This window comes from Misgurnus anguillicaudatus, chromosome 22, assembly GCF_027580225.2.
Source record: "Misgurnus anguillicaudatus chromosome 22, ASM2758022v2, whole genome shotgun sequence".
NCBI lineage: Eukaryota > Metazoa > Chordata > Actinopteri > Cypriniformes > Cobitidae > Misgurnus > Misgurnus anguillicaudatus.
The window spans coordinates 17,893,054-18,037,232 of record NC_073358.2 but is presented as its reverse complement, the minus strand read 5'-3'; positions in this window follow the sequence as shown (position 1 = coordinate 18,037,232).

Sequence of the window (144,179 nt, the reverse complement as noted above, 5' to 3'; positions counted from 1 at the left end):
TTTGCTCAGTGGCGCATGCGTTAACTGCTGTGCTTTGGGAACATGATTTCATGGGTTCGAATCCCATGTGCAGTGATTTTTTGTCTTAACTTTTTTCTCACTTAAGTTTTGTGATTTTCATACTATACATTGTATTTCAGTTATTTGTGCTCTCTGTTGATATTTCTTTACGTTTGGTAATTGCTGGATATCAATGTTTACAGCTCTAAATCTCTATTCTATAGCTTGGACACACCAACTCAGTAGTTTAATTGTTTACTCAGTGGCGCATGTGGTAAGTGCTGTGCTTTGGGAACCTGAGTTCATGGGTTCGAATCCCAGCTCTTACTTTCACTTATTGAGATTTCCTTTTGCGTTTCCTTTAACACGTTCTTCTCGACCTGTCTGGTTTTCCACGCGTGTTATATTTTTGCCATCTTTACTGTTGTTGCTCCGCACTGCAGTGGTCCTGCTCTGCATTTGCTTTGCTTCGGGTTCGGGCTCTGTATTGCGTGCTTTCTGCGCTTTGCACATTTGCTGCGTCGTGTGGTTTTTGCTGTGCTTTGGGTGCTCATTGCGCTGAAGGTGCTTGACCCCGCAATTGCTGCTTGCAGCTATATTTAGGGGCCAAGCACCTATGGTGCTGTGGCACCTATTGTTTCTGTTAGTATTATTATTATTCTTCTTAATCTTAATCTTAATCTTAATCTTAATCTTCCCCAATGGGAGTCTATGGCAGCCCTATGAACCGTATATAGGAAAATGATGAAATTTGGCACAGTTGTAGTGGTGGTCATAAATAGTCATTTGGCCAAAAATGGGGTCTCTAGCAGTAACTCTATAGCGCCACCATCATCTCAAAAATTCAATGTTCAAATGGTTATAACTGGTGATTCATTTGCTCTATGAAAATTCTACTTAGTACACGTGATTGCTCTCCTCATGCTTATTATTTTTAATACCTTACAGTAAGACTCCACCCATTACAGTATCGGCCATTTTGAAATGTACAGTATTTCGTTTTTTCGCTACTCCTCCTTCAAATTTGGTTCAATTCTTATGAGATTTGGCACATGTGATCTTTGGAGTGAGCCGCATAGAAATGACTGAACAGAATTTTGATATTTTTCTTTATTCAAAAGTAATTAATGCGTGAACTTAACGAGATTGACGCAAAATTGGTTCTGAAGCTGTATCTCGGTCATTCTTTGATCAATCGAGATGAAATTTGGTACGCTTCATGTCGACCATGAAATGGGGGTCCATGTTAAATTTGGTGACAGCGCCACCTATGGGTCATGAGATAGGAAAAAAGGCTATTTTTGTGCATAACTTCTGAATCGTTTGTCAGAAAATTATGATCTTGGTGTCTACGGATTCCTTGGCTCATGCCGCATCTGTCGATATGTATTATGCCGGGATTGACCGAACCGCCTGTCCGCCATTTTGAAATTTCTGATAAATTGCTATAACTTTTGAAGTATCGGATATATCGGCGCAAAAATCGGTAGGGAGCTTCGGCATTACGTCCTGAGGAAATCAGAGAACAGCGCCACCTAGGGGTTATAAACTATAACAGTTCTTATAGAACTGCTTATAACTTCTGAATTCTTTGTATGGCATGTAAGCTCTTTTCTGCTGCCCCTTGAGCTGTGTCTACTGAGTGGCGTATCTGTTAGGTCATATGCATTGAGATCCTGAGTTCATGGGTTCGAATCCTGCCTGAGGCAGGTGTTAATTTGTTCTATTAAAGTTTTGTTCTTTCCCACCTATTTGTCTCGAGCTGTCTGTAGTTCACATATGTTCTATTTTTGCCATGTTTTCTGTTGCTGCTCTGCACTGCGGTGGTTCTGCTCTGTCATTGCTACGCTATGGGTTCTTTGCGGCGCCTTGTGTTCTTGATGCACCTTGGGTGCTCAATGCGCCCTGAGTGATTGATAAGTTGTATCTTTCTTGCTGTGCTTCGGGAGCTCATTGCGCTGATTGTGCTTGGCCCCGTATCGCTGCTTGCAGCTATATTTATTATTATTATCGTCCCATGGGAGTCTATGGCAGCCCTATGAACCGTACATAGGAAAATGATGAAATTTGGCACAGTTGTAGAGGTGGTCATAAATAGTCATGTGACCAAAAATGGGGTCTCTAGCAATAACTCTATAGCGCCACCAGTAGTCCAAAAAATCAATGTTTAAACTGTTATAATTGGTGAACCATTTGATCTATGAAAATTCTACTTAGTACACATGATTGCTCTCATCGTGCTTATTGAATTTGATACTTTACAGTAAGACTCCACCCATTACAGTAGCAGCCATTTTGAAATGTACAGTATTTCGTTTTTTCGCTACTCCTCCTTCAAATGCGGTTCAATTCTTATGAGATTTGGCACAGATGATCTTTGGAGTGAGCCGCATAGAAATGACCGAACAGAATTTTGATATTGATCTTTGTTCAAAAGTAATAAATGCGCAAACTTAACGAGGTTGACGCAAAAATGGTTCTGAAGCTGTAGCTCAGTCATTCTTTGATCAATTGAAATGAAATTTGGTACACTTCATGTGGACCATGAACTTAGGGTCCATGCCAAATTTGGTGACAGCGCCACCTATGGGTCATGAGATAGAAAAATAGGCTATTATTGCCCATAACTTCTGAACTGTTTGTCAGAAAATTATGATCTTGATGTCTATGGATTGCTTACCTCATGCCGCATCTGTCGATGTGATTTATGCCGGGTTTGATCAAACCGCCTGTCCGCCATTTTGAAATTTCAAATAAATTGTTATATTTTTTGAGCTATTGGACATATCCGCGCAAAAAATGGTAAGGACCTTCGACATGATGTCCTGAAGGTACATGGGAAGTCAGAGTACAGCGCCACCTAGGGGTTATAAACTATAACAGTTCTTATTGAACTGCTTATAACTTATGAATACATTGTCTGATATACATTTTCTTTGTGAAATTGTATTCACTGTTTTATGCCGATCGCAACGATACCTTGTTTGTCATTTTCCAACATTATGTTCAGGTGTTATTGTAAGGCATATGGTAAATGATTTTTTCGCTACTCCTTTTAGAAATTTTGTGTATTTTATGTCAGGTTCTGTTGTGTGCTTGCTGTGCTGTGTGTGCATTGCGCCGAAGGTGCTTGACCCCGTGTTGCTGCTTGCAGCTATATTTATTTTTATTATTATTATTTTTCCCCAATGGGAGTCTATGGCAGCCCTATGAACCGTACATAGGAAAATGATGAAATTTGGCACAGTTGTAGAGGTGGTCATAAATAGTCATGTGACCAAAAATGGGGTCTTTAGCAGTAACTCAATAGCGCCACCAGTAGTCCAAAAATTCAATGTTCGAACTGTTATAACTAATGATACATTTGATCTATGAAAATTCTACTTAGTACACGTGATTGCTCTCATCCCACTTATTGAATTGGATACTTTACAGTAAGACTCCACCCATTACAGTAGCGGCCATTTTGAAATGTACAGTATTTCGTTTTTTCGCTACTCCTCCTTCAAATGCGGTTCAATTCTTATGAGATTTGGCACAGATGATCTTTGAAATGAGCCGCATAGAAATGACCGAACAGAATTTTGATATTGATCTTTGTTCAAAAGTAATAAATGCGCAAACTTAACGAGGTTGACGCAAAAATGGTTCTGAAGCTGTAGCTCGGTCATTCTTTGATCAATTGAAATGAAATTTGGTACACTTCATGTGGACCATGAACTTGGGGTCCATGCCAAATTTGGTGACAGCGCCACCTATGGGTCATGAGATAATAAAATAGGCTATTTTTGCCCATAACTTCTGAACTGTTTGTCAGATAATTATGATCTTGATGTCTATGGATTGCTTACCTCATGCCGCATCTGTCGATGTGAATTATGCCGGGTTTGACCAAACCGCCTGTCCGCCATTTTGAAATTTCAAATAAATTGTTATATTTTTTGAACTATTGGACATATCCGTGCAAAAAATGGTAAGGAGCTTCGACATGATATCCTGAAGGTACCTGGGAAGTCAGAGTACAGCGCCACCTAGGGGTTATAAACTATAACAGTTCTTATTGAACTGCTTATAACTTCTGAATACATTGTCTGATATACATTTTCTTTGTGAAATTGTATTCACTGTTTTATGCCGATCGCAACGATACCTTGTTTGTCATTTTCCAACATTATGTTCAGGTGTTATTGTAAGGCATATGGTAAATGATTTTTTCGCTACTCCTTTTACAAATTTTGTTTATTTTATGTCAGGTTGTGCTCGTTTAATGTTTGGAGCAATCCGCACAGATGTGACCGAACAGATTTTTGATATTCTGTTCTCTTTCTTAGAAATACCACTCTAAAGTTTACTGTGCCTGTGACGTTGTCTATTTGTCATAGTAATAAATTAATGTGACTGTATATTACATTATATAGCATCACTATACATAATGATCTGCTTGTCTTCAATTTCACTTGAACTCATGTACATTGTATTTCTGTTATTTCTACTTCTGCTTTGTCAATTCTGCATCTTTGGTGATTGACATGTTAATCCTTTCAGCTCTCTAATCTCTTGTCTGCTGCCTCATGAACTGTGTAAACTGAGTGGCGTATCTAGTTAACCAATTGCATTTAGATTCTAAGTTCCTGGGTTTAAATCCCACCTGAGTCATGATGTTTTGTTCTTCCTCATCAATTCTTCTCAACCTGTCTGTAGTTCACATGTGTTCTATTTTTCCATGTTTGCTGTTGTTGCTCTGCATTGTGGTGGTTCTGCTGTGTCTTTCCTGCATCTTTGGTGATTGACATTTGTTAATCTTTTCAGCTCTCTAATATCTTGTCTGCTGCCTCATGAACTGTGTCAACTGAGTGGCGCATCTAGTTAACCACATGGATTGAGATTCTGAGTTCCTGGGTTCAAATCCCACCTGAGTCATGACGTTTTGTTTTTCCTCATCAATTCTTTTCAACCTGTCTGTAGTTAACATGTGTTCTATTTTTCCATGTTTGCTGTTGTTGCTCTGCATTGTGGTGGTTCTTGCTGTGCTTTGTGTGCTTGCTGTGCTTTGTGTGCTTACTGTGCTTTGGGAGTTTGCTGTGCTTTGTGTGCTGGTTGTGCTTTGTGAGCTTGCTGTGCTTTGTGAGCTTGCTGTGCTTTGTGAGCTTGCTGTGCTTTGTGAGCTTGCTGTGCTTTGTGAGCTTGCTGTGCTTTGTGAGCTTGCTGTGCTTTGTGTGCTTGCTGTGCTTTGTGAGCTTGCTGTGCTTTGTGTGCTTGCTGTGCTTTGTGAGCTTGCTGTGCTTTGTGTGCTTGCTGTGCTTTGTGAGCTTGCTGTGCTTTGTGAGCTTGCTGTGCTTGCTGTGCTTTGTGAGCTTAATGTGCTTTGTGAGCTTGCTGTGCTTTGTGAGCTTGCTGTGCATTGTGAGCTTGCTGTGCTTTGTGTGCTTGCTGTGCTTTGTGAGCTTGCTGTGCTTTGTGAGCTTGCTGTGCTTTGTGTGCCTGTTGTGATTTGTGTAATTGCTGTGCTTTGTGTGCTTGCTGTGCTTTGTGTGCTTGCTGTGCTTTGTGTGCTTGCTGTGCTGTGTGTGCATTGCGCCGAAGGTGCTTGACCCCGTGTTGCTGCTTGCAGCTATATTTATTAGGGGTCAAGCACCGAAGGTGCTGAGACACCTATTGTTTTTGTTAGTATTATTAGGGGCCAAGCACCGAAGGTGCTGAGGCACCTATTGGAACTGTCAGTATTATTATTCTTCATCTTCCCCAATGGGAGTCTATGGCAGCCCTATGAACCGTACGTAGGAAAATGATGAAATTTGGCACAGTTATAGTGGTGGTCTTAAAAAGTCATGTGACCAAAAATGGGGTCTCTAGTCCTTACTCTATAGCGCCACCACCAGTGCAAAAATTCAATGTTCAAATGGTTATAACTGCTGATCCGCTTGATCTATGAAAATTCTACTTAGTACACGTGATTACTCTCCTCATGCTTGTTGTTTTTAATACCTTACAGTAAAACTCCACCCATTACAGTAGCGGCCATTTTGAAATGTACAGTATTCCGTTTATTCGCTACTCCTCCTTCAAATTTGGTTCAATTGTTATGAAATTTGGCACAGGTGAACTTTGGAGTGAGCCGCACAGAAATGACCGAACAGAATTTTGATATTTATCTTTGTTCAAAAGTAATAAATGTGCAAACTTAACGAGGTTGACGCAAAAATGGTTCTAAAGCTGTATCTCGGTCATTCTTTGATCAATTGAAATGAAATTTGATACACTTCATGTGGACCATGAACTTGGGGTTCATGCAAAATTTGGTGACAGCGCCACCTCATGAGATATGAAAAATTGCTTTTTTTGCCCATAACTACTGAATTGTTTGTCTGAAAATTATGATGTTGGTGTTTACGGATTCCTTGCCTCATGCCGAATCTGTCGATATGTATTATGTCGGGTTTGACCACACCACCTGTCTGCCATTTTGAAATTGATCATAAATTGTTATATCTTTTGAACTATTGGACATATTCGTGCAAAAATAGTCAGGGAGCTTCGGCATGATGTCCTGAAGGTACCTGGGAAGTCAGAGTACAGCGCCACCTAGGGGTTATAAACTATAACAGTTCTTATAGAACTGCTTATATCTTCAGAATACTTTGTCTGATATACATTTTCTTTGTGAAATTTTATTTACTGGTTTTTGCCGATCGCAACAATACCTTGTTTGTCATTTTCCATCATTCTGTTCATGTGTTCTTGTAAGGCATATGGTAAATGATTTTTTCGCTACTCTTTTTACAAATTTTGTTTATTTTATGCCAGGTTCTGCTTGTATAATGTTTGGAGCAATCCGCACAGACGTGACTGAACAGATTTTTCTGCTGAGTGTCAAATTTTTGAGAAATACCTCTGTAAAGCGGACCGTGCCTGTCATGCTGTCCCTTTGTCACATTAAAAAGAATCTGCCAAAATTTGCCCATGTTGTTTTATTATTGTACAAAATGTTCTTCACAAATTCAGTGCCATTTAAGTTATCTGATTGCCCTACACTTTGTATTTCTGTTTATTTTTGCTTTGTTGTGTTATTTTTGCCCTTTCAGTGATTGGCATGTCAATGTTTGCAGTTTTGAAGCCTCTTTTCCACAGCCTTTCAACCCATGATTCCTCAGTGGCGCGTGCGGTTAGTGCTGTGCTTTGAGAACCTGAGTTCATGGGTTCAAATCCCATGTGCAGTGGCTTTTTGTCTTAACTTTTTTTCTCACTTAGTATGTGATTTTCATACTATACATTGTATTTCAGTTATTTGTGCTCTCTGTTGTCATTTCTACACTTTTGGTAATTGCTGGATATCAATGTTTATAGCTGTAAAGCTGTATTCTATAGCTTGGACACACCAACTCAGTGGTTTAATCGTTTACTCCGTGGCACATGCGGTTAGTGCTGTGCTTTGGGAACATGAGGTCATGGGTTCGAATCCCAGCTCTTACTTTCACTTATTGAGATTTCCTTTTGTGTTCCCTTTAACACGTTCTTCTCGACCTGTCTGGTTTTCCACACGTGTTATATTTTTTAAATTTTTTTCTGTTGTTGCTCCGCACTGCAGTGGTTCTGCTCAGCATTTGCTTTGCTTCGGGTTCGGGCTCTGTATTGCGCGCTTTCTGCGCTTTGCGCATTTGCAGCGTCGTGTGGTTTTTGCTGTGCTTTGGGTGCTCATTGCGCTGAAGGTGCTTGACCCCGCAATTGCTGCTTGCAGCTATATTTATTATTATTATTATTATTATTTTTCCGCAATGGGAGTCTATGGCAGCCCTATGAACCGTACATAGGAAAATGATGAAATTTGGCACAGATGTAGAGGTGGTCATAAATAGTCATGTGACCAAAAATGGGGTCTTTAGCAGTAACTCTATAGCGCCACCAGTAGTCCAAAAAATCAATGTTCAAACTGTTATAATTGGTGAACAATTTGATCTATGAAAATTCTACTTAGTACACGTGATTGCTCTCATCGTGCTTATTGAATTTGATACTTTACAGTAAGACTCCACCCATTACAGTAGCGGCCATTTTGAAATGTACAGTATTTCGTTTTTTCGCTACTCCTCCTTCAAATGCGGTTCAATTCTTATGAGATTTGGCACAGATGATCTTTGGAGTGAGCCGCATAGAAATGACCGAACAGAATTTTGATATTGATCTTTGTTCAAAAGTAATAAATGCGCAAACTTAACGAGGTTGACGCAAAAATGGTTCTGAAGCTGTAGCTCAGTCATTCTTTGATCAATTGAAATGAAATTTGGTACACTTCATGTGGACCATGAACTTGGGGTCCATGCCAAATTTGGTGACAGCGCCACCTATGGGTCATGAGATAGAAAAATAGGCTATTATTGCCCATAACTTCTGAACTGTTTGTCAGAAAATTATGATCTTGATGTCTATGGATTGCTTACCTCATGCCGCATCTGTCGATGTGAATTATGCCGGGTTTGACCAAACCGCCTGTCCGCCATTTTGAAATATCAAATAAATTGTTATATTTTTTGAACTATTGGACATATCCGCGCAAAAAATGGTAGGGAGCTTCGACATGATGTCCTGAAGGTACATGGGAAGTCAGAGTACAGCGCCACCTAGGGGTTATAAACTATAACAGTTCTTATTGAACTGCTTATAACTTCTGAATACATTGTCTGATATACATTTTCTTTGTGAAATTGTATTCACTGTTTTATGCCGATCGCAACGATACCTTGTTTGTCATTTTCCAACATTATGTTCAGGTGTTATTGTAAGGCATATGGTAATTGATTTTTTCGCTACTCCTTTTACAAATTTTGTGTATTTTATGTCAGGTTCTGCTCGTATAATGTTTGGAGCAATCCGCACAGATGTGACCGAACAGATTTTTGATATTCTGTTCTCTTTCTTAGAAATACCACTCTAAAGTTTACCGTGCCTGTGACGTTGTCTATTTGTCATAGTAATAAATTAATGTGACTGTATATTACATTGTATAGCATCACTATACATAATGATCTGCTTGTCTTCAATTTCACTTGAACTAATGTACATTGTATTTCTGTTATTTCTACTTCTGCTGTGTCAATTCTGCTTCTTTGGTGATTGACATGTTAATCCTTTCAGCTCTCTAATCTCTTGTCTGCTGCCTCATGAACTGTGTAAACTGAGTGGCGTATCTAGTTAACCAATTGCATTTAGATTCTAAGTTCCTGGGTTCGAATCCCACCTGAGTCATGATGTTTTGTTCTTCCTCATCAATTCTTCTCAACCTGTCTGTAGTTCACATGTGTTCTATTTTTCCATGTTTGCTGTTGTTGCTCTGCATTGTGGTGCTTCTACTGTGTCTTTCCTGCATCTTTGGTGATTGACATATGTTAATCCTTTCAGCTCTCTAATCTCTTGTCTGCTGCTTCGTGAACTGTGTCAACTGAGTGGTGCATCTAGTTAATCATATGCATTGAGATTCTGAGTTCCTGGGTTCAAATCCCACCTGAGTCATGACATTTTGTTCTTCCTCATCAATTCTTCTCAACCTGTCTATAGTTCACATGTGTTCTATTTTTCCATGTTTGCTGTTGTTGCTCTGCATTATGGTGGTTCTTGCTGTGCTTTGTGAGCTTGCTGTGCTTTGTGAGCTTGCTATGCTTTGTGTGCTTGCTGTGCTTTGTGTGCTTTGTGAGCTTGCTGTGCTTTGTGTGCCTGCTGTGATTTGTGTAATTGCTGTGCTTGCTGTGCTTTGTGTGCCTGCTGTGATTTGTGTAATTGCTGAGCTTTGTGTTCTTGCTGTGCATTGTGAGCTTGCTGTGCTTTGTGTGCTTGCTGTGCTTTGTGTGCTTGCTGTGCTTTGTGAGCTTGCTGTGCTTTGTGTGCCTGCTGTGATTTGTGTAATTGCTGTGCTTTGTGTGCTTGATGTGCATTGTGAGCTTGCTGTGCTTTGTGTGCTTGCTGTGCTGTGTGTGCATTGCGCCGAAGGTGCTTGACCCCGCAATTGCTGCTTGAAGCTATATTTAGGGGCCAAGCACCTATGGTGCTGTGGCACCTATTGTTTCTGTTAGTATTATTATTCTTCTTAATCTTAATCTTAATCTTTCCCAATGGGAGTCTATGGCAGCCCTATGAACCGTATATAGGAAAATGATGAAATTTGGCACAGTTGTAGTGGTGGTCATAAATAGTCATTTGGCCAAAAATGGGGTCTCTAGCAGTAACTCTATAGCGCCACCATCATCTCAAAAATTCAATGTTCAAATGGTTATAACTCGTGATCCATTTGCTCTATGAAAATTCTACTTAGTACACGTGATTGCTCTCCTCATGCTTATTGTTTTTAATACCTTACAGTAAGACTCCACCCATTACAGTATCGGCCATTTTGAAATGTCCAGTATTTCGTTTTTTCGCTACTCCTCCTTCAAATTTGGTTCAATTCTTATGAGATTTGGCACATGTGATCTTTGGAGTTAGCCGCATAGAAATGACTGAACAGATTTTTGATATTTTTCTTTATTCAAAAGTAATTAATGCGCGAACTTAACGAGATTGACGCAAAATTGGTTCTGAGGCTGTATCTCGGTCATTCTTTGATCAATCGAGATGAAATTTGGTACGCTTCATGTCGACCATGAAATGGGGGTCCATGCCAAATTTGGTGACAGCGCCACCTATGGGTCATGAGATAGGAAAAACGGCTATTTTTGCGCATAGCTTCTGAATCGTTTGTCAGAAAATTATGATCTTGGTGTCTACGGATTCCTTGGCTCATGCCGCATCTGTCGATATGTATTATGCCGGGATTGACCGAACCGCCTGTCCGCCATTTTGAAATCTGTGATAAATTGCTATAACTTTTGAAGTATCGGATATATCGGCGCAAAAATCGGTAGGGAGCTTCGGCATGACGTCCTGAGGAAATCAGAGAACAGCGCCACCTATGGGTATAAACTATAACAGTTCTTATAGAACTGCTTATAACTTCTGAATTCTTTGTATGGCATGTAAGCTCTTTTCTGCTGCCCCTTGAGCTGTGTCTACTGAGTGGCGCATTTGTTAAGTCGTTTGCATAGAGATTCTGAGTTCATGGGTTCGAATCCCACCTGAGCTGGGTGTTAATTTCTTCTATTATAGTTTTGTTCTTTCTCACCTATTCTTTTTGACCTGTCTGTAGTTCACATATGTTCTATTTTTGCCATGTTTTCTGTTGCTGCTCTGCACTGCGGTGGTTCTGCTCTGTCATTGCTACGCTTTGGGTTCTTTGCTGAGACTTGTGTTCTTGATGCACCTTGGGTGCTCAATGCGCCCTGAGTGATTGATAAGTTGTATCTTTCTTGCTGTGCTTTGGGAGCTCATTGCGCTGATTGTGCTTGGCCCCGTATCGCTGCTTGCAGCTATATTGGTCATTGTATCTGTTAGTAAATTTTTCTTCCCCAATGGAAGTCTATGGCAGCCCTATGAACCGAATGTAAGAAAATGATGAAATTTTGCACAGTTGTAATGTTGGTCATAAATATTCATGTGGCCAAAAATGGAGTCTCTAGCAGTAACTCTATAGCGCCACCATCAGCTCAAAAATTCAATGTTCAAATAGTTATAACTTGTGATCCATTAGATCTATGAAAATTCTACTTAGTACACGTGATTGCGCTCATCCCGCTTATTGAATTTGATACTTTACAGTAAGACTCCTACCATTACAGTAGCGGCAATTTTGAAATGTACAGTGTTTTGTTTTTTCGCTACTCTTCCTTCAAATTTGGTTCAAATGTTATGAAATTTGGCCAAGGTGATCTTTGGAGTGAGCCGCATAGAAATGACCGAACAGAATTTTGATTTTTTTCTTTATTCAAAAGTAATTAATGTGTGAACTTAACTAGGTTGACGCAAAATTGTTTCTGAAGCTGTATCTTGGTCATTCTTTGATCAATCGAAATGAAATTTGGTACAGTTCATGTCGACCATGAACTGGGGGTCCATGCCAAATTTGGTGACAGCGCCACCTATGGGTCATGAGATATGAAAATAGGCTATTTTTGCACATAACTTCTAAATCGTTCGTCTGATATATATATTCTTTGTGAAATTAGTTTCACTGGTTTATGCCGATCGCAACGATACCTCGTTTGTCATTTTCCAACATTCTGTTCATGTGTTATTGTAAGGCATATGGTAAATTATCTTTTCGCTACTCCTTTTACAAATTTTGTTTATTTTATGCCAGGTTCTGCTCGTATAATGTTTGGAGCAATCCGCACAGAAATGACCGAACAGATTTTTTATATTCTGTTCTCTTTCTTAGAAATATTGCTCCAAAGTTGACCGTGCTTGTGATGTTTTCTATTTGTCATAGTTAATTACTGTATATTACATTTCATAGCGTTTCTGTACAGAATGTTCTTCTTGTCTTCAACCTCACTTGAGCTTGTTGATTCTTATATACATTATACTTCAGTTATATCTGCTCTGCTGTGTCATTTCTGCATCTGTGGTGATTGGCATATGTCAATGCTTTCATCTCTGTACACTGTATTCTGCTGCCTCATGAACTGTGTTAACTGAATGGCGCATCGTGTTAGTCACATGCAAAGAGATGCTTAGTTCTTGGGTTCGAAACCCGCTTGAGGCAAGTGTTAATTTGTTCTATTAAAGTTTTGTTCTTTCTCACCTATTCTTCTCAACCCTTCTGTAGTTCACATATGTTCTATTTTTGTCATATTTTCTGTTGCTGCTCTGCACTGCGCTGGTTTTGCTGTGTGATTGCTACGCTTTGGGTACTTGCTGCGCCTTGTGTTCTTGATGCACCCTGGGTTTTCAATGCGCATTGGGTTATTGATACCTTCTATGTTGCTTTTTGTGCTTTGGATGCTCATTGCGCTGAAGGTGCTTGGCCCCGAGTTGCTGCTTGCAGCTATATTTAGGGGTCAAGCACCGAAGGTGCTGAGACACCTATTGGAATTGTTAGTATTATTATTAGGGGTCAAGCACCGAAGGTGCTGAGACACCTATTGTTTCTGTTAGTTAGGGGTCAAGCACCGAAGGTGCTGAGACACCTATTGGAATTGTACTTTTTTCTTCTTCTTAGCCATTGGTGTCTTTGGCAGCCCTATGAACCATATGTAGGAAAATGATGAAATTTGGCACAGTTGTAGTGGTGGTCATAAATAGTCAGGTGGCCAAAAATGGGGTCTCTAGCAGTAACCCTATAGCGCCACCAGCAGTGCAAAAATTAAATGTTCAAATGGTTATAACTGCAGATCTGTTTGATCTATGAAAATTATACTTAGTACACGTGATTGCTCTTCTCATGCTTATTGTTTTTAATACCTTAAAGTAAGACTCCACCCATTACAGTAGCAGCCATTTTGAAATGTACAGTATTTGGTTTTTTCGCTACTCCTCCTTCAAATTTGGTGCAATTGTTATGAAATTTGGCACAGGTGATCTTTGGAGTGAGCCGCATAGAAATGACCAAACAGAATTTTGATATTTATCTTTGTTTAAAAGTAATAAATGCACAAACTTAACGAGGTTGACGCAAAAATGGTTTTGAAGCTGTATCTCGGTCATTATTTTATCAATCGAAATGAAATTTGGTACACGTCATGTCAAGCATAAACTGGGGGACCATGCCAAATCTGGTGACAGCGCCACCTATGGGTCATGAGATATGAAAAAAGGCTATTTTTGCCCATAACTACTGAATTGTTTGTCAGAAAACTATGATTGTGGTGTCTACGGATTCCTTGGCTCATGCCGCATCTGTGGATGTGTATTATGCCGGGATTGACCGGACCGCTTGTCTGCCATTTTGAAATGAGTCATAAATTGCTATAACTTTTGAAGTATTGGCTATATCGGCGAAAAAATAGGTAGGGAGCTTCGGCATTATGTCCTGAAGGTACCTGGGAAGTCAGAGTATGGCGCCACCTAGGGGTTATAAACAATAACAGTTCTTATAGAACTGCCTATAACTTCTGAATACTTTGTCTGATATTAATTTTCTTTGTGAAATTAAATTCACTGGTTTATGCCGATTGCAACGATACCTCATTTGTCATTTTCCAACATTCTATTAATGTGTTATTGTAAGGCATATGGTAAATGATCTTTTCGCTACTCCTTTTACAAATTTTGTTTATTTTATGCCAGGTTCTGCTCGTAGGTTCTTTAGAGCAATCCGCACAGAAATGACTGAACAGATTTTTCTGGCACCTAGGCATTTTTTTGAGAAATACCTCTGTAAAGTTGATCGTGCCTGTGATGTTGTCTATTTGTCATAGTTAATTACTGTATATTGCATTTTATAGCGTTGCTCTACAGAATGTTTTTCTTGTCTTCAATCTCACTTGAGCTTTTTGATTCTCATATACATTGTATTTCTGTTATTTCTGCTCTGCAGTGTCATTTCTACATCTTTGGTAATTGGCATACGTCAATCCTTGCATCTCTGTAATTTCTTTTCTGCTGTTCCTTGAACTGTGTCAACTGAGTGGCGTGGCGGGTAAGGCACACGCAATGACATCCTGAGTTCTTGGGTTCGAATCCTGCCTGAGGCAAGTGTTCATTGCTTCTATTACATTTTGTTCTTTCTCACCTATTCTTCTCGACCTGTCTGTAGTTCACATATGTTCAGTTTTTGCCATGTTTTCGGTTGCTTCTTGGCACTGCGGTGGTTCTGCTCTGTGATTGTTACGCTTTGGGTTCTTTGCAGCGCCTTGTGTTCTTGATGCACCTTGGGTGCTCAATGCGCCATGGGTGATTGATACGTTGTATGTTTCTTGCTGTGCTTTGGGTGCTTAATGTTCTTTGTGTGCTTGCTGTGCTTTGTGTGCTTTCTGTGCTCTGTGAGCTTGCTGTGCTTTGTGTGCTTGCTGTGCATTGTGAGCTTGCTGTGCTTTGTGTGCTTGCTGTGCTGTGTTTGCATTGCGCCGAAGGTGCTTGACCCCGTGTTGCTGCTTGCAGCTATATTATTAGGGGTCAAGCACCGAAGGTGCTGAGACACCTATTGGAATTGTCAGTATTATTATTATTATTTTTCCGCAATGGGAGTCTATGGCAGCCCTATGAACCGTACATAGGAAAATAATGAAATTTGGCACAGTTGTAGAGGTGGTACTGAAAAGTCAAGTGACCAAAAATGGGGTCTCTAGCACTAACTCTATAGCGCCACCAGCAGTGCAAAAATTCAATGTTCAAATGGTTATAACTGGTGATCCGCTTGATCTATGAAAATTCTACTTAGTACACGTGATTGCTCTCATACCGCTTATTGAATTTGATACTTTACAGTAAAACTCCACCCATTACAGTAGCGGCCATTTTGAAATGTACAGTATTTCGTTTTTTCGCTACTCCTCCTTCAAATGTGGTTCAATTCTTATGAGATTTGGCACAGATGATCTTTGGAGTGAGCCGCACAGAAATGACCGAACAGAATTTTGATATTTATCTTTGTTCAAAAGTAGTAAATGAGCAAAGTTAACGAGGTTGACGCAAAAATGGATCTGAAGCTGTAGCTCAGTCATACTTTGATCAATTCAAATGAAATTTGGTACACTTCATGTGGACCATGAACTTGGGGTCCATGACAAATTTGGTGACAGCGCCACCTATGGGTCATGAGATAATAAAATAGGCTATTTTTGCCCATAACTTCTGAACTGTTTGTCAGAAAATTATGATCTTGATGTCTATGGATTGCTTACCTCATGCCACATCTGTCGATGTGTATTATGCCGGGTTTGACCGAACCGCCTGTCCGCCATTTTGAAATTTCACATAATTTGTTATATTTTTTTAACTATTGGACATATCCGCGCAAAAATTAGTACGGAGCTTCGACATGATGTCCTGAAGGTACCTGGGAAGTCAGAGTACAGCGCCACCTAGGGGTTATAAACTATAACAGTTCTTATGGAACTGCTTATAACTTCTGAATACTTTGTCTGATATTAATTTCTTTGTGAAATTGTATTCACTGGTTTATGCCGATTGCAACGATACCTCGTTTGTCATTTTCCAACATTCTGTTCATGTGTTAGTGTAAAGCATTTGGTACATGATTTTTTCGCTACTCCTTTTACAAATTTTGTTTATTTTATGCCAGGTGCTGCTCGTATAATGTTTGGAGCAATCCGCACAGAAATGACCGAACAGATTTTTGATATTCTGTTCTCCTTCTTAGAAATACCACTCCAAAGTTGACCGTGACTGTGACATTGTCTATTTGTCATAGTAAATTAATGTGACTGTATATTACATTGTATAGCATTACTATACAGAATGATCTTCTTGTCTTCAATCTCACTTGATCTTTTTGATTCTCATATACATTGTATTTCTGTTAGTTCTGCTCTGCACTGTCAGTTCTGCATCTGTGTTGATTGGCATATGTCAATCCTTGCAGCACCTAAGCTGTTTTTTGCTGCCCTTTGGGCTGTGTTAACTGAGTTGCGCATCTGGTTAACCAGATGCCATGAGATCCTGAGGTCATGGGTTCGAATCCCATGTACAGTGATATTTTGTCTTAACTTTTTTCTCACTTAAGTTTATTGATTTTCATACAATACATTGTATTTCAGTTATTTGTGCTCTCTGTTGTCATTTCTGCACTTTTGGTAATTGCTGGATATCAATGTTTACAGCTCTATATCTCTATTCTATAGCTTGGACACACCTAGTCAGTGGTTTAATCGTTTACTCAGTGGCGTATGCGGTCACTTGTGTGACTTGGGAACCTGAGTTCATAGGTTCAAACCCATGTGCAGTGGTTTATGTCTTAACTTTTTTTTTTCACTTAAGTTTTGTGATTTCCATACAATACATTGTATTTTAGTTATTTGTGCTCTTTGTTGTCATTTCTGCACTTTTGGTAATTGCTGGATATCAATGTTTACAGCTCTATATCTCTATTCTATAGATTGGACACACCAACTCAGTAGTTTAACCATTTACTCAGTGGCGCATGCGTTAACTGCTATGCTTTGGGAACCTGAGGTCATGGGTTCGAATCCCAGCTCTCACTTTCACTTATTGAGATTTCCTTTTGCGTTTCCTTTAACACGTTCTTCTCGACCTGTCTGGTTTTCCACACGTGTTATATTTTTGCCATCTTTACTGTTGTTGCTCCGCACTGCAGTGATCCTGCTCTGCATTTGCTTTGCTTCGGGTTCGGGCTCTGTATTGCGCACTTTCTGCGCTTTGCACATTTGCTGCGTCGTGTGGTTTTTGCTGTGCTTTGGGTGCTCATTGCGCTGAAGGTGCTTGACCCCGCAATTGCTGCTTGCAGCTATATTTAGGGGCCAAGCACCTATGGTGCTGTGGCACCTATTGTTTCTGTTAGTATTATTAGGGGCCAAGCACCTATGGTGCTGTGGCACCTATTGTTAGGGGTCAAGCCCAGAATGGGCGAGACCCCTATTGGGATTGTTAGTTTTCTTATTATTATTATTATTATTATTATTATCTATTATTCTTCTTCTTCCGCCATTGCGTCTATGGCAGCCCATAGAACCGTACGTAGGAAAGTTATGAAATTTGGCACACTCATAGAGGACAATCCAAATAGTCACCACACCAAATTTGGAGTGTCTATGTCAAACCCAATAGCGCCACCAACAGTCCAAATTTTCACTTACATTTTTGGTTATAACTGCTGACCCGTACGTCATAGAAACGCAATTCTTGTTTCTTCTGATTCCTTGGCTCATTCCGATTCGATTGCACCATATGACGTCATTTCCGTGATGCTAATTTTTTCGATATTTTGAATTGTTTGTAAAACCTACTTTTTCGAACTCGTCCTAGAGCTTTTGTCCAATTTGCTTAAAGAATGTGTGTGTAGGATCTATAGACACTCATGGCAAAAAGTTATGGAATTCGTGTTGATTCACCAATCCGTTACCGTATAACGCGTCAATGAATTTTACGTAGAGCGCGAAAAAACGGATTTGAGGCTGTATCTTCACCAAAGTTAAGCGTATTCATACGAAACTTGGTAGTTTTTATGGCAGTCACGACCTGAGGGTCCATGCCCAGTTTCGTCACAGCGCCACCTAGTGTTCACGAGATTTGAAAAATGGCTATTTTTGCTTATAACTACTGCAAACTTGAGTCTAAAATTATAAAAGTGCTATTGTTAGATTCCTTGAGGCATGCCGAGTCAAACGATACCAAAAGGTTTTCGGTCGGCCATTTTGGGGGTCGGCCATTTTGAATTTTTACTTTTTTTGTAGGAAAGTTATGAAATTTGGCACACTCAAAGAGGACATTCCAAATAGTCCCCACACCAAATTTGGAGTGTCTATGTCAAACCCGATAGCGCCACCAACAGTCCAAATTTTCACTTACATTTTTGGTTATAACTGCTGACCCGTACGTCATAGAAACGCAATTCTTGTTTCTTCTGATTCCTTGGCTCATGCCAATTCGATTGCACCATATGACATCATTTCCGTCATGCTAATTATTTCGATATTTTGAATTGTTTGTAAAACCTACTTTTTCGAACTCGTCCTAGAGCTTTTGTCCAATTTGCGTAAAGAACGGGTGTGTAGCATCTAGAGACACTCATGGCAAAAAGTTATGGAATTCGTGTCGATTCGCCAATCCGTTTCCGTACACCGCGTCAACAAATTTTACGCAGAGTGGGAACAAACGGATTTGAGGCAGTATCTTCGCCAAAGTTAAACATATTCACATGAGATTTGGTAGTTTTGATGGCAGTCATGACCTGAGGGTGCGTGCACAGTTTCGGTACAGCGCCACCTAGTTTGAGCATGTTGATGAGCATGCCGCAATGGATTTGCGGCTATATCTTCGCAAAAGTTTTGCACATTGGCAGTGGTTCAGTGGTTCAGGGGTTAGTGGTGGTTGTCTACAAATCGGAAGGTTGGTGGTTCAAACCCCAGCTCCACGTGACCAAGTGTCAAGAAGTCCATAAGTTATATGTCATAACAGTCATTGAAAAGTGATTTTTTTTTGCTTATAACTACTGCAAAATTGAGTCTAAATTCATGAAAGTGCTATTGTTAGATTCCTTGAGGCATGCCGAGTCAAATGATATCAAAACGTTTTCTGTCTGCCATTTTCAATAACAAAGCATACCAACTTTTTCAAAACTCCTCCTACAGCATTCGTTTGATTGGCTTGGATTTGGTACACACAATCTAGACTCTAGAGAAAAAGTTTTTGTCAGTTGTTGTATAGCACATCAACAAATATAATGGCGAGCACGAAAATGGATTTGAGGCTATATCTTCGCAAAGGTTTTGCACATTGATGTGTGTATTGGCAGTGGTTCAGTGGTTAGTGTAGGTTGTCCACAAATTGGAAGGTTGGTGGTTCAAACCCCAGCTCCACCTGACCGAGTGATGAGGTGTCCATGAGTGAGACATCTAAGCCCAAATGCTCCCGATGAGATGGATGGCTCTTGTGTGGCTGACACTGTATGAAAAGGTGAATGTTTCACAACTTGTAAATGTCATGAACTGAGGGTGTATGGAATGTTTTGTTACAGCACCACTTTGTTTATCAGTGACATTTTTTGAAAGCCCTTGTAAACTTTTCAGTGCCCCTACTGGTTAAGAGTTTTGAGGCTTTATCTCCAGATCACTTTATCATATGTACACCAAATTTGGATTTGTCATCACAATCATGACCTGGGGCACCATATTGTTTCGGTGCATTGCCCCCAGTGGTCAAGTCATTTGAGGCTATATTTCAACATTGCATAATCATATGTATATCAAATTTTGTGGGTGTCATCACAATCATGACCCAAGGCATCATCTATTGTTTCGGTGCAGTGCCACCTAGTGGTCAAGTCATTTGAGGCCATATCTCCACATTGCTTAAAGGAGCATTTCACCCGTGGAAACATTCATCTTTATTAAAAGTGGATCGTATTTATAGTGGAAATGTAACATAAATTTAAAATTTGGTGCCTGTTTGACCGAGAAAAGGGGTGTTTGTAGTCTCACCCCCTCTGCAAAGATATAGGACTTCCTTCTTTCAATGATGCAAAATGATGATTTTTACATCATTGAAAGAAGGAAGTGCAACACTGAAATCCATATTTCTCCCGTCACAGGGGAAACAGAGGGAATGATGCATGACCATTCAAAAACATGACTGGGTTTCTAACTATACAAAGCTTAATGCAAATGGGTGAAGTGTCCCTTTAATCATATGTACACCAAATTTGGTGGGTGTCATCACAATCATGACCTGATGCACCATCTATTGTATCGGTGCAGTGCCTCCTAGTGGTCAAGTCATTTGAGGCTATATCTCAACATTGCTTAATCGTATGTATATCAAATTTGGTGGATGTCATCACAATCATGACCTGAGGAACCATCTATTGTTTCGATGCAGTGCCCCCTAGTGGTCAAGTCATTTGAGGCTAAATCTCCACATTGCTTAATCGTATGTACACCAAATTTGGTGGGTGTCTTCACAATCGTGACCTGAGGCACCATCTATTGTTTTAGTGCAGTGCCCCCTAGTGGTCAAGTCATTTGAGGCTATATCTCAACATTGCTTAATCATATGTATATTAAATTTGGTGGGTGTCATCACAAACATGACCTGAGGCAAAACCCATTGTTTCTACACAGCACTCAAGATTTGAAAAATGGCTATATTTGCCTTAATCTACTGAAAACTTCTTAAATCTTAAATCATGACAGTCATCAACCAATACTTCATTCTGTGCCCTTTTCGGCTTGACCCCGGCATCGCTGCTTGCAGCTATATTTTCTGTTAGTATTATTAGGGGTCAAGCACCGAAGGTGCTGAGACACCTATTGGAATTGTTAGTATTATTATTATTTATTATTATTATTATCGTCCCATGGGAGTCTATGGCAGCCCTATGAACCGTACATAGGAAAATGATGAAATTTGGCACAGTTGTAGAGGTGGTCATAAATAGTCATGTGACCAAAAATGGGGTCTCTAGCAATAACTCTATAGCGCCACCAGCAGTGCAAAAAATCAATGTTCAAACTGTTATAAATAGTGAACCATTTGATCTATGAAAATTCTACTTAGTACACGTGATTGCTCTCATCCCGCTTATTGAATTTGATACTTTACAGTAAGACTCCACCCATTACAGTAACGGCCATTTTGAAATGTACAGTATTTTGTTTTTTCGCTACTCCTCCTTCAAATGTGGTTCAATTCTTATGAGATTTGGCACAGGTGATCTTTGGAGTGAGCCGCATAGAAATGACTGAACAGAATTTTGATATTCATCTTTGTTCAAAAGTAATAAATGCGCAAACTTAACGAGGTTGACGCAAAAATGGTTCTGAAGCTGTAGCTTGGTCATTCTTTGATCAATTGAAATGAAATTTGGTACACTTCATGTGGACCATGAACTTGGGGTTCATGCCAAATTTGGTGACAGCGCCACCTATGGGTAATGAGATAGGAAAATAGGCTATTTTTGCCCATAACTTCTGAACTGTTTGTCAGAAAATTATGATCTTGATGTCTATGGATTGCTTACCTCATGCCGCATCTGTCGATATGTATTATGCCGGGTTTGACCAAACCGCCTGTCCGCCATTTTGAAATTTCACATAAATTGTTATATTTTTTGAACTATTCGAGATATCCGCGCAAAAATTGGTAAGAAACTTTGACATGATGTCCTGAAGTTACCTGGGAAGTCAGAGTACAGCGCCACCTATGGGTTATAAACTATAACAATTCTTATTGATATTATACTGTTATCTCTTTTCTGCTGCCCAATGAACTGTGTCAACTGAGTGGTGCAACTAGTTAATCATATGCATTGAGATTCTGAGTTCCTGGGTTCAAATCCCACCTGAGTCATGACGTTTTGTTCTTCCTCATCAATTCTTCTCAACCTGTCTGTAGTTCACATGTGTTCTATTTTTCCATGTTTGCTGTTGTTGCTCTGCATTATGGTGGTTCTTGCTGTGCTTTGTGAGCTTGCTGTGCTTTGTGAGCTTGCTGTGCTTTGTGTGCTTGCTGTGCTTTGTGAGCTTGCTATGCTTTGTGTGCTTGCTGTGCTTTGTGTGCTTGCTGTGCTTTGTGAGCTTGCTGTGCTTTGTGTGCATGCTGTGATTTGTGTAATTGCTGTGCTTTGTGTGCTTGCTGTGCTTTGTGTGCCTGCTGTGCTTTGTGTGCTTGCTGTGCATTGTGAGCTTGCTGTGCTTTGTGTGCTTGCTGTGCTTTGTGTGCATTGCGCCGAAGGTGCTTGACCCCGTGTTGCTGCTTGCAGCTATATTTATTAGGGGTCAAGCACCGAAGGTGCTGAGACACCTATTGTTTTTGTTAGTATTATTATTATTATTATTATTATTTTTCCCCAATGGGAGTCTATGGCAGCCCTATGAACCATACATAGGAAAATGATGAAATTTGGCACAGATGTAGAGGTGGTCATAAATAGTCATGTGACCAAAAATGGGGTCTTTAGCAGTAACTCTATAGCGCCACCAGTAGTCCAAAAAATCAATGTTCAAACTGTTATAATTGGTGAACCATTTGATCTATGAAAATTCTACTTAGTACACGTGATTGCTCTCATCGTGCTTATTGAATTTGATACTTTACAGTAAGACTCCACCCATTACAGTATCGGCCATTTTGAAATGTACAGTATTTCGTTTTTTCGCTACTCCTCCTTCAAATTTGGTTCAATTCTTATGAGATTTGGCACATGTGATCTTTGGAGTGAGCCGCATAGAAATGACTGAACAGAATTTTGATATTTTTCTTTATTCAAAAGTAATTAATACGTGAACTTAACGAGATTGACGCAAAATTGGTTCTGAGGCTGTATCTCGGTCATTCTTTGATCAATCGAGATGAAATTTGGTACGCTTCATGTCGACCATGAAATGGGGGGTCCATGCCAAATTTGGTGACAGCGCCACCTATGGGTCATGAGATAGGAAAAAAGGCTATTTTTGCGCATAACTTCTGAATCGTTTGTCAGAAAATTATGATCTTGGTGTCTACTGATTCCTTGGCTCATGCCGCATCTGCCGATATGTATTATGCCGGGATTGACCGAACCGCCTGTCCGCCATTTTGAAATCTGTGATAAATTGCTATAACTTTTGAAGTATCGGATATATCGGCGCAAAAATCGGTAGGGAGCTTCGGCATGACGTCCTGAGGAAATCAGAGAACAGCGCCACCTAGGGGTATAAACTATAACAGTTCTTATAGAACTGCTTATAACTTCTGAATTCTTTGTATGGCATGTAAGCTCTTTTCTGCTGCCCCTTGAGCTGTGTCTACTGAGTGGCGCATCTGTTAAGTCATTTGCATAGAGATCCTGAGTTCATGGGTTCGAATCCCACCTGAGGCAGGTGTTATTTTCTTCTATTAAAGTTTTGTTCTTTCCCACCTATTCTTCTCGACCTGTCTGTAGTTCACATATGTTCTATTTTTGCCATGTTTTCTGTTGCTGCTCTGCACTGCGGTGGTTCTGCTCTGTCATTGCTATGCTTTGGGTTCTTTGCTGAGCCTTGTGTTCTTGATGCACCTTGGGTGCTCAATGCGCCCTGGGTCATTGATACGTTGTATGTTTCTTGCTGTGCTTTGGGTGCTCATTGCGCTGATTGTGCTTGGCCCCGTATCGCTGCTTGCAGCTATATTTATTATTATTATTATTATTTTTCCGCAATGGGAGTCTATGGCAGCCCTATGAACCGTACATAGGAAAATGATGAAATTTGGCACAGATGTAGAGGTGGTCATAAATAGTCATGTGACCAAAAATGGGGTCTTTAGCAGTAACTCTATAGCGCCACCAGTAGTCCAAAAAATCAATGTTCAAACTGTTATAATTGGTGAACCATTTGATCTATGAAAATTCTACTTAGTACACGTGATTGCTCTCATCGTGCTTATTGAATTTGATACTTTACAGTAAGACTCCACCCATTACAGTAGCGGCCATTTTGAAATGTACAGTATTTCGTTTTTTCGCTACTCCTCCTTCAAATGCGGTTCAATTCTTATGAGATTTGGCACAGATGATCTTTGGAGTGAGCCGCATAGAAATGACCGAACAGAATTTTGATATTGATCTTTGTTCAAAAGTAATAAATGCGCAAACTTAACGAGGTTGACGAAAAAATGGTTCTGAAGCTGTAGCTCGGTCATTCTTTGATCAATTGAAATGAAATTTGGTACACTTCATGTGGACCATGAACTTGGGCTCCATGCCAAATTTGGTGACAGCGCCACCTATGGGTAATGAGATAGAAAAATAGGCTATTATTGCCCATAACTTCTGAACTGTTTGTCAGAAAATTATGATCTTGATGTCTATGGATTGCTTACCTCATGCTGCATCCGTCGATGTGAATTATGCCGGGTTTGACCAAACCGCCTGTCCGCCATTTTGAAATTTCAAATAAATTGTTATATTTTTTGAACTATTGGACATATCTGCGCAAAAAATGGTAAGGTGCTTCGACATGATGTCCTGAAGGTACATGGGAAGTCAGAGTACAGCGCCACCTAGGGGTTATAAACTATAACAGTTCTTATTGAACTGCTTATAACTTCTGAATACATTGTCTGATATACATTTTCTTTGTGAAACTGTATTAACTGTTTTATGCCGATCGCAACGATACCTTGTTTGTCATTTTCCAACATTATGTTCAGGTGTTATTGTAAGGCATATAGTAAATTATTTTTTCGCTACTCCTTTTACAAATTTTGTGTATTTTATGTCAGGTTCTGCTCGTATAATGTTTGGAGCAATCCGCACAGATGTGACCGAACAGATTTTTGATATCCTGTTGTCTTTCTTAGAAATACCACTCTAAAGTTTACCGTGCCTGTGACGTTGTCTATTTGTCATAGTAATAAATTAATGTGACTGTATATTACATTGTATAGCATCACTATACATAATGATCTGCTTGTCTTCAATTTCACTTGAACTAATGTACATTGTATTTCTGTTATTTCTACTTCTGCTGTGTCAATTCTGCATCTTTGGTGATTGACATGTTAATCCTTTCAGCTCTCTAATCTCTTGTCTGCTGCCTCAAGAACTGTGTAAACTGAGTGGCGCATCTAGTTAACCATTTGCATTTAGATTCTAAGTTCCTGGGTTCGAATCCCACCTGAGTCATGATGTTTTGTTCTTCCTCATCAATTCTTCTCAACCTGTCTGTAGTTCACATGTGTTCTATTTTTCCATGTTTGCTGTTGTTGCTCTGCATTGTGGTGCTTCTGCTGTGTCTTTCCTGCATCTTTGGTGATTGACATATGTTAATCCTTTCAGCTCTCTAATCTCTTGTCTGCTGCTTCATGAACTGTGTCAACTGAGTGGCGTATCTAGTTAATCATATGCATTGAGATTCTGAGTTCCTGGGTTCAAATCCCACCTGAGTCATGACGTTTTGTTCTTCCTCATCAATTCTTCTTAACCTGTCTGTAGTTCACATGTGTTCTATTTTTCCATGTTTGCGGTTGTTGCTCTGCATTATGGTGGTTTTTGCTGTGCTTTGTGAGCTTGCTGTGCTTTGTGAGCTTGCTGTGCTTTGTGAGCTTGCTGTGCTTTCTGAGCTTGCTGTGCTTTCTGAGCTTGCTGTGCTTTGTGTGCTTGCTGTGCTTTGTGAGCTTAATGTGCTTTGTGCGCTTGCTGTGCTTTCTGAGCTTGCTGTGCTTTGTGTGCTTGGTGAGCTTGTTGTGCTTTTTGAGCTTGCTGTGCTTTGTGTGTTTGATGTGCTTTGTGTGCTTGCTGTGTTTTGTGAGCTTACTGTGCTTTGTGTGCTTGCTATGCTTTGTGAGCTTGCTGTGCTTTGTGAGCTTACTGTGCTCTGTGAGCTTGCTGTGCTTTGTGTGCTTGCTGTGCTTTGTATGCTTTCTGTGCTTTGTGAGCTTGCTGTGCTTTGGGAGCTTGCTGTGCTTTGTGTGCTTGCTGTGCTTTGTGTGCTGCTGTGCTTTGTGTGCTGGCTGTGCTTTGTGTGCTTGGTGAGCTTGCTGTGCTTTGTGTGCTTTGTGAGCTTGCTGTGATTTGTGAGCTTGCTGTGTTTTGTGTGCTTGCTGTGCTTGCTTTGGGTGCTTATTATTGCGCTGAAGGTGCTTGGCCCCGAGTTGCTGCTTGCAGCTATATTTAGGGGTCAAGCACCGAAGGTGCTGAGACACCTATTGTTTTTGTTAGTATTATTATTATTATTATTATTATTATTTTTCCGCAATGGGAGTCTATGGCAGCCCTATGAACCGTACATAGGAAAATGATGAAATTTGGCACAGATGTAGAGGTGGTCATAAATAGTCATGTGACCAAAAATGGGGTCTTTAGCAGTAACTCTATAGCGCCACCAGTAGTCCAAAAAATCAATGTTCAAACTGTTATAATTGGTGAACAATTTGATCTATGAAAATTCTACTTAGTACACGTGATTGCTCTCATCGTGCTTATTGAATTTGATACTTTACAGTAAGACTCCACCCATTACAGTAGCGGCCATTTTGAAATGTACAGTATTTCGTTTTTTCGCTACTCCTCCTTCAAATGCAGTTCAATTCTTATGAGATTTGGCACAGATGATCTTTGGAGTGAGCCGCATAGAAATGACCGAACAGAATTTTGATATTGATCTTTGTTCAAAAGTAATAAATGCGCAAACTTAACGAGGTTGACGCAAAAATGGTTCTGAAGCTGTAGCTCAGTCATTCTTTGATCAATTGAAATGAAATTTGGTACACTTCATGTGGACCACGAACTTGGGGTCCATGCCAAATTTGGTGACAGCGCCACCTATGGGTCATGAGATAGAAAAATAGGCTATTATTGCCCATAACTTCTGAACTGTTTGTCAGAAAATTATGATCTTGATGTCTATGGATTGCTTACCTCATGCCGCATCTGTCGATGTGAATTATGCCGGGTTTGACCAAACCGCCTGTCCGCCATTTTGAAATATCAAATAAATTGTTATATTTTTTGAACTATTGGACATATCCGCGCAAAAAATGGTAGGGAGCTTCGACATGATGTCCTGAAGGTACATGGGAAGTCAGAGTACAGCGCCACCTAGGGGTTATAAACTATAACAGTTCTTATTGAACTGCTTATAACTTCTGAATACATTGTCTGATATACATTTTCTTTGTGAAATTGTATTCACTGTTTTATGCCGATCGCAACGATACCTTGTTTGTCATTTTCCAACATTATGTTCAGGTGTTATTGTAAGGCATATGGTAATTGATTTTTTCGCTACTCCTTTTACAAATTTTGTGTATTTTATGTCAGGTTCTGCTCGTATAATGTTTGGAGCAATCCGCACAGATGTGACCGAACAGATTTTTGATATTCTGTTCTCTTTCTTAGAAATACCACTCTAAAGTTTACCGTGCCTGTGACGTTGTCTATTTGTCATAGTAATAAATTAATGTGACTGTATATTACATTGTATAGCATCACTATACATAATGATCTGCTTGTCTTCAATTTCACTTGAACTAATGTACATTGTATTTCTGTTATTTCTACTTCTGCTGTGTCAATTCTGCATCTTTGGTGATTGACATGTTAATCCTTTCAGCTCTCTAATCTCTTGTCTGCTGCCTCATGAACTGTGTAAACTGAGTGGCGTATCTAGTTAACCAATTGCATTTAGATTCTAAGTTCCTGGGTTCGAATCCCACCTGAGTCATGATGTTTTGTTCTTCCTCATCAATTCTTCTCAACCTGTCTGTAGTTCACATGTGTTCTATTTTTCCATGTTTGCTGTTGTTGCTCTGCATTGTGGTGCTTCTACTGTGTCTTTCCTGCATCTTTGGTGATTGACATATGTTAATCCTTTCAGCTCTCTAATCTCTTGTCTGCTGCTTCGTGAACTGTGTCAACTGAGTGGTGCATCTAGTTAATCATATGCATTGAGATTCTGAGTTCCTGGGTTCAAATCCCACCTGAGTCATGACATTTTGTTCTTCCTCATCAATTCTTCTCAACCTGTCTATAGTTCACATGTGTTCTATTTTTCCATGTTTGCTGTTGTTGCTCTGCATTATGGTGGTTCTTGCTGTGCTTTGTGAGCTTGCTGTGCTTTGTGAGCTTGCTATGCTTTGTGTGCTTGCTGTGCTTTGTGTGCTTTGTGAGCTTGCTGTGCTTTGTGTGCCTGCTGTGATTTGTGTAATTGCTGTGCTTGCTGTGCTTTGTGTGCCTGCTGTGAATTGTGTAATTGCTGTGCTTTGTGTTCTTGCTGTGCATTGTGAGCTTGCTGTGCTTTGTGTGCTTGCTGTGCTTTGTGTGCTTGCTGTGCTTTGTGAGCTTGCTGTGCTTTGTGTGCCTGCTGTGATTTGTGTAATTGCTGTGCTTTGTGTGCTTGATGTGCATTGTGAGCTTGCTGTGCTTTGTGTGCTTGCTGTGCTGTGTGTGCATTGCGCCGAAGGTGCTTGACCACGCAATTGCTGCTTGCAGCTATATTTAGGGGTCAAGCACCGAAGGTGCTGAGACACCTATTGTTTTTGTTAGTATTATTATTATTATTATTATTTTTCCCCAATGGGAGTCTATGGCAGCCCTATGAACCGTACATAGGAAAATGATGAAATTTGGCACAGTTGTAGAGATGGTCATAAATAGTCATGTGACCAAAAATGGGGTCTTTAGCAGTAACTCTATAGCGCCACCAGTAGTCCAAAAATTCAATGTTCAAACTGTTATAATTGGTGAACTATTTGATCTATGAAAATTCTACTTAGTACACGTGATTGCTCTCATCCCGCTTATTGAATTTGATACTTTACAGTAAGACTCCACCCATTACAGTAGCGGCCATTTTGAAATGTACAGTATTTCGTTTTTTCGCTACTCCTCCTTCAAATGTGGTTCAATTCTTATGAGATTTGGCACAGATGATCTTTAGAGTGAGCCGCATAGAAATGACCGAACAGAATTTTGATTTTTTTCTTTGTTCAAAAGTAATAAATGCGCAAACTTAACGAGGTTGACGCAAAAATTGTTCTGAAGCTGTAGCTCGGTCATTCTTTGATCAATTGCAATGAAATTTGGTACACTTCATGTGGACCATGAACTTGGGGTCCATGCCAAATTTGGTGACAGCGCCACCTATGGGTCATGAGATAATAAAATAGGCTATTTTTGCCCATAACTTCTGAACTGTTTGTCAGAAAATTATGATCTTGATGTCTATGGATTGCTCACTTCATGCCGCATCTGTCGATGTGAATTATGCCGTGTTTGACCAAACCGCCTGTCCGCCATTTTGAAATTTCAAATAAATTGTTATATTTTTTGAACTATTGGACATATCCGCGCAAAAAATGGTAAGGACCTTCGACATGATATCCTGAAGGTACCTGGGAAGTCAGAGTACAGCGCCACCTAGGGGTTATAAACTATAACAGTTCTTATTGAACTGCTTATAACTTCTGAATACATTGTCTGATATACATTTTCTTTGTGAAATTGTATTCACTGTTTTATGCTGATCGCAACGATACCTTGTTTGTCATTTTCCAACATTATGTTCAGGTGTTATTGTAAGGCATATGGTAAATGATTTTTTCGCTACTCCTTTTACAAATTTTGTGTATTTTATGTCAGGTTCTGCTCGTATAATGTTTGGAGCAATCCGCACAGATGTGACCGAACAGATTTTTGATATTCTGTTCTCTTTCTTAGAAATACCACTCTAAAGTTTACCGTGCCTGTGACGTTGTCTATTTGTCATAGTAATAAATTAATGTGACTGTATATTACATTGTGTAGCATCACTATACATAATGGTCTGCTTGTCTTCAATTTCACTTGAACTCATGTACATTGTATTTCTGTTATTTCTACTTCTGCTGTGTCAATTCTGCATCTTTGGTGATTGACATGTTAATCCTTTCAGCTCTCTAATCTCTTGTCTGCTGCCTCATGAACTGTGTCAACTGAGTGGCGCATCTAGTTAAACCACATGCATTGAGATTCTGAGTTCCTGGGTTCGAATCCCACCTGAGTCATGACGTTTTGTTCTTCCTAATCAATTCTTCTCAACCTGTCTGTAGTTCACATGTGTTCTATTTTTCCATGTGTGCTGTTGTTGCTCTGCATTGTGGTGCTTCTGCTGTGTCTTTCCTGCATCTTTGGTGATTGACATATGTTAATCCTTTCAGCTCTCTAATCTCTTGTCTGCTGCCTCATGAACTGTGTCAACTGAGTGGCGCATCTAGTTAAACCACATGCATTGAGATTCTGAGTTCCTGGGTTCGAATCCCACCTGAGTCATGACGTTTTGTTCTTCCTCATCAATTCTTCTCAACCTGTCTGTAGTTCACATGTGTTCTATTTTTCCATGTTTGCTGTTGTTGCTCTGCATTGTGGTGCTTCTGCTGTGTCTTTCCTGCATCTTTGGTGATTGACATATGTTAATCCTTTCAGCTCTCTAATCTCTTGTCTGCTGCCTCATGAACTGTGTCAACTGAGTGGCACATCTAGTTAAACCACATGCATTGAGATTCTGAGTTCCTGGGTTCGAATCCCACCTGAATCATGACGTTTTGTTCTTCCTCATCAATTCTTCTCAACCTGTCTGTAGTTCACATGTGTTCTATTTTTCCATGTTTGCTGTTGTTGCTCTGCATTGTGGTGGTTCTTGCTGTGCTTTGTGTGCTTTGTGTGCTTGCTGTGCTTTGTGTGCTTGCTGTGCTTTGTGTGCTTGCTGTGCTTTGTGTGCTGGTTGTGCTTTGTGAGCTTGCTGTGCTTTGTGTGCTTTGTGAGCTTGCTATGCTTTGTGTGCTTGCTGTGCTTTGTGTGGTTGCTGTGCTTTGTGAGCTTGCTGTGTTTTGTGTGCCTGCTGTGATTTGTGTGCTTGCTGTGCTTTGTGTGCTTGCTGTGCTTTGTGTGCTTGCTGTGCATTGTGAGCTTGCTGTGCTTTGTGTGCTTGCTGTGCTTTGTGTGCATTGCGCCGAAGGTGCTTGACCCCGTGTTGCTGCTTGCAGCTATATTTAGGGGTCAAGCACCGAAGGTGCTGAGACACCTATTGTTTCTGTTAGTATTATTATTATTATTATTATTTTTCCCCAATGGGAGTCTATGGCAGCCCTATGAACCGTACATAGGAAAATGATGAAATTTGGCACAGTTGTAGAGATGGTCATAAATAGTCATGTGACCAAAAATGGGGTCTTTAGCAGTAACTCTATAGCGCCACCAGTAGTCCAAAAATTCAATGTTCAAACTGTTATAATTGGTGAACTATTTGATCTATGAAAATTCTACTTAGTACACGTGATTGCTCTCATGCCGCTTATTGAATTTGATACTTTACAGTAAGACTCCAGCCATTACAGTAGCGGCCATTTTGAAATGTACAGTATTTCGTTTTTTCGCTACTCCTCCTTCAAATGTGGTTCAATTCTTATGAGATTTGGCACAGATGATCTTTGGAGTGAGCCGCATAGAAATGACCGAACAGAATTTTGATTTTTATCTTTGTTCAAAAGTAATAAATGCGCAAACTTAACGAGGTTGACGCAAAAATGGTTCTGAAGCTGTAGCTCAGTCATTCTTTGATCAATTGCAATGAAATTTGGTACACTTCATGTGGACCATGAACTTGGGGTCCATGCCAAATTTGGTGACAGCGCCACCTATGGGTCATGAGATAATAAAATAGGCTATTTTTGCCCATAACTTCTGAACTGTTTGTCAGAAAATTATGATCTTGATGTCTATGGATTGCTCACTTCATGCCGCATCTGTCGATGTGAATTATGCCGTGTTTGACCAAACCGCCTGTCCGCCATTTTGAAATTTCAAATAAATTGTTATATTTTTTGAACTATTGGACATATCCGCCCAAAAAATGGTAAGGCCCTTCGACATGATATCCTGAAGGTACCTGGGAAGTCAGAGTACAGCGCCACCTAGGGGTTATAAACTATAACAGTTCTTATTGAACTGCTTATAACTTCTGAATACATTGTCTGATATACATTTTCTTTGTGAAATTGTATTCACTGTTTTATGCTGATCGCAACGATACCTTGTTTGTCATTTTCCAACATTATGTTCAGGTGTTATTGTAAGGCATATGGTAAATGATTTTTTCGCTACTCCTTTTACAAAATTTGTGTATTTTATGTCAGGTTCTGCTCGTATAATGTTTGGAGCAATCCGCACAGATGTGACCGAACAGATTTTTGATATTCTGTTCTCTTTCTTAGAAATACCACTCTAAAGTTTACCGTGCCTGTGACGTTGTCTATTTGTCATAGTAATAAATTAATGTGACTGTATATTACATTGTATAGCATCACTATACATAATGGTCTGCTTGTCTTCAATTTCACTTGAACTCATGTACATTGTATTTCTGTTATTTCTACTTCTGCTGTGTCAATTCTGCATCTTTGGTGATTGACATGTTAATCCTTTCAGCTCTCTAATCTCTTGTCTGCTGCCTCATGAACTGTGTCAACTGAGTGGCGCATCTAGATAAACCACATGCATTGAGATTCTGAGTTCCTGGGTTCGAATCCCACCTGAGTCATGACGTTTTGTTCTTCCTCATCAATTCTTCTCAACCTGTCTGTAGTTCACATGTGTTCTATTTTTCCATGTGTGCTGTTGTTGCTCTGCATTGTGGTGCTTCTGCTGTGTCTTTCCTGCATCTTTGGTGATTGACATATGTCAATCCTTTCAGCTCTCTAATCTCTTGTCTTCTGCCTCATAAACTGTGTCAACTGAGTGGCGCATCTAGTTAAACCACATGCTTTGAGATTCTGAGTTCCTGGGTTCGAATCCCACCTGAGTCATGACGTTTTGTTCTTCCTCATCAATTCTTCTCAACCTGTCTGTAGTTCACATGTGTTCTATTTTTCCATGTGTGCTGTTGTTGCTCTGCATTGTGGTGCTTCTGCTGTGTCTTTCCTGCATCTTTGGTGATTGACATATGTCAATCCTTTCAGCTCTCTAATCTCTTGTCTGCTGCCTCATAAACTGTGTCAACTGAGTGGCGCATCTAGTTAAACCACATGCATTGAGATTCTGAGTTCCTGGGTTCGAATCCCACCTGAGTCATGACGTTTTGTTCTTCCTCATCAATTCTTCTCAACCTGTCTGTAGTTCACATGTGTTCTATTTTTCCATGTTTGCTGTTGTTGCTCTGCATTATGGTGGTTCTTGCTGTGCTTTGTCAGCTTGCTGTGCTTTGTGTCCTTGCTGTGCTTTGTGAGCTTGCTATGCTTTTTGTGCTTGCTGTGCTTTGTGTGCTTTGTGAGCTTGCTGTGCTTTGTGTGCCTGCTGTGATTTGTGTAATTGCTGTGCTTTGTGTGCTTGCTGTGCATTGTGAGCTTGCTGTGCTTTGTGTGCTTGCTGTGCTTTGTGTGCTTGCTGTGCTTTGTGAGCTTGCTGTGCTTTGTGTGCCTGCTGTGATTTGTGTAATTGCTGTGCTTTGTGTGCTTGCTGTGCATTGTGAGCTTGCTGTGCTTTGTGTGCTTGCTGTGCTTTGTGTGCTTGCTGTGCTTTGTGAGCTTGCTGTGCTTTGTGTGCCTGCTGTGATTTGTGTAATTGCTGTGCTTTGTGTGCTTGCTGTGCATTGTGAGCTTGCTGTGCTTTGTGTGCTTGCTGTGCTGTGTGTTCATTGCGCCGAAGGTGCTTGACCCCGCAATTGCTGCTTGCAGCTATATTTAGGGGCCAAGCACCTATGGTGCTGTGGCACCTATTGTTTCTGTTAGTATTATTATTCTTCTTAATCTTAATCTTAATCTTCCCCAATGGGAGTCTATGGCAGCCCTATGAACCGTATATAGGAAAATGATGAAATTTGGCACAGTTGTGGTGGTGGTCATAAATAGTCATTTGGCCAAAAATGGGGTCTCTAGCAGTAACTCTATAGCGCCACCATCATCTCAAAAATTCAATGTTCAAATGGTTATAACTCGTGATCCATTAGATCTATGAGAATTCTACTTAGTACACATGATTGCTCTCCTCATGCTTATTGAATTTGAAACTTTACAGTAAGACTCCTCCCATTACAGTATCGGCCATTTTGAAATGTACAGTATTTCGTTTTTTCGCTACTTCTCCTTCAAATTTGGGTCAATTCTTATGAGATTTGGCACATATGATCTTTGGAGTGAGCCGCATAGAAATGACTGAACAGAATTTTTATATTTTTCTTTATTCAAAAGTAATTAATGCGTGAACTTAACGAGATTGACGCAAAATTGGTTCTGAAGCTGTATCTCGGTCATTCTTTGATCAATCGAGATGAAATTTGGTACGCTTCATGTCGACCATGAAATGGGGGTCCATGCCAAATTTGGTGACAGCGCCACCTATGGGTCATGAGATAGGAAAAAAGGCTATTTTTGTGCATAACTTCTGAATCGTTTGTCAGAAAATTATGATCTTGGTGTCTACGGATTCCTTGGCTCATGCCGCATCTGCCGATATGTATTATGCCGGGATTGACCGAACCGCCTGTCCGCCATTTTGAAATCTGTGATAAATTGCTATAACTTTTGAAGTATCGGATATATCGGCGCAAAAATCGGTAGGGAGCTTCGGCATTACGTCCTGAGGAAATCAGAGAACAGCGCCACCTAGGGGTTATAAACTATAACAGTTCTTATAGAACTGCTTATAACTTCTGAATTCTTTGTATGGCATGTAAGCTCTTTTCTGCTGCCCCATGAGCTGTGTCTACTGAGTGGCGCATCTGTTAAGTCGTATGCATTGAGATCCTGAGTTCCTGGGTTCGAATCCTGCCTGAGGCAGATGTAAATTTCTTCTATTAAAGTTTTGTTCTTTCCCACCTATTCTTCTTGACCTGTCTGTAGTTCACATATGTTCTATTTTTGCCATGTTTTCTGTTGCTGCTCTGCACTGCGGTGGTTCTGCTCTGTCATTGCTACGCTTTGGGTTCTTTGCGGCGCCTTGTGTTCTTGATGCACCTTGGGTGCTCAATGCGCCCTGGGTGATTGATACGTTGTATGTTTCTTGCTGTGCTTCGGGTGCTCATTGCGCTGATGGTGCTTGGCCCCGTATCGCTGCTTGCAGCTATATTTAGGGGCCAAGCACCTATGGTGCTGTGGCACCTATTGTTTTTGTTAGTATTATTAGGGGCCAAGCACCTATGGTGCTGTGGCACCTATTGTTTCTGTTAGTATTTTTCTTCTTAATCTTCTTCCCCAATGGGAGTCTATGGCAGCCATATGAACCGTATGTAGGAAAATGATGAAATTTGGCACAGTTGTAGTGGTGGTCATAAATAGTCATTTGGCCAAAAATGGGGTCTCTAGCAGTAACTCTATAGTGCCACCATCATCTCAAAAATTAAATGTTCAAATGGTTATAACTCGTGATCCATTAGATCTATGAGAATTCTACTTAGTACACGTGATTGCTCTCATCCCGCTTATTGCATTTGATACTTTACAGTAAGACTCCTCCCATTACAGTATCGGCCATTTTGAAATGTACAGTATTTCGTTTTTTCGCTACTCCTCCTTCAAATTTGGTTCAATTCTTATGAGATTTGGCACATGTGATCTTTGGAGTGAGCCGCATAGAAATGACTGAACAGAATTTTGATATTTTTCTTTATTCAAAAGTAATTAATGCGTGAACTTAACGAGATTGACGCAAAATTGGTTCTGAAGCTGTATCTCGGTCATTCTTTGATTAATCGAGATGAAATTTGGTACGCTTCATGTCGACCATGAAATGGGGGTCCATGCCAAATTTGGTGACAGCGCCACCTATGGGTCATGAGATAGGAAAAAAGGCTATTTTTGCGCATAACTTCTGAATCGTTTGTCAGAAAATTATGATCTTGGTGTCTACGGATTCCTTGGCTCATGCCGCATCTGCCGATATGTATTATGCCGGGATTGACCGAACCGCCTGTCCGCCATTTTGAAATCTGTGATAAATTGCTATAACTTTTGAAGTATCGGATATATCGGCGCAAAAATCGGTAGGGAGCTTCGGCATGACGTCCTGAGGAAATCAGAGAACAGCGCCACCTAGGGGTATAAACTATAACAGTTCTTATAGAACTGCTTATAACTTCTGAATTCTTTGTGTGGCATGTAAGCTCTTTTCTGCTGCCCCTTGAGCTGTGTCTACTGAGTGGCGCATCTGTTAAGTCATTTGCATAGAGATCCTGAGTTCATGGGTTCGAATCCCACCTGAGGCAGGTGTTATTTTCTTCTATTAAAGTTTTGTTCTTTCCCACCTATTCTTCTCGACCTGTCTGTAGTTCACATATGTTCTATTTTTGCCATGTTTTCTGTTGCTGCTCTGCACTGCGGTGGTTCTGCTCTGTCATTGCTACGCTTTGGGTTCTTTGCTGAGCCTTGTGTTCTTGATGCACCTTGGGTGTTCAATGCGCCCTGGGTCATTGATACGTTGTATGTTTCTTGCTGTGCTTTGGGTGCTAATTGCGCTGATTGTGCTTGGCCCCGTATCGCTGCTTGCAGCTATATTTATTATTATTATTATTTTTCTTAATCTTCTTCCCCAATGGGAGTCTATGGCAGCCCTATGAACCGTATATAGGAAAATGATGAAATTTGGCACAGTTGTAGTGGTGGTCATAAATAGTCATTTGGCCAAAAATGGGGTCTCTAGCAGTAACTCTATAGCGCCACCATCATCTCAAAAATTCAATGTTCAAATGGTTATAACTGGTGATTCATTTGCTCTATGAAAATTCTACTTAGTACACGTGATTGCTCTCCTCATGCTTATTGTTTTTAATACCTTACAGTAAGACTCCACCCATTACAGTATCGGCCATTTTGAAATGTACAGTATTTCGTTTTTTCGCTACTCCTCCTTCAAATTTGGTTCAATTCTTATGAGATTTGGCACATGTGATCTTTGGAGTGAGCCGCATAGAAATGACTGAACAGAATTTTGATATTTTTCTTTATTCAAAAGTAATTAATACGTGAACTTAACGAGATTGACGCAAAATTGGTTCTGAGGCTGTATCTCGGTCATTCTTTGATCAATCGAGATGAAATTTGGTACGCTTCATGTCGACCATGAAATGGGGGTCCATGCCAAATTTGGTGACAGCGCCACCTATGGGTCATGAGATAGGAAAAAAGGCTATTTTTGCGCATAACTTCTGAATCGTTTGTCAGAAAATTATGATCTTGGTGTCTACGGATTCCTTGGCTCATGCCGCATCTGCCGATATGTATTATGCCGGGATTGACCGAACCGCCTGTCCGCCATTTTGAAATCTGTGATAAATTGCTATAACTTTTGAAGTATCGGATATATCGGCGCAAAAATCGGTAGGGAGCTTCGGCATGACGTCCTGAGGAAATCAGAGAACAGCGCCACCTAGGGGTATAAACTATAACAGTTCTTATAGAACTGCTTATAACTTCTGAATTCTTTGTATGGCATGTAAGCTCTTTTCTGCTGCCCCTTGAGCTGTGTCTACTGAGTGGCGCATCTGTTAAGTCATTAGCATAGAGATCCTGAGTTCATGGGTTCGAATCCCACCTGAGGCAGGTGTTATTTTCTTCTATTAAAGTTTTGTTCTTTCCCACCTATTCTTCTCGACCTGTCTGTAGTTCACATATGTTCTATTTTTGCCATGTTTTCTGTTGCTGCTCTGCACTGCGGTGGTTCTGCTCTGTCATTGCTATGCTTTGGGTTCTTTGCTGAGCCTTGTGTTCTTGATGCACCTTGGGTGCTCAATGCGCCCTGGGTCATTGATACGTTGTATGTTTCTTGCTGTGCTTTGGGTGCTCATTGCGCTGATTGTGCTTGGCACCGTATCGCTGCTTGCAGCTATATTTATTAGGGGTCAAGCACCGAAGGTGCTGTGACACCTATTGGAATTGTTAGTATTATTATTATTATTCTGCGTCTTCTTCTTCTTAGCCATAGGCGTCTCTGGCAGCCCTATGAACCGTACATAGGAAAATGATGAAATTTGGCACAGTTGTAGTGGTGGTCCTAAAAAGTCAAGTGACCAAAAATGGGGTCTCTAGCACTAACTCTATAGCGCCACCAGCAGTGCAAAAATTCAATGTTCAAATGGTTATAACTGCTGATCCGCTTGATCTATGAAAATTCTACTTAGTACACGTGATTGCTCTCCTCATGCTTGTTGTTTTTAATACCATACAGTAAAACTCCACTCATTACAGTAGTGGCCATTTTGAAATGTACAGTATTCCATTTATTCGCTACTCCTCCTTCAAATTTTGTTCAATTGTTATGAAATTTGGCACAGGTGATCTTTGGAGTGAGCCGCACAGAAATGACTGAACAGAATTTTGATATTTATCTTTGTTCAAAAGTAATAAATGCGCAAACTTAACGAGGTTGACGCAAAAATGGTTCTGAAGCTGTAGCTCGGCCATTCTTTGATCAATTGAAATGAAATTTGGTACACTTCATGTGGACCATGAACTTGGGGTTCATGCCAAATTTGGTCACAGCGCCACCTATGGGTCATGAGATATGAAAATAGGCTATTTTTGCCCATAACTTCTGAACTGTTTGTCAGAAAATTATGATCTTGATGTCTATGGATTGCTTAACTCATGCCGCATCTGCCGATGTGTATTATGCCGGGTTTGACCAAACCGCCTGCCCGCCATTTTGAAATTTCAGATAATTTGTTATATTTTTTTAACTATTGGACATATCCGCGCAAAAATTAGTAAGGAGCTTCGACATGATGTCCTGAAGGTACCTGGGAAGTCAGAGTACAGCGCCACCTAGGGGTTATAAACTATAACAGTTCTTATGGAACTGCTTATAACTTCTGAATACTTTGTCTGATATTAATTTCTTTGTGAAATTGTATTCACTGGTTTATGCCGATTGCAACGATACCTCGTTTGTCATTTTCCAACATTCTGTTCATGTGTTATTGTAAAGCATATGGTAGATGATTTTTTCGCTACTCCTTTTACAAATTTTGTTTATTTTATGCCAGGTACTGCTCGTATAATATTTGGAGCAATCCACACAGAAATGACCGAACAGATTTTTGATATTCTGTTCTCTTTCTTAGAAATACCACTCCAAAGCTGACCGTGCCTGTGACATTGTCTATTTGTCATAGTAAATTAATGTGACTGTATATTACATTGTATAGCATTACTATACAGAATGATCTTCTTGTCTTCAATCTCACTTGAGCTTTTTGATTCTCATATACATGTTTGTTCTGCTCTGCACTGTCAGTTCTGCATCTGTGTTGATTGGCACATGTCAATCCTTGCAGCACCTAAGCTGTTTTTTTGCTGCCCTTTGAGCTGTGTTAACTGAGTTGTGCATCTGGTTAACCACATGCCATGAGATTCTGAGGTCATGGGTTCGAATCCCATGTGCAGTGATATTTTGTCTTAACTTTTTTCTCACTTAAGTTTTGTGAATCTCATACTATACATTGTATTTCAGTTATTTGTGCTCTCTGTTGTCATTTCTGCACTTTTGGTAATTGCTGGATATCAATGTTTACAGCTCTAAATCTCTATTCTATAGCTTGGACACACCAACTCGGTGGTTTAATTGGTTACTCAGTGGCGCATGCGGTAACTGCTCTGCTTTGGAAACCTGAGGTCATGGGTTCGAATCCCAGCTCTTACTTTCACTTATTGAGATTTCCTTTTGTGTTCACTTTAACACGTTCTTCTCGACCTGTCTGGTTTTCCACACGTGTTATATTTTTGCCATCTTTACTGTTGTTGCTCCGCACTGCAGTGGTTCTGCTCTGTATTTGCTTTGCTTCGGGTTCGGCCTCTATATTGCGCGCTTTCTGCGCTTTGCACATTTGCTGCGTCGTGTGGTTTTTGTTGTGCTTTGGGTGCTCATTGCGCTGAAGGTGCTTGGCCCCGCAATTGCTGCTTGCAGCTATATTGGTCATTGTTTCTGTTAGTAAATTTTTCTTCCCCAATGGAAGTCTATGGCAGCCCTATGAACCGAATGTAAGAAAATGATGAAATTTTGCACAGTTGTAATGTTGGTCATAAATATTCATGTGGCCAAAATTGGAGTCTCTAGCAATAACTTTATAGCGCCACCATCAGCTCAAAAATTCAATGTTCAAATGGTTATAACTTGTGATCCATTAGATCTATGAAAATTCTACTTAGTACACGTGATTGCTCTCATCACGCTTATTGAATTTGATACTTTACAGTAAGACTCCTGTCATTACATTAGCGGCAATTTTGAAATGTACAGTATTTTGTTTTTTCGCTACTCCTCCTTCAAATTTGGTTCAAATGTTATGAAATTTGGCACAGGTGATCTTTGGAGTGAGCCGCATAGAAATGACCGAACAGAATTTTGATTTTTTTCTTTATTCAAAAGTAATTAATGTGTGAACTTAACGAGGTTGACGCAAAATTGTTTCTGAAGCTGTATTTTGGTCATTCTTTGATCAATCGAAAAGAAATTTGGTACACTTCATGTCGACCATGAACTGGGGGTCCATGCCAAATTTGGTGACAGCGCCACCTATGGGTCATGAGATATGAAAAAAGGCTATTTTTGCACATAACTTCTGAATCGTTCGTCTGATATATATATTCTTTGTGAAATTAGTTTCACTGGTTTATGCCGATCGCAACGATACCTCGTTTTTCATTTTCCAACATTCTGTTCATGTGTTATTGTAAGGCATATGGTAAATTATCTTTTCGCTACTCCTTTTACAAATTTTGTTTATTTTATGCCAGGTTCTGCTCGTATAATGTTTGGAGCAATCCGCACAGAAATGACCGAACAGATTTTTTATATTCTGTTCTCTTTCTTAGAAATATTGCTCCAAAGTTGACCGTGCTTGTAATCTTGTCTATTTGTCATAGTTAATTACTGTATATTACATTTCATAGCGTTTCTGTACAGAATGTTCTTCTTGTCTTCAACCTCACTTGAGCTTGTTGATTCTTATATACATTATACTTCAGTTATATCTGCTCTGCTGTGTCATTTCTGCATCTGTGGTGATTGGCATATGTCAATGCTTTCATCTCTGTACACTCTATTCTGCTGCCTCATGAACCGTGTTAACTGAATGGCGTATCGTGTTAGTCACATGCAAAGAGATGCTTAGTTCTTGGGTTCGAAACCCGCTTGAGGCAAGTGTTAATTTGTTCTATTAAAGTTTTGTTCTTTCTCACCTATTCTTCTCAACCCTTCTGTAGTTCACATATGTTCTGTTTTTGTCATATTTTCTGTTGCTGCTCTGCACTGCGGTGGTTCTGCTGTGTGATTGCTACGCTTTGGGTACTTGCTGCGCCTTGTGTTCTTGATGCACCTTGGGTGGTCAATGCGCATTGGGTTATTGATACCTTCTATGTTGCTTTTTGTGCTTTGGATGCTCATTGCGCTAAAGGTGCTTGGCCCCGAATCGCTGCTTGCAGCTATATTTAGGGGTCAAGCACCGAAGGTGCTGAGACACCTATTGTAATTGTTAGTATTATTAGGGGTCAAGCACCGAAGGTGCTGTGACACCTATTGGAATTGTTAGTATTATTAGGGGCCAAGCACCTATGGTGCTGTGGCACCTATTGTTTCTGTTAGTATTATTATTATTATTATTAGGGGCCAAGCACCTATGGTGCTGTGGCACCTATTGTTATTGTCAGTATTATTATTATTAGGGGCCAAGCACCTATGGTGCTGTGGCACCTATTGTTTCTGTTAGTATTATTATTCTTCTTAATCTTAATCTTAATCTTCCCCAATGGGAGTCTATGGCAGCCCTATGAACCGTATATAGGAAAATGATGAAATTTGGCACAGTTGTGGTGGTGGTCATAAATAGTCATTTGGCCAAAAATGGGGTCTCTAGCAGTAACTCTATAGCGCCACCATCATCTCAAAAATTCAATGTTCAAATGGTTATAACTCGTGATCCATTAGATCTATGAGAATTCTACTTAGTACACATGATTGCTCTCCTCATGCTTATTGAATTTGAAACTTTACAGTAAGACTCCTCCCATTACAGTATCGGCCATTTTGAAATGTACAGTATTTCGTTTTTTCGCTACTCCTCCTTCAAATTTGGGTCAATTCTTATGAGATTTGGCACATATGATCTTTGGAGTGAGCCGCATAGAAATGACTGAACAGAATTTTTATATTTTTCTTTATTCAAAAGTAATTAATGCGTGAACTTAACGAGATTGACGCAAAATTGGTTCTGAAGCTGTATCTCGGTCATTCTTTGATCAATCGAGATGAAATTTGGTACGCTTCATGTCGACCATGAAATGGGGGTCCATGCCAAATTTGGTGACAGCGCCACCTATGGGTCATGAGATAGGAAAAAAAGGCTATTTTTGTGCATAACTTCTGAATCGTTTGTCAGAAAATTATGATCTTGGTGTCTACGGATTCCTTGGCTCATGCCGCATCTGCCGATATGTATTATGCCGGGATTGACCGAACCGCCTGTCCGCCATTTTGAAATCTGTGATAAATTGCTATAACTTTTGAAGTATCGGATATATCGGCGCAAAAATCGGTAGGGAGCTTCGGCATTACGTCCTGAGGAAATCAGAGAACAGCGCCACCTAGGGGTTATAAACTATAACAGTTCTTATAGAACTGCTTATAACTTCTGAATTCTTTGTATGGCATGTAAGCTCTTTTCTGCTGCCCCATGAGCTGTGTCTACTGAGTGGCGCATCTGTTAAGTCGTATGCATTGAGATCCTGAGTTCCTGGGTTCGAATCCCGCCTGAGGCAGATGTAAATTTCTTCTATTAAAGTTTTGTTCTTTCCCACCTATTCTTCTTGACCTGTCTGTAGTTCACATATGTTCTATTTTTGCCATGTTTTCTGTTGCTGCTCTGCACTGCGGTGGTTCTGCTCTGTCATTGCTACGCTTTGGGTTCTTTGCGGCGCCTTGTGTTCTTGATGCACCTTGGGTGCTCAATGCGCCCTGGGTGATTGATACGTTGTATGTTTCTTGCTGTGCTTCGGGTGCTCATTGCGCTGATGGTGCTTGGCCCCGTATCGCTGCTTGCAGCTATATTTATTATTAGGGGCCAAGCCCGCAGGGCGGCAGGCCACTATTGCGTTTGATGGTTTTCTTATTATTATTATTATTAGGGGTCAAGCACCGAAGGTGCTGAGACACCTATTGTTTTTGTTAGTATTATTATTATTATTATTATTATTATTTTTCCGCAATGGGAGTCTATGGCAGCCCTATGAACCGTACATAGGAAAATGATGAAATTTGGCACAGATGTAGAGGTGGTCATAAATAGTCATGTGACCAAAAATGGGGTCTTTAGCAGTAACTCTATAGCGCCACCAGTAGTCCAAAAAATCAATGTTCAAACTGTTATAATTGGTGAACAATTTGATCTATGAAAATTCTACTTAGTACACGTGATTGCTCTCATCGTGCTTATTGAATTTGATACTTTACAGTAAGACTCCACCCATTACAGTAGCGGCCATTTTGAAATGTACAGTATTTCGTTTTTTCGCTACTCCTCCTTCAAATGCGGTTCAATTCTTATGAGATTTGGCACAGATGATCTTTGGAGTGAGCCGCATAGAAATGACCGAACAGAATTTTGATATTGATCTTTGTTCAAAAGTAATAAATGCGCAAACTTAACGAGGTTGATGCAAAAATGGTTCTGAAGCTGTAGCTCAGTCATTCTTTGATCAATTGAAATGAAATTTGGTACACTTCATGTGGACCATGAACTTGGGGTCCATGCCAAATTTGGTGACAGCGCCACCTATGGGTCATGAGATAGAAAAATAGGCTATTATTGCCCATAACTTCTGAACTGTTTGTCAGAAAATTATGATCTTGATGTCTATGGATTGCTTACCTCATGCCGCATCTGTCGATGTGAATTATGCCGGGTTTGACCAAACCGCCTGTCCGCCATTTTGAAATATCAAATAAATTGTTATATTTTTTGAACTATTGGACATATCCGCGCAAAAAATGGTAGGGAGCTTCGACATGATGTCCTGAAGGTACATGGGAAGTCAGAGTACAGCGCCACCTAGGGGTTATAAACTATAACAGTTCTTATTGAACTGCTTATAACTTCTGAATACATTGTCTGATATACATTTTCTTTGTGAAATTGTATTCACTGTTTTATGCCGATCGCAACGATACCTTGTTTGTCATTTTCCAACATTATGTTCAGGTGTTATTGTAAGGCATATGGTAATTGATTTTTTCGCTACTCCTTTTACAAATTTTGTGTATTTTATGTCAGGTTCTGCTCGTATAATGTTTGGAGCAATCCGCACAGATGTGACCGAACAGATTTTTGATATTCTGTTCTCTTTCTTAGAAATACCACTCTAAAGTTTACCGTGCCTGTGACGTTGTCTATTTGTCATAGTAATAAATTAATGTGACTGTATATTACATTGTATAGCATCACTATACATAATGATCTGCTTGTCTTCAATTTCACTTGAACTAATGTACATTGTATTTCTGTTATTTCTACTTCTGCTGTGTCAATTCTGCATCTTTGGTGATTGACATGTTAATCCTTTCAGCTCTCTAATCTCTTGTCTGCTGCCTCATGAACTGTGTAAACTGAGTGGCGCATCTAGTTAACCAATTGCATTTAGATTCTAAGTTCCTGGGTTCGAATCCCACCTGAGTCATGATGTTTTGTTCTTCCTCATCAATTCTTCTCAACCTGTCTGTAGTTCACATGTGTTCTATTTTTCCATGTTTGCTGTTGTTGCTCTGCATTGTGGTGCTTCTGCTGTGTCTTTCCTGCATCTTTGGTGATTGACATATGTTAATCCTTTCAGCTCTCTAATCTCTTGTCTGCTGCTTCGTGAACTGTGTCAACTGAGTGGCGCATCTAGTTAATCATATGCATTGAGATTTTGAGTTCCTGGGTTCAAATCCCACCTGAGTCATGACATTTTGTTCTTCCTCATCAATTCTTCTCAACCTGTCTATACTTCACATGTGTTCTATTTTTCCATGTTTGCTGTTGTTGCTCTGCATTATGGTGGTTCTTGCTGTGCTTTGTGAGCTTGCTGTGCTTTGTGAGCTTGCTATGCTTTGTGTGCTTGCTGTGCTTTGTGTGCTTTGTGAGCTTGCTGTGCTTTGTGTGCCTGCTGTGATTTGTGTAATTGCTGTGCTTGCTGTGCTTTGTGTGCCTGCTGTGATTTGTGTAATTGCTGTGCTTTGTGTTCTTGCTGTGCATTGTGAGCTTGCTGTGCTTTGTGTGCTTGCTGTGCTTTGTGTGCTTGCTGTGCTTTGTGAGCTTGCTGTGCTTTGTGTGCCTGCTGTGATTTGTGTAATTGCTGTGCTTTGTGTGCTTGCTGTGCATTGTGAGCTTGCTGTGCTTTGTGTGCTTGCTGTGCTGTGTGTGCATTGCGCCGAAGGTGCTTGACCCCGCAATTGCTGCTTGCAGCTATATTTATTATTATTATTATATTTCTTCTTCCCCAATGGGAGTCTATGGCAGCCCTATGAACCGTACATAGGAAAATGAAACAAATTTGACACACTTGTAGTGGTGGTCCTAAATAGTCATGTGACCAACTATGGGGTCTCTAGCATTAACTCTATAGCGCCACCAACCCTTCAAAAATTCAATATTCAAATGGTTATAACTGTAGAATCATTTGATCAACAAAAACTCTACCTACTACATCTGAATCCTCTTCTCACGCTCATTACAATGACCACCTTACATTAAGACTCCACCCATTACAGTAGCGGCCATTTTGAAAAGTACAGTATTTCGTTTTTTCGCTACTACTTTTGCAGCGTTCATTGCATTGTTACGCAATTTGGCACAGAGAATCTTTGGACCGAGCCGCAGAGAAATGACCGAACAGAATTTTGATTTTTATCTTTGTTCAAAAGTAATAATTGCGTACATTTATCGATGTCGACCCAAAATTCGTTCTGAGTCATTATCTCGGTCATTCTTTGATCAATTGAAATGAAACTTGGTACCCTTCATTAGGACCATGAACTGTGGTACCATGCCAAATTTGAGGACAGCGCCACCTATGGGTCATGAGATATGAAAAATGGATATTTTTGCCCATAACTATTGAAATGTTTGATAGAAAATTATGATCTTAGTGTCTATGGATTCCTTGGCTCATGACCAATCTGTCGATATATATTATGCCGGAAATGACCAAACCGCCTGTCCACTATTTTGAATTTTGCTTTAAATTGGGATAACTTTTATTCTATATAATGTATCGGCACAAAAATCGGTAGGAAGCATCGGTATGATGTCCTGAAGGTACTTGGGAAATCTGAAGACAGCGCCACCTAGGGTTCATAAACTATATAAAACAGCCCATAACTTCTGAAAACTTTGTCTGATATTCATTTTCTTTGTGAATTTTTATTCACTGGTTTAAGTCGATTGCAACGATATCTCATTTGTCAGTTTTCAACATTCTGTTCATATCTTATTTCATAGCATATGTGAAGTAGTTTTTTCGCTACTACTTTTGCAAATTAAGTCTATTTTATGCCAGGCTCTGCTCACATAAACTTTGGAGCAATCCGCACAGAAATGACCAAACACATTTTTTATATTCTCTGCCATTCCCGAGAAATACCTGTCCAAAGTTGACTGTCCCTGTGACATTGTCTCTTCGTCATATTAAATTATTATGACTGCGTTATAACATGTTGTGCATTCCTATACAACATGTTTTTCTTGACTTAAACGTTAACTCTTCTCACTTAAACTATCTGATTCTCATATAAATTGTAATTTTGTTATTTCTGCTCTGCAATGTCATGTCTGCACCTTCCTTCCTCCATTTGAATGCTTGCAGCTCTGAAAACCTTGGCTAGCTACACTGCCTGTGTAGCTCAGTCTATTAAATCGCATGCATCAAAACTCAGAGGTTAAGGGTTCGAATCCCGTCTGATGCATGTGTTATGTTTTTCTATTAATATTTGTTGTTTTGAGTTTATTCTCACCTATTATTCTCAACCAGTCTGTTTTCCATGTTCTGCACGGCTTGCAATTTGGTGGCCAAGCATCATCACCAGTTCAAAAATGCAGTAGCGGCCATTTTGAAAAGTACAGTAATCAGTTTTTTTGCTACTACTTTTGCAGTGTTTGTTGAATTGTTACACAATTTGGCTCAGATTATCTTTGGACCGAGCCACATAGAAATGACCAAACAGAATTTTGATATTTATCTTTGTTCAAAAGTAATAATTGCGTACATTTATCGATGTCAACCCAAAATTCGTTCTGAGTCATTATCTCGGTCATTCTTTGATCAATTGAAATGAAACTTGGTACCCTTCATAAGGACCATGAACTGGGGTACCATGCCAAATTTGAGGACAGCGCCACCTATGGGTCATGAGATATGAAAAATGGCCATTTTTGCCCATAACTATTGAAATGTTTGATAGAAAATTATGATCTTAGTGTCTTTGGATTCCTTGGCTCATGACCAATCTGTCGATATATATTATGCCGGAAATTACCAAACCGCCTGTCCACTATTTTGAATTTTGTTTTAAATTGGGATAACTATTATTCTATATAATGTATCGGCACAAAAATCGGTAGGAAGCATCCGGTATGATGTCCTGAAGGTACTTGGGAAATCTGAAGACAGCGCCACCTAGGGTTCATAAACTATATAAAACAGCCCATAACTTCTGAAAACTTTGTCTGATATTCATTTTCTTTGTGAATTTTTATTCACTGGTTTATGTCGATTGCAACGATATCTCATTTGTCAGTTTTCAACATTCTGTTCATATCTTATTTCATAGCATATGTGAAGTAGTCTTTTCGCTACTAATTTTGCAAATTAAGTCTATTTTATGCCAGGCTCTGCTCACATAAACTTTGGAGCAATCCGCACAGAAATGACCAAACACATTTTTTATATTCTCTGCCATTCCCGAGAAATACCTGTCCAAAGTTGACTGTCCCTGTGACATTGTCTCTTCGTCATATTAAATTATTATGACTGCATTATAACATGTTGTGCATTCCTATACAACATGTTTTTCTTGACTTAAACTTTAACTCTTCTCACTTAAACTATCTGATTCCCATATAAATTGTAATTTTGTTATTTCTGCTCTGCAATGTCATGTCTGCACCTTCCTTCCTCCATTTGAATGCTTGCAGCTCTGAAAACCTTGGCTAGCTACACTGCCTGTGTAGCTCAGTCTATTAAATCGCATGCATCAAAACTCAGAGGTTAATGGTTCGAATCCCGTCTGATGCATGTGTTATGTTTTTCTATTAATATTTGTTTTGAGTTTATTCTCACCTTTTATTCTCAACCAGTCTGTTTTCCATGTTCTGCGCGGCTTGCAATTTGGTGGCCAAGCATCATCACCGGTTCAAAAATGCAGTAGCGGCCATTTTGAAAAGTACAGTATTCAGTTTTTTTGCTACTACTTTTGCAGTGTTTGTTGAATTGTTACACAATTTGGCTCAGATTATCTTTGGACCGAGCCACATAGAAATGACCAAACAGAATTTTGATATTTATCTTTGTTCAAAAGTAATACATTTGTCAATAGGAATAACTTTTAAACCATTAAATCAACTAAACTTCTATGGAGAATATTTGATGGGGTAATCTATGCCTTCCCAGTAGCTCAACCAAATGCGTGATGGGCATGAAATCCAGAGGTTGCGGGTTCAAAGCCAGCGTAGGGCAGCAATTAAAATGGTTCATACTAATGATATATCATGTAGACTCAAATGTTTGAACAGGTTTGACTACCTACAGGGGATTTAAAAAAATATTCTGTTCTTGAGAAAAATCTCTCCAAACTTGAACATACACATTGTCACTACAGCAATCTAGCTTAAGCAGCTGTCTGTATATAGGTCTCCCCTGTAGCTCAACCAGATAGGTGACAGGCATGAAACCTGGAGATCATGGGTTCAAATCCTGGCTAGGGCAGCAATTGAAGTCTCTTACTTAAGAGTCAAAAGCTTCAATTCATTATTTGTATTTTACTTTATTATTTTTACAGGTATTATTTCGTTTGTGCTCTTTCGGTTTAAGTCTCATGTGTAACATGTATGATGCTTTGGTGGTTCAATTGTTTTCTAGGTCAACATTGGACTAATCGGTCCTTCTTTCAGCATGCAAATAAATATTATACTTCAAAATTTTTATTTTTTCATTATGTTCATTCTCATCTCTGAGTCCTGTGTGCTGATAGTTCCCATACATATCTGCTACATTGCATTCTTCAATTGCATGTCCTTTCAGCTTCGTTGCGTGTTGCAGGACCATTGTTGCTTGGCCCCGTATCGCTGTCTACAGCTATATTTATTATTATTTTTCTTAATCTTCTTCCCCAATGGGAGTCTATGGCAGCCCTATGAACCGTATATAGGAAAATGATGAAATTTGGCACAGTTGTAGTGGTGGTCATAAATAGTCATTTGGCCAAAAATGGGGTCTCTAGCAGTAACTCTATAGCGCCACCATCATCTCAAAAATTCAATGTTCAAATGGTTATAACTCGTGATCCCTTTGCTCTATGAAAATTCTACTTAGTACACGTGATTGCTCTCCTCATGCTTATTGTTTTTAATACCTTACAGTAAGACTCCACCCATTACAGTATCGGCCATTTTGAAATGTACAGTATTTCGTTTTTTCGCTACTCCTCCTTCAAATTTGGTTCAATTCTTATGAGATTTGGCACATGTGATCTTTGGAGTGAGCCGCATAGAAATGACTGAACAGAATTTTGATATTTTTCTTTATTCAAAAGTAATTAATGCGTGAACTTAACGAGATTGACGCAAAATTGGTTCTGAGGCTGTATCTCGGTCATTCTTTGATCAATCGAGATGAAATTTGGTACGCTTCATGTCGACCATGAAATGTGGGTCCATGCCAAATTTGGTGACAGCGCCACCTATGGGTCATGAGATAGGAAAAAAGGCTATTTTTGCGCATAACTTCTGAATCGTTTGTCAGAAAATTATGATCTTGGTGTCTACGGATTCCTTGGCTCATGCCGCATCTGCCGATATGTATTATGCCGGGATTGACCGAACCGCCTGTCCGCCATTTTGAAATCTGTGATAAATTGCTATAACTTTTGAAGTATCGGATATATCGGCGCAAAAATCGGTAGGGAGCTTCGGCATGACGTCCTGAGGAAATCAGAGAACAGCGCCACCTAGGGGTATAAACTATAACAGTTCTTATAGAACTGCTTATAACTTCTGAATTCTTTGTATGGCATGTAAGCTCTTTTCTGCTGCCCCTTGAGCTGTGTCTACTGAGTGGCGCATCTGTTAAGTCATTTGCATAGAGATCCTGAGTTCATGGGTTCGAATCCCACCTGAGGCAGGTGTTATTTTCTTCTATTAAAGTTTTGTTCTTTCCCACCTATTCTTCTCGACCTGTCTGTAGTTCACATATGTTCTATTTTTGCCATGTTTTCTGTTGCTGCTCTGCACTGCGGTGGTTCTGCTCTGTCATTGCTACGCTTTGGGTTCTTTGCTGAGCCTTGTGTTCTTGATGCACCTTGGGTGTTCAATGCGCCCTGGGTCATTGATACGTTGTATGTTTCTTGCTGTGCTTTGGGTGCTCATTGCGCTGATTGTGCTTGGCCCCGTATCGCTGCTTGCAGCTATATTTATTATTATTTTTCTTAATCTTCTTCCCCAATGGGAGTCTATGGCAGCCCTATGAACCGTATATAGGAAAATGATGAAATTTGGCACAGTTGTAGTGGTGGTCATGAATAGTCATTTGGCCAAAAATGGGGTCTCTAGCAGTAACTCTATAGCGCCACCATCATCTCAAAAATTCAATGTTCAAATGGTTATAACTGGTGATTCATTTGCTCTATGAAAATTCTACTTAGTACACGTGATTGCTCTCCTCATGCTTATTGTTTTTAATACCTTACAGTAAGACTCCACCCATTACAGTATCGGCCATTTTGAAATGTACAGTATTTCGTTTTTTCGCTACTCCTCCTTCAAATTTGGTTCAATTCTTATGAGATTTGGCACATGTGATCTTTGGAGTGAGCCGCATAGAAATGACTGAACAGAATTTTGATATTTTTCTTTATTCAAAAGTAATTAATGCGTGAACTTAACGAGATTGACGCAAAATTGGTTCTGAGGCTGTATCTCGGTCATTCTTTGATCAATCGAGATGAAATTTGGTACGCTTCATGTCGACCATGAAATGGGGGTCCATGCCAAATTTGGTGACAGCGCCACCTATGGGTCATGAGATAGGAAAAAAGGCTATTTTTGCGCATAACTTCTGAATCGTTTGTCAGAAAATTATGATCTTGGTGTCTACGGATTCCTTGGCTCATGCCGCATCTGCCGATATGTATTATGCCGGGATTGACCGAACCGCCTGTCCGCCATTTTGAAATCTGTGATAAATTGCTATAACTTTTGAAGTATCGGATATATCGGCGCAAAAATCGGTAGGGAGCTTCGGCATGACGTCCTAAGGAAATCAGAGAACAGCGCCACCTAGGGGTATAAACTATAACAGTTCTTATAGAACTGCTTATAACTTCTGAATTCTTTGTATGGCATGTAAGCTCTTTTCTGCTGCCCCTTGAGCTGTGTCTACTGAGTGGCGCATCTGTTAAGTCATTTGCATAGAGATCCTGAGTTCATGGGTTCGAATCCCACCTGAGGCAGGTGTTATTTTCTTCTATTAAAGTTTTGTTCTTTCCCACCTATTCTTCTCGACCTGTCTGTAGTTCACATATGTTCTATTTTTGCCATGTTTTCTGTTGCTGCTCTGCACTGCGGTGGTTCTGCTCTGTCATTGCTACGCTTTGGGTTCTTTGCTGAGCCTTGTGTTCTTGATGCACCTTGGGTGCTCAATGCGCCCTGAGTGATTGATAAGTTGTATCTTTCTTGCTGTGCTTTGGGAGCTCATTGCGCTGATTGTGCTTGGCCCCGTATCGCTGCTTGCAGCTATATTTAGGGGTCAAGCACCGAAGGTGCTGAGACACCTATTGCTATTGTTAGTATTATTATTAGGGGTCAAGCACCGAAGGTGCTGTGACACCTATTGGAATTGTTAGTATTATTATTATTATTATTCTGCTTCCTCTTCTTAGCCATAGGCGTCTATGGCAGCCCTATGAACCGTACATAGGAAAATGATGAACTTTGGCACAGTTGTAGTGGTGGTCTTAAAAAGTAATGTGACCAAAAATGGGGTCTCTAGTACTAACTCTATAGCGCCACCAGCAGTGCAAAAATTCAATGTTCAAATGGTTATAACTGCTGATCCGCTTGATCTATGAAAATTCTACTTAGTACACGTGATTGCTCTCCTCATGCTTGTTGTTTTTAATACCTTACAGTAAAACTCCACCCATTACAGTAGTGGCCATTTTGAAATGTACAGTATTCCGTTTATTCGCTACTCCTCCTTCAAATTTGGTTCAATTGTTATGAAATTTGGCACAGGTGAACTTTGGAGTGAGCCGCACAGAAATGACCAAACAGAATTTTGATATTTATCTTTGTTCAAAAGTAATAAATGTGCAAACTTAACGAGGTTGACACAAAAATAGTTCTGAGGCTGTATCTCTGTCATTCTTTCATCAATTGAAATGAAATTTGGTACACGTCATGTCGACCATAAACTGGGGGTCCATGCCAAATTTGGTGACAGCGCCACCTATGGGTCATGAGATATGGAAAGTGGCTTTTTTTGCCCATAACTACTGAAATGTTTGTCAGAAAATTATGATATTGTTGTTTACGAATTCCTTGGCTCATGCCGAATCTGTCGATATGTATTATGTCGGGTTTGACCACACCACCTGTCCGCCATTTTGAAATTGGTCATAAATTGTTATATCTTTTGAACTATTGGACATATTCGTGCAAAAATAGTTAGGGAGCTTCGGCATGATGTCCTAAAAGTTTCCTGGGAAGTCAGAGTACAGCGCCACCTAGGGGTTATAAACTATAACAGTTCTTATAGAACTGCTTATATCTTCAGAATACTTTGACTGATATACATTTTCTTTGTGACATTTTATTCACTGGTTTTTGCCGATCGCAACAATACCTTGTTTGGCATTTTCCATCATTCTGTTCATGTGTTATTGTAAAGCATATGGTAAATGATTTTTTCGCTACTCCTTTTACAAATTTTGTTTATTTTATGCCAGGTTCTGCTTGTATGTTTGGAGCAATCCGCACAGACGTGACTGAACAGATTTTTCTGCTGAGTGTCAAATTTTTGAGAAATACCTCTGTAAAGCGGACCATGCCTGTCATGCTGTCCCTTTGTCATATTAAAAAGAATCTGACAAAATTTGCCCATGTTGTTCATTATTGTACAAAACGTTCTTCACGAATTCAGTGCCATTTAAGTTATTTGATTGCCCTACACTTTGTATTTCTGTTTATTTTTGCTTTGTTGTGTTATTTCTGCCCTTTCAGTGATTGGCATGTCAATGTTTGCAGCCTTGAAGCATCTTTTCCACAGCCTTTCAACCCATGATTCCTCAGTGGCGCATGCGGTTAGTCCTGTGCTTTGGGAACTTGAGTTCATGGGTTCAAATCCCATGTGCAGTGGTCTTTGTCAAAACTTTTTTTCTCACTTAAGTTTTGTGATTTTCATACTATACATTGTATTTCAGTTATTTGTGCTCTCTGTTGTCATTTCTACACTTTTGGTAATTGCTGGATATCAATGTTTATAGCTGTAAAGCTGTATTCTATAACTTGGGCACACCAACTCAGTGGTTTAATCGTTTACTCAGTGGCGCATGCAGTTAGTGCTGTGCTTTGGGAACATGAGGTCATGTGTTTGAATCCCAGCTCTTACTTTCACTTATTGAGATTTCCTTTTGTGTTCCCTTTAACACGTTCTTCTCGACCTGTCTGGTTTTCCACATGTGTTATATTTTTGCCATCTTTTCTGTTGTTGCTCCGCACCGCAGTGGTTCTGCTCTGCATTTGCTTTGCTTCGGGTTCGGGCTCTGTATTGCGCGCTGTCTGCGCTTTGCGCATTTGCTGCGTCGTGTGGTTTTTGCTGTGCTTTGGGTGCTCAATGCGCCCTGGGTGATTGATACGTTGTATCTTTCTTGCTGTGGTGCTCATTGCGCTGATGGTGCTTGGCCCCGTATCGCTGCTTGCAGCTATATTTATTATTATTCTTACTCTTGTCCAATGGGAGTCTATGGCAGCCCTATGAACCATAAGTAGTAGAATGATGAAATTTGGCACAATTGTAGTGCTGGTCCTAAATAGTCATGTGACCAATAATGGGGTCTCTAGCAGTAACTCTATAGCGCCACCAGCAGATCAAAAATTCAATGTTCGAACTGTTATAACTAATGATACATTTGAACTATGAAAATTCTACTTAGTACACATGATTGCCCTTCTCACATTAATTGATTTTAATACCTTACAGTAAGACTCCTCCCATTACAGTAGTGGCCATTTTGAAATGTACAGTTGTTTGTTTTTTCGCTACTCCTCATTCAAATTTTGTTCAATTGTTATGAAGTTTGTCACATATGATCTTTGTAGTGAGCTGCATAGAAATGACCGAACAGAATTTTGGTATTTATCTTTATGCAAAAGTAATAAATGCGTGAACTTAACGAGGTTGATGCAATAATGGTTCTGAAGCTGTACTTCGGTCATTCTTTGATCAATTGAAATGAAATTTGGTACACTTCATGTTGACCATGAATTGGGGGTCCATATCATTTTTGGTGACAGCGCCACCTATGGGTCATGAAATATGAAAATAGGCTATTTTTGCCCATAACTTCTGATCTGTTTGTCAGAAAATTATGATCTTGATGTCTTTGGATTACTTACATCATGCCGCATCTGTCGATGTGTATTATGCCGGGTTTGACCAAACCGCCTGTCCGCCATTTTGAAATTTCAGATAAATTGTTATATTTTTTGAACTATTGGACATATCCGTGCAAAAAGTGGTAAGGAGCTTTGACAAGATGTCCTGAAGGTACCTGGGAAGTCAGAGTACAGCGCCACCTGGGGGTAATAAACTATAACAGTTCTTATGGAACCCTTTATAACTTTGGAATACTTTGTCTGATATCAATTTCTTTCTGAAATTGTATTCACTGGTTTATGCCGGTTGCAACGATACCTCATTTGTCATTTTCCAACATTCTGTTCATGTATTATTGTAAAGCATTTGGTAGATGATTTTTCCGCTACTCCTTTTACAAATTTTGTTTATTTTTTGCCAGGTTCTGCTCGTATAATGTTTGGAGCAATCCGCACAGAAATGACTGAACAGATTTTTGATATTCTGTTCTCTTTCTTAGAAATACCACTCCAAAGTTGACCGTGCCTGTGACGTTGTCTATTTGTCATAGTAAATGAATGTGACTGTATATTACATTGTATAGCATTACTATACAGAATGATGTTCTTGTCTTCAATTTCACTTGAACTCATGTACATTGTATTTATGTTATTTCTACTTCTGCTGTGTCAATTCTGCATCTTTGGTGATTGACATATGTCAATCCTTGCAGATATCTAATCTTTTTCTGCTGCCCCATGAACTGTGTCAACTGAGTGGCGCATCCAGGAAAGCACATGCATTGAGATTCTGAGTTCTTGGGTTCGAATCCCACCTGAGTCGTATATTAGGTTTTTCTATTAATGTTTTGTTCTTTCTCATCCATTCTTCTCAACCTGTCTGTAGTTCACATATGTTATATTTTTCCATGTTTGCTGTTGTTGCTCTGCATTGTGGTGGTTCTGCTCTATGATTCCTGAGCCTTGCGTGTTTGATGCGCTTTATGGTGCTTGCTGTGCTTTGTGAGCTTGCTGTGCTTTGTGTGCTTGCTGTGCTTTGTGAGTTTGCTGTCTTTGTGTGCTTGCTGTGCTTTGTGAGTTTGCTGTCTTTGTGTGCTTGCTGTGCTTTGTGTACTTGCTGTCCTTTGTGAGCTTGCTGTGCTTTGTGAGCTTGCTGTGCTTTCTGAGCTTGCTGTGCTTTCTGAGCTTGCTGTGCTTTCTGAGCTTGCTGTGCTTTGTCAACTTGCTGTGCTTGGTGTGCTTGCTATGCTTGGTGTGCTTGCTGTGCTTGGTAAGCCTGCTGTGGTTTGTGAGCTTGTTGTGCTTTTTGAGCTTGCTGTGCTTTGTGTGTTTGATGTGCTTTGTGTGCTTGCTGTGTTTTGTGAGCTTACTGTGCTTTGTGTGCTTGCTATGCTTTGTGAGCTTGCTGTGCTTTGTGAGCTTGCTGTGCTCTGTGAGCTTGCTGTGCTTTGTGTGCTTGCTGTGCTTTGTGAGCTTGCTGTGCTTTGTGAGCTTGCTGTGCTTTGTGTGCCTGCTGTGCTTTGTGTGCTGGCTGTGCTTTGTGTGCTTGGTGAGCTTGCAGTGCTTTGTGTGCTTGCTGTGCTTTGTGTGCTTGCTGTGCTTTGTGAGCTTGCTGTGATTTGTGAGCTTGCTGTGTTTTGTGTGCTTGCTGTGCTTGCTTTGGGTGCTCATTATTGCGCTGAAGGTGCTTGGCCCCGAGTTGCTGCTTGCAGCTATATTTAGGGGTCAAGCACCGAAGGTGCTGAGACACCTATTGGAATTGTACTTTTTTCTTCTTCTTAGCCATTGGTGTCTATGGCAGCCCTATGAACCGTATGTAGGAAAATGATGAAATTTGGCACAGTTGTAGTGGAGGTCAAAAATAGTCAGGTGGTCAAAAATGGGGTCTCTAGCGGTAACTCTATAGCGCCACCAGCAGTGCAAAAATTCAATGTTCAAATGGTTATAACTGCAGATCCGTTTGGTCTATGAAAATTCTACTTAGTACACGTGATTGCTCTCCTCATGCTTATTGTTTTTAATACCTTACAGTAAGACTCCACCCATTACAGTAGCAGCCATTTTGAAATGTACAGTATTTAGTTTTTTCGCTACTCCTCCTTCAAATTTGGTGCAATTGTTATGAAATTTGTCACAGGTGATCTTTGTAGTGAGCCGCACAGAAATGACCGAACAGAATTTTGATATTTATCTTTTTTCAAAAGTAATAAATGTGCAAACTTAACGAGGTTGATGCAAAAATGGTTCTGAAGCTGTACCTCGGTCATTCTTTGATCAATTGAAATGAATTTTGGTACACTTAATGTGGACCATGAACTTGGGGTTCATGCCAAATTTGGTGACAGCGCCACCTATGGGTCATGAGATATGAAAATAGGCTATTTTTGCCCATAACTTCTTAACTGTTTGTCAGAAAATTATGGTCTTGATGTCTATTGATTGCTTACATCATGCCGCATCTGTCGATGTGTATTATGCCGGGTTTGACCGAACCGCCTGTCCGCCATTTTGAAATTTCACATCATTTGTTATATTTTTTTAACTATTGGACATATCCTCGCAAAAATTAGTAAGGAGCTTCGACATGATGTCCTGAAGGTACATGGGAAGTCAGAGTACAGCGCCACCTAGGGGTTATAAACTATAACAGTTCTTATTGAACTGCTTATAACTTCTGAATACATTGTCTGATATACATTTTCTTTGTGAAATTGTATTCACTGTTTTATGCCGATCGCAACGATACCTTGTTTGTCATTTTCCAACATTATGTTCAGGTGTTATTGTAAGGCATATGGTAAATGATCTTTTCGCTACTCCTTTTACAAATTTTGTTTATTTTATGCCAGGTTCTGCTGGTATATTGTTTGGAGCAATCCGCACAGGAATGACTGAACAGATTTTTCTGGCACCTAGGCAGTTTTTTGAGAAATACCTCTGTAAAGTTGATCGTGCCTGTGATGTTGTCTATTTGTCATAGTTAATTACTGTATATTACATTTTATAGCGTTGCTCTACAGAATGTTTTTCTTGTCTTCAATCTCACTTGAGCTTTTTGATTCTCATATACATTGTATTTCTGTTATTTCTGCTCTGTGGTGTCATTTCTACATCTTTGGTAATTGGCATATATCAATCCTGCATCTCTGTAATCTCTTTTCTGCTGTCCCTTGAACTGTGTCAACTGAGTGGCGTGGCGAGTAAGGCAACCGCATAGAGATTCTGAGTTCTTGGGTTCGAATCCGACCTGAGTCATGATGTTTTGTTCTTCCTCATCAATTCTTCTCAACCTGTCTGTAGTTCACATGTGTTCTATTTTTCCATGTTTGCTGTTGTTGCTCTGCATTGTGGTGCTTCTGCTGTGTCTTTCCTGCATCTTTGGTGATTGACATATGTTAATCCTTTCAGCTCTCTAATCTCTTGTCTGCTGCCTCATGAATTGTGTCAACTGAGTGGTGCATCTAGTTAACCAGATCCATTGAGATTCTGAGTTCCTGGGTTCGAATCCCACCTGAGTCATGACGTTTTGTTCTTCCTCATCAATTCTTCTCAACCTGTCTGTAGTTCACATGTGTTCTATTTTTCCATGTCTGCTGTTGTTGCTCTGCATTGTGGTGGTTCTTGCTGTGCTTTGTGTGCTTGCTGTGCTTTGGGAGTTTGCTGTGCTTTGTGTGCTGGTTGTGCTTTGTGTGCTGGTTGTGCTTTGTGAGCTTGCTGTGCTTTGTGAGCTTGCTGTGCTTTGTGTGCCTGCTGTGATTTGTGTGCTTGCTGTGCTCTGTGTGCTTGCTGTGCTTTTTGTGCTTGCTGTGCTTTGTGTGCTTGCTGTGCATTGTGAGCTTGCTGTGCTTTGTGTGCTTGCTGTGCTTTTTGTGCATTGCGCCGAAGGTGCTTGACCCCGTGTTGCTGCTTGCAGCTATATTTAGGGGTCAAGCACCGAAGGTGCTGAGACACCTATTGTTTTTTAGGGGTCAAGCACCGAAGGTGCTGAGACACCTATTGGAATTGTACTTTTTTCTTCTTCTTAGCCATTGGTGTCTATGGCAGCCCTATGAACCGTATGTAGGAAAATGATGAAATTTGGCACAGTTGTAGTGGAGGTCATAAATAGTCAGGTTGTCAAAAATGGGGTCTCTAGCGGTAACTCTATAGCGCCACCAGCAGTGCAAAAATTCAATGTTCAAATGGTTATAACTGCAGATCCGTTTGATCTATGAAAATTCTACTTAGTACACGTGATTGCTCTCCTCATGCTTATTGTTTTTAATACCTTACAGTAAGACTCCACCCATTACAGTAGCAGCCATTTTGAAATGTACACTATTTAGTTTTTTCGCTACTCCTCCTTCAAATTTGGTGCAATTGTTATGAAATTTGTGACAGGTGATCTTTGTAGTGAGCCGCACAGAAATGACCGTACAGAATTTTGATATTTATCTTTTTTCAAAAGTAATAAATGCGCAAACTTAACGAGGTTGACGCAAAAATGGTTCTGAAGCTGTACCTCGGTCATTCTTTGATCAATTGAAATGAATTTTGGTACACTTAATGTGGACCATGAACTTGGGGTTCATGCCAAATTTGGTGACAGCACCACCTATGGGTCATGAGATATGAAAATAGGCTATTTTTGCCCATAACTTCTTAACTGTTTGTCAGAAAATTATGGTCTTGATGTCTATGGATTGCTTACATCATGCCGCATCTGTCGATGTGTATTATGCCGGGTTTGACCGAACCGCCTGTCCGCCATTTTGAAATTTCACATAATTTGTTATATTTTTTGAACTATTGGACATATCCGCGCAAAAATTAGTAAGGAGCTTTGACATGATGTCCTGAAGGTACCTGGGAAGTCAGAGTACAGCGCCACCTAGGGGTTATAAACTATAACAGTTCTTATGGAACTGCTTATAACTTCTGAATACTTTGTCTGATATCAATTTCTTTGTGAAATTGTATTCACTGGTTTATGCCGATTGCAACGATACCTCATTTGTCATTTTCCAACATTCTATTCATGTGTTATTGTAAGGCATATGGTAAATGATCTTTTCGCTACTCCTTTTACAAATTTTGTTTATTTTATGCCAGGTTCTGCTGGTATAATGTTTGGAGCAATCCGCACAGGAATGACTGAACAGATTTTTCTGGCACCTAGGCAGTTTTTTGAGAAATACCTCTGTAAAGTTGATCGTGCCTGTGATGTTGTCTATTTGTCATAGTTAATTACTGTATATTACATTTTATAGCGTTGCTCTACAGAATGTTTTTCTTGTCTTTAATCTCACTTGAGCTTTTTGATTCTCATATACATTGTATTTCTATTATTTCTGCTCTGTGGTGTCATTTCTACATCTTTGGTAATTGGCATATATCAATCCTGCATCTCTGTAATCTCTTTTCTGCTGTCCCTTGAACTGTGTCAACTGAGTGGCGTGGTGAGTAAGGCAACCGCATAGAGATTCTGAGTTCTTGGGCTCGAATCCCACCTGAGTCATGATGTTTTGTTCTTCCTCATCAATTCTTCTCAACCTGTCTGTAGTTCACATGTGTTCTATTTTTCCATGTTTGCTGTTGTTGCTCTGCATTGTGGTGTTTCTGCTGTGTCTTTCCTGCATCTTTGTTGATTGACATATGTTTATCCTTTCAGCTCTCTAATCTCTTGTCTGCTGCCTCATGAACTTTGTCAACTGAGTGGCACATCTAGTTAACCAGATCCATTGAGATTCTGACTTCCTGGGTTTGAATCCCACCTGAGTCATGACGTTTTGTTCTTCCTCATCAATTCTTCTCAACCTGTCTGTAGTTCACATGTGTTCTATTTTTCCATGTCTGCTGTTGTTGCTCTGCATTGTGGTGGTTCTTGCTGTGCTTTGTGTGCTTGCTGTGCTTTGGGAGTTTGCTGTGCTTTGTGTGCTGGTTGTGCTTTGTGAGCTTGCTGTGATTTTTGTGCTTGCTGTGCTTTGTGTGCTTGCTGTGCTTTGTGTGCTTGCTGTGCTTTGTGTGCATTGCGCCGAAAGTGCTTGACCCCGTGTTGCTGCTTGCAGCTATATTTAGGGGCCAAGCACCGAAGGTGCTGAGGCACCTATTGGAACTGTCAGTATTATTATTCTTCATCTTCCCCAATGGGAGTCTATGGCAGCCCTATGAACCGTACGTAGGAAAATGATGAAATTTGGCACAGTTGTAGTGGTGGTCTTAAAAAGTCATGTGACCAAAAATGGGGTCTCTAGTCCTAACTCTATAGCGCCACCAGCAGTGCAAAAATTCAATGTTCAAATGGTTATAACTGCTGATCCGCTTGATCTATGAAAATTCTACTTAGTACACGTGATTGCTCTCCTCATGCTTGTTGTTTTTAATACCTTACAGTAAAACTCCACCCATTACAGTAGTGGCCATTTTGAAATGTACAGTATTCCGTTTATTCGCTACTCCTCCTTCAAATTTGGTTAAACTGTTATAAAATTTGGCACAGGTGAACTTTGGAGTGAGCCGCACAGAAATGACCGAACAGAATTTTGATATTTATCTTTGTTCAAAAGTAATAAATGCGCAAACTTAACGAGGTTGACGCAAAAATGGTTCTGAAGCTGTAGCTCGGTCATTCTCTGATCAATTGAAATGAAATTTGGTACACTTCATGTGGACCATGAACTTGGGGTTCATGCAAAATTTGGTGACAGCGCCACCTATGGGTCATGAGATATGAAAAATGGCTTTTTTTGCCCATAACTACTGAATTGTTTGTCAGAAAATTATGATGTTGGTGTTTACGGATTCCTTGGCTCGTGCCGAATCTGTCGATATGTATTATGTCGGGTTTGACCACACCACCTGTCTGCCATTTTGAAATTGATCATAAATTGTTATATCTTTTGAACTATTGGACATATTTGTGCAAAAATAGTCAGGGAGCTTCGGCATGATGTCCTGAAGGTACCTGGGAAGTCAGAGTACAGCGCCACCTAGGGGTTATAAACTATAACAGTTCTTATAGAACTGCTTATATCTTCAGAATACTTTGTCTGATATACATATTCTTTGTGAAATTTTATTTACTGGTTTTTGCCGATTGCAACGATACCTTGTTTGTCATTTTCCATCATTCTGTTCATGTGTTATTGTAAAGCATATGGTAAATGATTTTTTTCGCTACTCCTTTTACAAATTTTGTTTATTTTATGCCAGGTTCTGCTTGTATAATGTTTGGAGCAATCCGCACAGACGTGACTGAACAGATTTTTCTGCTGAATGTCAAATTTTTGAGAAATACCTCTGTAAAGCGGACCGTGCCTGTCATGCTGTCCCTTTGTCATATTAAAAAGAATCTGACAAAATTTGCCCATGTTGTTCATTATTGTACAAAATGTTCTAAACGAATTCAGTGCCATTTAAGTTATCTGATTGACCTACACTTTGTATTTTTGTTTATTTTTGCTTTGTTGTGTTATTTCTGCCCTTTCAGTGATTGGCATGTCAATGTTTGCAGCTTTGAAGCCTCTTTTCCACAGCCTTTCAAACCATGATTCCTCAGTGGCGCATGCGGTTAGTGCTGTGCTTTGAGAACCTGAGTTCATGGGTTCAAATCCCATGTGCAGTGGTTTTTTGTCTTAACTTTTTTTCTCACTTAAGTTTTGTGATTTTCATACTATACATTGTATTTCAGTTATTTGTGCTCTCTGTTGTCATTTCTACACTTTTGGTAATTGCTGGATATCAATGTTTATAGCTGTAAAGCTGTATTCTATACCTTGGACACACCAACTCAGTGGTTTAATCGATTACTCAGTGGCGCATGCGGTTAGTGCTGTGCTTTGGGACCATGTGGTCATGGGTTCGAAACCCAGCTCTTACTTTCACTTATTGAGATTTCCTTTTGTGTTCCCTTTAACACGTTCTTCTCGACCTGTCTGGTTTTCCACACGTGTTATATTTTTGAAATCTTTTCTGTTGTTGCTCCGCACTGCAGTGGTTCTGCTCTGCATTTGCTTTGCTTCGGGTTCGGGCTCTGTATTGCGCGCTTTCTGCGCTTTGCGCATTTGCTGCGTCGTATGGTGTTTGCTGGGCTTTAGGTGCTCATTGCGCTGAAGGTGCTTGACCCCGCAATTGCTGCTTGCAGCTATATTTAGGGGTCAAGCACCGAAGGTGCTGTGACACCTATTGGAATTGTTAGTATTATTATTATTATTATTCTGCTTCTTCTTCTTCTTCTTAGCCATAGGCGTCTATGGCAGCCCTATGAACCGTACATAGGAAAATGATGAAATTTGGCACAGTTGTAGTGGTGGTCTTAAAAAGTCATGTGACCAAAAATGGGGTCTCTAGTACTAACTCTATAGCGCCACCAGCAGTGCAAAAATTCAATGTTCAAATTGTTATATCTGCTGATCCGCTTGATCTATGAAAATTCTTCTTAGTACACGTGATTGCTCTCCTCATGCTTGTTGTTTTTAATACCTTACAGTAAAACTCCACCCATCACAGTAGTGGCCATTTTGAAATGTACAGTATTCCATTTATTCGCTACTCCTCCTTCAAATTTTGTTAAATTGTTATGAAATTTGGCACAGGTGAACTTTGGAGTGAGCCGCACAGAAATGACCGAACAGAATTTTGATATTTATCTTTGTTCAAAAGTAATAAATGCGCAAACTTAACGAGGTTGACGCAAAAATGGTTCTGAAGCTGTAGCTCGGTCATTCTTTGATCAATTGAAATGAAATTTGGTACACTTCATGTGGACCATGAACTTGGGGTTCATGCCAAATTTGGTGACAGCGCCACCTATGGGTCATGAGATATGAAAATAGGCTATTTTTGCCCATAACTTCTGAACTGTTTGTCAGAAAATTATGATCTTGATGTCTGTGGATTGCTTATCTCATGCCGCATCTGTCGATGTGTATTATGCCGGGTTTGACCGAACCGCCTGTCCGCCATTTTGAAATTTCACATAATTTGTTATATTTTTTGAACTATTGGACATATCCGCGCAAAAATTAGTAAGGAGCTTCGACATGATGTCCTGAAGATACCTGGGAAGTCAGAGTACAGCGCCACCTAGGGGTTATGAACTATAACAGTTCTTATGGAACTGCTTATAACTTCTGAATACTTTGTCTGATATTAATTTCTTTGTGAAATTGTATTCACAGGTTTATGCCGATTGCAACGATACCTCGTTTGTCATTTTACAACATTCTGTTCATGCGTTATTGTAAAGCATATGGTAGATGATTTTTTCGCTACTCCTTTTACAAATTTTGTTTATTTTATGCCAGGTACTGCTCGTATAATGTTTGGAGCAATCCGCACAGAAATGACCGAACAGATTTTTGATATTCTGTTCTCTTTCTTAGAAATACCACTCCAAAGTTGACCGTGCCTGTGACGTTGTCTATTTGTCAGAGTAAATTAATGTGAATATTACATTGTATAGCATTACTATACAGAATGATCTTCTTGTCTTCAATCTCACTTGAGCTTTTTGATTCTCATATACATTGTACTTCTTTAAGTTCTGCTCTGCACTGTCAGTTCTGCATCTGTGTTGATTGGCATATGTCAATCCTTGCAGCACCTAAGCTGTTTTTTTGCTGCCCCTTGAGCTGTGTTAACTGAGTTGCGCATCTAGTTAACCATATGCCATGAGATTCTGAGGTCATGGGTTCGAATCCCATTAGCGTGGGTTTTGTCTTGACTAATTTGTTGTTTGAGTTATCTGATTCTGTTATTCATTGTATGTTTTATTTCTGATCAGTGGTGTCATATTTGCACCTTCAGTGATTGCCATATGTCAATGCGTGTATCTGTAAGCTCTTTTCTGCTGCCACTTGAACCATGTCAACCGAGTGGCCTATCTAGTTAATCATATGCCATGAGATTTTGAGGTCATGGGTTCGAATCCCATGAGCGTCGGTTTTGTCTTGACTAATTTGTTGTTTGAGTTATCTGATTCTGTTATTCATTGTATGTTTTATTTCTGATCAGTGGTGTCATATTGGCACCTTCAGTGATTGCCATATGTCAATGCGTGTATCTGTAATCTCTTTTCTACTGCCACTTGAACCATGTCAACTGAGTGGCGCATCAAGTTAATCACATGCCTTGAGAATCTGAGTTCTTGGGTTCGAATCCCGCAAGGGGTATGTATTAAGTTAATCTATTAAAGTTTTGTTCTCTCTCACCAATTCTTCTCAACCTGTCTGTTGTTCACATATGTTCTATTTTTGCCGTGTTTGGCGTTGTTGCTCTGCACTGCGGTGGTTCTGCTCTGTGATTGCTGTGCCTTGTGTTCTTGATGCACCTTGGGTGCTCAATGCGCCTTGGGTGATTGCTGCGTTGTATGTTGCTTGCTGTGCTTTGGGTGCTCATTGCGCTGAAGGTGCTTGACCCCGCAATTGCTGCTTGCAGCTATATTGTTAGTATTATTATTATTATTATTATTATTATTATTATTATTTTTCCCCAATGGGAGTCTATGGCAGCCCTATGAACCGTACATAGGAAAATGATGAAATTTGGCACAGATGTAGAGGTGGTCATAAATAGTCATGTGACCAAAAATGGGGTCTTTAGCAGTAACTCTATAGCGCCACCAGTAGTCCAAAAAATCAATGTTCAAACTGTTATAATTGGTGAACCATTTGATCTATGAAAAATCTACTTAGTACATGTGATTGCACTCATCGTGCTTATTGAATTTGATACTTTACAGTAAGACTCCACCCATTACAGTAGCGGCCATTTTGAAATGTACAGTATTTCGTTTTTTCGCTACTCCTCCTTCAAATGCGGTTCAATTCTTATGAGATTTGGCACAGATGATCTTTGGAGTGAGCCGCATAGAAATGACCGAACAGAATTTTGATATTGATCTTTGTTCAAAAGTAATAAATGCGCAAACTTAATGAGGTTGACGCAAAAATGGTTCTGAAGCTGTAGCTCAGTCATTCTTTGATCAATTGAAATGAAAATTGGTACACGTCATGTGGACCATGAACTTGGGGTCCATGCCAAATTTGGTGACAGCGCCACCTATGGGTCATGAGATAGAAAAATAGGCTATTTTTGCCCATAACTTCTGAACTGTTTGTCAGAAAATTATGATCTTGATGTCTATGGATTGCTTACCTCATGCCGCATCTGTCGATGTGAATTATGCTGGGTTTGACCAAACCGCCTGTCCGCCATTTTGAAATTTCAAATAAATTGTTATATTTTTTTAACTATTGGACATATCCGCGCAAAAAATGGTAAGGAGCTTCGACATGATGTCCTGAAGGTACATGGGAAGTCAGAGTACAGCGCCACCTAGGGGTTATAAGCTATAACAGTTCTTATTGAACTGCTTATAACTTCTGAATACATTGTCTGATATACATTTTCTTTGTGAAATTGTATTCACTGTTTTATGCTGATCGCAACGATACCTTGTTTGTCATTTTCCAACATTATGTTCAGGTGTTATTGTAAGGCATATGGTAAATGATTTTTTCGCTACTCCTTTTACAAATTTTGTGTATTTTATGTCAGGTTCTGCTCGTATAATGTTTGGAGCAATCCGCACAGATGTGACCGAACAGATTTTTGATATTCTGTTCTCTTTCTTAGAAATACCACTCTAAAGTTCACCGTGCCTGTGACGTTGTCTATTTGTCATAGTAATAAATTAATGTGACTGTATATTACATTGTATAGCATCACTATACATAATGATCTGCTTGTCTTCAATTTCACTTGAACTAATGTACATTGTATTTCTGTTATTTCTACTTCTGCTGTGTCAATTCTGCATCTTTGGTGATTGACATGTTAATCCTTTCAGCTCTCTAATCTCTTGTCTGCTGCCTCATGAACTGTGTAAACTGAGTGGCGCATCTAGTTAACCATTTGCATTTAGATTCTAAGTTACTGGGTTCGAATCCCACCTGAGTCATGATGTTTTGTTCTTCCTCATCAATTCTTCTCAACCTGTCTGTAGTTCACATGTGTTCTATTTTTCCATGTTTGCTGTTGTTGCTCTGCATTGTGGTGCTTCTGCTGTGTCTTTCCTGCATCTTTGGTGATTGACATATGTTAATCCTTTCAGCTCTCTAATCTCTTGTCTGCTGCTTCATGAACTGTGTCAACTGAGTGGCGCATCTAGTTAATCATATGCATTGAGATTCTGAGTTCCTGGGTTCAAATCCCACCTGAGTCATGATGTTTTGTTCTTCCTCATCAATTCTTCTCAACCTGTCTGTAGTTCACATGTGTTCTATTTTTCCATGTTTGCTGTTGTTGCTCTGCATTATGGTGGTTCTTGCTGTGCTTTGTGTGCTTGCTGTGCTTTGTGTGCTTGCTGTGCTTTGTGAGCTTGCTGTGCTTTGTGAGCTTGCTGTGCTTTGTGAGCTTGCTATGCTTGGTGCGCTTGCTATGCTTGCTGTGCTTTGTGAGCTTGTTGTGCTTTGTGTGCCTGCTGTGATTTGTGTAATTGCTGTGCTTTGTGTGCTTGCTGTGCTTTGTGAGCTTGTTGTGCTTTGTGAGCTTGCTGTGATTTGTGTAATTGCTGTGCTTTGTGTTCTTGCTGTGCTTTGTGTGCTTGCTGTGCTTTGTGTGCTTGCTGTGCTTTGTGTGCTTGCTGTGCTTTGTGAGCTTGCTGTGCTTTGTGAGCTTGCTGTGCTTTGTGTGCTTGCTGTGCTTTGTGTGCTTGCTGTGCTTTGTGAGCTTGCTGTGCTTTGTGAGCTTGCTGTGCTTTGTGAGCTTGCTGTGCTTTGTGTGCATTGCGCCGAAGGTGCTTGACCCCGTGTTGCTGCTTGCAGCTATATTTAGGGGCCAAGCACCTATGGTGCTGTGGCACCTATTGTTATTGTACTTTCTTCTTCTTCTTCCCCAATGGGAGTCTATGGCAGCCCTATGAACCGTACGTAGGAAAATGATGAAATTTGGCACAGTTGTAGTGGTGGTCATAAATAGTCATTTGGCCAAAAATGGGGTCTCTAGCAGTAACTCTATAGCGCCACCATCATCTCAAAAATTCAATGTTCAAATGGTTATAACTCGTGATCCATTAGATCTATGAGAATTCTACTTAGTACACGTGATTGCTCTCCTCCCGCTTATTGAATTTTATACTTCACAGTAAGACTCCACCCATTACAGTAGCGGCCATTTTGAAATGTACAGTATTTCGTTTTTTCGCTACTCCTCCTTCAAATTTGGTTCAAATCTTATGAGATTTGGCACATGTGATCTTTGGAGTGAGCCGCATAGAAATGACTGAACAGAATTTTGATATTTTTCTTTATTCAAAAGTAATTAATGCGTGAACTTAACGAGATTGACGCAAAATTGGTTCTGAAGCTGTATCTCGGTCATTCTTTGATTAATCGAGATGAAATTTGGTACGCTTCATGTCGACCATGAAATGGGGGTCCATGCCAAATTTGGTGACAGCGCCACCTATGGGTCATGAGATAGGAAAAAAGGCTATTTTTGCGCATAACTTCTGAATCGTTTGTCAGAAAATTATGATTCAAGCACCGAAGGTGCTGAGACACCTATTGCAATTGTTAGTATTATTAGGGGTCAAGCACCGAAGGTGCTGAGACACCTATTGCAATTGTTAGTATTATTATTATTATTATTCTTACTCTTGTCCAATGGGAGTCTATGGCAGCCCTATGAACCATAAGTAGTAGAATGATGAAATTTGGCACAATTGTAGTGGTGGTCCTAAATAGTCATGTGACCAAAAATGCGGTCTCTAGCAGTAACTCTATAGCGCCACCATCAGCTCAAAAATTTAATGTTTGAACTCTTATAACTGGTGATACATTTGAACTATGAAAATTCTACTTAGTACACGTGATTGCCCTTCTCACATTAATTGCTTTTAATACCTTACAGTAAGACTCCTCCCATTACAGTAGCGGCCATTTTGAAATGTACAGTTGTTTGTTTTTTCGCTACTCCTCATTCAAATTTGGTTCAATTGTTATGAAGTTTGTCGCAGATGATCTTCGGAGTGAGCTGCATAGAAATGACTGAACAGAATTTTGATATTTATCTTTGTTCAAAAGTAATAAATGCGTGAACTTAACGAGGTTGATGCAAAAATGGTTCTGAAGCTTTACCTCTGTCATTCTTTGATCAATTGAAATGAAATTTGGTACACTTCATGTTGACCATGAACTGGGGGTCCATATCAAATTTGGTGACAGCGCCACCTATGGGTCATGAGATATGAAAATAGGCTATTTTTGCCCATAACTTCTGAACTGTTTGTCAGAAAATTATGATCTTGATGTCTATGGATTGCTTACCTCATGCCGCATCTGTCGTTGTGTATTATGCCGGGTTTGACCAAACCGCCTGTCCGCCATTTTGATATTTCTTATGAATTGTTATATTTTTTTAACTATTGGACATATCCGCGCAAAAAGTGGTAAGGAGCTTTGACATGATGTCCTGAAGGTACCTGGGAAGTCAGAGTACAGCGCCACCTAGGGGTTATAAACTATAACAGTTCTTATGGAACTGCTTATAACTTCGGAATACTTTGTCTGATATGAATTTCTTTCTGAAATTGTATTCACTGGTTTATGCCGGTTGTAACGATACCTCATTTGTCATTTTCCAACATTCTGTTCATGTATTATTGTAAAGCATTTGGTAGAAGATTTTTCCCCACTCCTTTTACAAATTTTGTTTATTTTTTGCCAGGTTCTGCTCGTATAATGTTTGGAGCAATCCGCACAGAAATGACTGAACAGATTTTTGATATTATGTTATCTTTCTTAGAAATACCACTCCAAAGTTGACGTGCCTGTGACGTTGTCTATTTGTCATAGTAAATTAATATGACTGTATATTACGTTGTATAGCATTTCTATACATAATGATCTGCTTGTCTTTAATTTCACTTGAACTCATGTACATTGTATTTCTGTTATTTCTACTTCTGCTGTGTCAATTCTGCATCTTTGGTGATTGACATATGTCAATCCTTGCAGATATCTAATCCTTTTCTGCTGCCCCATGAACTGTGTCAACTGAGTGGCGCATCCAGGAAATCATATGCATTGAGATTCTGAGTTCTAGGGTTCGAAATCCCACCTGAGTCATGTATTAGGTTTTTCTATTAATGTTTTGTTCTTCCTCATCAATTCTTTTCAACGTGTCTGTAGTTCACATATGTTATATTTTTCCATGTTTGCTATTGTTGCTCTGCATTGTGGTGGTTCTGCTCTATGATTCCTGAGCCTTGCGTGTTTGATGCGCTTTATGGTGCTTGCTGTGCTTTGTGAGCTTGCTGTGCTTTGTGTGCTTGCTGTGTTTTGTGAGCTTACTGTGCTTTGTGTGCTTGCTGTGTTTGTGTGCTTGCTGTGCTTTGTGAGCTTGTTGTGCTTTGTGTGCTTGCTGTGCTTTGTGTGCTTGCTGTGCTTTGTGTGCTTGCTGTGCTTTGTGTGCTTGCTGTGCTTTGTGTGCTTGCTGTGCTTTGTGTGTTTGCTGTGCTTTGTGTGCTTGCTGTGCTTTGTGTGCTTGTTGTGCTTTGTGAGCTTGCTGTGCTTTGTGAGCTTGCTGTGCTTTGTGAGCTTGCTGTGCTTTGTGTGCTTGCTGTGCTTTGTGTGCTTGCTGTGTTTTGTGTGCTTGCTGTGCTTTCTGAGCTTGCTGTGCTTTCTGAGCTTGCTGTGCTTTGTGTGCTTGCTGTGCTTTCTGAGCTTGCTGTGCTTTGTGTGCTTGATGTGCTTGGTGAGCTTGTTGTGCATTTTGAGCTTGTTGTGCATTTTGACCTTGCTGTGCTTTGTCAGCTTGCTGTGCTTTGACAGCTTGCTGTGCTTGGTGTGCTTGCTAGGCTTGGTGTGCTTGCTGTGCTTGCTGTGCTTGGTGAGCTTGTTGTGCTTTTTGAGATTGCTGTGCTTTGTGTGCTTGCTATGCTTTGTGAGCTTGCTGTACTTTGTGAGCTTCCTGTACTTTGTGAGCTTGCTGTGCTCTGTGAGCTTACTGTGCTTTGTGAGCTTGCTGTGCTTGGTGTGCTTGCTATGCTTGGTGTGCTTGCTGTGCTTGGTGTGCTTGCTGTGCTTGGTGAGCTTGCTGTGGTTTGTGAGCTTGTTGTGCTTTTTGAGCTTGCTGTGCTATTTGTGCTTGAGCTTGCTGTGCTCTGTGTGCTTGCTGTGCTTTGTGAGATTGCTGTGCTTTGTGAGCTTGCTGTGCTTTGTGAGCTTGCTGTGCTTTGTGAGCTTGCTGTGCTTTGTGTGCTTGGTGAGCTTGCTGTGCTTTGTGTGCCTGCTGTGATTTGTGTGCTTGCTGTGCTTTGTGTGCTTGCTGTGCTTTGTATGCTTGCTGTGCTTTGTGTGCCTGCTGTGCTTTGTGTGCTGCTGTGCTTTGTGTGCTTGGTGAGCTTGCTGTGCTTTGTGTGCTTGCTGTGCTTTGTGAGCTTGCTGTGATTTGTGAGCTTGCAGTGTTTTGTGAGCTTGCTGTGCTTGCTTTGGGTGCTCATTATTGCGCTGAAGGTGCTTGGCCCCGAGTTGCTGCTTGCAGCTATATTTATTATTATTATTATTCTGCTTCCTCTTCTTAGCCATAGGCGTCTATGGCAGCCCTATGAACCGTACATAGGAAAATGATGAAATTTGGCACAGTTGTAGTGGTGGTCTTAAAAAGTCATGTGACCAAAAATGGGGTCTCTAGTACTAACTCTATAGCGCCACCAGCAGTGCAAAAATTCAATGTTCAAATGGTTATAACTGCTGATCCGCTTGATCTATGAAAATTCTAATTAGTACACGTGATTGCTCTCCTCATGCTTGTTGTTTTTAATACCTTACAGTAAAACTCCACCCATTACAGTAGTGGCCATTTTGAAATGTACAGTATTCCGTTTATTCGCTACTCCTCCTTCAAATTTGGTTCAATTGTTATGAAATTTGGCACAGGTGAACTTTGGAGTGAGCCGCACAGAAATGACCAAACAGAATTTTGATATTTATCTTTGTTCAAAAGTAATAAATGCGCAAACTTAACGAGGTTGACACAAACATAGTTCTGAGGCTGTATCTCTGTCATTCTTTCATCAATTGAAATGAAATTTCGTACACGTCATGTCGACCATAAACTGGGGGTCCATGCCAAATTTGGTGACAGCGCCACCTATGGGTCATGAGATATGGAAAATGGCTTTTTTTGCGCATAACTACTGAAATGTTTGTCAGAAAATTATGATCTTGGTGTTTACGGATTCCTTGGCTCATGCCGAATCTGTCGATATGTATTATGTCGGGTTTGACCACACCACCTGTCCGCCATTTTGAAATTGGTCATAAATTGTTATATCTTTTGAACTATTGGACATATTCGTGCAAAAATAGTTAGGGAGCTTCGGCATGATGTCCTGAAGTTACCTGGGAAGTCAGAGTACAGCGCCACCTAGGGGTTATAAACTATAACAGTTCTTATAGAACTGCTTATATCTTCAGAATACTTTGACTGATATACATTTTCTTTGTGACATTTTATTCACTGGTTTTGCCGATCGCAACAATACCTTGTTTGGCATTTTCCATCATTCTGTTCATGTGTTATTGTAAAGCATATGATAAATGATTTTTTCGCTACTCCTTTTACAAATTTTGTTTATTTTATGTCAGGTTCTGCTTGTATAATGTTTGGAGCAATCCGCACAGACGTGACTGAACAGATTTTTCTGCTGAGTGTCAAATTTTTGAGAAATACCTCTGTAAAGCGGACCATGCCTGTCATGCTGTCCCTTTGTCATATTAAAAAGAATCTGACAAAATTTGCCCATGTTGTTCATTATTGTACAAAATGTTCTTCACGAATTCAGTGCCATTTAAGTTATCTGATTGCCCTACACTTTGTATTTCTGTTTATTTTTGCTTTGTTGTGTTATTTCTGCCCTTTCAGTGATTGGCATGTCAATGTTTGCAGCTTTGAAGCCTCTTTTCCAAAGCCTTTCAACCCATGATTCATAGTGGCGCATGCGGTTAGTGCTGTGCTTTGAGAACCTGAGTTCATGGGTTCAAGTCCCATGTGCAGTGGTTTTTGTCTTAAATTTTTTTTCACTTAAGTTTTGTGATTTTCATACTATACATTGTATTTCAGTTATTTGTGCTCTCTGTTGTCATTTCTACACTTTTGGTAATTGCTGGATATCAATGTTTATAGCTGTAAAGCTGTATTCTATAGCTTGGACACACCAACTCAGTGGTTTAATCATTTACTCAGTGGCGCATGCGGTTAGTGCTGTGCTTTGGGAACATGAGGTCATGGGTTTGAATCCCAGCTCTTACTTTCACTTATTGAGATTTCCTTTTGTGTTCCTTTTAACACGTTCTTCTCGACCTGTCTGGTTTTCCACACGTGTTATATTTTTGAAATCTTTTCTGTTGTTGCTCCGCACTGCAGTGGTTCTGCTCTGCATTTGCTTTGCTTCGGGTTCGGGCTCTGTATTGCGCGCTTTGCGCATTTGCTGCATCGTGTGGTTTTTGCTGTGCTTTGGGTGCTCATTGCGCTGAAGGTGCTTGACCCCGCAATTGCTGCTTGCAGCTATTGGTCATTGTATCTGTTAGTAAATTTTTCTTCCCCAATGGGAGTCTATGGCAGCCCTATGAACCGAATGTAAGAAAATGATGAAATTTGGCACAGTTGTAATGTTGGTCATAAATATTCATGTGGCCAAAAATGGGGTCTCTAGCAGTAACTCTATAGCGCCACCATCAGCTCAAAAATTCAATGTTCAAATGGTTATAACTTGTGATCCATTAGATCTATGAAAATTCTACTTAGTACACGTGATTGCGCTCATCCCGCTTATTGAATTTGATACTTTACAGTAAGACTCCTACCATTACAGTAGCGGCAATTTTGAAATGTACAGTGTTTTGTTTTTTCGCTACTCCTCCTTCAAATTTGGTTCAAATGTTATGAAATTTGGCACAGGTGATCTTTGGAGTGAGCCGCATAGAAATGACCGAACAGAATTTTGATTTTTTTCTTTATTCAAAAGTAATTAATGTGTGAACTTAACTAGGTTGACGCAAAATTGTTTCTGAAGCTGTATCTCGGTCATTCTTTGATCAATCGAAATGAAATTTGGTACAGTTCATGTCGACCATGAACTGGGGGTCCATGCCAAATTTGGTGACAGCGCCACCTATGGGTCATGAGATATGAAAATAGGCTATTTTTGCACATAACTTCTAAATCGTTCGTCTGATATATATATTCTTTGTGAAATTAGTTTCACTGGTTTATGCCGATCGCAACGATACCTCGTTTGTCATTTTCCAACATTCTGTTCATGTGTTATTGTAAGGCATATGGTAAATTATCTTTTCGCTACTCCTTTTACAAATTTTGTTTATTTTATGCCAGGTTCTGCTCGTATAATGTTTGGAGCAATCCGCACAGAAATGACCGAACAGATTTTTTATATTCTGTTCTCTTTCTTAGAAATATTGCTCCAAAGTTGACCGTGCTTGTGATGTTTTCTATTTGTCATAGTTAATTACTGTATATTACATTTCATAGCGTTTCTGTACAGAATGTTCTTCTTGTCTTCAACCTCACTTGAGCTTGTTGATTCTTATATACATTATACTTCAGTTATATCTGCTCTGCTGTGTCATTTCTGCATCTGTGGTGATTGGCATATGTCAATGCTTTCATCTCTGTACACTGTATTCTGCTGCCTCATGAACTGTGTTAACTGAATGGCGCATCGTGTTAGTCACATGCAAAGAGATGCTTAGTTCTTGGGTTCGAAACCCGCTTGAGGCAAGTGTTAATTTGTTCTGTTAAAGTTTTGTTCTTTCTCACCTATTCTTTTCAACCCTTCTGTAGTTCACATATGTTCTATTTTTGTCATATTTTCTGTTGCTGCTCTGCACTGCGCTGGTTTTGCTGTGTGATTGCTACGCTTTGGGTACTTGCTGCGCCTTGTGTTCTTGATGCACCCTGGGTGTTCAATGCGCATTGGGTTATTGATACCTTCTATGTTGCTTTTTGTGCTTTGGATGCTCATTGCGCTGAAGGTGCTTGGCCCCGAGTTGCTGCTTGCAGCTATATTTAGGGGTCAAGCACCGAAGGTGCTGAGACACCTATTGGAATTGTTAGTATTATTATTAGGGGTCAAGCACCGAAGGTGCTGAGACACCTATTGTTTCTGTTAGTTAGGGGTCAAGCACCGAAGGTGCTGAGACACCTATTGGAATTGTACTTTTTTCTTCTTCTTAGCCATTGGTGTCTATGGCAGCCCTATGAACCATATGTAGGAAAATGATGAAATTTGGCACAGTTGTAGTGGTGGTCATAAATAGTCAGGTGGCCAAAAATGGGGTCTCTAGCAGTAACCCTATAGCGCCACCAGCAGTGCAAAAATTAAATGTTCAAATGGTTATAACTGCAGATCTGTTTGATCTATGAAAATTATACTTAGTACACGTGATTGCTCTTCTCATGCTTATTGTTTTTAATACCTTAAAGTAAGACTCCACCCATTACAGTAGCAGCCATTTTGAAATGTACAGTATTTGGTTTTTTCGCTACTCCTCCTTCAAATTTGGTGCAATTGTTATGAAATTTGGCACAGGTGATCTTTGGAGTGAGCCGCATAGAAATGACCAAACAGAATTTTGATATTTATCTTTGTTTAAAAGTAATAAATGCACAAACTTAACGAGGTTGACGCAAAAATGGTTTTGAAGCTGTATCTCGGTCATTATTTTATCAATCGAAATGAAATTTGGTACACGTCATGTCAAGCATAAACTGGGGGACCATGCCAAATCTGGTGACAGCGCCACCTATGGGTCATGAGATATGAAAAAAGGCTATTTTTGCCCATAACTACTGAATTGTTTGTCAGAAAACTATGATTGTGGTGTCTACGGATTCCTTGGCTCATGCCGCATCTGTGGATGTGTATTATGCCGGGATTGACCGGACCGCTTGTCTGCCATTTTGAAATGAGTCATAAATTGCTATAACTTTTGAAGTATTGGCTATATCGGCGAAAAAATAGGTAGGGAGCTTCGGCATTATGTCCTGAAGGTACCTGGGAAGTCAGAGTATGGCGCCACCTAGGGGTTATAAACAATAACAGTTCTTATAGAACTGCCTATAACTTCTGAATACTTTGTCTGATATTAATTTTCTTTGTGAAATTAAATTCACTGGTTTATGCCGATTGCAACGATACCTCATTTGTCATTTTCCAACATTCTATTAATGTGTTATTGTAAGGCATATGGTAAATGATCTTTTCGCTACTCCTTTTACAAATTTTGTTTATTTTATGCCAGGTTCTGCTCGTAGGTTCTTTAGAGCAATCCGCACAGAAATGACTGAACAGATTTTTCTGGCACCTAGGCATTTTTTTGAGAAATACCTCTGTAAAGTTGATCGTGCCTGTGATGTTGTCTATTTGTCATAGTTAATTACTGTATATTGCATTTTATAGCGTTGCTCTACAGAATGTTTTTCTTGTCTTCAATCTCACTTGAGCTTTTTGATTCTCATATACATTGTATTTCTGTTATTTCTGCTCTGCAGTGTCATTTCTACATCTTTGGTAATTGGCATACGTCAATCCTTGCATCTCTGTAATTTCTTTTCTGCTGTTCCTTGAACTGTGTCAACTGAGTGGCGTGGCGGGTAAGGCACACGCAATGACATCCTGAGTTCTTGGGTTCGAATCCTGCCTGAGGCAAGTGTTCATTGCTTCTATTACATTTTGTTCTTTCTCACCTATTCTTCTCGACCTGTCTGTAGTTCACATATGTTCAGTTTTTGCCATGTTTTCGGTTGCTTCTTGGCACTGCGGTGGTTCTGCTCTGTGATTGTTACGCTTTGGGTTCTTTGCAGCGCCTTGTGTTCTTGATGCACCTTGGGTGCTCAATGCGCCATGGGTGATTGATACGTTGTATGTTTCTTGCTGTGCTTTGGGTGCTTAATGTTCTTTGTGTGCTTGCTGTGCTTTGTGTGCTTTCTGTGCTCTGTGAGCTTGCTGTGCTTTGTGTGCTTGCTGTGCATTGTGAGCTTGCTGTGCTTTGTGTGCTTGCTGTGCTGTGTTTGCATTGCGCCGAAGGTGCTTGACCCCGTGTTGCTGCTTGCAGCTATATTATTATTAGGGGTCAAGCACCGAAGGTGCTGAGACACCTATTGGAATTGTCAGTATTATTATTATTATTTTTCCGCAATGGGAGTCTATGGCAGCCCTATGAACCGTACATAGGAAAATGATGAAATTTGGCACAGTTGTAGAGGTGGTACTGAAAAGTCAAGTGACCAAAAATGGGGTCTCTAGCACTAACTCTATAGCGCCACCAGCAGTGCAAAAATTCAATGTTCAAATGGTTATAACTGGTGATCCGCTTGATCTATGAAAATTCTACTTAGTACACGTGATTGCTCTCCTCATGCTTATTGAATTTGATACTTTACAGTAAAACTCCACCCATTACAGTAGCGGCCATTTTGAAATGTACAGTATTTCGTTTTTTCGCTACTCCTCCTTCAAATGTGGTTCAATTCTTATGAGATTTGGGACAGATGATCTTTGGAGTGAGCCGCACAGAAATGACCGAACAGAATTTTGATATTTATCTTTGTTCAAAAGTAGTAAATGCGCAAATTTAACGAGGTTGACGCAAAAATGGTTCTGAAGCTGTAGCTCAGTCATTCTTTGATCAATTCAAATAAAATTTGGTACACTTCATGTGGACCATGAACTTGGGGTCCATGCCAAATTTGGTGAAAGCGCCACCTATGGGTCATGAGATGATAAAATAGGCTATTTTTGCCCATAACTTCTGAACTGTTTGTCAGAAAATTATGATCTTAATACATTGTATTTCTGTTAGTTCTGCTCTGCACTGTCAGTTCTGCATCTGTGTTGATTGGCATATGTCAATCCTTGCAGCACCTAAGCTGTTTTTTGCTGCCATTTGGGCTGTGTTAACTGAGTTGCGCATCTGGTTAACCAGATGCCATGAGATCCTGAGGTCATGGGTTCGAATCCCATGTACAGTGATATTTTGTCTTAACTTTTTTCTCACTTAAGTTTATTGATTTTCATACAATACATTGTATTTCAGTTATTTGTGCTCTCTGTTGTCATTTCTGCACTTTTGGTAATTGCTGGATATCAATGTTTACAGCTCTATATCTCTATTCTATAGCTTGGACACACCTAGTCAGTGGTTTAATCATTTACTCAGTGGCATATGCGGTAACTGCTGTGCCTTGGGAACCTGAGTTCATGGGTTCAAACCCATGTGCAGTGGTTTATCTCTTAACTTTTTTTTCTCACTTAAGTTTTGTGATTTCCATACAATACATTGTATTTTAGTTATTTGTGCTCTTTGTTGTCATTTCTGCACTTTTGGTAATTGCTGGATATCAATGTTTACAGCTCTATATCTCTATTCTATAGCTTGGACACACCAACTCAGTGGTTTAACCGTTTACTCAGTGGCGCATGCGTTAACTGCTATGCTTTGGGAACCTGAGCTCATGGGTTCGAATCCCAGCTCTCACTTTCACTTATTGAGATTTCCTTTTGCGTTTCCTTTAACACGTTCTTCTCGACCTGTCTGGTTTTCCACACGTGTTATATTTTTGCCATCTTTACTGTTGTTGCTCCGCACTGCAGTGATCCTGCTCTGCATTTGCTTTGCTTCGGGTTCGGGCTCTGTATTGCGCGCTTTCTGCGCTTTGCACATTTGCTGCGTCGTGTGGTTTTTGCTGTGCTTTGGGTGCTCATTGCGCTGAAGGTGCTTGACCCCGCAATTGCTGCTTGCAGCTATATTTTCTTCTTCTTAGCCATTGGTGTCTATGGCAGCCCTATGAACCGTATGTAGGAAAATGATGAAATTTGGCACAGTTGTAGTGGAGGTCATAAATAGTCAGGTGGTCAAAAATGGGGTCTCTAGCGGTAACTCTATAGCGCCACCAGCAGTGCAAAAATTCAATGTTCAAATAGTTATAACTGCAGATCCGTTTGATCTATGAAAATTCTACTTAGTACACGTGATTGCTCACCTCATGCTTATTGTTTTTAATACCTTACAGTAAGACTCCACCCATTACAGTAGCAGCCATTTTGAAATGTACAGTATTTAGTTTTTTCGCTACTCCTCCTTCAAATTTGGGGCAATTGTTATGAAATTTGTCACAGGTGATCTTTGTAGTGAGCCGCACAGAAATGACCGAACAGAATTTTGATATTTAACTTTTTTCAAAAGTAATAAATGCGCAAACTTAACGAGGTTGACGCAAAAATGGTTCTGAAGCTGTACCTCGGTCATTCTTTGATCAATTGAAATGAATTGTGGTACACTTAATGTGGACCATGAACTTGGGGTTCATGCCAAATTTGGTGACAGCGCCACCTATGGGTCATGAGATATGAAAATAGGCTATTTTTGCCCATAACTTCTTAACTGTTTGTCAGAAAATTATGGTCTTGATGTCTATGGATTGCTTACATCATGCCGCATCTGTCGATGTGTATTATGCCGGGTTTGACCGAACCGCCTGTCCGCCATTTTGAAATTTCACATAATTTGTTATATTTTTTGAAATATTGGACATATCCGCGCAAAAATTAGTAAGGAGCTTCGACATGATGTCCTGAAGGTACCTGGGAAGTCAGAGTACAGCGCCACCTAGGGGTTATAAACTATAACAGTTCTTATGGAACTGCTTATAACTTCTGAATACTTTGTCTGATATTAATTTCTTTGTGAAATTGTATTCACTGGTTTATGCCGATTGCAACGATACCTCATTTGTCATTTTCCAACATTCTATTCATGTGTTATTGTAAGGCATATGGTAAATGATCTTTTCGCTACTCCTTTTACAAATTTTGTTTATTTTATGCCAGGTTCTGCTGGTATAATGTTTGGAGCAATCCGCACAGGAATGACTGAACAGATTTTTCTGGCACCTAGGCAGTTTTTTGAGAAATACCTCTGTAAAGTTGATCGTGCCTGTGATGTTGTCTATTTGTCATAGTTAATTACTGTATATTACATTTTATAGCGTTGCTCTACAGAATGTTTTTCTTGTCTTCAATCTCACTTGACCTTTTTTATTCTTATATACATTGTATTTCTGTTATTTCTGCTCTGTGGTGTCATTTCTACATCTTTGGTAATTGGCATATATCAATCCTGCATTTCTGTAATCTCTTTTCTGCTGTCCCTTGAACTGTGTCAAGTGAGTGGCGTGGCGAGTAGAGCAACCGCATAGAGATTCTGAGTTCTTGGGTTCGAATCCCACCTGAGTCATGATGTTTTGTTCTTCCTCATCAATTCTTCTTAACCTGTCTGTAGTTCACATGTGTTCTATTTTTCCATGTTTGCTGTTGTTGCTCTGCATTGTGGTGCTTCTGCTGTCTCTTTCCTGCATCTTTGGTGATTGACATATGTTAATCCTTTCAGCTCTCTAATCTCTTGTCTGCTGCCTCATGAACTGTGTCAACTGAGTGGCGCATCTAGTTAACCAGATCCATTGAGATTCTGAGTTCCTGGGTTCGAATCCCACCTGAGTCATGACGTTTTGTTCTTCCTCATCAATTCTTCTCAACCTGTCTGTAGTTCACATGTGTTCTATTTTTCCATGTCTGCTGTTGTTGCTCTGCATTGTGGTGGTTCTTGCTGTGCTTTGTGTGCTTGCTGTGCTTTGTGTGCTTGCTGTGCTTTGGGAGTTTGCTGTGCTTTGTGTGCTGGTTGTGCTTTGTGAGCTTGCTGTGCTTTGTGAGCTTGCTGTGCTTTGTGTGCCTGCTGTGATTTGTGTGCTTGCTGTGCTTTGTGTGCTTGCTGTGCTTTTTGTGCTTGCTGTGCTTTGTGTGCTTGCTGTGCTTTTTGTGCTTGCTGTGCTTTGTGTGCTTGCTGTGCATTGTGAGCTTGCTGTGCTTTGTGTGCTTGCTGTGCTTTGTGTGCATTGCGCCGAAGGTGCTTGACCCCGTGTTGCTGCTTGCAGCTATATTTAGGGGTCAAGCACCGAAGGTGCTGAGACACCTATTGTTTTTGTTAGTATTATTATACTTAGTACATGTGATTGCACTCATCGTGCTTATTGAATTTGATACTTTACAGTAAGACTCCACCCATTACAGTAGCGGCCATTTTGAAATGTACAGTATTTCGTTTTTTCGCTACTCCTCCTTCAAATGCGGTTCAATTCTTATGAGATTTGGCACAGATGATCTTTGGAGTGAGCCGCATAGAAATGACCGAACAGAATTTTGATATTGATCTTTGTTCAAAAGTAATAAATGCGCAAACTTAACGAGGTTGACGCAAAAATGGTTCTGAAGCTGTAGCTCAGTCATTCTTTGATCAATTGAAATGAAAATTGGTACACGTCATGTGGACCATGAACTTGGGGTCCATGCCAAATTTGGTGACAGCGCCACCTATGGGTCATGAGATAGAAAAATAGGCTATTTTTGCCCATAACTTCTGAATTGTTTGTCAGAAAATGATGATCTTGATGTCTATGGATTGCTTACCTCATGCCGCATCTGTCGATGTGAATTATGCCGGGTTTGACCAAACCACCTGTCCGCCATTTTGAAATTTCAAATAAATTGTTATATTTTTTGAACTATTGGACATATCCGCGCAAAAAATGGTAAGGAGCTTCGACATGATGTCCTGAAGGTACATGGGAAGTCAGAGTACAGCGCCACCTAGGGGTTATAAACTATAACAGTTCTTATTGAACTGCTTATAACTTCTGAATACATTGTCTGATATACATTTTCTTTGTGAAATTGTATTCACTGTTTTATGCCGATCGCAACGATACCTTGTTTGTCATTTTCCAACATTAAGTTCAGGTGTTTTTGTAAGGCATATGGTAAATGATTTTTTCGCTACTCCTTTTACAAATTTTGTGTATTTTATGTCAGGTTCTGCTCGTATAATGTTTGGAGCAATCCTTTTGACCGAACAGATTTTTGATATTCTGTATCTTAGAAATACCACTCTAAAGTTCACCGTGCCTGTGACGTTGTCTATTTGTCATAGTAATAATGTTTGTGACTGTATATTACATTGTATCCGCTATACATAATGATCTGCTTGTCTTCAATTTCACTTGAACTAATGTACATTGTATTTCTGTTATTTCTACTTCTGCTGTGTCAATTCTTTCTGGTGATTGAAATACTTTCAGCTCTCTAAAGTTTACCGCTGCCTGTGAACTGTTGTAAACTATTTGGCGCATCATAGTTAACCATTTGCATTTAGATTCTAATGTGACTGTATATTAGTCATGATGTATAGTTCTTCCTCATCAATTCTATACATCAACCTGATCTGTAGTTCACATGTCTTCAATTTTTCCATGTTTGCTTGAACTCATGTACATTGTATTCTGCTGTTATTTCCTGCATCTTCTGCTGTGTCATATGTTAATCCTTTCAGCTCTCTAATCTCTTGTCTGCTGCTTCATTGAACTGTGTCAACTGAGTGGCGCATCTAGTTAAACCACATGCATTGAGATTCTGAGTTCCTGGGTTCAAATGAATCCCACCTGAGTCATGACGTTTTGTTCTTCCTCATCAATTCTTCTCAACCTGTCTGTAGTTCACATGTGTTCTATTTTTCCATGTTTGCTCAACTCTGCATTGTCCTGTAGTTCACATTGCTGTGCTTCTATGTGCTTGCTGTGCATTGTGTGCCTGCTGTGCTTTGTGTGCTTGCTGTGCTTTGTAAGCATGCTGCATTGTGAGCTTGCTGTGCTTTGTGAGCTTACTGTGCTTTGTGTGCTTGCTGTGCTTTGTGTGCTTGCTGTGCTTTGTGTGCTTGCTGTGCTTTGTGAGCTTGCTGTGGTTTGTGTGCCTTGCTGTGATTTGTGTGCTTGCTGTGCTTTGTGTGCCTGCTGTGCTTTGTGTGCTTGCTGTGCTTTGTGTACTTGCTGTGCTTTGTGTATTTGCTGTGCTTTGTGTGCTTGCTGTGCTTTGTGAGCTTGCTGTGCTTTGTGTAATTGCTGTGCTTTGTGTTCTTGCTGTGCTTTGTGTGCTTGCTGTGATTTGTGAGCTTGCTGTGCTTTGTGTGCTTGCTGTGCTTTGTGAGCTTGCTGTGCTTTGTGTGCTTGCTGTGCTTTGTGTGCTTGCTGTGCTTTGTGAGCTTGCTGTGATTTTGTGTGCCTGCTGTGATTTGTGTAATTGCTGTGCTTTGTGTGCTTGCTGTGCATTGTGAGCTTGCTGTGCTTTGTGTGCTTGCTGTGCATTGTGAGCTTGCTGTGCTTTGTGTGCATTGCGCCGAAGGTGCTTGACCCCGTGTTGCTGCTTGCAGCTATATTTAGGGGTCAAGCACCGAAGGTGCTGAGACACCTATTGTTTATTGTTAGTATTATTCCCCAATGGGAGTCTATGGCAGGCCACTATTGCGTTTAGGAAAATGGTGAAATTTGGCACAGTTGTAGAGATGGTCATTATTATTATTATTATTATTAGGGGTCAAGCACCGAAGGTAGCTGAGACACCTAGTTGTCCAAAAATTCAATGTTCGAACTGTTATTATTATTATTATTATTCTGATCTATGAAAATTCTACTTAGTACACGTGATTGCGTCTCATCGTGCCCTTATTGAATTTGATACTTTACAGTAAGACTCCACCCATTACAGTAGCGGCCATTTTGAAATGTACAGTATTTCGTTTTTTCGCTACTCCTCGTTCAAATGCGGTTCAATTCTTATGAGATTTGGCACAGATGACTCTTTGGAGTGAGCCGCATAGAAATGACCGAACAGAATTTTGATCATTGATCTTTGTTCAAAAGTTAATAAATAGTGCAAACCATTAACGAGGTTGACGCAAAAATGGTTCTGAAGCTGTAGCTACACGTCATTGCTTTGATCAATTGCAATTGAAATTTGGTACACTTTACATGTGGACCATGAACTTGGGGTCCATGCCCAAATTTGGTGACAGCGCCACCTATGGGTCATGAGATAATAAAAGTAGGCTATTTTTCGCCCATAACTTCTGAACTGTTTGTCTTATGAAAATTATGATCTTGATGATCTATGGATTGCTCACTTCATGCCGCATCTGAAATGACCGATGTGATATTTATGCCGTGTTTGACCAAACCGCCTGTCCGCCATTTTGAAATTTCACATAAATTGTTATATTTTTTGAACTATTGGACATATCCGCGCAAAAAATGGTAAGGAGCTTCGACATGATGTCCTGAAGGTACCTGGGAAGTCAGAGTACAGCGCCACCTAGGGGTTATAAACTATAACAGTTCTTATTGAACTGCTTATAACTTCTGAATACATTTGTCTGATATACATATTCTTTGTGAAATTGGATTCACTGTTTTATGCCGATTGCAACGATACCTCGTTTGTCATTTTCCAACATTATGTTCATGTGTTATTGTAAGGCATATGGTAAATGATTTTTTCGCTACTCATTTTACAAATTTTGTGTATTTTATGTCAGGTTCTGCTCGTATAATGTTTGGAGCAATCCGCACAGATGTGACCGAACAGATTTTTGATATTCTGTTCTCTTTCTTAGAAATACCACTCTAAAGTTTACCGTGCCTGTGACGTTGTCTATTTGTCATAGTAATAAATTAATGTGACTGTATATTACATTGTATAGCATCACTATACAGAATGATCTGCTTGTCTTCAATCTCACTTGAGCTCATGTACATTGTATTTCTGTTATTTCTGCTTCTGCTGTGTCAATTTCCTGCATCTTTGGTGATTGACATATTAATCCTTTCAGCTCTGTAATCTCTTGTCTGCTGCCTCTTGAACGGTGTCAACTGAGTGGCGCATCTAGTTAAACCACATGCATTGAGATTCTGAGTTCCTGGGTTTGAATCCCACCTGAGTCATGACGTTTTGTTCTTCCTCATCAATTCTTCTCAACCTGTCTGTAGTTCACATGTGTTCTATTTTTCCATGTTTGCTGTTGTTGCTCTGCATTATGGTGCTTCTGCTGTGTCTTTCCTGCATCTTTGGTGATTGACATATGTTAATCCTTTCAGCTCTGTAATCTCTTGTCTGCTGCCTCTTGAACGGTGTCAACTGAGTGGCGCATCTAGTTAAACCACATGCATTGAGATTCTGAGTTCCTGTGTTCGAATCCCACCTGAGTCATGACGTTTTGTTCTTCCTTCATCAATTCTTCTCAACCTGTCTGTACTTCACATGTGTTCTATTTTTCCATGTTTGCTGTTGTTGCTCTGCATTATGGTGGTTCTTGCTGTGCTTTGTGAGCTTGCTGTGCTTTGTGTGCTTGCTGTGCTTTGTGAGCTTGCTATGCTTTGTGTGCTTGCTGTGCTTTGTGAGCTTGCTGTGCTTTGTGTGCCTGCTGTGATTTGTGTAATTGCTGTGCTTGCTGTGCTTTGTGTGCTTGCTGTGCTTTGTGTGCTTGCTGTGCTTGCTGTGCTTTGTGAGCTTGCTGTGCTTTGTGTGCCGGCTGTGATTTGTGTAATTGCTGTGCTTTGTGTTCTTGCTATGCTTTATGTGCTTGTTGTGCTTTGTGTGCTTGCTGTGCTTTGTGTGCTTGCTGTGCTTTGTGAGCTTGCTGTGCTTTGTGTGCCTGCTGTGATTTGTGTAATTGCTGTGCTTTGTGTGCTTGCTGTGCATTGTGAGCTTGCTGTGCTTTGTGTGCTTGCTGTGCTTTGTGTGCTTGCTGTGCTTTGTGAGCTTGCTGTGCTTTGTGTGCCTGCTGTGATTTGTGTAATTGCTGTGCTTTGTGTGCTTGCTGTGCATTGTGAGCTTGCTGTGCTTTGTGTGCTTGCTGTGCTGTGTGTGCATTGCGCCGAAGGTGCTTGACCCCGCAATTGCTGCTTGCAGCTATATTTATTATTATATTTCTTCTTCCCCAATGGGAGTCTATGGCAGCCCTATGAACCGTACATAGGAAAATGAAACAAATTTGGCACACTTGTAGTGGTGGTCCTAAATAGTCATGTGACCAACTATGGGGTCTCTAGCATTAACTCTATAGCGCCACCAACACTTCAAAAATTCAATATTCAAATGGTTATAACTGTAGAATCATTTGATCAACAAAACTCTACCTACTACATCTGATTCCTCTCCTCACGCTCATTACAATGACCACCTTACATTAAGACTCCACCCATTACAGTAGCGGCCATTTTGAAAAGTACAGTATTTCGTTTTTTCGCTACTACTTTTGCAGCGTTCATTGCATTGTTACGCAATTTGGCACAGAGAATCTTTGGACCGAGCCGCAGAGAAATGACCGAACAGAATTTTGATTTTTATCTTTGTTCAAAAGTAATAATCGCGTACATTTATCGATGTCGACCCAAAATTCGTTCTGAGTCATTATCTCGGTCATTCTTTGATCAATTGAAATGAAACTTGGTACCCTTCATTAAGACCATGAACTGTGGTACCATGCCAAATTTGAGGACAGCGCCACCTATGGGTCATGAGATATGAAAAATGGATATTTTTGCCCATAACTATTGAAATGTTTGATAGAAAATTATGATCTTAGTGTCTATGGATTCCTTGGCTCATGACCAATCTGTCGATATATATTATGCCGGAAATGACCAAACCGCCTGTCCACTATTTTGAATTTTGCTTTAAATTGGGATAACTATTATTCTATATAATGTATCGGCACAAAAATCGGTAGGAAGCATCGGTATGATGTCCTGAAGGTACTTGGGAAATCTGAAGACAGCGCCACCTAGGGTTCATAAACTATATAAAACAGCCCATAACTTCTGAAAACTTTGTCTGATATTCATTTTCTTTGTGAATATTTATTCACTGGTTTAAGTCGATTGCAACGATATCTCATTTGTCAGTTTTCAACATTCTGTTCATATCTTATTTCATAGCATATGTGAAGTAGTTTTTTCGCTACTACTTTTGCAAATTAAGTCTATTTTATGCCAGGCTCTGCTCACATAAACTTTGGAGCAATCCGCACAGAAATGACCAAACACATTTTTTATATTCTCTGCCATTCCCGAGAAATACCTGTCCAAAGTTGACTGTCCCTGTGACATTGTCTCTTCGTCATATTAAATTATTATGACTGCGTTATAACATGTTGTGCATTCCTATACAACATGTTTTTCTTGACTTAAACTTTAACTCTTCTCACTTAAACTATCTGATTCTCATATAAATTGTAATTTTGTTATTTCTGCTCTGCAATGTCATGTCTGCACCTTCCTTTCTCCATTTGAATGTTTGCAGCTCTGAAAACCTTGGCTAGCTACACTGCCTGTGTAGCTCGGTCTATTAAATCGCATGCATCAAAACTCAGAGGTTAAGGGTTCAAATCCTGTCTGATGCATGTGTTATGTTTTTCTATTAATATTTGTTGTTTTGAGTTTATTCTCACCTATTATTCTCAACCAGTCTGTTTTCCATGTTCTGCACGGCTTGCAATTTGGTGGCCAAGCATCATCACCAGTTCAAAAATGCAGTAGCGGCCATTTTGAAAAGTACAGTAATCAGTTTTTTTGCTACTACTTTTGCAGTGTTTGTTGAATTGTTACACAATTTGGCTCAGATTATCTTTGGACCGAGCCACATAGAAATGACCAAACAGAATTTTGATATTTATCTTTGTTCAAAAGTAATAATTGCGTACATTTATCGATGTCAACCCAAAATTCGTTCTGAGTCATTATCTCGGTCATTCTTTGATCAATTGAAATGAAACTTGGTACCCTTCATAAGGACCATGAACTGGGGTACCATGCCAAATTTGAGGACAGCGCCACCTATGGGTCATGAGATATGAAAAATGGCCATTTTTGCCCATAACTATTGAAATGTTTGATAGAAAATTATGATCTTAGTGTCTATGGATTCCTTGGCTCATGACCAATCTGTCGATATATATTATGCCGGAAATGACCAAACCGCCTGTCCACTATTTTGAATTTTGTTTTAAATTGGGATAACTATTATTCTATATAATGTATCGGCACAAAAATCGGTAGGAAGCATCCGGTATGATGTCCTGAAGGTACTTGGGAAATCTGAAGACAGCGCCACCTAGGGTTCATAAACTATATAAAACAGCCCATAACTTCTGAAAACTTTGTCTGATATTCATTTTCTTTGTGAATTTTTATTCACTGGTTTATGTCGATTGCAACGATATCTAATTTGTCAGTTTTCAACATTCTGTTCATATCTTATTTCATAGCATATGTGAAGTAGTTTTTTCGCTACTACTTTTGCAAATTAAGTCTATTTTATGCCAGGCTCTGCTCACATAAACTTTGGAGCAATCCGCACAGAAATGACCAAACACATTTTTTATATTCTCTGCCATTCCCGAGAAATACCTGTCCAAAGTTGACTGTCCCTGTGACATTGTCTCTTCGTCATATTAAATTATTATGACTGCATTATAACATGTTGTGCATTCCTATACAACATGTTTTTCTTGACTTAAACTTTAACTCTTCTCACTTAAACTATCTGATTCCCATATAAATTGTAATTTTGTTATTTCTGCTCTGCAATGTCATGTCTGCACCTTCCTTCCTCCATTTGATTGCTTGCAGCTCTGAAAACCTTGGCTAGCTACACTGCCTGTGTAGCTCAGTCTATTAAATCGCATGCATCAAAACTCAGAGGTTAAGGGTTCGAATCCCGTCTGATGCATGTGTTATGTTTTTCTATTAATATTTGTTTTGAGTTTATTCTCACCTTTTATTCTCAACCAGTCTGTTTTCCATGTTCTGCGCGGCTTGCAATTTGGTGGCCAAGCATCATCACCAGTTCAAAAATGCAGTAGCGGCCATTTTGAAAAGTACAGTATTCAGTTTTTTTGCTACTACTTTTGCAGTGTTTGTTGAATTGTTACACAATTTGGCTCAGATTATCTTTGGACCGAGCCACATAGAAATGACCAAACAGAATTTTGATATTTATCTTTGTTCAAAAGTAATACATTTGTCAATAGGAATAACTTTTAAACCATTTAATCAACTAAACTTCTACGGAGAATATTTGATGGGGTAATCTATGCCTTCCCAGTAGCTCAACCAAATGCGTGATGGGCATGAAATCCAGAGGTTGCGGGTTCAAATCCAGCGTAGGGCAGCAATTAAAATGGTTCATACAAATGATATATCATGTAGAGTCAAATGTTCAAACAGGTTTGACTACCTACAGGGGATTTAAAAAAATATTCTGTTCTTGAGAAAAATATCTCCAAACTTGAACATACACATTGTAACTACAGCAATCTAGCTTAAGCAGCTGTCTGTATGTATGTCTCCCCTGTAGCTCAACCAGATGAGTGACAGGCATGAAACCTGGAGATCATGGGTTCAAATCCTGGCTAGGGCAGCAATTGAAGTCTCTTACTTAAGAGTCAAAAGCTTCAATTCATTATTTGTATTTTACTTTATTATTTTTACAGGTTTTATTTCGTTTGTGCTCTTTTGGTTTAAGTCTCATGTGTAACATGTATGATGCTTTGGTGGTTCAATTGTTTTCTAGGTCAGCATTGGAGTAATCGTTCCTTCTTTCAGCATGCAAATAAATATTATACTTCAAAATTTTTATTTTTTCATTATGTTCATTCTCATCTCTGAGTCCTGTGTGCTGATAGTTCCCATACATATCTGCTACATTGCATTCTTCAATTGCATGTCCTTTCAGCTTCGTTGCGTGTTGCAGGACCATTGTTGCTTGGCCCCGTATCGCTGTCTACAGCTATATTTATTATTATTTTTCCCCAATGGGAGTCTATGGCAGCCCTATGAACCGTACATAGGAAAATGATGAAATTTGGCACAGATGTAGAGGTGGTCATAAATAGTCATGTGACCAAAAATGGGGTCTTTAGCAGTAACTCTATAGCGCCACCAGTAGTCCAAAAAATCAATGTTCAAACTGTTATAATTGGTGAACCATTTGATCTATGAAAATTCTACTTAGTACACGTGATTGCTCTCATCGTGCTTATTGAATTTGATACTTTACAGTAAGACTCCACCCATTACAGTAGCGGCCATTTTGAAATGTACAGTATTTCGTTTTTTCGCTACTCCTCCTTCAAATGCGGTTCAATTCTTATGAGATTTGGCACAGATGATCTTTGGAGTGAGCCGCATAGAAATTACCGAACAGAATTTTGATATTGATCTTTGTTCAAAAGTAATAAATGCGCAAACTTAACGAGGTTGACGCAAAAATGGTTCTGAAGCTGTAGCTCAGTCATTCTTTGATCAATTGAAATGAAATTTGGTACACTTCATGTGGACCATGAACTTGGGGTCCATGCCAAATTTGGTGACAGCGCCACCTATGGGTCATGAGATAGAAAAATAGGCTATTATTGCCCATAACTTCTGAACTGTTTGTAAGAAAATTATTATCTTGATGTCTATGGATTGCTTACCTCATGCCGCATCTGTCGATGTGAATTATGCCGGGTTTGACCAAACCGCCTGTCCGCCATTTTGAAATTTCACATAAATTGTTATATTTTTTGAACTATTGGACATATCCGCGCAAAAAATGGTAAGGACCTTCGACATGATATCCTGAAGGTACCTGGGAAGTCAGAGTACAGCGCCACCTAGGGGTTATAAACTATAACAGTTCTTATTGAACTGCTTATAACTTCTGAATACATTGTCTGATATACATTTTCTTTGTGAAATTGTATTCACTGTTTTATGCTGATCGCAACGATACCTTGTTTGTCATTTTCCAACATTATGTTCAGGTGTTATTGTAAGGCATATGGTAAATGATTTTTTCGCTACTCCTTTTACAAATTTTGTGTATTTTATGTCAGGTTCTGCTCGTATAATGTTTGGAGCAATCCGCACAGATGTGACCGAACAGATTTTTGATATTCTGTTCTCTTTCTTAGAAATACCACTCTAAAGTTTACCGTGCCTGTGACGTTGTCTATTTGTCATAGTAATAAATTAATGTGACTGTATATTACATTGTATAGCATCACTATACATAATGGTCTGCTTGTCTTCAATTTCACTTGAACTCATGTACATTGTATTTCTGTTATTTCTACTTCTGCTGTGTCAATTCTGCATCTTTGGTGATTGACATGTTAATCCTTTCAGCTCTCTAATCTCTTGTCTGCTGCCTCATGAACTGTGTCAACTGAGTGGCACATCTAGTTAAACCACATGCATTGAGATTCTGAGTTCCTGGGTTCGAATCCCACCTGAGTCATGACGTTTTGTTCTTCCTCATCAATTCTTCTCAACCTGTCTGTAGTTCACATGTGTTCTATTTTTCCATGTGTGCTGTTGTTGCTCTGCATTGTGGTGCTTCTGCTGTGTCTTTCCTGCATCTTTGGTGATTGACATATGTTAATCCTTTCAGCTCTCTAATCTCTTGTCTGCTGCCTCATGAACTGTGTCAACTGAGTGGCGCATCTAGTTAAACCACATGCATTGAGATTCTGAGTTCCTGGGTTCGAATCCCACCTGAGTCATGACGTTTTGTTCTTCCTCATCAATTCTTCTCAACCTGTCTGTAGTTCACATGTGTTCTATTTTTCCATGTTTGCTGTTGTTGCTCTGCATTGTGGTGCTTCTGCTGTGTCTTTCCTGCATCTTTGGTGATTGACATATGTTAATGCTTTCAGCTCTCTAATCTCTTGTCTGCTGCCTCATGAACTGTGTCAACTGAGTGGCGCATCTAGTTAAACCACATGCATTGAGATTCTGAGTTCCTGGGTTCGAATCCCACCTGAATCATGACGTTTTGTTCTTCCTCATCAATTCTTCTCAACCTGTCTGTAGTTCACATGTGTTCTATTTTTCCATGTTTGCTTTTGTTGCTGTGCATTGTGCTGTTTCTTGCTGTGCTTTGTGTGCTTGCTGTGCTTTGTGTGCTTGCTGTGCTTTGTGTGCTTGCTGTGCTTTGTGTGCTTGCTGTGCTTTGTGAGCTTGCTGTGCTTTGTGTGCTGGTTGTGCTTTGTGAGCTTGCTGTGCTTTGTGTGCTTTGTGAGCTTGCTATGCTTTGTGTGCTTGCTGTGCTTTGTGTGCTTGCTGTGCTTTGTGAGCTTGCTGTGCTTTGTGTGCCTGCTGTGATTTGTGTGCTTGCTGTGCTTTGTGTGCTTGCTGTGCTTTGTGTGCTTGCTGTGCATTGTGAGCTTGCTGTGCTTTGTGTGCTTGCTGTGCATTGTGTGCATTGCACTGAAGGTGCTTGACCCCGTGTTGCTGCTTGCAGCTATATTTAGGGGTCAAGCACCGAAGGTGCTGAGACACCTATTGTTTTTGTTAGTATTATTATTAGGGGTCAAGCACCGAAGGTGCTGAGACACCTATTGCAATTGTTAGTATTATTATTATTATTATTATTCTTACTCTTGTCCAATGGGAGTCTATGGCAGCCCTATGAACCATAAGTAGTAGAATGATGAAATTTGGCACAATTGTAGTGGTGGTCCTAAATAGTCATGTGACCAATAATGGGGTCTCTAGCAGTAACTCTATAGCGCCACCAGCAGATCAAAAATTCAATGTTCGAACTGTTATAACTAATGATACATTTGAACTATGAAAATTCTACTTAGTACACGTGATTGCCCTTCTCACATTAATTGATTTTAATACCTTACAGTAAGACTCCTCCCATTACAGTAGTGGCCATTTTGAAATGTACAGTTGTTTGTTTTTTCGCTACTCCTCATTCAAATTTGGTTCAATTGTTATGAAGTTTGTCACAGATGATCTTTGTAGTGAGCTGCATAGAAATGACCGAACAGAATTTTGATATTTATCTTTATGCAAAAGTAATAAATGCGTGAACTTAACGAGGTTGATGCAATAATGGTTCTGAAGCTGTACCTCTGTCATTCTTTGATCAATTGAAATGAAATTTGGTACACTTCATGTTGACCATGAACTGGGGGTCCATATCAAATTTGGTGACAGCGCCACCTATGGGTCATGAGATATGAAAATAGGCTATTTTTGCCCATAACTTCTGAACTGTTTGTCAGAAAATTATGATCTTGATGTCTATGGATTGCTTGGCTCATGCCGCATCTGTCGATGTGTAGTATGCCGGGTTTGACCAAACCGCCTGTCCGCCATTTTGAAATTTCACATGAATTGTTATATTTTTTGAACTATTACACATATCCGTGCAAAAAGCGGTAAGGAGCTTTGACATGATGTCCTGAAGGTACCTGGGAAGTCAGAGTACAGCGCCACCTAGGGGTAATAAACTATAACAGTTCTTATGGAACTGCTTATAACTTCGGAATACTTTGTCTGATATGAATTTCTTTCTGAAATTGTATTCACTGGTTTATGCTGGTTGCAACGATACCTCATTTGTCATTTTCCAAAATTCTGTTCATGTATTATTGTAAAGCATTTGATAGATGATTTTTCCGCTACTCCTTTTACAAATTTTGTTTATTTTTTGCCAGGTTCTGCTCGTATAATGTTTGGAGCAATCCGCACAGAAATGACTGAACAGATTTTTGATATTCTGTTCTCTTTCTTAGAAATACCACTCCAAAGTTGACCGTGCCTGTGACGTTGTCTATTTGCCATAGTAAATTAATATGACTGTATATTACATTGTATAGCATTACTATACACAATGATCTGCTTGTCTTCAATTTCACTTGAACTCATGTACATTGTATTTATGTTATTTCTACTTCTGCTGTGTCAATTCTGCATCTTTGGTGATTGACATATGTCAATCCTTGCAGATATCTAATCTTTTTCTGCTGCCTCATAAACTGTGTCAACTGAGTGGCGCATCTAGTTAAACCACATGCATTGAGATTCTGAGTTCCTGGGTTCGAATCCCACCTGAGTCATGACGTTTTGTTCTTCCTCATCAATTCTTCTCAACCTGTCTGTAGTTCACATGTGTTCTATTTTTCCATGTTTGCTGTTGTTGCTCTGCATTGTGGTGCTTCTGCTGTGTCTTTCCTGCATCTTTGGTGATTAACACATGTCAATCCTTTCAGCTCTCTAATCTCTTGTCTGCTGCCTCATGAACTGTGTCAACTGAGTGGCGCATCTAGTTAAACCACATGCATTGAGATTCTGAGTTCCTGGGTTCGAATCCCACCTGAGTCATGAAGTTTTGTTCTTCCTCATCAATTCTTCTCAACCTGTCTGTAGTTCACATGTGTTCTATTTTTCCATGTTTGCTGTTGTTGCTCTGCATTGTGGTGCTTCTGCTTTGTCTTTCCTGCATCTTTGGTGATTGACATATGTTAATCCTTTCAGCTCTCTAATCTCTTGTCTGCTGCCTCATGAACTGTGTCAACTGAGTGGCGCATCTAGTTAAACCACATGCATTGAGATTCTGAGTTCCTGGGTTCGAATCCCACCTGAGTCATGAAGTTTTGTTCTTCCTCATCAATTCTTCTCAACCTGTCTGTAGTTCACATGTGTTCTATTTTTCCATGTTTGCTGTTGTTGCTCTGCATTGTGGTGCTTCTGCTTTGTCTTTCCTGCATCTTTGGTGATTGACATATGTTAATCCTTTCAGCTCTCTAATCTCTTGTCTGCTGCCTCATGAACTGTGTCAACTGAGTGGCGCATCTAGTTAAACCACATGCATTGAGATTCTGAGTTCCTGGGTTCGAATCCCACCTGAGTCATGAAGTTTTGTTCTTCCTCATCAATTCTTCTCAACCTGTCTGTAGTTCACATGTGTTCTATTTTTCCATGTTTGCTGTTGTTGCTCTGCATTGTGCTGGTTCTAGCTGTGCTTTGTGTGCTTGCTGTGCTTTGTGTGCTTGCTGTGTTTTGTGTGCTTGCTGTGCTTTGTGTGCTTGCTGTGCTTTGTGTGCTTGCTGTGCTTTGTGAGCTTGCTGTGCTTTGTGTGCCTGCTGTGATTTGTGTAATTGCTGTGCTTTGTGTTCTTGCTGTGCTTTGTGTGCTTGCTGTGCTTTGTGTGCTTGCTGTGCTTTGTGTGCTTGTTGTGCTTTGTGAGCTTGCTGTGATTTGTGTGCTTGCTCTGCTTTGTGTGCTGGTTGTGCTTTGTGAGCTTGCTGTGCTTTGTGAGCTTGCTGTGCTTTGTGTGCCTGCTGTGATTTGTGTGCTTGCTGTGCTTTGTGTGCTTGCTGTGCTTTGTGAGCTTGCTGTGATTTGTGAGCTTGCTGTGTTTTGTGTGCTTGCTGTGCTTGCTTTGGGTGCTCATTATTGCGCTGAAGGTGCTTGGCCCCGAGTTGCTGCTTGCAGCTATATTTAGGGGCCAAGCACCTATGGTGCTGTGGCACCTATTGTTATTGTACTTTCTTCTTCTTCTTCCCCAATGGGAGTCTATGGCAGCCCTATGAACCGTACGTAGGAAAATGATGAAATTTGGCACAGTTGTAGTGGTGGTCATAAATAGTCATTTGGCCAAAAATGGGGTCTCTAGCAGTAACTCTATAGCGCCACCATCATCTCAAAAATTCAATGTTCAAATGGTTATAACTCGTGATCCATTAGATCTATGAGAATTCTACTTAGTACACGTGATTGCTCTCCTCCCGCTTATTGAATTTTATACTTCACAGTAAGACTCCACCCATTACAGTAGCGGCCATTTTGAAATGTACAGTATTTCGTTTTTTCGCTACTCCTCCTTCAAATTTGGTTCAAATCTTATGAGATTTGGCACATGTGATCTTTGGAGTGAGCCGCATAGAAATGACTGAACAGAATTTTGATATTTTTCTTTATTCAAAAGTAATTAATGCGTGAACTTAACGAGATTGACGCAAAATTGGTTCTGAAGCTGTATCTCGGTCATTCTTTGATTAATCGAGATGAAATTTGGTACGCTTCATGTCGACCATGAAATAGGGGTCCATGCCAAATTTGGTGACAGCGCCACCTATGGGTCATGAGATAGGAAAAAAGGCTATTTTTGCGCATAACTTCTGAATCGTTTGTCAGAAAATTATGATCTTGGTGTCTACGGATTCCTTGGCTCATGCCGCATCTGCAGATATGTATTATGCCGGGATTGACCGAACCGCCTTTCCGCCATTTTGAAATCTGTGATAAATTGCTATAACTTTTGAAGTATCGGATATATCGGCGCAAAAAAAGGTAGGGAGCTTCGACATGTTGTCCTTAGGGTACCTGGGAAGTCAGAGTATGGCGCCACCTAGGGGTTATAAACCGTAACAGTTCTTATAGAACTGCTTATAACTTCTGAATACTTTGTCTGATATTCATTTTCTTTGTGAAATTGTATTCACTGGTTTATGCCGATCGCAACGATACCACATTTGTCATTTCCCATCATTCTGTTCATATGTTATTGTAAGGAATAGGGTAAACGATTTTTTCGCTACTCCTTTTACAAATTTTGTTTATTTTATGCCAGGCTCTGCTCGTATAATGTTTGGAGCAATCCGCACAGAAATGACTGAACAGATTTTTTTGGCACCTAGGAATTTTTTTGAGAAAAATCTCTTTAAAGTTGACCGTGACTGTGACGTTGTCTATTTGTCATAGTTAATTACTGTATGCTACATTTTATAGCATCACTGTACATAATGTTCTTCTTGTTTTCAATCTCACTTGAGCTTTTTGATTTTCATATACATTGTATTTCTGTTATTTCTGCTCTGCTGTGTCATTTTTGCATCTTTGGTGATTAGCATATGTCAATCTTTGCATCTCTAAAACCACTTTTCTGCTGCCCGTTGAACTGTGTCAACTGAGTGGCACAACTGGTAAGTCACACGCAACGAGATTCTGAATTCTTGGGATCGAATCACGCCTAAGGCAAGTGTTAATTTCGTCTAGGGATCGAATCCCGCCTAAGGCAAGTGTTAATTTCTTCTATTAACGTTTTTTCTTTCTCACCTATTCTTCTCAACCTGTCTGGTTTTCCAGACGTGCGAATCGTTTGTCAGAAAATTATGATCTTGGTGTCTACGGATTCCTTGGCTCATGCCGCATCTGTCGATATGTATTATGCCGGGATTGACCGAACCGCCTGTCCACCATTTTGAAATCTGTGATAAATTGCTATAACTTTTGAAGTATCGGATATATCGGCGCAAAAATCGGTAGGGAGCTTCGGCATGACGTCCTGAGGAAATCAGAGAACAGCGCCACCTAGGGGTATAAACTATAACAGTTCTTATAGAACTGCTTATAACTTCTGAATTCTTTGTATGGCATGTAAGCTCTTTTCTGCTGCTCCTTGAGCAGGTTCTACTGAGTGGCGCATCTGTTAAGTCGCATGCAAAAAGATCATGAGTTCATGGGTTCGAATCCAACCTTAGCCAGGTGTTAATTTCTTCTATTAAAGTTTTGTTCTTTCCCACCTATTCTTCTTGACCTGTCTGTAGTTCACATATGTTCTATTTTTGCCATGTTTTCTGTTGCTGCTCTGCACTGCGGTGGTTCTGCTCTGTCATTGCTACGCTTTGGGTTCTTTGCTGAGCCTTGTGTTTTTGATGCACCTTGGGTGCTCAATGCGCCCTGGGTGATCGATACGTTGTATGTTTCTTGCTGTGCTTTTGGTGCTCATTGCGCTGATGGTGCTTGGCCCCGTATCGCTGCTTGCAGCTATATTTATTATTATTATTTTTCCCCAATGGGAGTCTATGGCAGCCCTATGAACCATACATAGGAAAATGATGAAATTTGGCACAGTTGTAGAGATGTTCATAAATAGTCATGTGACCAAAAATGGGGTCTTTAGCAGTAACTCTATAGCGCCACCAGTAGTCCAAAAATTCAATGTTCAAACTGTTATAATTGGTGAACTATTTGATCTATGAAAATTCTACTTAGTACACGTGATTGCTCTCATCCCGCTTATTGAATTTGATACTTTACAGTAAGACTCCACCCATTACAGTAGCGGCCATTTTGAAATGTACAGTATTTCGTTTTTTCGCTACTCCTCCTTCAAATGTGGTTCAATTCTTATGAGATTTGGCACAGATGATCTTTGGAGTGAGCCGCATAAAAATGACCGAACAGAATTTTGATTTTTATCTTTGTTCAAAAGTAATAAATGCGCAAACTTAACGAGGTTGACGCAAAAATGGTTCTGAAGCTGTAGCTCAGTCATTCTTTGATCAATTGCAATGAAATTTGGTACACTTCATGTGGACCATGAACTTGGGGTCCATGCCAAATTTGGTGACAGCGCCACCTATGGGTCATGAGATAATAAAATAGGCTATTTTTGCCCATAACTTCTGAACTGTTTGTCAGAAAATTATGATGTCGATGTGAATTATGCCGTGTTTGACCAAACCGCCTGTCCGCCATTTTGAAATTTTGAAATAAATTGTTATATTTTTTGAACTATTGGACATATCCGCGCAAAAAATGGTAAGGACCTTCGACATGATATCCTGAAGGTACCTGGGAAGTCAGAGTACAGCGCCACCTAGGGGTTATAAACTATAACAGTTCTTATGGAACTGCTTATAACTTCTGAATACATTGTCTGATATACATTTTCTTTGTGAAATTTTATTCACTGTTTTATGCTGATCGCAACGATACCTTGTTTGTCATTTTCCAACATTATGTTCAGGTGTTATTGTAAGGCATATGGTAAATGATTTTTTCGCTACTCCTTTTACAAATTTTGTGTATTTTATGTCAGGTTCTGCTCGTATAATGTTTGGAGCAATCCGCACAGATGTGACCGAACAGATTTTTGATATTCTGTTCTCTTTCTTAGAAATACCACTCTAAAGTTTACCGTGCCTGTGACGTTGTCTATTTGTCATAGTAATAAATTAATGTGACTGTATATTACATTGTATAGCATCACTATACATAATGGTCTGCTTGTCTTCAATTTCACTTGAACTCATGTACATTGTATTTCTGTTATTTCTACTTCTGCTGTGTCAATTCTGCATCTTTGGTGATTGACATGTTAATCCTTTCAGCTCTCTAATCTCCTGTCTGCTGCCTCATGAACTGTGTCAGCTGAGTGGCGCATCTAGTTAAACCACATGCATTGAGATTCTAAGTTCCTGGGTTCGAATCCCACCTGAGTCATGACGTTTTGTTCTTCCTCATCAATTCTTCTCAACCTGTCTGTAGTTCACATGTGTTCTATTTTTCCATGTGTGCTGTTGTTGCTCTGCATTGTGGTGCTTCTGCTGTGTCTTTCCTGCATCTTTGGTGATTGACATATGTCAATCCTTTCAGCTCTCTAATCTCTTGTCTGCTGCCTCATGAACTGTGTCAACTGAGTGGCGCATCTAGTTAAACCACATGCATTGAGATTCTGAGTTCCTGGGTTCAAATCCCACCTGAGTCATGACATTTTGTTCTTCCTCATCAATTCTTCTCAACCTGTCTGTAGTTCACATGTGTTCTATTTTTCCATGTTTGCTGTTGTTGCTCTGCATTGTGCTGGTTGTTGCTGTGCTTTGTGTGCTTGCTGTGCTTTGTGTGCTTTGTGTGCTTGCTGTGCTTTGTGTGCTTGCTGTGCTTTGTGAGCTTGCTGTGCTTTGTGTGCTGGTTGTGCTTTGTGAGCTTGCTGTGCTTTGTGTGCTTTGTGAGCTTGCTATGCTTTGTGTGCTTGCTGTGCTTTGTGTGCTTGCTATGCTTTGTGAGCTTGCTGTGCTTTGTGTGCCTGCTGTGATTTGTGTGCTTGCTGTGCTTTGTGTGCTTGCTGTGCTTTGTGTGCTTGCTGTGCATTGTGAGCTTGCTGTGCTTTGTGTGCTTGCTGTGCTTTGTGTGCATTGCGCCGAAGGTGCTTGACCCCGTGTTGCTGCTTGCAGCTATATTTATTATTATTATTATTATTATTATTATTATTATTTTTCCCCAATGGGAGTCTATGGCAGCCCTATGAACCGTACATAGGAAAATGATGAAATTTGGCACAGATGTAGAGGTGGTCATAAATAGTCATGTGACCAAAAATGGGGTCTTTAGCAGTAACTCTATAGCGCCACCAGTAGTCCAAAAAATTAATGTTCAAACTGTTATAATTGGTGAACCATTTGATCTATGAAAAATCTACTTAGTACATGTGATTGCACTCATCGTGCTTATTGAATTTGATACTTTACAGTAAGACTCCACCCATTACAGTAGCGGCCATTTTGAAATGTACAGTATTTCGTTTTTTCGCTACTCCTCCTTCAAATGCGGTTCAATTCTTATGAGATTTGGCACAGATGATCTTTGGAGTGAGCCGCATAGAAATGACCGAACAGAATTTTGATATTGATCTTTGTTCAAAAGTAATAAATGCGCAAACTTAACGAGGTTGACGCAAAAATGGTTCTGAAGCTGTAGCTCAGTCATTCTTTGATCAATTGAAATGAAAATTGGTACACGTCATGTGGACCATGAACTTGGGGTCCATGCCAAATTTGGTGACAGCACCACCTATGGGTCATGAGATAGAAAAATAGGCTCTTTTTGCCCATAACTTCTGAATTGTTTGTCAGAAAATGATGATCTTGATGTCTATGGATTGCTTACCTCATGCCGCATCTGTCGATGTGAATTATGCCGGGTTTGACCAAACCGCCTGTCCGCCATTTTGAAATTTCAAATAAATTGTTATATTTTTTGAACTATTGGACATATCCGCGCAAAAAATGGTAAGGTGCTTCGACATGATGTCCTGAAGGTACATGGGAAGTCAGAGTACAGCGCCACCTAGGGGTTATAAACTATAACAGTTCTTATTGAACTGCTTATAACTTCTGAATACATTGTCTGATATACATTTTCTTTGTGAAATTGTATTCACTGTTTTATGCTGATCGCAACGATACCTTGTTTGTCATTTTCCAACATTATGTTCAGGTGTTATTGTAAGGCATATGGTAAATGATTTTTTTGCTACTCCTTTTACAAATTTTGTGTATTTTATGTCAGGTTCTGCTCGTATAATGTTTGGAGCAATCCGCACAGATGTGACCGAACAGATTTTTGATATTCTGTTCTCTTTCTTAGAAATACCACTCTAAAGTTCACCGTGCCTGTGACGTTGTCTATTTGTCATAGTAATAAATTAATGTGACTGTATATTACATTGTATAGCATCACTATACATAATGATCTGCTTGTCTTCAATTTCACTTGAACTAATGTACATTGTATTTCTGTTATTTCTACTTCTGCTGTGTCAATTCTGCATCTTTGGTGATTGACATGTTAATCCTTTCAGCTCTCTAATCTCTTGTCTGCTGCCTCATGAACTGTGTAAACTGAGTGGCGCATCTAGTTAACCATTTGCATTTAGATTCTAAGTTCCTGGGTTCGAATCCCACCTGAGTCATGATGTTTTGTTCTTCCTCATCAATTCTTCTCAACCTGTCTGTAGTTCACATGTGTTCTATTTTTCCATGTTTGCTGTTGTTGCTCTGCATTGTGGTGCTTCTGCTGTGTCTTTCCTGCATCTTTGGTGATTGACATATGTTAATCCTTTCAGCTCTCTAATCTCTTGTCTGCTGCCTCATGAACTGTGTCAACTGAGTGGTGCATCTAGTTAATCATATGCATTGAGATTCTGAGTTCCTGGGTTCGAATCCCACCTGAGTCATGATGTTTTGTTCTTCCTCATCAATTCTTCTCAACCTGTCTGTAGTTCACATGTGTTCTATTTTTCCATGTTTGCTGTTGTTGCTCTGCATTATGGTGGTTCTTGCTGTGCTTTGTGAGCTTGCTGTGCTTTGTGAGCTTGCTGTGCTTTGTGAGCTTGCTGTGCTTTGTGAGCTTGCTGTGCTTTGTGTGCTGGTTGTGCTTTGTGAGCTTGCTGTGCTTTGTGTGCCTGCTGTGATTTGTGTGCTTGCTGTGCTTTTTGTGCTTGCTGTGCTTTGTGTGCTTGTTGTGCATTGTGAGCTTGCTGTGCTTTGTGTGCTTGCTGTGCTTTGTGTGCATTGCGCCGAAGGTGCTTGACCCCGTGTTGCTGCTTGCAGCTATATTTATTATTATTTTTCCCCAATGGGAGTCTATGGCAGCCCTATGAACCGTACATAGGAAAATTATGAAATTTTGCACAGTTGTAGAGGTGGTCCTGAAAAGTCAAGTGACCAAAAATGGGGTCTCTAGCACTAACTCTATAGCGCCACCAGCAGTGCAAAAATTCAATGTTCAAATGGTTATAACTGGTGATCCGCTTGATCTATGAAAATTCTACTTAGTACACGTGATTGCTCTCATCCCGCTTATTGAATTTGATACTTTACAGTAAAACTCCACCCATTACAGTAGCGGCCATTTTGAAATGTACAGTATTCCGTTTATTCGCTACTCCTCCTTCAAATTTGGTTCAATTGTTATGAAATTTGGCAGAGGTGATCTTTGGAGTGAGCCGCACAGAAATGACCGAACAGAATTTTGATATTTATCTTTGTTCAAAAGTAAGAAATGCGCAAACTTAACGAGGTTGACGCAAAAATGGTTCTGAAGCTGTAGCTCGGTCATTCTTTGATCAATTGAAATTAAATTTGGTACACTTCATGTGGACCATGAACTTGGGGTTCATGCCAAATTTGGTGACAGCGCCACCTATGCGTCATGAGATATGAAAATAGGCTATTTTTGCCCATAACTTCTGAACTGTTTGTCAGAAAATTATGATCTTGATGTCTATGGATTGCTTACCTCATGTCGCATCTGTCGATGTGTATTATGCCGGGTTTGACCGAACCGCCTGTCCGCCATTTTGAAATTTCACATAATTTGTTATTTTTTTTGAACAATTGGACATATCCGCGCAAAAATTTGTAAGGAGCTTCGACATGATGTCCTGAAGGTACCTGGGAAGTCAGAGTACAGCGCCACCTAGGGGTTATAAATTATAACAGTTCTTATGGAACTGCTTATAACTTCTGAATACTTTGTCTGATATTAATATTTTTGTGAAATTGTATTCACTGGTTTATGCCGATTGCAACGATACCTCGTTTGTCATTTTCCAACATTCTGTTCATGTGTTATTGTAAAGCATATGGTAGATGATTTTTTCGCTACTCCTTTTACAATTTTTTTTTATTTTATGCCAGGTACTGCTCATATAATGTTTGGAGCAATCCGCACAGAAATGACTGAACAGATTTTTGATATTCTGTTCTCTTTCTTAGAAATACCACTCCAAAGTTGACCGTGCCTGTGACGTTGTCTATTTGTCATAGTAAATTAATGTGACTGTATATTACATTGTATAGCATTACTATACAGAATGATCTTCTTGTCTTCAATCTCACTTGAGCTTTTTGATTCTCATATACATTGTATTTCTGTTAGTTCTGCTCTGCACTGTCAGTTCTGCATCTGTGTTGATTGGCACATGTCAATCCTTGCAGCACCTAAGCTGTCTTTTTTGCTGCCCCTTGAGCTGTGTTAACTGAGTTGCGCATCTGGTTAATCACATGCCATGAGATTCTGAGGTCATGGGTTCGAATCCCATGTGCAGTGGTATTTTGTTTTGTGATTCTCATACTATACATTGTATTTCAGTTATTTGTGCTCTCTGTTGTCATTTCTACACTTTTGGTAATTGCTGGATATCAATGTTTATAGCTGTAAAGCTGTATTCTATAGCTTGGACACACCAACTCAATGGTTTAATTGTTTACTCAGTGGCGCATGAGGTTAGTGCCGTGCTTTGGGAACATGAGGTCATGGGTTCAAATCCCAGCTTTTACTTTCACTTATTGAGATTTCCTTTTGTGTTCCCTTTAACACGTTCTTCTCGACCTGTCTGGTTTTCCACACGTGTTATATTTTTGCCATCTTTTCTGTTGATGCTCCGCACTGCAGTGGTTCTGCTCTGCATTTGCTTTGCTTCGGATTCGGGCTCTGTATTGCGTGCTTTCTGCGCTTTGCGCATTTGCTGCGTCGTGTGGTTTTTGCTGTGCTTTGGGTCCTCATTGCGCTGATGGTGCTTGACCCCGCAATTGCTGCTTGCAGCTATATTTAGGGGCCAAGCACCGAAGGTGCTGAGGCACCTATTGGAACTGTCAGTATTATTATTCTACATCTTCCCCAATGGGAGTCTATGGCAGCCCTATGAACCGTACGTAGGAAAATGATGAAATTTGGCACAGTTGTAGTGGTGGTCTTAAAAAGTCATGTGACCAAAAATGGGGTCTCTAGTCCTAACTCTATAGCGCCACCAGCAGTGCAAAAATTCAATGTTCAAATGGTTATAACTGCTGATCCGCTTGATCTATGAAAATTCTACTTAGTACACGTGATTGCTCTCCTCATGCTTGTTGTTTTTAATACCTTACAGTAAAACTCCACCCATTACAGTAGTGGCCATTTTGAAATGTACAGTATTCCGTTTATTCGCTACTCCTCCTTCAAATTTGGTTAAACTGTTATAAAATTTGGCACAGGTGAACTTTGGAGTGAGCCGCACAGAAATGACCGAACAGAATTTTGATATTTATCTTTGTTCAAAAGTAATAAATGCGCAAACTTAACGAGGTTGACGCAAAAATGGTTCTGAAGCTGTATCTCGGTCATTCTCTGATCAATTGAAATGAAATTTGGTACACTTCATGTGGACCATGAACTTGGGGTTCATGCAAAATTTGGTGACAGCGCCACCTATGGGTCATGAGATATGAAAAATGGCTTTTTTTGCCCATAACTACTGAATTGTTTGTCAGAAAATTATGATGTTGGTGTTTACGGATTCCTTGGCTCGTGCCGAATCTGTCGATATGTATTATGTCGGGTTTGACCACACCACCTGTCTGCCATTTTGAAATTGATCATAAATTGTTATATCTTTTGAACTATTGGACATATTTGTGCAAAAATAGTCAGGGAGCTTCGGCATGATGTCCTGAAGGTACCTGGGAAGTCAGAGTACAGCGCCACCTAGGGGTTATAAACTATAACAGTTCTTATAGAACTGCTTATATCTTCAGAATACTTTGTCTGATATACATATTCTTTGTGAAATTTTATTTACTGGTTTTTGCCGATTGCAACGATACCTTGTTTGTCATTTTCCATCATTCTGTTCATGTGTTATATGTTAAAGCATATGGTAAATGATTTTTTTCGCTACTCCTTTTACAAATTTTTATTATTTTATGCCAGGTTCTGCTTGTATAATGTTTGGAGCAATCCGCACAGACGTGACTGAACAGATTTTTCTGCTGAATGTCAAATTTTTGAGAAATACCTCTGTAAAGCGGACCGTGCCTGTCATGCTGTCCCTTTGTCATATTAAAAAGAATCTGACAAAATTTGCCCATGTTGTTCATTATTGTACAAAATGTTCTAAACGAATTCAGTGCCATTTAAGTTATCTGATTGACCTACACTTTGTATTTTTGTTTATTTTTGCTTTGTTGTGTTATTTCTGCCCTTTCAGTGATTGGCATGTCAATGTTTGCAGCTTTGAAGCCTCTTTTCCACAGCCTTTCAAACCATGATTCCTCAGTGGCGCATGCGGTTAGTGCTGTGCTTTGAGAACCTGAGTTCATGGGTTCAAATCCCATGTGCAGTGTTTTTTTGTCTTAACTTTTTTTCTCACTTAAGTTTTGTGATTTTCATACTATACATTGTATTTCAGTTATTTGTGCTCTCTGTTGTCATTTCTACACTTTTGGTAATTGCTGGATATCAATGTTTATAGCTGTAAAGCTGTATTCTATATCTTGGACACACCAACTCAGTGGTTTAATCGATTACTCAGTGGCGCATGCGGTTAGTGCTGTGCTTTGGGACCATGAGGTCATGGGTTCGAATCCCAGCTCTTACTTTCACTTATTGAGATTTCCTTTTGTGTTCCCTTTAACACGTTCTTCTCGACCTGTCTGGTTTTCCACACGTGTTATATTTTTGAAATCTTTTCTGTTGTTGCTCCGCACTGCAGTGGTTCTGCTCTGCATTTGCCTTGCTTCGGGTTCGGGCTCTGTATTGCGCGCTTTCTGCGCTTTGCGCATTTGCTGCGTCGTATGGTGTTTGCTGGGCTTTAGGTGCTCATTGCGCTAAAGGTGCTTGGCCCCGCAATTGCTGCTTGCAGCTATATTTTCTGTTAGTATTATTCTTCTTCTTAATCTTCCCCAATAGGAGTCTATGGCAGCCCTGTGAACCGTGTATAGGAAAATGATGAAATTTGGCACAGTTGTAGTGGTGGTCATAAATAGTCATTTGGCCAAAAATGGGGTCTCTAGCAGTAACTCTAAAGCGCCACCATCAGCTCAAAAATTCAATGTTCAAATGGTTATAACTGGTGATCCATTAGATCTATGAAAATTCTACTTAGTACACATGATTGCTCTCATCCCGCTTATTGAATTTGATACTTTACAGTAAGACTCCACCTATTACAGTAGCGGCCATTTTGAAATGTACATTATTTCGTTTTTTCGCTACTCCTCCTTCAAATTTGGTTCAATTCTTATGAGATTTGGCACAGGTGATCTTTGGAGTGAGCCGCATAGAAATGACCAAACAGAATTTTGATATTTTTCTTTATTCAAAAGTAATTAATGCGTGAACTTAACGAGATTGACGCAAAATTGGTTCTGAAGCTGTATCTCGATCATTCTTTGATCAATCGAGATGAAATTTGGTACACTTCATGTCGACCATGAACTGGGGGTCCATGCCAAATTTGTTGAAAGCGCCACCTATGGGTCATGAGATATGAAAAAAGGCTCTTTTTGCGCATAACTTCTGAATCGTTTGTCAGAAAATTATGATCTTGGTGTCTACGGATTCCTTGGCTCATGGCGCATCTGTCGATATGTATTATGCCGGGTTTGATCGAACGCCATTTTGAAATTTGTGATAAATTGCTTTAACTTTTGAAGTATCGGATATATCGGCGCCAACTTCGGCATGATGTCCTGAGGGTACCTGGGAAATCAGAGAACAGCGCCACCTAGGGGTTATAACTATTACAGTTCTTATAGAACTGCTTATAACTTCTGAATTCTTTGTATGGCATGTAAGGTCTTTTCTGCTGTTGCTGATGGTGCTTGGCCCGTATCGCTGCTTGCAGCTATATTTAATATTTAATGTTGATTTAACTTTGAACAAACTGTTGCCTGTAAATAACATACATTTAAATCTACATAAGTTACTGGCAAACAGCTGCATACAACTAATTTTTTAACAGTGTAATAGTGGTTTAAAATCTCTCATACTCCCAGGGTTTAACATGATGACTTGTGGCTCTATAACGCACACATAATTTGCCATCAAAAATGTTTTAACTAACATGTCATGTAATAATGATTGGTTAAGGATATGTGTAACATATATTGTTTTACACAATCATTCCTTGCACTACAGTAAATTCAGAAATGCAGATGCTGTTCACCCACCATTCTCTCAGTGACCCCATGCAGGAGTAAAGCTGTGCTGCTGATAGATGCCAGTGCTCTCCTCATTGCCAGTCAACATCTTTGGCAGCTAACATTATGAGATTAGACACTTCTATAATTATGCTTAAATCAACTACACTTCTTATGAACAATATATTTATGTTTTATTTCACCTGTTACTTTATTGTCCACTCAAGTGGCTGCTTTTGAAATGTACCCCCAAATTAAAAAAAATGTACATTTAAGTTACATTTAAAGTTAAATGTATTATAATCATTCATCTGCTAAATATTTATTATATAGGTTACTTAGTAACCTACATATTGTCTTTTAAAGGTTAAGATCTATGTTATATTTAAAAATTACAGTATATAAAAAATACAGAAAAAGTAAAAGCAAAATAGAGCCACACGAGCATTGACGAGGATTGAACCCAGGTCGCCGCATGCGCTGTTGAGAGCACTGACCGCTAGGCCATCACTTCTAATGTTGTTTCAGGTTTTTATGTCTTATCCATAAGGACTTTCCAGCTATTTAATGGGTTTGTTTATTGCAGCAGTATTATAATTTTCAGTCATTAGTAAATTATTCATTCATTTTTTCCACAAATTACCGCTTTCTCTTTAACTTTGATCGATTTTATCCACGCTTGACCTCTAGGGCTGCTCTAGAATAGCGTGCACGCGCAATTATCTTGACTAGGGAAATCTGGATCATATTAGTTGGATTGCATAAACTTCATTTACCTTTTTTGAAACCGCTTTAGCCTCGCCTCATCTGGCGGTTAATTCAAGTCAGGTTTGTAACTTTAATCCTCGCTTTTCCAAGCGAGTTTTATGAAATAGCCCTCTGATAAGGATGAAGATCTGGTTACAGATTCCTCAAAAAGAAATAAAAATACATCATGGGGGTTCCTTTCTGCATATAGAAAAATCCCACCTGAATCTTTTACACATCTACTTACAGTTTTTTACGATTGGTATGACACATTTTTCAATACTTTTAACAAATTTTCTAAACTCTTAACGCACCAACACACCTACAACACACAACTGGCAAAACAATTAATTTTATCCTCAAAATCACACATTAGCCTCTTTCACACAGTAATTCTGGTAAATTACCATGAATTTACCAGAATGAATTTACCAGTAAATACAAAAATGTGGTGTTCACACACGCATTGGCGTTCCGTTATTTTACCAGTAAGACATCATTCACACATCAGTATCAAAATACCGGTAAATTTGTTGAGAAAGCGCCCAGCAAACACAAAACGTTTTTACAACGTTTCACAACGTTGTATTTTGGTTGTAATTAGGTAATGTTGCAGCACAACGTTTTAAAAACGTTTTAAAAACGACACTCTAAATTAGAAAAACAATGTAACCAAAAAAGGACGTTTTTAATACGTTGTAAAAGCACCTAATTAGTACGTTTTTTTTAGGTAGTAAAAAACGTAAATATCAAGTCTGTTTACTACGAAAACAAAACCAGACCAAAATAAAAAATTTTTGAGACGTTTTATTTAGGTCTTAAAATAACGTAATTATAACGTTGGAATAAAACGTAAATATCACGTCCGTTTACTACAAAAATAAAACCAGACCAAAATAAACCATTTTTGAGACGATTTATTTAGGTGTTAAAATAACGTAATTATAACGTTGGAATAAAACGTAAATATCACGTCCGTTTACTACGAAAATAAAACCAGACCAAAATAAACTATTTTTGAGACATTTTATTTAGGTGTTAAAATAACGTAATTATAACGTTGGAATAAAACGTAAATATCACGTCTGTTTACTACGAAAATAAAACCAGATCAAAATAAACCATTTGTGAGACGTTTTATTTAGGTGTCAAAATAACGTAATCATAACGTTGGAATAAAACGTAATTATAACGTCTGTTTTTTAGGCATGACTGTGTTGGTAATTGGGCATTTTGCTGGTGGGCCGACGCACGTTGGTGGCCGATACGGCATTGATTTTTTGCCATGGACTGCTCCATCATGCAGGGCCAGCGGCTTGTCTTCTGTTGATCACGAGCCACAGAGACGCAAGTAGCCTAGCTGCTCCGCTTAAATTACCCTCTCTATCACTCCCTCTCTCTCAAAATGGGCAGACCAAATCGCAAAGGTGATGCTCAAGATCAGTCCCCACTCGCAGCTTTTAGATATAACATACATCTCTTCTGTTATTTTAATGCCGAGGGCGCATTATGCGATAAAGCAACTTCAATACGCGAGCGCATACATACCCTGCTAAAAATACAGCAAGACCAGCATATTTTGTGTTTTGGTGCTGATATGCTGGTGTCCACCAGCTAAACCAGCACCAAACCAGCATGGGAATGATGCTGTTTTATGCTGATTTTTCAGGGATTTCCTTCACTCTCAAACAAATCTCGATGAGCAGCAACAGTAGTATACTCATATGAACTGGCTCAGCTTAGATTTTGCGTGTGCATGCATATACTTAGTCCTTATAAAGTCCAGATATATTTTTATTTAGCTAAACTGACAGAAGTGCAAACATTACAGAGAACCCCATGGGTGGGGTTTAAACACAAATAATTAAATACTATTCTATCTACATGTTAGATGTGAATGTTGGTTTTGTTTATAACATATATCCACATGGCCGCGGGAAGTGGGGGTGCTGCGGGTGCTGCAGCACCCCCTGTTGGCGAGAGGGAGAATTTTTTTTTTAAGTAAAAATCTTTTGCACAATTTATATATTACTTATGAATATTTTAGGAAATTATTTTTGACACACGTAGGTAATTACGTGTATTTTGGATTTTAATTTCATTACTGTCTGTGCCTACCCATCTCCGTGGCCTCATCCGAGCGCACTTTCTCCGCCTTGCATCTTTTGAGGACATGGGTACGCAGCACCATGACCCAGAAAAGACTCACACTCCTTTCGCTGATGCATTCCCACACATAAATTCTGAACTCTCTGGGCATTCGTCCCCTAGCTCACGAGAGACTTTGGACTGTATTATACAACCGGCGCAATGCGCGACGCGAGTGTCTTTCGCTTGAGTAAAGAGCGCGTTGATAAAATGCGCATACAGTATTAACGGGATGACAACCTGGGTTTGCTAATTATGCTACCCGAGACGCAGCAGCACAAAAACGCCTTTTAATATGAAAAATTAAAGGATTAAAATGTAAAAGATTATTATTGGGTCATTAGACATAAATGATGACCGATTAGAGGGCGAAAAGAGCTGCTTAATCTGTAGCTAAGTAAATAAATGTTTTGCTTTAAACAAATGCATCTATTTTTAAATGTTTTTAAAATGCTACCCCACGGATTTATTGTATATAATGAGTCTGTACCTGTGGATATGGTGAGATGAGAACGTTTGGAAATTCTTTATCTCTTGTTTGTAACAAATAAAGCATTTTTAGAGTACAAACCTTATAAAGCCTAATATATTCTAAACATTTAATTATACACCATATATTTCTTTATAAAAGTATAGGCTACAATATCAGAACTCAACGCATTATTATTTTTGTTCAATTTATGAATTATCTATACGTTTAAAAAAGACAGTAATAGTACTATTTAGTAAAAAAAAAGAACCTTATAAAAATATACTGTATGTTACTGTGAGAATATTTTACCACTGTTAATCGACGTGTGATCCTAACTTAAAAACGAAAGTAAAATGTTCATCCGCATGGCAGGTGCGGACTATTTAAAAAACTATTATAAAGCAGTTGAATGTTGCGTTACAGTATGTTCTAATGAGAAAAATATTCCCGAGCAGCTTTCAGCCATGATCACTTTGAGAACTTTTCTTGCAAGCAAGTGGAAAACGTATTTTGAATAACAACACGTTATAAATATGTGCTGCGCGCTTTCCTCTCAATAACATAAACACACAACAAATATGACAGCGGGGTAAAAAAAATAGAAAGAAAGCATCTCTGATCACAGTGATGTTGTTAGCTCTGTAATTCAGTACTATAAGTCAGGCCACGTTTATTGATACACTTTATACAATATAGCCTATATTTATACAATATAGCTTTTAAGCAACAAATAGCCTATCATAACTTTCTATAAGCCTACTGTGTAATTGAGACATCAATTTAAGAAATGCATTAAAAGCAGAAAGACGTAGGCTGCGGAAATAGTGGGTTCACTTCAATCCACACCACACCCGACGTTCTTGCTTCTTATTTATTAAATCGAGGCAATTGTTTGATTAAACATTGATTAATATTAAGATACAATTTAAACAAAACGAAATTCACTTTAAAGAAAGTCTTTCTACAAAACAAACCTATGCAGGGCTCGCAAAATCGCTAGCCCGACGTCCCGGGGCTATTGCCAATTCCTGTCGGTCTACAAAAATGTATCTGCGCCCTGCCCGTCGGGCGGAGGAAAAATATTGTAATGTGTTTGCATTCTCTCAGATTTAGTTAGGTAATAATATTGTATGTAATTCGGCGTCATATTGTCAGTCATTACTATCCTCACTAACAAGTGAAACTGCCAGGAAATGAAGTGAAAGCATAATTAAACCCATTATTCCTTACGTGTTCACGTCTGATATGCGCGCTCCTCGGCTCCGCTCTTCACGCTACACGAGTAGGCTACCCGCTTGCTCTTGTGCTCATCAAAAAGTGAATTAAATGTTTATTTATTTGTCATTTCGTTTAACCCCAGAGTCTAACATTATTAATTCCCCTTTTCTTTCTTTCTTTCTTTCTTTCTTTCTTTAGTAAGTTAACTTAAATGTGAGAACGAAAATATATTTTTAGTTATTTGCATGAAGAGAATATGATGTTAGATAGAAGCTTAATTTTAAGCATTTAGTGGCCTAATTTATTTGTAATAAACACTTTAATAGGCTATTTAAAAAAGAATTAAGTTTATTGAGTTCATTTATATTTCTAGTCACTGTGTGCAGGTTCTTTTTTTGTAGGCTATGACCTATGACAGCCCAATAACTTTTTTTTACCAAAAAGGCTTAATTAATGGCACGTTGCATGACAATTTAAAGTATCAATAATGTCAAAAATGTGACGTGCAGTTTGTGTGTGTGTGTGTATGCTGTTTAAATTAGTGTTCTCACCAATACGCTTGTGTTTCGTGAAGTTTTGACGAATTTTATAGACTTGTTATAGTTTCTTATTCAAAACTGACACACCCCGACTTAATCCATGCCCACCCATATGTCACGTTCTGCATCCGCCACTGGCGCATGGACATTGAAAATTAGTTAATACTATATGTTGTTATAATATAATATGTTGTATGTTAATATATGTATGTATATCTGAAGTTGTAACGAAAGTAAATCCCCCTGGGATTATTAAAAGTATTTCTGCTTCTGATTAATAGCGCATATATTTATCTGAGAACTGATGATGTCTGTGTGCTTCAGACCCTGGCTGTGTGCACTGAAGTGTATATGACAATAAAGTAATGAAACTCAATGTATTTATTTTTAAAATGTATTTTAAATAGGCCTATAGGCTCATAGGTTTTTTGTTAAAAAAAAATTCACAGCACCCCCTGTTCAAAATGACTTCCAGCGGCCCTGTATATCCACATACTGTAGCGATCCATGTCTCCCTCATAAGCATTCTTCTATTATGGGTTAGTGCATATGAAAAGTATTTTTGAAATAGCCACACACACAAAAAAAATCATAATTGTCAATTATGTGATATTGTATTTACAGTTCATTTTGATTAATGAAATTTACATTGTTTTCTTTCATTATCTTGTAAACTTATGGATTAGTTGTAACATGTTATACTTTAACTTTTCTTTGTAAAGAAAAGTTTTCAAGTCGGGCATGTTGTAGGATTTTGGAATAGAACAAAATTGTACTATATTTTAGATAAAAAGATAATATAAAGTTCGATTTGGTGACTTACACACCCAACTCAGAAATGGAAAAACAACATGTGCATATGGCTCCATAACACGTTGAGCAGTAAAGGAATAGTTCACCCAAAAATAAAAATGCTGTCATCATTTACTCCCTCTCATGTTGCTACAACCTGGTATAAATGTATTTGTTCTGATGAACATAAGATATTTTGAGGAATGTTTGTAATTTAATTGTTAAGCCCCATTCACTTCCATAGTAGGACAAAAGAATACTATGTAAGTGAATGTGGCTCCTGAACGATTAGGTTGCGAACATTCCTCAAAATTCCCGCGTGTTCATTAGAGCAAATAAATTTATACAGGTTTAGAATCTCAGGGTTAGAAAAAACTAGCGTAATAGTTTAAAAAAAAGTTAAATAAAAGATGAAATAGAAAAAGATACATTGTCCTATATGACATAGAACAACCAAAAGTTTTAAATTCACGATTTAGTAATAATTTAATGCTATTAAAAATGTTTATGTAGTTTTCTAAGATGTTTATTTATGTAAATGCTGTGTGTGTATGCTGCGGGTGCTGAACGTTACTGCCCCTTTAAATCCGTTGGAGTGACGTGAGTTACCATGGTGGGTCGGATGGCGTAGCGAATCAAGGGATGAGTTCGGGGAGAAATGGCGGCGGAAGGAGAGACAGCGTGGGGAGATACTTCGGATGGCGAAAATTACCAAGAAATGGATTATCAGGAAGTACGATATAAAAAAGGAAAAAAAGAGCAGCATGGGTGATGGATCTGATTGTGAACTAATAATTAATAAAGTAATACAAACGAGAAGTGAAGCTGATAAAGAGTGGAAAGGAAGAGAAAGCAAAGTCATGATTACTTTTGCTAAACAGTCAGAACAACAAACTCATCCTATTAAATTATCGAAAGCAATTGAAAAAGAGATAGGAGTAGTGAAAGCTGTAGCTTGTCTAAACAATGGAAGAATAATGATTAAATGTAATGATGAAAAGCAAAAACAAAAAATTCAGAAAATGAAATCACTGGCAGGGGTTATTTCAGAAGTACCTCTAAATGTAAGTGTGGATGATATTAAGGGATGTTTAAGTGGAGGCACAGTTGTCTCTTCTAGGAGATTAAAGATGTGGAAAGACAACAAAAGATGCGACAGTATGAGCGTGATGATTCAGTTTGAAGGGAGTAATCTGCCTACAAGAGTGAAGCTAGGATTTGTTAGCTTCTTGGTGCGAGAGTTCATACCTCCACCTTTGAGGTGCTTTAAGTGCCAACGGATGGGTCACACTGCAAATCTTTGTAAAGGAATAATGCGATGTGTAAAATGCGGGGGGGAACATGAGTACGGCGAGTGTGAGGGCGTAGAGATTAAATGCTGTAACTGTGGCGGAGGTCATAGCGCAGCATATGCAGGATGCCCTGTACAACAAGAAGCTCGTGAAGTACAAAAAATAAAAGTAGTGCAAAATTTAACATATGCAGAGGCTATGTGTAAAATAAGAGCTAAAGGTAAAGCTGAGCCGAAAGTAACTAAGGTGCAAGGAAATAGGATGGAATTCTATTCTCAAAAAGAAGTAAATCCTGGAAGAAATGAGCCAGATCTGCATATCATGATAAATAAAATTGACTTTGTGGCATTCATTTGTGCGGTGGTGAATGGTACATCACAAGTGGAGAGGAAATCTGACAAATTGAGGATTATTGTAGAATGTGCTAACAAGTTTCTCAAGTTAACAGGAGTTTTAGCAGAGGAGGTGCACGGGATCTTGAGAGCGGAGGAAGGGACTGCTGCCATAGATATGACTCAGAGTAACAATTCTTAGCAGTAAAATGTCTTTCCTACTACTACATTGGAATGCCAGGAGTTTAATAGCAAATGGGCAAGAATTTAAAAAATACATTACAGATATAGAAAATTCACCAGATGTCATGTGCATTCAAGAGACATGGCTAAATAAATCTTTGGACTTTAAGATTAATGGATATGTAGTAGAGAGGAAAGACAGAGTAACTGGAAGAGGGGGAGGGTGTGCAACATTTATTAAAGAAGGTATAGTATACAAGAGAATAAATTCAAACAATAATATAGAATGTGTAAGTATAGAAATAATGGGGAGGTATGAAGATATTAGAATATCAAATTAAGCCAAATAGGATGCCGACTGTAATCTGCTCAGATTCTGCATCAGCACTTAAAAGTATATTGTCAACAAAAACTGATAGAGAAGATCTGCTGGTAGAAATTTATACATTATTATAGCGGCTTAATATAGAGGGTATAATTGTATATTTTTGTTGGGTACCGGCACATATTGGGATAGTAGGAAATGAAATAGCGGATACATTGGCAAAAGAAGCGTTAGGGAAAGATATGGTAGATATTAAGATTCCTTTAGGAAGAAATGAAGTTAGATCAATAATTAATAGAGAAGTGATAAGAATATGGCAACAAAGATGGGAAAGTAGCAGTACAGGTAGGTGGTATTATAATATTGTAAAATCAGTGAGGAATAAATAATCGTGTTATGGAAGATATAGAAAGGAAGAAGTAATGATTTCTAGATTAAGGATGGGTCATACAGGGTTAAATTCAACACTGGCATTAATGGGGAAGCATGAGAATGGTATGTGTGATGAATGTGATGGTGTTGAAACAGTAGAACATGTGCTTTTTAAGTGTAGTAAATATGAAGAACAGCGTAGTGGTCTCTTTAGTAATATAAAGAATAGGCCAGTGAGTATCATGGACTTATTGGGAGAGGGTTTGAGGGATATAGAGAGGCTTAAGGAGGTGATGATATTTTTAGAGCGTACAGGACTAGATCACAGGATCTAGAAGGAGTAGCAAGTTGCTCTGAACATCCAGGAGGTTGAGGAGCTCAATGTGGAAGCTGGAGGAGCTGAAACACGCAGCATCAGCTGAAGCTTGGGCTCGGATCCTCTGGGGTGTCAAAAGGGTTTTTTTTTGTTTTTCACAATTCAGATCCATTACACATATGCGCAAGTTATACAGTAGGTGGCAGTAATACTCCCAAGGAGTGAGCAGCCATTAAACGAGAAGAAGAAGAAGAAGAAGAGTTACCATGGAAACGAGGCTACTAGGAACATCAGAAAGCGACAAAGCTCCGTGTTTCTTATGGATTTCTTCACTTTTTAGGGGTCAAGCCCAGAATGGGCGAAGACCCCTATTGTATCTGTTAGTTTTCTTCTTCATTAGGGGTCAAGCCCCAAAGGGGCGTAGAACCCTATTGTTATTAGGGGTCAAGCCCCGAAGGGGCGAAGACCCCTATTGTATTTGTTAGTTTTCCTATTATAATAATTAGGGGTCAAGCCCCGAAGGGGCGTAGAACCCTATTGTTATTGTTAGTTTTCTTATTATTATTATTATTCTTCTTCCTCGTTCTTCCGCCCAAAAGTCAATGGCAGCCCATAGAACCGTACGTAGGAAAGTTATGAAATTTGGCACACATGTAGAGGATAGTCTCAGAAGTTACTATAGCAACATTGGTGTGTCTGACTCAAACCCTCTAGCGCCACCAACAGTCCAAAAATCCACTTATGTTCATGCTTATAACTTCTGACCCGTGAGACCTAGAAACTAAATTCTTGTTTCCTCTGAATCCTTGGCTCATGATGATTCAATTGCACACATTGATTTCATTTGTGTCATGCAAATCTTTCCGCCATTTTGAATTTTCCGTAAAACCTACTTTTTCGAACTCCTCCTAGAGCGTTCGTCCGATTTGCATGTCCTTTGGTATGTAGCATCTAGAGACACCCCAGACAAAAAGTTATCAAAAGCTTTTTGATAGACCAATGCGTTCTCGTATAAATTGACAACATATACGGCGGCGAGCACGCCAAAACGGACGTGAGGCTGTATCTTCGCAAAACTTTATTGTATCGACACGAAACTTGGTTTATGTCATTACAGTCATGACCTAAGGGTTCCTGCAACGTTTCGTCACAGCGCCACCTAGTGGTCACGAGATTCGAAAAATGCCTATTTTCGCTTATAACTACTTCAAACTTGAGTCTAAAATCATGAAGGTGGTCTTGTTAGATTCCTTGAGGCATGCCGAGTCAAACGATACCAAACGGTTTTCGGTCGGCCATTTTGGGTGTCGGCCATTTTGAATTTTCTCATTAAGTTCAGTATTTCACAAACAGAATGGCGTATCGCTACGAAATTTGGCATGGTTCATCAGTGGCATGTTCCGAGCGCACCTATAAATCTTTAGGACGGCGCCACCTAGTGGTCAGGATATGTAAAAAAAATTTAAAATCTTTATATCATTTGATTAAATTGCCACACTGACATGACACTTCACTCTATTGATTCCTTGGCTCATGCTGAGTCCGACTGTACCAAATATGTCTGAGTCAAACCTACTTCCTGTCGGCCATTTTGAATTATATTGAACACCTACTTTTTCGAACTCCTCCTAGAGCGCTCATTTGATTGGCTTGATTTTTGGTAGGCATCATCTAGAGACACTCCAGACAAAAAGTTATCAAAAGCTTTTCGGTAGACCTATCCGTTGTCGTATAACACATCAAAGAATGCGAGGGCGAGCACGCCAAAATGTGTTTGAGCCTGTATCTTCGCAAAACTTTTGCGTATTAATATGAGACTTGGTATATATCATAACAGTGATGACCTGAGGGTGCATGCACCATTTCGTCACACTGCCCCCTACTGGTCACGAGATATAAAAAATTTCTATTTTTGCTTATAACTACTGCAAATTTGAATGTAAAATTATGAGACTGGTCTTGTTAGATTTCGTGAGGCATGGCGAGTCAATTGATACCAAATGGTTTTTGGTCGGCCATTTTGTGTGTCGGCCATTTTGAATTTTTCTTTAAGTTCAAGTATTTCAGAAACGCAATTGCGTATTGTTATGAAACTTGGTATGGTTCATCAGCAACATGTTCTGGGAGGACTTGTAAACTTTCCGGTGCCCCCTAGTGGTCAAGAGATTTGAAGCTATATCTCTGCATCTCTTTATCGTATTTACACCAAATTTGGTGGGTGTCATCACAATCAAGACCTGAGTCACAATTTATTTTTTGGTCAGTGCCCCCTAGTGGTCAAGTCATTTAAGGCTATATCTCTGCATCTCTTTATTGTATTTACACCAAATTTGGTGGGTGTCATCACAATCAAGACCTGAGTCACAATTTATTTTTTGGTCAGTGCCCCCTAGTGGTCAAGTCATTTAAGGCTATATCTCTGCATCTCTTTATTGTATTTACACCAAATTTGGTGGGTGTCATCACAATCAAGACCTGAGTCACAATTTATTGTTTGGTCAGTGCCCCCTAGTGGTCAAGTCATTTAAGGCTATATCTCCGTATCGCTTTATTGTATTTACACTAAATTTGGTATGTGTCATCACAGTCATGACCTGAGGCACCATCTATTGTTTCGGAAAAGCGCCACCTAGTGGTCTCAAGATACAAAAAATGCTATTTTTCATAAAACTAATGCAAACTTAGATCTTAAATCATGACAGTCATCACGTATGAATCATTTTTTGCCATGTTTGGCTTGACCCCGGTATCGCTGCTTGCAGCTATATTAATAATTATTATTATTAGTTATTCTTCTTCCGCCATTGCGGTCTATGGCAGCCCATAGAACCGTACGTAGGAAAGTTATGAAATTTGGCACACTGATAAAGGACACTCCAATGTGTCCCCACAGCAAATTTGGAGTCTCTATGTCTAACCCGCTAGCGCCACCAACAGTCCAAAGTTGCACTTATGTTTTTGCTTATAACTTCTGATCCGTGAGGCCTAGAAACAAAATTCTTGTTTCCTCTGATTCCTTGGGTCAAGACGATTTGATTGGACCCTATGATGTCATTTTCCGTCATGAAAATCTTTCTGCCATTTTGAATTATTCATAAAACCCACTTTTTCGAACTCGTCTTAGAGCTTTTGTCCGATTGCCCCCAAAAATGGTATGCATCATCTTGAGACACTCATGGCAAAAAGTTATCAAAAGAATTTCGATACAGCAATCCGTTGTCGTATACCACCTTATTGAATTTTACGTAGAGCGCAAAAAAACAGATTTTAGGCTGTATCTTCGCCAAACTTAAACCTATCGACACGAAACTTGGTACTTGAGATGCCAGTCAGGAACTGAGGGTGCATGCTGAGTTTTGTCACAGCGCCACCTAGTGGCCAGACTTATGCTTTACACGCCTATAACTTTGGCTTCGATTGACGTATTTTCACGGGACTTGTTTCTTTGGAGTTCTGAATAGTTGCCGAGTCCAACGATACCAAACATGCCAGAATTCGCCTTACGGTTAACCCTGCGCAGCAAAACAACACTTAAAAAACACGCGTGAATATCTCCGCGAGCGTTTTTCCGATTGACTCGAAAACACCATAGGAAGAAACTAACCTTACCTTCTGAACAAAAAGTTCTATTGGCGTTATAGTAAAATTTTCATCAGAAATGGCCGAAAATTGCAAAAAACGAAAAATTACCTTCAAATTTTGTGTTTTTTACACATGAATGATTGTAACTTCGTAACAAAAATATATTTTTTCACCAGATTTGATACGCTGATGTATGAGCAGAGTCTGAGGCCACACAATAAAATTGGTATGCCTGCACCACTAGATGGCCTTATAATTGAACAAAACCTTTGATAACAAGCCAGCCCTATGGTCATACAACTATTTCTTAACTAAACTAAAGTGTATAGTCATGAAACTAGCTAGATGTAACGCAGTCATGACCTGAGGTTGCATGCACGATTTTGTCATAGCGCCACCTACTGGTTTTGAGATAGAAAATGGCTATTTTTGCCTAAAACTACTGCAACAACACATCTAAAACCATGAGTCATCATGGATTATTCCTTTCATGGCTTGGACTATAATCACTGGTGGAAGTCAATTTACTCTCTAGCAACCGATGAGAATACCATATCAACTTTTTTGCAAGAGCTTTTTCTCTGCATCAGAACATCGTAGAGACACAGGGATGGTCTCTTTTGACTCATTTGACTTGTTGTAACATGTGGTGACCCATGTTTTGCCACTGCAAACATCACTCACGTGTCTTTCAGTGCTCTAATGTTCCATGATTGTCAATAACAGAAGGACAATTGCAGTAGACAAGAACATAGATTATTTTTGTTGCTTACTTTTGCGTTCTTCATCTGAAATCATTAGGTTTACCTAGGTTCTTCAATCTGCTTATCCAATCTCAATTTAACATCCTTTTGTGCCCTTTTCGGCTTGACCCCGGCATTGCTGCTTGCAGCTATATTTAGGGGTCAAGCCCCGAAGGGGCGTAGAACCCTATTGTTATTGTTATTAGTTTTCTTATTATTAGGGGTCAAGCCCCGAAGGGGCGTAGAACCCTATTGTTATTGTTAGTTTTCTTATTATTATTATTATTATTAGGGGTCAAGCCCCGAAGGGGCGTAGAACCCTATTGTTATTGTTAGTTTTCTTATTATTATTATTATTATTATTATTCCTCTTCCGCCATTGAAGTCAATGGCAGCCCATAGAACGGAACATAGGAAAGTTATGAAATTTGGCACACATGTACAGGACAGTCTTAGAAGTTACTATAGCAAATTTGGTGTGTCTAACTCAAACTCTCTAGCGCCACCAACAGTCCAAAAGTCCACTTATGTTCATGCTCATAACTTCTGACCCGTGAGTCCTAGAAACTAAATTCTTGTTTCCTCTGAATCCTTGGCTCATGATGATTCAATTGCACACATTGATGTCATTTGTGTCATGCACATCTTTCCGCCATTTTGAATTTTCCGTAAAACCTACTTTTTCGAACTCCTCCTAGAGCGTTTGTCCGATTTGCATGTCCTTTGGTATATAGCATCTAGAGACACCTCTGACAAAAAGTTATCAAAAGCTTTTTTATAGACCAATGCGTTCTCGTATAAATTAACAACATATATGGCGGCGAGCACGCCAAAACAGACGTGTGGCTGTATCTTCGCAACACTTTGGTGTATCGACACGAAACTTGGTATATGTCATTACAGTCATGAACTGAGGGTGCCTGCAACGTTTCGTCACAGCGCCACCTAGTGGTCACGAGATTCGAAAAATGCCTATTTTCGCTTATAACTACTTCAAACTTGAGTCTAAAATCATGAAGTTGGTCTTGTTAGATTCCTTGAGGCATGCCGAGTCAAACGATACCAAACGGTTTTTGGTCGGCCATTTTGGGTGTCGGCCATTTTGAATTTTCTCATTAAGTTCAGTATTTCACAAACAGAATGGCGTATCGCTACAAAATTTGGCATGGTTCATCAGTGACATGTTCTGAGCGCACCTATAAATCTTTAGGACGGCGCCACCTAGTGGTCAGGATATGTAAATAAATTGTTTAAAATCTTTATATCATTTGATTAAATTGCCACTATGACATAAGACTTCACTCTATTGATTCCTTGGCTCATGCTGAGTCCGACTGTACCAAATATTTCTGAGTCAAACCTACTTCCTGTCGGCCATTTTGAATTATATTGAACACCTACTTTTTCGAACTCCTCCTAGAGCGCTCGTGTGATTGGCTTGATTTTTGGTATGCATCATCTAGAGACACTCTAGACAAAAAGTTATCAAAAGCTTTTCGGTAGACCTATTTGTTGTCGTATAACGCATCAAAGAATGCGAGGGCGAGCACGCCAAAATGTGTTTGAGCCTGTATCTTCGCAAAACTTTTGTGTATTAATATGAGACTTGGTATATGTCATAACAGTGATGACCTGAGGGTGCATGCACCATTTCGTCACACTGCCCCCTACTGGTCACGAGATATAAAAAATGTCTATTTTTGCTTATAACTACTGCAAACTTGAATGTAAAATTATGAGAGTGGTCTTGTTAGATTTCGTGAGGCATGCCGAGTCAAACGATACCAAATGGTTTTTGGTCGGCCATTTTGTGTGTCGGCCATTTTGAATTTTTCTTTAAGTTCAAGTATTTCAGAAACGCAATTACGTATTGTTATGAAACTTGGTATGGTTCATCAGCAACATGTTCTGGGAGGACTTGTAAACTTTCCGGTGCCCCCTAGTGGTCAAGAGATTTGAAGCTATATCTCTGCATCTCTTTATCGTATTTACACCAAATTTGGTGGGTGTCATCACAATCAAGACCTGAGTCACAATTTATTTTTTGGTCAGTGCCCCCTAGTGGTCAAGTTATTTAAGGCTATATCTCTGCATCTCTTTATTGTATTTACACCAAATTTGGTGGGTGTCATCACAATCAAGACCTGAGTCACAATTTATTTTTTGGTCAGTGCCCCCTAGTGGTCAAGTCATTTAGGGCTATATCTTTGCATCTCTTTATTGTATTTACACCAAATTTGGTTGGTGTCATCACAATCAAGACCTGAGTCACAATTTATTATTTGGTCAGTGCCCCCTAGTGGTCAAGTCATTTAAGGCTATATCTCCGTATCGCTTTATTGTATTTACACCAAATTTGGTGGGTGTCATCACAATCAAGACCTGAGTCACAATTTATTGTTTGGTCAGTGCCCCCTAGTGGTCAAGTCATTTAAGGCTATATCTCCGTATCGCTTTATTGTATTTACACTAAATTTTGTATGTGTCATCACAGTCATGACCTGAGGCACCATCTATTGTTTCGGCAAAGCGCCACCTAGTGGTCTCAAGATACAAAAAATTGCTATTTTTTCATAAAACTAATGCAAACTTAGATCTTAAATTATGACAGTCATCACGTATGAATCATTTTTTGCCATGTTTGGCTTGACCCCGGTATCGCTGCTTGCAGCTATATTTATTATATATTATTCTTCTTCTTGTTCTTCCGCCATTGAAGTCAATGGCAGCCCATAGAACCGTACATAGGAAAGTTATGAAATTTGGCACACATGTAGAGGACGGTCTTAGAAGTTACTATAGCAACATTGGTGTGTCTGACTCAAACCCTCTAGCGCCACCAACAGTCCAAAAATCCACTTATGTTCATGCTCATAACTTTTGACCCGTGAGTCCTAGAAACTAAATTCTTGTTTCCTCTGAATCCTTGGCTCATGATGATTCAAATGCACATGTTGATGTCATTTGTGTCATGCAGATCTTTCCGCCATTTTGAATTTTTCGTAAAACCTACTTTTTCGAACTCCTCCTAGACCGTTTGTCCGATTTGCATGTCCTTTGGTATGTAGCATCTAGAGACACCCAAGACAAAAAGTTATCAAAAGCTTTTTGATAGACCAATGCGTTCTCATATAAATTGACAACATATATGGCGGCGAGCACGCCAAAACGGACGTGAGGCCTTTTCTTCGCAAAACTTTATTGTATCGACACGAAACTTGGTATATGTCATAACAGTCATGACCTGAGGGTGCCTGCAACGTTTCGTCACAGCGCCACCTAGTGGTCACGAGATTCGAAAAATGCCTATTTTCGCTTATAACTACTTCAAACTTGAGTCTAAAATCATGAAGGTGGTCTTGTTAGATTCCTTGAGGCATGCCGAGTCAAACGATATCAAACGGTTTTCGGTCGGCCATTTTGGGTGTCGGCCATTTTGAATTTTCCCATTAAGTTCAGTATTTCACAAACAGAATGGCGTATCGCTACGAAATCTGGCATGGTTCATCAGTGACATGTTCTGAGTGCACCTATAAATCTTTAGGACGGCGCCACCTAGTGGTCAGGATATGTAAAGTAATTGTTTAAAATCTTTATAGCATTTGATTCATTTGCCACACTGAAATGAGACTTCAATCCTTTGATTCCTTGGCACGTGCCGAGTCCGACTGTACCAAATATGTCTGAGTCAAACCTACTTCCTGTCGGCCATTTTGAATTATATTGAACACCTACTTTTTCGAACTCCTCCTAGAGCGCTCGTGTGATTGGCTTGATTTTTGGTATGCATCATGTAGAGACACTCCAGACAAAAAGTTATCAAAAGCTTTTCGGTAGACCTATCCGTTGTCGTATAACGCATCAAAGAATGCGAGGGCGAGCACGCCAAAATGTGTTTGAGCCTGTATCTTCGCAAAACTTTGGCGTATTGATATGAGACTTGGTGTATGTCATAACAGTGATGACCTGAGGGTGCATGCACCGTTTCGTCACACCGCCCCCTACTGGTCATGAGATATAAAAAATGTATATTTTTGCTTATAACTACTTCAAACTTGAATGTAAAATTATGAGACTGGTCTTGTTAGATTACGTGAGGCATGCCGAGTCAAACGATACCAAATGGTTTTCAGTCGGCCATTTTGTGTGTCGGCCATTTTGAATTTTTTCTTTAAGTTCAAGTATTTCAGAAACGCAATTGCGTATTGTTATGAAACTTGGTATGGTTCATCAGCAACATGTTCTGAGACGGCTTGTAAACTTTTCGGTGCCCCCTAGTGGTCAAGAGATTTGAAGCTATATCTCTGAGTCTCTTTATCGCATTTACACCAAATTTGGTGGGTGTCATCACAATCAAGACCTGAGTCACAATTTATTTTTTGGTCAGTGCCCCCTAGTGGTCAAGTCATTTAAGGCTATATCTCTGCATCTCTTTATTGTATTTATACCAAATTTGGTGGGTGTCATCACAATCAAGACCTGAGTCACCATCTGTTGTTTGGTTAGTGCCCCCTAGTGGTCAAGTCATTTAAGGCTATATCTCTGTATCGCTTTATCGTATTTACACTAAATTTGGTATGTGTCATCACAGTCATGACCTGAGGCACCATCTATTGTTTTGGCACCGCGCCACCTAGTGGTCTCAAGATACAAAAAATTGCTATTTTTTCCTAAAACTTATGCAAACTTAGATCTTAAATCATGACAGTCATCACGTATGAATAATTTCTTGCCATGTTTGGCTTGACCCCGGTATCGCTGCTTGCAGCTATATTTATTCTGTTTCTTGTTCTTCCGCCATTGAAGTCAATGGCAGCCCATAGAACCGTACGTAGGAAAGTTATGAAATTTGGCACACATGTAGAGGACAGTCTAAGAAGTTACTATAGCAACATTGGTGTGTCTGACTCAAACCCTCTAGCGCCACCAACAGTCCAAAAATCCACTTATGTTCATGCTCACAACTTCTGACCCGTGAGTCCTAGAAACTAAATTCTTGTTTCCTCTGAATCCTTGGCTCATGATGATTCAATTGCACACATTGATGTCATTTGTGTCATGCACATCTTTCCGCCATTTTGAATTTTTCGTAAAACCTACTTTTTCGAACTCCTCCTAGACCGTTTGTCCGATTTGCATGTCCTTTGGTATGTAGCATCAAGAGACACCCAAGACAAAAAGTTATCAAAAGCTTTTTGATAGACCAATGCGTTCTCATATAAATTGACAACATATATGGCGGCGAGTACGCCAAAATGGACGTGAGGCCGTATCTTCGCAAAACTTTTGTGTATCGACACGAAACTTGGTATATGTCATAACAGTCATGACCTGAGGGTGCCTGCAACGTTTCGTCACAGCGCCACCTAGTGGTCACGAGATTCGAAAAATGCCTATTTTCGCTTATAACTACTTCAAACTTGAGTCTAAAATCATGAAGGAGGTCTTGTTAGGTTCCTTGAGGCATGCCGAGTCAAACGATACCAAACCGTTTTCGGTCGGCCATTTTGGGTGTCGGCCATTTTGAATTTTCTCATTAAGTTCAGTATTTCACAAACCGAATGGCGTATCGCTACGAAATTTGGCATGGTTCATCGGTGACATGTTCTGAGCGCACCTATAAATCTTTAGGACGGCGCCACCTAGTGGTCAGGATATGTAAATAAATTGATTAAAATCTTTATATCATTTGATTAAATTGCCACTATGACATAAGACTTCACTCAATTGATTCCTTGGCTCATGCTGAGTCCGACGGTATAAAATATGTCTGAGTCAAACCTACTTCCTGTCGGCCATTTTGAATTATATTGAACACCTACTTTTTCGAACTCCTCCTAGAGCGCTCGTGTGATTGGCTTGATTTTTGGTATGCATCATCTAGAGACACTCTAGACAAAAAGTTATCAAAAGATTTTCGGTAGACCTATCCGTTGTCGTATAACGCATCAAAGAATGCGAGGGCGAGCACGCCAAAATGTGTTTGAGCCTGTATCTTCGCAAAACTTTTGCGTATTAATATGAGACTTGGTATATGTCATAACAGTGATGACCTGAGGGTGCATGCACCATTTCGTCACACTGCCCCCTACTGGTCACGAGATATAAAAAATGTCTATTTTTGCTTATAACTACTGCAAATTTGAATGTAAAATTATGAGACTGGTCTTGTTAGATTTCGTGAGGCATGCAGAGTCAAACGATACCACATGGTTTTTGGTCGGCCATTTTGTGTGTCGGCCATTTTGAATTTTTCTTTAAGTTCAAGTATTTCAGAAACGCAACTGTGTATTGTTATGAAACTTGGTATGGTTCATTACCTACATGTTCTGGGAGGACTTGTAAACTTTTCGGTGCCCCCTAGTGGTCAAGAGATTTGAAGCTATATCTCTGCATCTCTTTATCGTATTTACACCAAATTTGGTGGGTGTCATCACAATCAAGACCTGAGTCACAATTTATTTTTTGGTCAGTGCCCCCTAGTGGTCAAGTCATTTAAGGCAATATTTCTGCATCTCTTTATTGTATTTACACCAAATTTGGTGGGTGTCATCACAATCAAGACCTGAGTCACAATTTATTGTTTGGTTAGTGCCCCCTAGTGGTCAAGTCATTTAAGGCTATATCTCTGTATTGCTTTATCGTATTTACACTAAATTTGGTATGTGTCATCACAGTCATGACCTGAGGCACCATCTATTGTTTCTGCACCGCGCCACCTAGTGGTCTCAAGATACAAAAAATTGCTATTTTTTCATAAAACTAATGCAAACTTAGATCTTAAATCATGACAGTCATCACGTATGAATAATTTTTTGCCATGTTTGGCTTGACCCCGGTATCGCTGCTTGCAGCTATATTTATTATTATTATTATAATAATTATTCTGCTTCTTCTTCTTCTTCTTCCGCCATTGCGGTCTATGGCAGCCCATAGAACCGTACGTAGGAAAGTTATGAAATTTGGCACACTGATAAAGGACAGTCCAATGTGTCCCCATAGCAAATTTGGAGTCTCTATCTCTAACCCTCTAGCGCCACCAACAGTCCAAAGTTGCACTTATGTTTTTGCTTATAACTTCTGATCCGTAAGTCCTAGAATCGAAATTCTTGTTTCTTCTGATTCCTTGGCTCAAGACGATTCGATTTGACCCTATGACGTCATTTTCCGTCATGATAATTTTTCCGCCATTTTGAATTATTCGTAAAACCTACTTTTGCGAACTCGTCCTAGGGTTTTTACCCGATTGCCATGAAAATTGGTATGTAGCATCTAGAGACCCTCACGGCAAAAAGTTATTAAAAGAATTTTGATAAACCAATCCGTTGTCGTATAGCGCGTCAACAAATTTTACGTAGCGTACAAAAAAACAGATTTTAGGCTGTATCTTCTCCAAACTTAGGCCTATTGACACAAATCTTGGTACTTGAGATGCCAGTCAGGAACTGAGGGAGCATGCACAGTTTCGTTGCAGCGCCACCTAGTGGCCAGACGAATGTTTTATAGGCCTATAACTTTGGCTATGATCATCGTATTTACAAGGGACTTGTTTCTTTGGAGTTCTGAATAGTTGCCGAGTCCAACGATACCAAACATGCCAGGATTCGCCTTACGGTTAACCCTGTGCGGCAAAATAGCGCTTAAAAAACACGTGCGAATATCTCCGCGAGCGTAATTCTGATCGACTCAAAAACACCATAGGAAGAAACTAACCTTACCTTCTGAACAAAAAGTTCTATTGGCGTTATATTAAAATTTTCATCAGAAATGGCCGAAAAATGCAAAAAACGAAAAATTACCTTTAAATTTTGTATTTTTTACACATAAATGGTTATAACTTCGCAACGAAAATATATTTTTTCACCAGATTTGATACGCTGATGTACGACCACAGTCTGAGACTACACAAAAAAAATTGCTTGCTTGCACCACTAGTTGACGTTATAATTGAACAAAACCTGTGATATCAAGCCAGCCCTATGGTCATACAACTGTTTCTTCACTAAACTAAAGTGTATAATCATAAAACTAGCTCGATGTAACGTAATCATGACCTGATGTTGCATGCACAATTTTGTCACAGCGCCACCTAGTCGTTTTGAGATAGAAAATGGTAATTTTTGCCTAAAACTACTGCAACAAACACATCTAAAACCATAAATCATCATGGATTATTCATTTCATGGCTTGGATTATAATCACTGGTGGATGTCAATTTACTCCCTAGCAACCATTGAGAATACCTTATTAACCGTTTTTGCAAAAGCTATATCTCTGCATCAGAAAATCATAGAGACATGGGGATGGTCTCTTTTGACTAATTAAACTTGTTATAACATGATGTGACCTATGTTTTGCCACTGCAAACACCACTCACATGTCCTTCAGTGCTCTAATGTTAAATGATTGTCAATAACAGAACGACGAATGCAGGAGACTTAGATTATTTTTGTTGATAACTTTTTTGTTTTTTCATTTAAAATTATTAGGTCTACCTAGGTTCTTCAATCTGCTTATCCAATCTCAATTTTACATCCTTTTGTGCCCTTTTTCGGCTTGACCCCGGCATTGCTGCTTGCAGCTATATTTAGGGGTCAAACCCCGAAGGGGCGTAGAACCCTATTGTTATTGTTAGTTTTCTTATTATTATTATTATTAGGGGTCAAGCCCCGAAGGGGCGTAGAACCCTATTGTTATTGTTAGTTTTCTTATTATTAGGGGTCAAGCCCCGAAGGGGCGTAGAACCCTATTGTATTTGTTAGTTTTCTTTTTATAATAATTATTATTAGGGGTCAAGCCCCGAAGGGGCGAAGACCCCTATTGTATTTGTTAGTTTTCTTTTTATAATAATTATTATTATTAGTTATTCTTCTTCCGCCATTGCGGTCTATGGCAGCCCATAGAACCGTACGTAGGAAAGTTATGAAATTTTGCACACTGATAAAGGACAGTACAATGTGTCGCCACAGCAAATTTGGAGTCTCTATGTCTAACCCTCTAGCGCCACCAACAGTCCAAAGTTGCACTTATGTTTTTGCTTATAACTTCTGACCCGTAAGTCCTAGAATCGAAATTCTTGTTTACTCTGATTCCTTGGCTCAAGACGATTCGAATGGACCCTATGTCGTCATTTTCCGTCATGAAAAAATTTCCGCCATTTTGAATTATTCGTGAAACCTACTTTTGCGAACTCGTCCTAGAGCTTTTGCCCGATTGCCACGAAAATTGGTATGTATCATCTTGAGACAGTCATGGCAAAAAGTTATCAAAAGAATTTCGATACAGCAATCCGTTGTCGTATACCACCTTAACGAAGTTTACGTAGAGCGCAAAAAAACAGATTTTAGGCTGTATCTTCGTCAAACTTAGGCCTATTGACACGACACTTGGTAATTGTGATGCCAGTCAGGAACTGAGGGTGCATGCACAGTTTCGTCGCAGCGCCACCTAGTGGCCAGACGAATGATTTATATGCCTATAACTTTGGCTGTGATTGATGTATTTTCATGGGACTTGTTTCTTTGGAATTCTGAATAGTTGCCGAGTCCAACGATACCAAACATGCCAGAATTCGCCTTACAGTTAACCCTGCGCAGCAAAATAGCACTTAAAAAACACGCGTGAATATCTCCGCGAGCGTTTTTCCGATCGACTCGAAAACACCATAGGAAGAAACTAACTTTACCTTCTGAACAAAAAGTTCTATTGGCGTTATATTAAAATTTTCATCAGAAATGGCCGAAAATTGCAAAAAACGAAAAATTACCTTCAAATTTTTTGTTTTTTACACATAAATGGTTGTAACTTCGTAACGAAAATATATTTTTTCACCAGATTTGATACGCTGATGCATGAGCACATTCTGAGACCACACAAAAAAATTTGTATGCTTGCACCACTAGTTGGCCTTATAATTGAACAAAACCTTTGATAACAGGCCAGCCCTACGGTCATACAACTGTTTCTTAACTAAACTAAAGTGTATAGTCATAAAACTAGCTAGATGTAACACAATCATGACCTGATGTTGCATGCACAATTTTGTCATTGCGCCACCTACTGGTTTTGAGATAGAATATGGTATTTTGCCTAAAATTACTGCAACAACACATCTAAAACCATGAGTCATCATTGATTATTCCTTTCATGGCTTTGACTATAATCACTGGTGGTTGCCAATTCACTCCCTAGCAACCAATGAGAATACCTTATCAACCGTTTTTGCAAAAGCTATATCTCTGCATCAGAACATCGTAGAGACACAGGGACGGTCTCTTTTGACTAATTAAACTTGTTGTAACATGATGTGACCCATGTTTTGCCACTGCAAACACCACTCACATGTCCTTCAGTGCTCTAATGTTCCATGATGGTCAATAACAGAAGGACGATTGCAGTAGACAAGAACATAGATTATTTTTGTTGGTAACTTTTTTGTTTTTTCATCTAAAATTATTAGGTTTACCTAGGTTCTTCAATCTGCTTATCCAATCTCAATTTTACATCCTTTTGTGCCCTTTTTGGCTTGACCCCGGTATTGCTGCTTGCAGCTATATTTATTATTAGTTATTCTTCTTCCGCCATTGCGGTCTATGGCAGCCCATAGAACCGTACGTAGGAAAGTTATGAAATTTGGCACACTGATAAAGGACAGTCCAATGTGTCCCCACAGCAAATTTGGAGTCTCTATGTCTAACCCACTAGCGCCACCAACAGTCCAAAGTTGCACTTATGTTTTTGCTTATAACTTCTGATCCGTAAGCCCTAGAAACAAAATTCTTACTTCCTCTGATTCCTTGGCTCAAGACGATTCGATTGGACCCTATGTCGTTATTTTCCGTCATAAAAATTGTTCCGCCATTTTGAATTATTCGTAAAACCTACTTTTTCGAACTCGTCCTAGGGCTTTTCTCCGATTGCCACGAAAATTGGTATGTATCATCTTGAGACACTCATGGCAAAAAGTTATCAAAAGAATTTTGATACAGCAATCCGTTGTCGTATACCGCCTTAACAAATTTTACGTAGAGCGCAAAAAAACTGATTTTAGGCTGTATCTTCGTCAAACTTAGGCCTATTGACACGACACTTGGTACTTCTGATGCCAGTCAGGAACCGAGGGTGCATGCACAGTTTCGTTGCAGCGCCACCTAGTGGCCAGAGAAATGTTTTATACACCTATAACTTTGGCTCCGATTGACGTATTTTCACAGGACTTGTTTCTTTGGAGTTCTGAATAGTTGCCGAGTCCAACGATACCAAACATGCCAGATTTCGCCTTACGGTTAACCCTGGGCAGCAAAATAGCGCTTAAAAAACACGCGTGAATATCTCCGCGAGCGTTATTCCGATCGTCTCGAAAACACCATAGTAAGAAACTAACCTTACCTTCTGAACAAAAAGTTCTATTGGCGTTATATTAAAATTTTCATCAGAAATTGCCGAAAATTGCAAAAAACGAAAAATTACATTCAAATTTTGTGTTTTTTACACATAAATGGTTGTAACTTCGTAACGAAAATATATTTTTTCACCAGATTTGCTACGCTGATGCATGAGCACATTCTGAGGCAAAACAAAAAAAATTGTGTGCTTGCACCACTAGATGGCCTTATAATTGAACAAAACCTTTGATAACAAGCCAGCCTTATGGTCATACAACTGTTTCTTAACTAAACTAAAGTGTATTGTCATAAAACTAGCTAGATGTAACACAATCATGACCTGATGTTGCATGCACAATTTTTTCATTGCGCCACCTACTGGTTTTGAGATAGAATATAGTATTTTTGCCTAAAACTACTGCAACAACACATCTAAAACCATGAGTCATCATGGATTATTCCTTTCATGGCTTTGACTATAATCACTGGTGGTTGCCAAGTTACTCCCTAGCAACCATTGAGAATACCTTATCGACCGTTTTTGCAAAAGCTATATCTCAGCATCAAAACATCGTAGAGACACGGGGATGGTCTCTTTTGAGTTATTAAACTTGTTGTAACATGATGTGACCCATGTTTTGCCACTGCAAACACCACTCACATGTCCTTCAGTGCTCTAATGTTTCATGACTGTCAATAACAGAAGGACGATTGTAGTAGACAAGAACTTAGATTATTTTTGTTGATAACTTTTTTGTGTTTTCATCTAAAATTATTAGGTTTACTTAGGTTCTTCAATCTGCTTATCCAATCTCAATTTTACATCCTTTTGTGCCCTTTTCGGCTTGACCCCGGCATTGCTGCTTGCAGCTATATTTATTATTATTATTATTTTTCTTCCTCGTTCTTCCGCCGAAAGTCAATGGCAGCCCATAGAACCGTACGTAGGAAAGTTATGAAATTTGGCACACATGTAGAGGACGGTCTTAGAAGTTACTATAGCAACATTGGTGTGTCTGACTCAAACCCTCTAGCGCCACCAACAGTCCAAAAATCCACTTATGTTCATGCTCATAACTTCTGACCCGTGAGTCCTAGAAACTAAATTCTTATTTCCTCTGAATCCTTGGCTCATGATGATTCAAATGCACACATTGATGTCATTTGTGTCATGCACATCTTTCCGCCATTTTGAATTTTTCGTAAAACCTACTTTTTCGAACTCCTCCTAGACCGTTTGTCCGATTTGCATGTCCTTTGGTATGTAGCATCTAGAGACACCCCAGACAAAAAGTTATCAAAAGATTTTTGATAGACCAATGCGTTCTCATATAAACTGACAACATATATGGCGGCGAGCACGCCAAAACGGACGTGAGGCTGTATCTTCGCAACACTTTGGTGTATCGACACGAAACTTGGTATATGTCATTACAGTCATGACCTGAGGGTGCCTGCAACGTTTCGTCACAGCCCCACCTAGTGGTCACGAGATTCGAAAAATGCCTATTTTTGCTTATAACTACTTCAAACTTGAGTCTAAAATCATGAAGGTGGTCTTGTTAGATTCCTTGAGGCATGCCGAGTCAAACGATATCAAACGGTTTTCGGTCGGCCATTTTGGGTGTCGGCCATTTTGAATTTTCTCATTAAGTTCAGTATTTCACAAACAGAATGGCGTATCGCTACGAAATTTGGCATGGTTCATCAGTGACATGTTCTGAGCGCACTTATAAATCTTTAGGACAGCGCCACCTAGTGGTCAGGATATGTAAATAAATTGTTTAAAATCTTTATATCATTTGATTAAATTGCCACTATGACATAAGACTTCACTCTATTGATTCCTTGGCTCATGCTGAGTCCGACTGTACCAAATATGTCTGAGTCAAACCTACTTCCTGTCGGCCATTTTGAATTATATTGAAGACCTACTTTTTCGAACTCCTCCTAGAGCGCTCGTGTGATTGGCTTGATTTTTGGTATGCATCATCTAGAGACACTCCAGGCAAAAAGTTATCAAAAGCTTTTCGGTAGACCTATCCGTTGTCGTATCACGCATCAAAGAATGCGAGGGCGAGCACGCCAAAATGTGTTTGAGCCTGTATCTTCGCAAAACTTTTGCGTATTAATATGAGACTTGGTATATGTCATAACAGTGATGACCTGAGGGTGCATGCACCATTTCGTCACACTGCCCCCTACTGGTCACGAGATATAAAAAAAAATCTTTTTTTGCTTATAACTACTGCAAACTTGAATGTAAAATTATGAGACTGGTCTTGTTAGATTTCTTGAGGCATACCGAGTCAAACGATACCAAATGGTTTTTGATCGGCCATTTTGTGTGTCGGCCATTTTGAATTTTTTCTTTAAGTTTAAGTATTTCAGAAACGCAATTGCGTATTGTTATGAAACTTGGTATGGTTCATCAGCAACATGTTCTGGGAGGACTTGTAAACTTTTTGGCGCCCCCTAGTGGTCAAGAGATTTGAAGCTATATCTCTGCATCTCTTTATCGTATTTACACCAAATTTGGTGGGTGTCATCACAATCAAGGCCTGAGTTACAATTTATTGTTTGGTCAGTGCCCCCTAGTGGTCAAGTCATTTAAGGCTATATCTCCGTATCGGTTTATCGTATTTACACTAAATTTAGTATGTGTCATCACAGTCATGACCTGAGGCACCATCTATTGTTTCGGCACAGCGCCACCTAGTGGTCTCAAGATACGAAAAAATTGCTTTTTTTTCATAAAACTAATGCAAACTTAGATCTTAAATCATGACAGTCATCACGTATGAATCATTTTTTGCCATGTTTGGCTTGACCCCGGTATCGCTGCTTGCAGCTATATTTATTATTGTTATTCTTGTTCCTCGTTCTTCCACCCAAAAGTCAATGGCAGCCCATAGAACCGTACATAGGAAAGTTATGAAATTTGGCACACATGTAGAGGACAGTCACAGAAGTTACTATAGCAACATTGGTGTGTCTGACTCAAACCCTCTAGCGCCACCAACAGTCCAAAAATCCACTTATGTTCATGCTCACAACTTCTGACCCGTGAGTCCTAGAAAATAAATTCTTGTTTCCTCTGAATCCTTGGCTCATGATGATTCAATTGCACACATTGATTTCATTTGTGTCATGCACATCTTTCCGCCATTTTGAATTTTCCGTAAAACCTACTTTTTCGAACTCCTCCTAGACCGTCCGTCGGATTTGCATGTCCTTTGGTATGTTGCATCTAGAGACACCCCTGACAAAAAGTTATCAAAAGCTTTTTGATAGACCAATGCGTTCTCGTATAAATTGACAACATATATGGCGGCGAGCACGCCAAAACGGACGTGAGGCCGTATCTTCGCAAAACTTTATTGTATCGACACGAAACTTGGTATATGTCATTACAGTCATGACCTGAGGGTGCCTGCAACGTTTCGTCACAGCGCCACCTAGTGGTCACGAGATTCGAAAAATGCCTATTCTCGCTTATAACTACTTCAAACTTGAGCCTAAAATCACGAAGGTGGTCTTGTTAGATTCCTTGAGGCATGCCGAGTCAAACGATACCAAACGGTTTTCGGTCGGCCATTTTGGGTGTCGGCCATTTTGAATTTTCTCATTAAGTTCAGTATTTCACAAACAGAATGGCGTATCGCTACGAAATTTGGCATGGTTTATCAGTGACATGTTCTGAGCGCACCTATAAATCTTTAGGACAGCGCCACCTAGTGGTCAGGATATGTAAATAAATTGTTTAAAATCTTTATATCATTTGATTAAATTGCCACTATGACATAAGACTTCACTCTATTGATTCCTTGGCTCATGCTGAGTCCGACTGTACCAAATATGTCTGAGTCAAACCTACTTCCTGTCAGCCATTTTGAATTATATTGAACACCTACTTTTTCGAACTCCTCCTAGAGCGCTCGTGTGATTGGCTTGATTTTTGGTATGCATCATCTAGAGACACTCTAGACAAAAAGTTATCAAAAGCTTTTCGGTAGACCTATCCGTTGTCGTATAACGCATCAAAGAATGCGAGGGCGAGCACGCCAAAATGTGTTTGAGCCTGTATCTTCGCAAAACTTTTGCGTATTAATATGAGACTTGGTATATGTCATACCAGTGATGACCTGAGGGTGCATGCACCATTTCGTCACACTGCCCCCTACTGGTCAGGAGATATAAAAAATGTCTATTTTTGCTTATAACTACTGCAAAATTGAATGTAAAATTATGAGACTGGTCTTGTTAGATTTCTTGAGGCATGCCGAGTCAAACGATACCAAATGGTTTTTGGTCGGCCATTTTGTGTGTCGGCCATTTTGAATTTTTTCTTTAAGTTCAAGTATTTCAGAAACGCAATTGCGTATTGTTATGAAACTTGGTATGGTTCATCAGCAACATGTTCAGAGAGGACTTGTAAACTTTTCGGCGCCCCCTAGTGGTCAAGAGATTTGAAGCTATATCTCTGCATCTCTTTATCGTATTTACACCAAATTTGGTGGGTGTCATCACAATCAAGACCTGAGTCATAATTTATTGTTTGGTCAGTGCCCCCTAGTGGTCAAGTCATTTAAGGCTATATCTCCGTATCGCTTTATTGTATTTACACTAAATTTGGTATGTGTCATCACAGTCATGACCTGAGTCACAATTAATTTTTTGGTCAGTGCCACCTAGTGGTCAAGTCATTTAAGGCTATATCTCCGTATCGCTTTATTGTATTTACACTAAATTTGGTATGTGTCATCACAGTCATGACCTGAGTCACCATCTATTCTTTCGGCACAGTGCCACCTAGTGGTCTCAAGATACGAAAAAATAGCTTTTTTTCATAAAACTAATGCAAACTTAGATGTTAAATCATGGCAGTCATCACGTATGAATCATTTTTTGCCATGTTTGGCTTGACCCCGGTATCGCTGCTTGCAGCTATATTTATTATTATTATTATTATATATTATTCTTCTTCTTGTTCTTCCGCCATTGAAGTCAATGGCAGCCCATAGAACCGTACATAGGAAAGTTATGAAATTTGGCACACATGTAGAGGACGGTCTCAGAAGTTACTGTAGCAACATTGGTGTGTCTGACTCAAACCCTCTAGCGCCACCAACAGTCCAAAAATCCACTTATGTTCATGCTCATAACTTCTGACCAGTGAGTCCTAGAAACTAAATTCTTGTTTCCTCTGAATCCTTGGCTCATGATGATTCAAATGCACACATTGATGTCATTTGTGTCATGCACATCTTTCCGCCATTTTGAATTTTTCGTAAAACCTACTTTTTCGAACTCCTTTTAGACCGTTTGTCCGATTTGCATGTCCTTTGGTATGTAGCATCTAGAGACACCCAAGACAAAAAGTTATCAAAAGCTTTTTGATAGACCATTGCGTTCTCATATAAATTGACAACATATACGGCGGCGAGCACGCCAAAACGGACGTGAGGCCTTATCTTCGCAAAACTTTATTGTATCGACACGAAAGTTGGTATATGTCATAACAGTCATGACCTGAGGGTGCCTGCAACGTTTCGTCACAGCGCCACCTAGTGGTCACGAGATTCGAAAAATGCCTATTTTCGCTTATAACTACTTCAAACTTGAGTCTAAAATCATGAAGGTGGTCTTGTTAGATTCCTTGAGGCATGCCGAGTCAAACGATACCAAACGGTTTTCGGTCGGCCATTTTGGGTGTCGGCCATTTTGAATTTTCTCTTAAGTTTAGTATTTCACAAACAGAATGGCGTATCGCTACGAAATTTGGCATGGTTCATCAGTGACATGTTCTGAGCGCACCTATAAATCTTTAGGACGGCGCCACCTAGTGGTCAGGATATGTAAAAAAAATTTTTAAATCTTTATGTCATTTGATTAAATTGCCAGTATGACATACAACTTCAGTCTATTGATCCCTTGGCTCATGCTGAGTCCGACTGTACCAAATATGTCTGAGTCAAACCTACTTCCTGTCGGCCATTTTGAATTATATTGAACACCTACTTTTTCGAACTCCTCCTAGAGCGCTCGTGTGATTGGCTTGATTTTTGGTATGCATCATGTAGAGACACTCTAGACAAAAAGTTATCAAAAGATTTTCGGTAGACCTATCCGTTGTCGTATAACGCATCAAAGAATGCGAGGGCGAGCACGCCAAAATGTGTTTGTGCCTGTATCTTCGCAAAACTTTTGCGTATTAATATGAGACTTGGTATATGTCATAACAGTGATGACTTGAGGGTGCATGCACCATTTCGTCACACTGCCCCCTACTGGTCACGAGATATAAAAATGTCTATTTTTGCTTATAACTACTGCAAATTTGAATGTAAAATTATGAGACTGGTCTTGTTAGATTTCGTGAGGCATGCCGAGTCAAACGATACCAAATGGTTTTTGGTCGGCCATTTTGTGTGTCGGCCATTTTGAATTTTTCTTTAAGTTCAAGTATTTCAGAAACGCAATTGCGTATTGTTATGAAACTTGGTATGGTTCATCAGCAACGTGTTCTAGGAGGACTTGTAAACTTTCCGGTGCCCCCTAGTGGTCAAGAGATTTGAAGCTATATCTCTGCATCTCTTTGTCGTATTAACACCAAATTTGGTGGGTGTCATCACAATCAAGACCTGAGTCACAATTTATTTTTGGTCAGTGCCCCCTAGTGGTCAAGTCATTTAAGGCTATATCTCTGCATCTCTTTATTGTATTTACACCAAATTTGGTGGGTGTCATCACAGTCATGACCTGAGGCACCATCTATTGTTTCGGCACAGCGCCACCTAGTGGTCTCAAGATACGAAAAAATTCATAAAACTAATGCAAACTTAGATCTTAAATCATGACAGTCATCACGTATGAATCATTTTTTGCCATGTTTGGCTTGACCCCGGTATCGCTGCTTGCAGCTATATTTAGGGGTCAAGCCCCGAAGGGGCGAAGACCCCTATTGTATCCGTTAGTTTTCTTTTTATAATAATAATAATTATTAGGGGTCAAGCCCCGAAGGGGCGAAGACCCCTATTGTATCCGTTAGTTTTCTTTTTATAATAATAATAATTATTATTATTAGTTATTCTTCTTCCGCCATTGCGGTCTATGGCAGCCCATAGAACCGTACATAGGAAAGTTATGAAATTTGGCACACTGATAAAGGACACTCCAATGTGTCCCCACAGCAAATTTGGAGTCTCTATGTCTAACCCGCTAGCGCCACCAACAGTCCAAAGTTGCACTTATGTGTTTGCTTATAACTTCTGATCCGTAAGTCCTAGAAACACAATTCTTGCTTCCTCTTATTCCTTAGCTCAAGACGAGTCGATTGCACCCTATGATGTCATTTCCGTCATGAACATTTTCCCGCCATTTTGAATTAATCAAAAAACCTACTTTTTCGAACTCGTCCTTGAGTTTTTACCCGATTGCCACAAAAATCGGTATGCAGCATCTAGAGACACTCAAGGCCAAAAGTTATTAAAAGAATTTTGATAAACCAATCCGTTGTCATATACCACCTTAACGAATTTTATGTAGAGCGCAAAAAAACAGATTTTAGGCTGTATCTTCGTCAATCTTATATCTATTGACACGACACTGGGTACTTGTGATGCCAGTCAGGAACTGAGGGTGCATGCACAGTTTCGTCGCAGCGCCACCTAGTGGTCAGACTTATGCTTTCCATGCCTATAACTTTGGCTCCGATTGACGTATTTTCACGGGACTTGTTTCTTTGGAGTTCTGAATAGTTGCCGAGTCCAACGATACCAAACATGCCAGAATTCGCTTCACGGTTAACCCTGCGTAGCAAAATAACGCTTAAAAAACACGCGTGAATATCTCCGCGAGCGTTTTTCCGATCGACTCGAAAACACCATAGGAAGAAACTAACCTTACCTTCTGAACAAAAAGTTCTATTGGCGTTATATTAAAATTTTCATCAGAAATGGCCGAAAATTGCAAAAAACGAAAAATTACCTTCAAATTTTGTGTTTTTTACACATAAATGGTTGTAACTTTGTAACGAAAAGAGATTTTTTCACCAGATTTGATACGCTGATGCATGAGCACATTCTGAGGCTACACAAAAAAAATTGTATGCTTGCACCACTAGATGGCCTTATAATTGAACAAAACCTTTGATAACAAGCCAGACTTATGTTCATACAACTGTTTCTTAACTAAACTAAAGTGTATAGTCATAAAAATAGCTAGATGTAACACAATCATGACCTGATGTTGCATGCACAATTTTGTCTTTGCGCCACCTACTGGGTTTGAGATAGAATATGGTATTTTTGCCTAAAACTACTGCAACAACACATCTAAAACCATGAGTCATCATGGATTATTCATTTCATGGCTTTGACTATAATCACTGGATGTTGCCAATTAACTCCCTAGCAACCATTGAGAATACCTTATCAACCGTTTTTGCAAAAGCAATATCTCTGCATCAGAACATTGTAGAGACACGGGGATGATCTCTTTTGACTAATTAAACTTGTTATAACATGATGTGACCCATGTTTTGCCACTGCAAACACCACTCACATGTCATTCAGTGCTCTAATGTTCCATGATTGTCAATAACAGAAGGACGATTGCAGTAGACAAGAACTTAGATTATTTTTGTTGATAACTTTTTTGTTTTTTCATCTAAAATTATTAGGTTTACCTAGGTTCTTCAATTTGCTTATCCAATCTCAATTTTACATCTTTTTGTGCCCTTTTCGGCTTGACCCCGGCATTGCTGCTTGCAGCTATATTTATTATTAGTTATTCTTCTTCCGCCATTGCGGTCTATGGCAGCCCATAGAACCGTACGTAGGAAAGTTATGAAATTTGGCATACTGATAAAGGACACTCCAATGTGTCCACACAGCCAATTTGGAGTCTCTATGTCTAACCCACTAGCGCCACCAACAGTCCAAAGTTGGACTTATGTTTTTGCTTATAACTTCTGATCTGTAAGCCCTAGAAACAAAATTCTTGCTTCTTCTGATTCCTTGGCTCAAGACGATTCGATTGGACCCTATGACATCATTTTCCGTCATGAAATTTTTTCGCCATTTTGAATTATTCGTAAAACCTACTTTTGCGAACTCGTCCTAGAGCTTTTCCCCGATTTCCACGAAAATTGGTATGCAGCATCTAGAGACACTCAAGGCAAAAAGTTATTAAAAGAATTTCGATAAACCAATCCGTTGTCGTATAGCGCGTCAACAAATTTTACATAGAGCGCAAAAAACAGATTTTAGGCTGTATCTTCTCCAAACTTAGGCCTATTGACACAAATCTTGGTACTTGAGATGCCAGTCAGGAACTGAGGGAGCATGCACAGTTTCGTTGCAGCGCCACCTAGTGGCCAGACGAATGTTTTATAGGCCTATAACTTTGGCTATGATCATCATATTTACAAGGGACTGGTTTCCTTGGAGTTTTGAATAGTTGCCGAGTCCAACGATACCAAACATGCCAGGATTCGCCTTACGGTTAACCCTGTGCGGCAAAATAGTGCTTAAAAAACACGCGCGAATATCTCCGCGACCGTAATTCTGATCGACTCAAAAACACCATAGGAAGAAACTAACCTTACCTTCTGAACAAAAAGTTCTATTGGCGTTATATTAAAATTTTCATCAGAAATGACCGAAAAATGCAAAAAACGAAAAATTACCTTTTAAATTTTGTATTTTTTACACATAAATGGTTATAACTTCGCAACGAAAAGAGATTTTTTCACCAGATTTGATACGCTGATGTACGACCACAGTCTGAGGCTACACAAAAAAAATTGCTTGCTTGCACCACTAGTTGGCGTTATAATTGAACAAAACCTGTGATATCAAGCCAGCCCTATGGTCATACAACTGTTTCTTCACTAAACTAAAGTGTATAGTCATAAAACTAGCTCGATGTAACGTAATCATGACCTGAAGTTGCATGCACAATTTTGTCACAGCGCCACCTAGTGGTTTTGAGATAGAAAATTGAAAATTTTGCCTAAAACTACTGCAACAACACATCTAAAACCACAAGTCATCATGGATTATTCATTTCATGGCTTGGATTATAATCACTGGTGGATGTCAATTTACTGTCTAGCAACCAATGAGAATACCTTATCAACTGTTTTTGCAAGAGCTATATCTCTTCATCAGAACAGCGTAGAGACATGGGGGTGGGCTCTTTTGACTCATTAACACCACAGTAACATTTTGTGAGCTGAGTATTACCACTGCAAGCACCACTCACATTTCCTTCAGTGTTCTAGTTGTCAATGCTCCTCAAGACGTGAGGGAGAGATTTCACTGAATAAGAACACAGCTTTTTTGCTGATTACTGTTATATTAATTTGTCTGAAATCAGGAGGTTTTGCTAGGTTTTTTAAACTGCTCATCCGGACTCAAGTTTACCTTCTTCTGTGCCCTTTTTGGCTTGACCCCGGCATTGCTGCTTGCAGCTATATTTATTCTTTATTATTCTTCCTGTCACCTTGCGGTCTATGGCAGCCCATAGAACCGTACGTAGGAAAGTTATGAAATTTGGCACACTGACAGAGGACAGTCCAAATAATATCCATGGCAATTTTGGAGTCTCTATCTCAAACCCGCTAGCGCCACCATCAGTCCAAAGTTGCACTTACGTTTTTGCTTATAACTTCTGATCCGTAAGTCCTAGAAACAAAATTCTTGTTTCCTCTGATTCCTTGGCTAAATACGATTCGATTAGACCATATGACATCATTTTCCGTCATGAAAATTGTTCCGCCATTTTGAATTATTTGTAAAACCTACTTTTGCGAACTCGTCCTAGAGTTTGTACCCGATTGCCACGAAAATTGGTATGTAGCATCTAGAGACCCTCACGGCAAAAAGTTATTAAAAGAATTTTGATAAACCAATCCGTTGTCGTATGGCGCGTCAACAAATTTTACATAGAGCGCAAAAAAACAGATTTTAGGCTGTATCTTTGCCAAACTTAGACCTATTGACACAAAACTTGGTACGTGATATGCCAGTCAAGAACTGAGGGTGCATGCACAGTTTCGTTGCAGCGCCACCTAGTGGCCAGACGAATGTATTATACGCCTTTAACTTTGGCTGTGAATGACGTATTTTCACGGGACTTGATTCCTTGGAGTTTTGAATAGTTGCCAAGTCCAACGATACCAAACATGCCAGGATTCGTCTTACGGTTAGCCCTGTGCATCAAAATAGCGCTTAAAAAACATGCGCGAATATCTCCGCGAGCATTATTCCGATCGACTCAAAAACACCATAGGAAGAAACTAACCTAACCTTCTGAACAAAAAGTTCTATTGGCGTTATATTAAAATTTTCATCAGAAATGACCGAAAATTGCAAAAAACGAAAAATTACCTTCAAATTTTTTGTTTTTTACACATAAATGGTTGTAACTTTGTAACGAAAATATATTTTTTCACCAGATTTGATACGCTGATGCATGAGCACATTCTGAGGCTACACAAAAAAATTGTATGCTTTCACCACTAGATGGCCTTATAATTGAACAAAACCTTTGATAACAAGCCAGTCCTATGGTCATACAACTGTTTCTTAACTAAACTAAAGTGTATAGTCATAAAACTAGCTAGATGTAACACAATCATGACCTAATGTTGCATGCACAATTTTGTAATTGCGCCACCTACTGGTTTTGAGATAGAATATGCAATAACACATCTAAAACCATGAGTCATCATGGATTATTCCTTTCATGGCTTTGACTATAATCACTGGTGGTTGCCAATTTACTCCCTAGCAACCATTGAAAATACCTTATTAACCGTTTTTGCAAAAGCTATATCTCTGCATCAGAACATCGCAGAGACACGCAGATAGTCTCTTTTGACTAATTAAACTTGTTATAACATGATGTGACCCATGTTTTGCCACTGCAAACACCACTCACATGTCCTTCAGTGCTCTAATGTTCCATGATTGTCAATAACAGAAGGTAGATTGCAGTAGACAAGAACTTAGATTATTTTTGTGGATAACTTTTTTGTTTTTTCATCTGAAATCATTAGGTTTACCTAGGGTCTTCAATCTGCTTATCCAATCTCAATTTTACATCCTTTTGTGCCCTTTTCGGCTTGACCCCGGCATTGCTGCTTGCAGCTATATTTAGGGGTCAAGCCCAGAATGGGCGAAGACCCCTATTGTATCTGTTAGTTTTCTTATTAGGGGTCAAGCCACGAAGTGGCGTAGACACCTATTGTTTCTGTTAGTTTTCTTATTATTATTATTCAGTTTCTTGTTCTTCCGCCATTGAAGTCAATGGCAGCCCATAGAACCGAACGTAGGAAAGTTATGAAATTTGGCACACATGTAGAGGACAGTCTCAGAAGTTAGTATAGCAACATTGGTGTGTCTGACTCAAACCCTCTAGCGCCACCAACAGTCCAAATATCCACTTATGTTCATGCTCACAACTTCTGACATGTGAGTCCTAGCAACTAAAATCTTGTTTCCTCTGAATCCTTTGCTCATGATGATTCAATTGCACACATTGATGTCATTTTTGTCATGCACATCTTTCCGCCATTTTGAATTTTTCGTAAAACCTACTTTTTCGAACTCCTCCTAGACCGTTTGTCCGATTTGCATGTCCTTTGGTATGTAG